This window comes from Apium graveolens, chromosome 9 (assembly GCF_009905375.1).
Source record: "Apium graveolens cultivar Ventura chromosome 9, ASM990537v1, whole genome shotgun sequence".
Taxonomy (NCBI): Eukaryota; Viridiplantae; Streptophyta; class Magnoliopsida; order Apiales; family Apiaceae; genus Apium; species Apium graveolens.
The window spans coordinates 21,488,385-21,632,563 of NC_133655.1; the positions used below are offsets into that span (position 1 = coordinate 21,488,385).

The 144,179-nt window shown below is 37.2% G+C and overlaps 9 protein-coding genes and 2 non-coding genes across 17 annotated transcripts; 6 read left to right on the plus strand and 5 right to left on the minus strand.

Annotated features, from left to right (window-relative positions):
* The first annotated feature begins 244 nt into the window (after nt 1–244).
* On the plus strand, nt 245–351 carry LOC141688003 (small nucleolar RNA R71). Its single transcript, XR_012561474.1, has one exon. It is a non-coding gene; the product is annotated as a small nucleolar RNA R71 (small nucleolar RNA).
* Nucleotides 352–13,608: 13,257 nt separating this feature from the next.
* LOC141687405 (glutaredoxin-like) lies at nt 13,609–15,369 on the plus strand. Its single transcript, XM_074492657.1, has 4 exons — nt 13,609–13,765; nt 14,050–14,138; nt 14,899–14,997; nt 15,087–15,369. Exons 1-4 carry the CDS (start codon nt 13,710–13,712, stop codon nt 15,167–15,169), a joined length of 327 nt encoding a protein of 108 aa, XP_074348758.1. The 5' UTR covers nt 13,609–13,709; the 3' UTR covers nt 15,170–15,369.
* A 3,403-nt stretch (nt 15,370–18,772) lies between these two features.
* On the plus strand, nt 18,773–19,723 carry LOC141685100 (uncharacterized). The gene is made up of 2 exons (XM_074490226.1): nt 18,773–19,022; nt 19,212–19,723. The coding sequence occupies exons 1-2, from the start codon at nt 18,773–18,775 to the stop codon at nt 19,721–19,723; spliced, it is 762 nt and encodes a 253-aa protein (XP_074346327.1).
* A 9,573-nt stretch (nt 19,724–29,296) lies between these two features.
* Nucleotides 29,297–29,403, minus strand: LOC141688432 (small nucleolar RNA R71). Its single transcript, XR_012561875.1, has one exon. It is a non-coding gene; the product is annotated as a small nucleolar RNA R71 (small nucleolar RNA).
* A 24,363-nt stretch (nt 29,404–53,766) lies between these two features.
* Nucleotides 53,767–56,364, plus strand: LOC141684378 (glutaredoxin-like). Its single transcript, XM_074489304.1, has 4 exons — nt 53,767–53,924; nt 54,093–54,181; nt 55,897–55,995; nt 56,103–56,364. Exons 1-4 carry the CDS (start codon nt 53,869–53,871, stop codon nt 56,183–56,185), a joined length of 327 nt encoding a protein of 108 aa, XP_074345405.1. The 5' UTR covers nt 53,767–53,868; the 3' UTR covers nt 56,186–56,364.
* A 100-nt stretch (nt 56,365–56,464) lies between these two features.
* Nucleotides 56,465–60,189, minus strand: LOC141684377 (anthranilate phosphoribosyltransferase, chloroplastic-like). Its single transcript, XM_074489303.1, has 10 exons — nt 59,837–60,189; nt 59,535–59,681; nt 59,259–59,420; nt 59,044–59,127; nt 58,708–58,896; nt 58,031–58,121; nt 57,866–57,925; nt 57,668–57,786; nt 56,801–56,935; nt 56,465–56,679 (listed from the first exon to the last, which is right to left on the minus strand). Exons 1-10 carry the CDS (start codon nt 60,068–60,070, stop codon nt 56,647–56,649), a joined length of 1,254 nt encoding a protein of 417 aa, XP_074345404.1. The 5' UTR covers nt 60,071–60,189; the 3' UTR covers nt 56,465–56,646.
* Nucleotides 60,190–61,739: 1,550 nt separating this feature from the next.
* LOC141687244 (protein GAMETE CELL DEFECTIVE 1, mitochondrial) lies at nt 61,740–72,335 on the plus strand. The gene is made up of 4 exons (XM_074492454.1): nt 61,740–61,872; nt 63,058–63,608; nt 63,935–64,124; nt 71,968–72,335. Exons 2-4 carry the CDS (start codon nt 63,061–63,063, stop codon nt 72,172–72,174), a joined length of 945 nt encoding a protein of 314 aa, XP_074348555.1. The 5' UTR covers nt 61,740–61,872; nt 63,058–63,060; the 3' UTR covers nt 72,175–72,335.
* A 6,186-nt stretch (nt 72,336–78,521) lies between these two features.
* On the minus strand, nt 78,522–84,270 carry LOC141683628 (uncharacterized). Of its 6 annotated transcripts, none has more exons than XM_074488364.1 (10): nt 83,988–84,261; nt 82,914–83,326; nt 82,712–82,745; nt 82,296–82,492; nt 82,149–82,203; nt 81,623–81,712; nt 80,514–80,579; nt 80,319–80,410; nt 80,132–80,179; nt 78,522–78,850 (listed from the first exon to the last, which is right to left on the minus strand). In XM_074488364.1, the coding sequence occupies exons 2-10, from the start codon at nt 83,246–83,248 to the stop codon at nt 78,733–78,735; spliced, it is 1,035 nt and encodes a 344-aa protein (XP_074344465.1). In that variant the 5' UTR covers nt 83,249–83,326; nt 83,988–84,261; the 3' UTR covers nt 78,522–78,732. The 6 variants fall into 6 exon arrangements, 5 of the variants coding, with proteins under 5 accessions (XP_074344465.1, XP_074344464.1, XP_074344463.1 ...); XM_074488363.1 differs by having other exon boundaries at nt 82,143–82,203; XM_074488362.1 differs by having other exon boundaries at nt 82,149–82,212.
* Nucleotides 84,271–90,990: 6,720 nt separating this feature from the next.
* Nucleotides 90,991–91,437, minus strand: LOC141685101 (uncharacterized). The gene has a single exon (XM_074490227.1). The coding sequence runs from the start codon at nt 91,435–91,437 to the stop codon at nt 90,991–90,993; it is 447 nt and encodes a 148-aa protein (XP_074346328.1).
* A 7,108-nt stretch (nt 91,438–98,545) lies between these two features.
* Nucleotides 98,546–101,587, plus strand: LOC141687524 (uncharacterized). Of its 2 annotated transcripts, none has more exons than XM_074492830.1 (4): nt 98,546–98,677; nt 99,444–99,911; nt 100,586–100,830; nt 101,054–101,587. In XM_074492830.1, the coding sequence occupies exons 2-4, from the start codon at nt 99,463–99,465 to the stop codon at nt 101,293–101,295; spliced, it is 936 nt and encodes a 311-aa protein (XP_074348931.1). In that variant the 5' UTR covers nt 98,546–98,677; nt 99,444–99,462; the 3' UTR covers nt 101,296–101,587. The 2 variants fall into 2 exon arrangements, with proteins under 2 accessions (XP_074348931.1, XP_074348932.1); XM_074492831.1 differs by having other exon boundaries at nt 98,563–98,697.
* Nucleotides 101,588–102,974: 1,387 nt separating this feature from the next.
* On the minus strand, nt 102,975–108,648 carry LOC141684307 (ATP-dependent RNA helicase-like protein DB10). Its single transcript, XM_074489221.1, has 9 exons — nt 108,435–108,648; nt 107,401–107,635; nt 106,554–106,631; nt 105,821–105,889; nt 104,984–105,253; nt 104,358–104,708; nt 103,982–104,259; nt 103,543–103,869; nt 102,975–103,432 (listed from the first exon to the last, which is right to left on the minus strand). Exons 2-9 carry the CDS (start codon nt 107,614–107,616, stop codon nt 103,345–103,347), a joined length of 1,677 nt encoding a protein of 558 aa, XP_074345322.1. The 5' UTR covers nt 107,617–107,635; nt 108,435–108,648; the 3' UTR covers nt 102,975–103,344.
* Nucleotides 108,649–144,179: the final 35,531 nt, after the last annotated feature.

Sequence of the window (144,179 nt, forward strand, 5' to 3'; positions counted from 1 at the left end):
TGATAACGCTTGGAGCTGGGCTGCAATAGCGGTGGCTGCATCAACTTCCAGAATACCTGCTACCTTGCCAGATGTCATCCTCTGAGTTGAGTTTTGATGCTCATTTGCAGCCATCGTCTCAATAAGATTGTACGCCTCAGTATAGCTTTTAGCCCATAAGGCGCCTCCAGCTGCTGCATCGAGCATGGGCCGAGATTGAGCCCCCAAACCATTATAAAAACCAGTGATTACCATCCAATCCGGCATTCCATGATGTGGACATTTTCTCAACATTTCCTTATAGCGTTCCCAAGCCTCGCACATAGATTCTGTAGGTTGCTGCGCAAACTGAGTGAGAGCACTCCTCATAGCAGCAGTCTTTGCCATTGGATAAAACTTCACCAGAAACTTTTGCGCAAGATCTTGCCACGTAGTGATTGACCCAGCTGGTTCAGAATGTAACCAGTCTTTAGCCTTATCCCTCAGTGAGAATGGGAAAAGCGTCAACTTGATAGCCTCATCAGTCACGCCATTATACTTAAAAGTGCTGCAGATCTCGACAAAATTCCTTATGTGCATGTTGGGGTCTTCAGTTGCCGCTCCTCCAAAAGAAACAGAATTCTGCACCATCTGAATAGTGCCCGGCTTGATTTCAAAGGTGTTAGCTTGAATAGCCGGATGAAGGATGCTTGACTGAATGTCATCAATTTTAGGCCGAGAAAAATCCATAAGAGCTGGATCAGCTTGAACAATATGATCTCCCATGTTTACTGGTTCTTTCTGCTCAGTTCCTGAATCCGAATCCTCAAAATCTAACTTCTCTGGTGTATCAAGAACTTCGTCTTTCTCCTCAGCTGTATCTAAGGTCCTCTTACGAGCACGAGAACGAGTTTGCATAAACGCACTAAAGTACCTGAAACACAACCGAAAAGAGTAATTAACTACTACGTCCTAATCACTGAGTCCTAATGACCAATGATGGTAAGTACATAAACTAAACAACTACGCCGAGTCCCCAGCAGCGGCGCCAAAAACTTGTTAGGGCGAAATCACGCACTAATATTCACGCAAGTATACGCGTTCGCAAGTAATATAGAATACTTTCTAGTTCGTTCCCTCAGAGACTCAGACTAAGTTATTGTCTAATTTAACTCACTCACCAATGTATGATTACTTCTCAATGTTAAGATAATAACACTTAAAATTGTTGATTAAATATTAACTATAATTAACTACTTAATTAACCACTTAACTAACACTGTAATTTATCAATAATAAAACACTCATGAGATCACAACTTCATTATTACTTCCTTCTATAGCCATAGTTATTACCTTTAGCATGTGACAGTGATGATATTAATCGAATAACACAAAACTGATAAAAGCCAACTTTCATTGTACTAATACCATTCTACCAAACATCCACAATTAAGATAGAAATTGAATAGTCATCAATTATGTTGAGTTCCTATATGTCTACAGAAATTGACAACACAACGATTTAAGCACAAGTTATTCCTTTTGATTACATAGGGCAAATAAAACTGTTAGAGTTACCCACTAATCATGCACAACGTACATGAACCTATGCTAGCATGGCAAGTTCTAAATCTCAAGATCCATTGTCGTTTCACAAGAGATTAACACCCTATCTTATATGTTCGCGACGCACATAAGACGAATACGCACAACCAATACTAGATATCATGCAATCATCACACACTAAAGTATTAAACAATTAACTAAAGAATTTCATAATAAATCCGTTGCAACCCCACGATCACGATTAGCCCATAATAGAACTTATCGCCATCATGGGTTCATATGAAATCATGATAAACGAACACAAGAAAATAACAACTAAACTAATTATATTAAAACAGAGTACGTCACAAGAGTAAATAAGTCAAAGCAAGAAAACTAGCATCCAACGTTACAACGAAACAAGAATCACAAGAATATATGCTTCCTCTTCGTTGCTGTGTGCTAAATCGGTCTTCTTCCTTATCTCCTTCGCTTCTTGCAAAACACAATCTAAAACATAATCCCCTCTTAATACTCTGTGAAAAACGTCTCAAATCTACTTATATAATAGTCCCATAAAACTCAGATTACATAGAAGTTGGAAGCCAAACAGAAGTAGAAGTCTAAAACAATATATTATTTTCCCCGACCCTGCGCGGCCGCTCAGCATTTCTGCGCGGGCGTGCAAGGCTGCTGCGCGGCCGCTCAGCATTTCTGCGCGGGCGCGCAGGACCCTACTGGAAAATTTCCAGGTTTGCTCCGTTTCTTCGCCGTAATCTGCCCGTTCTTTTCCTCTCGCAATGGTGAACACATGCCAAGGCTTATTCTTGATGATTCCTCCTCCGAAATGCAACTAATACCCTGAAATGCATAAACACTAGAAAAACGTATCAAATACACAAAATACTTGATTTCAAGACACCAATTTAAGCCATTTTAAGACGTTCTAAGTGGTATAAAATGCCACTTATCAAACATACAATCAGGTTTCGTATAAAACATATGTTTATATATTTATATATATTCACTTGACGTCTCGATAATTATTGGATACGCTCTCGTATTCCGAAATTTGATTTTTCAGAAATCGGGCAGCACTTCCTTTGTTTATCGGACTACCCCATCGAAGCAATTCGACGTCAAATCTCAATCACAACTATCGCAACAATAATCCAATCACAATCCAATTCCACAAATCCCAACCTCCGATTCAAACCAATCAATTACTATTATTACTCGTATTTTATACTTTTATTCGAAGTTTTTATAATTTATTCGTAGGACTCGGAATTAATTCATCGCGGTCCACCGTCGGCTCGACGAGGCTCATCGACGGCGGTAAAATGTGCGGGTTCCCGATTAAATTCGGGTTTCCAACGCGAATTCCACTAATTAGAAAAAATATTTTCCCCGCACGAAAAATAATTTATTTCACGGACATTAATCATTTATTTTCCTGCGAAATAATAAAATTCGAATTAGGATTATTCCGAACCACAGCAACATAGCAAACAATTCAATCACGGGAATTCACACGCGTATCCACGCGCCACTATCCGCCCACGCACCTAAACAAAACACAAACATATACACACGAATTCACACACAACAACGGATACATATACATACAGGGAAAAGAAGAAAAGAACAACAGGAAGCTAGACCCGGTGATAACAACCGGAAACAAATCGGAAAAATAGGGAACCAAGGCGGCGATTTTTCTTTTACCGGAATAAACAGGCGCAACAGGGGCGAGACAAATAACAGAAGGCGGAAAGAAAAGAAAGGAACAGGAAGCAGAGGGACAAACTCGGAAAATGGATAAAAACAGAATGACAGGGTGAGAATAAAGAAAGAGGAAAAGATTAGAAAATGTGAGATTGTAAGATGAGTGTCCCCGCAAGTGTTTGTGTGTTTTGCTTTATTATATTTTTTTCCACCAGCCAACAACACGTGTTACCCCAAGTTACAGAAATGTGCCACGAAGCAATTATCTTAATATTATCCCATGAGTGGCCCGGTTTCACCCCGCTGTTCGCGTTTAATCGAACGACTTACGGGTAAATATTAATCCAAAAATTACCAAATTAGTTTTAAAATATCATAAATACTTTAAAGTTATTAAAAATAAATTTTTCAGAATTTTTAGAGCATTTTCGAAACGTCACTCGTACCCGCATTTCACAATTAACGAACCGAGCTGCACTTAAAACAAATTCAGAAAATCATGAAAATAGTTTTAAAATGTTATAAATATCCCGAAGTTAATAAAAACGTAAATTTCATAATTTTAAATCAATTTCTAAAATGTAATTTATACCCGCTATTATAAACTAAACGAATCAAAGCATGGGTAAAATTAATCCCAAAAATTCCCAAAATAATTTTAAAATTCTCGGAATATTCAAAACTTAAATAAATATGAGTTTCATAATTTTTAAAGAATTCTGGAATTAAACACGAATTTTACAAATAAATGAAATTAGAAAATCATACAAAGTTAAATAACTGATGAAATATTGATTTCAAAATTTTATAAAATCCCAAAAGTAATTATTGTAATTATAAAACCGTAAAAACAATTTTAGAGATATTCCAAATATTTATGCAAATAAATTTGCATTAAATCCGCCTTTAAAAGTGAAAACAATTCAATACACTCAATAATTAATTACGCGAACAACCGGACACACCATAAATCACACATAGCTATTAATAAAACAACACATAGCTGATAGAAGCTATACACATATTTTATTTACTTAATTATTTAATAATTACACTTTTAAATTATATAAAAGTATACGAGTCATTACACGCCCTGAGAATCACCAGTTGGAGGAATGGATTGGAGAGGAACTGAGGGATCAACCTCAGGCGCGCCCTCGTCCACTTCAAGACCTAGTTCGATCCTCTTCTCATGGATCTTCTTACCAAACTCCCTCTTGAATTCTGCCATTTCAGCTACGGCTTCTTCACCAAACTTCTCGAAGGTGTACTCAGGATCATTCGTCACGAACCCAATCCTGTAGAAATGAAAACCATTGGTGAAAACATCATCTGTTATGATCCTTCTCTCCTCTATCCAACCATTCTTTTCCTGGTCTTCGAGGTACTCAATCCTCGCTTTTGCCTCAACCAATTCTATGTGGAGAGATTCAGCTTTCTTGTTGGTTATTTCAAGCTGAGAAGTTGAGTTTGCCACCTCACCCTTGAGGAAGGAGATTTCAGAATCCTTGGCTTTGAGGTATTTAGCATGGAGAGAGTCTTTGTCTTTCAGAGTATTTTGTAATATGTTGTTATCATCCTGTAACATTTCCAGACGCATCCTCTCCTCTAAAATTCTGTCCACATCTTGACTAGAGTGGGCCATGAGCTGGAAGAAGGCTTTCACTAAAGCTCTAATAGACTCTTCCAAACTCATTGTCTGCCACTTCCCAACCTCTTCATCAGATACATAGAGGGCCCCTACGGGGCCAAGGGTGTTAAGTGCAGAGGGGTGAGAAAGGGCGCCTTGTGTCTGAGGCTTCTTGGACGCGCCCTGTTGCTCAGTTAAGTCTACTATGTTTCTTTTTACAGGGGAAGACTGAGGAACAAGAGTGTAGGAATTGGAGTCTGGTTTTTGGATGCATCTTTCTTTGGAGGCTTAGACTTGGGCTTTTCGTTAGGGCGCGCCCCAAAAGATTCGGAAATCCTGGGAGGAGCCATTTTTGCGTAAAACATGAAATCAATGTTAGTAAACGTAGCAAAAAGGCGCGCCTATGAGATAAGACGCCCCCAAGAAATATTAAAATTGCTACTAAAAGCATGATACATGTGTTCATGATATGCATAGGGAAAATTAGTAGGTAGAAATGTAAGCAAGTACGAAGCATTTTAGGTATAATATGATGTGTGTAAATAAAAGAAAATAAAGGTGACAGTAAGATAAAAATATCTATATGACCCACCCTTAATAATGAAGGCGCGCCTTCATATAACGCTATCACTATTCAAAACTGGGGGAGGTTCATTTTGGGTGACACTGTCTTCATGATCTTCTTCATCTTCTTCCTCGTCACTTTCGACTTCTATAAAACGAGTAAGGGGAATGCCTTTCCCAAACTCTATATATCTACGTTTGGTCTCAACACGGTCAGATAGAATAACAACTCACATTAAGTTGGACTCAGTGACAAGTATCTTTAAATTCCACCTCTCTGCAGCAATTTTGAGAATGGCCTCCGCCCTCTTCTTGGGCGCTCCCTCAAGATCCCGCACGATGGGCTTGTCATATATATATATATATATATATATGATATACTATGAGAATAAAAGAATAAAAATGAAATAAAAAATGAGTAGGGCGCGCCCTTACTTGGATCTGTATTGAATTGAATCCTGACTCTGGGAACATCATACAAGTAGAAGAAGTTCTCCTTCCATCTTTTCACGTGGCTAACTTTCCCTGATGAGAAGCCTTTATTGTTGTGTTGTTTGTCCACGACCAAGTAGAGTAGTAGTAGCCATGGTTAGACTTCCTAAGGCTGAAGAAGTGACTAACTTCTTCCATAGTAGGTGCAGGGAATCCTAAATCCATATAGATGATATATAAAGCTAAGATGAGCTTATAACTGTTGGGCGATAGTTGGAGAGGAGCTAGGTCATACAATTCAATCACATCCTTCAGGTAGGGATGGAGAGGCGCGCCCACACCTAAGGAAACCAGCTTTGGGCTTGTAACCATCCTGGGAATTCTTAAATTTCTACCATAGTTAAAAAGGTGGGGGCGCATCATGCTTAGAGGGCGCGCCCATATCCCCTCCATATCGTAATACTCCATCATCCATTCTAATTGCTCATCTGAACAATTAAAGGAAAGCCCCACGTAAAATAACTTCCCTTGCTCTTTTCTGAAACATTTCTTTACGGCCTCTGTGCAGACCTCATACTTGCTCCATTCTAAGTTTAACTCACTATCAGAAACATCCCAATGTACAAAAGGAATGGGGGAAGGCTCGGGAGAATCAAAAAACTGGTAGGTATCTTCATCAAAGAAGTTTGCTTCCTCCTTAGCTCTGGGGACATGTCTTCAGACGCGCCCTCTGATTGTTGGGAAGTGGGCGCGCCCTGTGATTTTTGTGGAGAAAGACTTGGAGAAATAGCCCTGTAAGAGACCTTAGATGGCCCTGCCCCAACGTTTACTCCAATTTCAATGCCTCTATACCTATCGATATTTAGTTCCTTGAGCCAATCATCTAAGTCCGTGTTCATAGGGGTTGGTGACCTTTCCTTGCGAACTAATTTATGTTTTCCTTTTCGTTAAGCCTAAGGGAGATCAATTAAAGAGTCGTTGGGCGATTCCGCCATGAGATTACTTTCTTTGGATTCTCTGATAAGTCGCGCCTCTTGTCTTAAAAATTAAGGAGTCCTGTGAGCGTCTGGATGGTTTGGGCTGAAAGAGATAGGAGGGGGAGAATAGATTCTTAGCTTGGTGCAAAAGTCCTTGAATGGATGAAAGGGGGATGACGCGCATTCATCTTCCATATGTCAAGAAAAGCTAAAAATATTGAGGGTGCGTCCAATTTAGAAAGAAAAAGAAGAGAGTGGGAATAGTAAATAGCAAAAGGCATGCATTGGGAAGATGGCGCACCCTATTCAAAAATTATAAAGTAGGGCTAATAAGTATATATTCTATCAATTTATGTGGCGCTCCCTGCGCTAGGAAGACGCGTCCTGAGAGGATTGTGTCTATTATAGTACAGAAAAAGAGTTACTTAAAAAGAAAGGTGCGTCTTGTAAATTAATAAGGCGCGTCTTAAGTCATGATTCGTACTTAAAATCTAACATCCTTACTGAAGGCGCGCCCTAAGCTGTTGGCGAGCCCTAAAATAGAAATATCGTGATATACGCACTCTGAACCCAAAAATTGAGCATAAAAATATATATAACATTTGAGATTCCCAAAATCATAAATTTGAAATACAAAACCCTATCATTACGGATTAAAACCACTAAAATCTGAATACATACGATATATACACACATATATACATAAAAAAATATACATATTCAAGAATGGAAGATCAAAAGTTTATATGTCATGTACAGTGATTTAGTTGACGAAATTCAGAAATATAAAAAGCTTTATGTACCTTTTTGATCGGAGAAGAAGATTGACATGAGAAAATTAAAGAAATGGTGAAGAAAGAGACCGGTTCTGAACAAGTATATCTTTCACTAGTGTGGTATTTTTAAGAAGAAAGATAAAGTAAGAAAGGGAGAATGAAGTAAAAAGAAAAAAGAATGATTGTGACTTGTATTTATAGCTTAAAAAGACAAATGTCAATCATGACAGTCACGATTCCCAAAAGATGAGGGGAACCGTTTTTGAACCGTTTAAAATTCCAGGACGCGCCCTCTTGAAGGCGCTCCATTTCCGACTATAGCGATTTGAAATTTTGAATAGAGAAATCTTGGAAAGTCAAAGAGGGACGCCATATTGAAGGTGCGCCCTGTAAAAATGTATTGATGAATAAGTTTGTACAAATTTTGATAAAGATAGATAACTAATCCCATTTTCAATGACATATGGAATTTGAGGGGTAGTTGTTATGCCCAGAAATTAGTACAAATATTATTTAGGTAGAAATCAGAAAGAGCAGTCAAAAGTAAGATATGAATGCCTGGAATCAAGGAAAATATGAAAGAAATTTCCTTCTTGAAACGGAAAAAAGGCACGCCCTGATTTGTAAGGGAAGGCGCGTCCTATGAATATAAAGGAATAACTGAATATCTGCATGTAGTGGATGAGGGCGTGCCCTCATTCTTTGAGGAAGGCGCGCCTTGTTATTAAGAAAAGGGTGATGAATTCCCTGTTAGCTCCCTACTTATGGAAAATCTTAGGGCGCGCCCTAGGTAAGGAAGATGTCTTGGAAGGAACTTTAACATGAATACTTGGAAGAGCTCTTTGGAAGATTCAAAGAAGATGGAGATTATTATTACTAATCTATTTGATGCAGGTACTCTATTGAAGAACTCCTTCCTGTAATGCAACCACAGGAAGGCGGTGTCCGTGGTCAGAGACCTCCAGGGGTATGCCTGGACGGAAGACCTCCTCCTGTAGTCAATGAGTGTTCTCATTGGGGATGTGGGGAAAACTTTGGTGTGTGCTTTGGGGGCTCTGTTTCTGTAGCCAACGGGTGTCCTTGTTAGGAGACTTCGGAGTATCATGCGCTTTGCACCCAAAAGTTAGGGATCGCTTGTCCTGAAATCTGGTAGGGGCTCTTTATCCGGGGGACAAGGATGTGTCTAATATTTGGGGTGAATCGCGGCTATACTTGCGTCCACGGACTAGAGAAATAGCTGGTAGCGGAGGGTTATCCTTGGCCAGGGAGATGCCTTATCCGTGAAGTTTCAAAGCCACGGACGAGACTTGGGCCTTTGTGGTTGGGCCTCATCGGCGGACATTCCTAAAGCTAGTACAAGACGGTTTCCAGAAGGTTTCCTACTGGGCCTCAGGACAAGAGATCTAAGCCCATTAGGTTTATTGTTCCCCAAGAACTACATTGTCTTAATTCCCTAGGGATACGTAGGAAAATTGTAAGGGGTCAGAAGCGAGAGCGCAAAGGAGCCACCACTAACCCTAAGCAATCTCAACCACCAATAATCACCACCACCAAACACTGTTCATACTTTCTGACGAACACTGTTCATAGAATTCGACGATTACTGTTCACGTTTTTCCGACGAAAAACCGCCGTCATAGATCTTGATTACGATTGCGAACCTCAAATTTGTTGCTCCCAAATTCCTTCGTCAACACAAACAAAAAGTGTTATTTAAAGATATTTTGGATCTATTTGGGGAGAGGAATAGAGGGTATTCCCTTTTTAAACGAAGCACGATTTCAGTGATCTTTCTCATCATTTCATGATATCTTTTTAGAGTAAAGCTAGGTATTCAAGATTTATTTCTCAATTTTTTTACCAAATTATGTATTATAGACGTGGAAGATTTTAATTTAAGAACGCATCTGTATGCACGCATGGTCCAAATTTTTTTTTCTTACATAAAAGTACTTGCATTAAAATTAAAGCTCGTAAAGAGTAAAATTACAGTGGATAAAGTCTGAAGCAGTAGAGTACCAAGACCTGACAAAGAATTTGTTGCATTTGCTAACAAGTGGGCAACGCGGTTCGCAGACCTAAACACAAACACTAATAACATTTCATCAAAGTGTTTAATTAATTCCTGACAATCCGCCGCAATGAAATCAAAATTTGATCGTTCCCTTCTCCTTTCACTGCAACTACCAACAATTTAGAATCCGTATCAAAAATATATTTTTCGATTCTCTACGTATGCGCCCAACTGATAGCTTCCTTTAAGTTTAGACTCGTGGTCCAGATTATTATTTGAAAACTTACAATTTAAAGATTTGATAGCATTTGAAAAAAAAATTGAGAAATATATTTGAAATCTCTAGTATTTTTCATCTTTTTACAGGTACCCAAAATTACGTAAAAAAATTAATTTTAAATGATGCAGAATAGATGGTGTGTTATTTTGAGTTATTTTAATTAATGAGATTAAAGTAAATACATGGAGGGCTTATCTTATTAATTGTATAATAAATAATGAAAATATCTTGTATATTAATTTGGGATCTAATTGTAGTTATCTAGCGTTTCTCTTTTATATTATACATATTTTATTTTAAATGTTGTCGTCAGATCTTTAATCCCCGGTCCCTGAGACAATCCTCAATCCATAATATCAAAATAATGTAATTTTATAGTATTTTAGTATCAAAAATACATTATTCATAAAATTAACTCCAACCAATTTACACTATATTTTATACTAAGGGGGTGTATTAAACTAAAATTTTAATGCATGATATATAATTACTGAATTTTAATGGATTATATCTGATTTTGATTTTAAGCGGATTCTAGACAAAATGTCGTAGAATTGATGAAGAGTATTTAAGATTTAAACGTAATCATTCATAATCTCATGAATCATGGTCGGATATCAAAAATAATAAAATACATTGAATAATCCCACAAAATCCATCATTTTATGAAGTTCAAAAAAATACGTCAGACATGTAAATACCATCAGATTTTAATGGATTTTAAATAATTTCAGTTTAATACCATCAGATTTTTAAGCATAATTTAAAATTCTGATTGAATACCACCAGATTTTGTTGCATAATTTAAAATCATAATTGAATATCATAAAATTTTGATACATTTTTAAAAATCTCAGTTGAATACACCTTTATTTAATGAATGAAAAAAAATATTTAAAATTTCAGTTCAATACACCCTCTAAATATTTAAATAAAAATATGATATTTTTACTTTTTCAGAGGTAAATAGCTTATTTGACCATGATAAGATAGAAAGGAGATTAGATAAGAATACAATTGTTTTCTGTTAATAAAGACAAGAGTATAGAAAAAATTATGAATTATATCAAATATGTTTTCAAACACCAAATTCAGGATTACATTATTCATTTGGTACTATTTATTTGGTGTGATTTTAATATTATTATAGTATTAAGTTTGAGTTAATTTTATATCAAAACTTCCACTAAAATAATATTATAAGAGTTGCTCATGTCGAACCCTGACTTCTAACTTACGGGCTCTAGTGGTTACCTTTACGGAGGCCCAATCCACATTTTAAGTACTAAAAAAGATTTCAAAGTACGACAAACGTCATGGGATACGTATTGGTCTCCGAGCTAACTAGAAGAAGAATCTAGAACAACTCCATCCTTTCAAACTTAATCTCCTACCAAAAAAAAGGAGAGAATCAAAACTGATAGAAAAAAACGCGTTGGCTCTTTTTGGGATATGTAGTACTACCACTTTCTATTTTAATTAATCCAACAAGTTGGACGGCTTAGAGCATCTTCAAGGTAATATCTAAAAATGTTAACTTAAAAGTGTTAATTAAAATATGATTAGCTAAAATTTTATTAAATCGGTAAACATTTTTACTTCAGTGTTATTAGCTATAAATATTAGTTATATTCATAATATTATCTTTTTATTAATTTTAAATATATAAATAAAAAAGTTTAATTGTTTTTTTGAAAAGGAGTTTAATTAATTATATTTTATATTAGTGGAAATAAAATAACATATTTAATAAAAAGATATTTATTACAATATTATAACATTTTTAAATTTATATCAATATTTTAAAAGAAACATTATAAAATAAAAATGAGTAATTTTTATGAACATTACTTACATATAAAATAAAATATATGACTAGAACATATATTAATATATTATAATTTTTATAAATTTAGTTAACAATAAATTATTTATCACACTTAATATTACATAAAAAAAATTTATAAAAAAAATACATCTATACATCTATACATATAATAACTATGAAGATATATACATCATTTTCATATTATAATATTATATATTTAAATCTAAACATGTTATAAAAAATTATAAATAATAAAATTTAGAATAAAATTTAGGCTAGATTATGATTAATATAGGTAGGAGATGACGTGGAGTATTATAGATGATGAGTGAATAATCAACAAAAAATGTGGCGTGCTTGTTTTTAGTTATCTAAAATTATACGTAACGCGTATTCCCTTAGAGTGTTCCATTTTTTACATGTTAGGTATAATAGGGTGACACGTAAATATTATACCTAACATGTGAAGAGTGTTGGAGATGCTATTATATGGTAGTTTCGTTTAAAGTGTTACACAAACATAAAATTCACATTATTCGAATTTTGACTTTCAATAAAGTCATTATATTGACTCGGCCCAACTAAGTTTATTTAATATTTTTTTTGCAACTTTAAAAAGTTTGAAGCCTACTCAAAAAATTATATACCAAACCAAAACATATCTAGTATATCCCGTTTAACGCAGTATCTGGGGAAGGTAAAATGTACGCAGCCTTCCCCTCATTCCGAAAAATGAAGAGGCTATTTCCCGAAAGACCCCGTCTTGTGTGAGCGTGTAAAAAATATGAAAAAAGTGTAAAAAATGATGTAACATATATGCAAGAATCAATACTTATTACAAACAAACAAAAAATATAATCACTTAAATTGAAAAGAGTCGAAACAAACCTTAGCCCATGATATAATTCACACGGGACTTACCAAATTATTTGTTGATTATTGTTTGGTCGCCCGCAAGTTGCCATGCAATAAGTTTGAAAATCCATTTTGAAATGGGTAATGATGAACAAGTACGTATATGTATGTAATGATAAATACAAAAAGTAACCATTTGAAAGAAAATTGGTTCCCCTTAATCTTGATCTTGTAATAAATAGTGCATGAAAAGTTGAGGGAAAGTTGAAGATGACGATGACGGTTACGTGAATGGAGAGAGATAGTTTCCCCATATATTTGAATCTTGAATCTTCCCAAATTGTTGCATATGTTAATTGTGGCTCAACAAATTTAAACTGATCCCGATGAATAGAAAAATAACGGGGATTGGGCAATCCCGTAAATGTTAAATTATGATGTAGTATGTCAAGTGGGGTTTTGTCGGAGAGAATTTCCCTACTTCCGTGTTTCCGTGTGTCGTATGTCAAGTGTGATTTTGATGGCGTTCGACAATTCATTCAAAAAATTATATGGTTTCAAAAATTTACTGGTATTTATATTTATTTGAAAAGAAATGCTAGAGTCTCTAAATGATTTCCAAAACTGTTTTCGAATGATAACTTGTCATTATTTTAGTGATCATTTCTAAAAAATTTGTCATGATTTTTCGTATATAAATATGAGTTCACATATCTAAACACTTTTCTTATTAATTTAGAAAAAAAAACACTTTTCTTATTATTTAGAAAAGATTCTAGGAGATAAGTAGCTTTGCTCTTATTTGAATGTGTAAGTTTAATCCAATGTATACGAGGATATATGCCACTAAATTATGATTATTGTTTTAAAATTGCAAGTTTGTAACCAATGCAGTAAAACAGTCAATATGAAACTGATCAAGATATTTATCACAATAAATAATAAATAATAAGAATTTTATATAGGAATGAGAAAGAAAAAGGAAAAAGGAATAAGATAAAGGCGTGTGCGCTTTCTGGTAGCCTATATATACGACCATTTTGGTGTACATGATATAGATACAAGATAATTGAGGCATTTCTGTTACTACTGTTTAGGGTTTTTTCAAAGAAACAAAGAAATGGCAATATCAAAGGCTCAGGACTTAGTTTCATCTAATGGTGTCGTCGTCTTCAGGTCTCTCTCTCTCTCACTCCCTCCCTCCCCCCCCCCCTCTCTCTCTCTCCCCCTCCCTCTCTTCCTCTCTCCCCCCCTCTCTCCCTCTCTCCCCCCCTCTCTCTGCCCAATTCTCTACTTAAACACACATACCCATTTGTGTTGTAATAGCCTGTTTGTACATTTAGAAACTATTGTTGATTAGAGAAATGTTGATAAAATGATTTAAAAATAAAATTAACTGTTGGATCGAAAGTTATACTTGTCGAATTGTATGATTGATATGATTTATTTTAATTGATCAGCAAAACTTATTGCCCGTATTGTACCTCGGTGAAGAAGTTGTTTAATGATCTTGGAGTCACTTACAAAACCATCGAGTTGGATGTCGAAAGTGAGTCCTCTTTACTCTTTATTTTACCTTATTATATCTGTTATTTGAAGTTTAATTATGTTACATTAATATGCGTATTTTAGCTAATTAGAATCTAACATAGTAACTTGTGTTGTGTTATGTAATATCTGTTATACGTAGTTCAATTCTCAGGCTATATGCCTCAGCTATATCGAGTTTTAAAAAATGCTGTACATACAAAATTATATATTTTTGTTCTTAGTGAAATCCCCCTTGTCATTCAAATTATATGAGTTTGATGGATAGACAGCTTATAGTTATATTTATTAGAGAGGATATATTTTTCGATAAATTGTTTTGTGTGCATTTGATTTGAACGTTTGCTAGTAAGATTGTTTATACTTTATTATTAGTATCTTTAAATGACTTCGATATCTAAAATGACCTTTTGGATCTGAGTAATTTGTTTCTGATAGGTAGCGAGACTAAATTTATCTTATATCTTTTTCGTTTTTCCTGGTTCTTGGACTGTAAGTATTGTGTTCGTAAGGGTTTCTATTTCACGTGGGCATGATGACGTCTTTTTCTTTCTTCTGTTGTTTGTTTTCTTTTATTCTGAGTAGTTTGACAGCAGTTCTAATCAATTGATTATTTGGAGAAAAATTCTAGTCTATTACTTAATCTTTCAATGCTCAAAAAGTTTCAAGATATACTTGTAAACGATTCTTAAGGAGAATTTTCTAAATGCTTTGTTGATACCAAAATCCAATTACTAATATGAACTGCTCTTCTATTAAAGGTGATGGTAGTGAAATTCAATCAGCACTAGCAGAATGGACTAAACAGAGGACTGTGCCAAATGTATTCATTGGAGGGGAGCATATTGGTGGCTGTGATTGTATGTTTCAATTACCTAATACATGCCTACTATAGTATCTTACTGCTGTAATAAATTTTTTATGCTTAAAGTTTTTGGTTTTTTTTCAGCAACCTTTGCCTTGCGCAAGAGTGGGAAACTTGTTCCAATGCTGACTGAAGCTAAAGCTCTTTCTGTTTCCGCTAGTTCTTGATTCCAAGGTGCTAAGTTGTTGCTGTGAGGATACAGTACTACAAAATAAATAAAGGATGGATGTAATGTTAATTGGTTGTGTTTAGCAATGACAATGTGTATCAGTAGGGAATGCAATGCTATAAATGTGAACTTGATGTATAAATGGTGATTTGGTGAATGGTTTCAATTTTAAGTGATGTTTTCATCTTTTTGATGGCATTTTCATCTGTTACTCTTTTTTTTATAGGAATACAGTTTAAGAGTTGTGCAGGCTCTTCTAGAGCAGCACCTTACACTCTAAATTTTTGTTGATATTTGATTTTATAGATTCAATTAATTTGGCAGAACTGTCCTGAAAATTTGATTCATAGGGATGTTTTCCTATGATCTATCTCTTGAGTGGTAGTGTTTCTGGTGTCTTTCTGAAGAGCAGAAGCAGAGGCAAAGCTCTAGCGCAAGTTTGTGATAATGCTGTCAGAATTCCATGAGGAAGTTCGGTTCTATGTAGTTGAAACCTGCAAGCATAATCCCACTTTAATGGTCTGAAAGTGTAAATACTTGTGCACGGTTAGTGTGTATTTGTCGTTGGAGGAGAATACCTATCGATACGGTCAGAGTGATTTTAACATCTCACAACGTTTGAGATCGAAGTCCTTAAATCTTGTACAGGGACAAGTTTACGACCAATATATATTATGCCCGTTCTATAATTTTTGAGTTTTAATAATTAATTTGACCAAATTTTAATTACAAATTACATATTGTACTTGATTAAAAACAATCATAAACATATATTATTAGAAACTAAATCCAACATACTTTTTGATGTATTTTATATTTTTAAAATCATAAAAATGATAATTTATAATTTGTAGTCAAAATTTGATCAATTCAAATAAATAAAAAATTATGAAATTGAGGGAGTGTTGAATTGCTAGCTTACCAAAATGTGAGAGATTGTTGAGTTCGGTATACAACATGTGTTGGATGTTGAGTCGGATTTGATATTTTTTTTAAAGGTTATAAAAAAATATTTTATAATTTGTAATCAAAGCTTGATCAAATCAAACAAATTAAAAATTATGAAATTGAGATAGTGCTAAATTGCTAGCTTAATGGCCGCGGTATACAACGTGTTGAATGCTGTGAGTGGAATGTTAAAATATGAATGCTGTGAGTCGGAAGTTATAAAACATGAAGTCACAGAGAGATGGTATTAGATGTACAGCCTCCCTGTGGTCAGGATCATAGGAACTGTTAATGGCTCATAGGAACTGTAATGACATCGTAACTCTCCAACCTCCTCCCTCCCTATGATTCCATGAAACATATTACATAATAAAAGACCTATGTCTATTGTAGGCATTGCGTGTCTTCAAAATCCGTGGATCCAAATATTTGCAGGATACAAAAAATAAGGAGTGATAGTCGTAAGACACACCTCCGTAGGCGTCTGACCTCATGTCTCAATCTTATCCTTTAAACATTATACGTGTCATTTACCAGGATAACATGTCATACCCTTCCTTTCTCCCTACTTTCCACGTGTCAAATAGCCTATAACAGTCACCCCCTACTAACCTAGGGGACAACTGACTAATCATAGGATTATAAAAAGAGAAACAAAAGAAGAAAGAGACAGAGACAACAAGACAACTAAAAAAATAAACTTTCCCTACGGACAATACCCAAAAACAGTATACAAGCTATCAAACCGGCGCCGCTGCCGGAGAACCAACAAAGAATACGGATCACTACACCACAACGACAACCCTATATTTCGTATATTTAACCTCTAAAGAAAAATGAGTGAGGGATCAGATAACGAGTCCCGCACTTATGGCAGTTCTTCTGAAACTCCCAATAATTCTCCTACGCATAGTATGTTGTCCAACTTAAGGGCTCAGCAGGATTATATGCAACAACAGATGGATTATTTGACAACACAGATGGCCGCAAATCAACGAGAGCCCATCATCCACAATATTACCCCAAAGCTGTTTCCAGTTCTTATATTGGAAGACACTCTCGATCCCCCATCTCCTGAGTATTCCCAACCGAATTCACGAGACGAATATTCCCAAGGCTCTTATCCTAACTACAACACCCTTCGATCTGGAGAACGCCATCCTCGTAGGGCCCGAATGACTCTATCTTCTGAATCATCAGGCAATGGTACTTCACATGATGAAAGAGGGTCCCGATAAAGACTGCCTACCCCAGCCCGAAGAGTCAGAAGGTCCCCATATCAACCAAGGAGAGCCCATCGAACTGCGACCCCCGTGGAAAGACAGGAGGATATGATGACTCGTTTAGCCAGGATGAAGGGTTTGTACCATGGGGTTGCTGCCGATACGACCACGGGAAGGTCACCTTTTACTGAAGCTTTGGAAGCTACCCCCGTCAATCTCGGAATAAAAATCACTGGCTTGGAATCATTCAATGGTAGTTCTGACTCAAATAATCATTTAAGTTATTATGAAAATTTGATGATATGTCATAGGTACAATGACATCACCAAATGTCGACTGTTCATCTCAACCTTCAAAGCCTATGTTAGGAGTAGGTTCTCAAGTTTAGCCCCCAGGTCCATTAGCTCTTGGGAAGAGTTTAAGGTATTATTCCTATCGAAATGTCGTGTTAATACCCCTCATGTTGTTCACACAATATCTCTAGAGAATGTAAAGCAGGAACAGGGTGAAACCATACGAGATTACATTGAGAAATTTAAGAGTGCGGCCTCCATAGTTAGAGAATTAAAGCAGACAAGTGATGTGGATTCTTTTATTCGCAACATGAACTATTAAGAGTGCAAAGATTGCTGTAAAAAACTGTGTAATTGAGAGCCTACAGATCTTTTCGAAGCTTATACCATAGCTTCGACCTATAAAGCAACAGACGAAAGAATTTGTCCTTACTATCCTTCGGCTCGAGGATAATCTTCCTCGTCAGGCCGAAGAGCCATGCAAGTAGATGAGATGGAAGACTTTCGAGGAAGAGGCCAGAGAAACTTCCCTACAGATCAAAGGGCCATCCCAAGACAGATTCGAGAGGAACCCAATTTTACCCTGTTTACACAAACCCCATCTTATGCACTTCAATAAATAAGAATCAAAGAATTTTTTCAACCACCCAACCCTATGAGGACACCCACGGAGAAAAGAGACCGAAACCGTTTTTGTGATTACCATACTGGAATCGGACATAACACAGATGAATGTACCTCCCTCAAATATTTCTTGGAGAGACTGGTAAAGAGAGGACTTTTGAATGATTATATTCCCCCTCGAGATCGGCAGAACCCTCAACATCTGGAAGGTCCCGCAAGAGTTGCACCACCCGGGTATGTGGTTGATATGATTGTAGAAATAAACATGACGTCTTATGAAGTCATGCAAGTAGATCCACCCCTTCAGGCCTTTCGCCTTACTGGCACCTCCATTTCTTTCTCAGATGACGATTATCCCAAGGGAAGTGTTTACCGGAATGGTCCACTCACAGTTACTCTCGATATGGCCAACTAAGATGTCAAAAAGGTCTTGATAGATAATGGATCCTCTGTAGATATCATTTTTTTAAAGACGCTTTCAGAAGGATGATTTTAGATACTCCCCTGGAAGAAATGAAGCTCAAAGACATACAGGGGCCTGTCTACGAATTTAGGAATCATGTCGTGCCAGTTCAAGGAGCTATTGACATTCCCACCACCTTCGACACTTCTCCACATGAGGTAATTGCCATGGTTAAATATTATATCATTGACATGGCCTCTCCCTATAATGCTATCATTGGGCAACCTACCTTGTTCTTCTTAGGAGCCATCATATCTTCCACCAATATGAAAGTGAAGTTCCCTACTCCCATGGGACCTGGTGAACTGATTACTGATCCCGTAGCCTCTTAATATTGCTACTCCACTTCCTTAAGCCTGGATCAAACTCAACCTAAAAAGAGGAAACCCTACGGAGAGCCGAAAGAAGGAAGCTCCTCTAAGACATCTAAAACTTCGCAAGTCGAAGCTTCGCGAGTATTCTTGATAGATAATTCATTCTCCTATTCAGAAACTTCTTTAAAAAAGGCTGAATTATATCATACACCTAAAGTTGAGCCAGAGGAGCCTGTGGAAAATACCGAGCTAATGGAAGGAGATCCCACTCGGTATATTTCTATCAGATCGCGTCCTCGGCCCCCTTTAAAGCAGAAACTCATTCAACTCCTGCGGGAGTTCCTAGACATCTTTGCTTGGAAGCCTGAAGACATGTCTGGCCTTGATGAATCTATCATTATTCATAGACTCCATCTCGATCCCAATAAAATAGTGGTCAAACAAAAAAGGAGAAATTTCGCACCCGAAAGACAGCAAGCTATAGATGAAGAAATCAACAAATTGTTAAAAGCCAAGTTTATCTACGAAATACAATTTTCTGAATGGATATCGAATGTTGCATTAGTCAAGAAGACTAGTGGCAAATGGAGAGTCTGCATTGACAACACAGACTTAAACAAGGCTACTCCTAAAGATTACTATCCCCAATGTTTTCTTCAGCTTTCTAGATGCATTCTCGGGATATAACCAAATCAAGTTAGCTCTAGGGGACCAGGTAAAAACCGTATTTATTACCCATCAAATGGTATATGCTTACCACGTTCTTCTGATGGGATTAATGAATGTCGGGGCTACATATCAACGGACTATGAATAAGATATCCTTCAACCAAATCGGAAGAAATTTGGAAGTATATGTAGACGACATGATTATCAAGTCCAAATTTAAAGAAGGACATTTGCATGATCTAAGAGAGACCTTCTTAACCATTCAAAGTTATGGCATTCGATTGAATCCCTCCAAATGCACTTTCAGAGTGGCTAGTGGGAAGTTCCTGGGCCATATGATCAGTGGTCGCGGTATAAAAGTTAATCCTGTGAAAGTTAGGGCTATACTGGAAATGCCCCCTCCCCCCGACAACACCCAGGAAAATTCAGTCATTGAATAATGTTTAACCTCTTTACGCATATTTGTCTCTAAATTGGCTGAAAAAATCTCCCCTTCTTCGATGTATTGAAAGGAGTGAATAAATCTAGAGAAGTGCAGTGGACGCCTTCGTGTCAAGAAGCTTTCGACTTCCTAAAGAGTTACTTGTCACCTCCGTCAATTCTCTCCCAGCCTCTTTTCGGAGAACCCCTATATCTGTATCTAACCGTAGCCCCTAGGGCCGTAAGCTCATGTTTGATTCGCGAAGAAGGAGATAAACAATTTCCTATGTACTATGTCATTCATGTCTTGTGGGATGCAGAAACCAGATATCCCACTATTGAAAAGATGGCATACTCTCTCTTGCTTGCTAGGAGAAAACTTCGTCCATATTTCCAAGGACACGACATCAAGGTATACAGCAATCAACCCCTATGGAAGATCCTTCACAAACCAGATCTCTCTGAAAGATTAGTAAATTGGGCTGTAGAGCTCAACCAGTTTAACATCACCTATCTACTTCAGCCCTCCATCTAAGGTCAGGCTTTGGCCGATTTCTTAATCGAATGCTCTGCACCTTCAGAGGCCAAAGTACTTCCTGAGAACTCTTCTCAGTTGACTTCTTTACCTATTCCTTGGCTGTTATTTGTTGACGGATCGTCCACTTCAGACAACAGTGGAGCGGGAGTCTTATTGATAAGCCCCGAAGGATTCGAAATCCAACAATCCATAAGATTCAGCTTCCCTGCCACTAATAACTGCTCCGAATATGAAGCCCTCCTAGCCGGCTTACGATTAGAAAAACTCTCCAGGTGCAACACTTAAAGGCCTACAGTGACTCTCAGCTTATAGTCAACCAAGTTCTTGGTGGGTTTAGTGCCAAATCCCCTCTGATGGTAAAATACCTTGAAGAAACTAGAGCCAAACTCCTGGAATTCGCGTTGCCTCCCTTGAAGGGATTATGCGAGAAGAAAATCAAAGGGCCGATATCCTAGAAAAGTTAGCCACAGACGAGGACCACCCCACTTCTACTGGTCTTTAAAAAATCTTGTTGACATCCCCCTCGGTAACTCCTCTAACCGAGCCTTCCTCAGAGATATTAATACTCTCCTACGGCCCAAATTGGATGACTCCGATCTACCTCTATCTGCAAGAAGGGATTCTCCCTCAAAACAAAAGGGTTGCTCAACTTTTACGCTCCAAAGCTATAACAACTCGTGTATTTTTGAATTATTTAAATATGTAATTGTGGAAGTATTAAATAAATAAAGTATGTGTATAGTTTTTGTCAGCTCGGTTTTATTTTATTACTATGTATGCGTGATTTATGGTGTACCGGGTTGTCCCCGTAATTAATTATGGAATTGTATTGAATTGTTTCTACTTTTAAAAGTAAATTTAATGCAAATTTATTTGTATAAATATGTGGATTGTCTCTAAATTATTTTAATGGTTTTATAATTACAATAATTATTTTTGGGATTTTATAAAAATTTAGAAATCAATATTTCCTCAATTATTTACCCATGTATGATTTTGTGATTGCATTTATTTGTAAAATCTGTATTTAATTCCAGATTTCTTCAAAAATTATGAAACTCATATTTATTTAAGTTTGGAATATTTCTAGAATTTTAAAATTATTTTGGCAATTTTCGGGATTAATTTCACTCGCGCGTTGTTTCGTTTAATTGTTAAAAGCGGATATAAACTGCATTTCGGAAATTATTTTAAAATTTGGAAAATTACATTTTAGTGTACTCTGGGATATTTCTGACATTTTAAAACTATTTTCGTAATTTTTGGAGCTTGTTTTATTCGCACCTCGGTCCGATAATTTCAAATTTCGGGGCAAATTGGGCCCTTAAATCTTCGTATTTATCACAAAAACAACGTGTCAGCTTCTGAGTAATTACATTGCCACGTGTTGTATACAGAGGAAAGGAAAAAAAATAATATAAACAACAGGAGGGTTTCCCCTTTTCCTTTGTTCCCTCGGCTTTGTGTTGTCCCTCTCTCGCCTCGAATCTCCTCTCTCTTCGATCTTCTTTCTGTTGCTCTTGCTCGTCTCCGGTTGCTTGCTTCCGGCCTATTTCCGGCGAGCCGCCGCCTTTTGCTTGGCTTGGCTGCTTCTGTGATTCTGTTATATGCATATATATATATGTATATATACCTTTGTATATATATGTGTACGATATGTGTAGTGATTATGTGTGCGTGTGTTAGTGTTTGTGTGTGGGTGTAGTTGTGCTTCCCGGCCATCCCTGTGTTTTTCCGATGGCTTTTCTGCGGTTCTGTGGTGGCGCGTTGCGCGTGTTGCCCTGTTTCGTTGGTTGCGTTTGGTTCGATTGATTTGGATTAATTCGTATTATTTTATTAATTACAGGGAATTATGACTACAATTCGTTATATAAATAATTTTGTGCAATTGATTTTTAATCGAATAAATCGGTGTAATTTATTTGGAAACCCGTATTATATTGGGCACCAATAAATTGTACCGTTGTTGACGATGAACTTCGGTGAATCAACGGTGGACCGTGATGATTATTTCTTAGTCCTAAAATTTTAAACTATTAATTTAGTCATAGCGTTATTTTCAAAAAGGATATATATTTATTGGGTATGTAGAGATTGTATCGAGATTGTGGTTGCGTAATTGATTGTGGTTGGGATTTATGAAATTTGACTGAGGTAGTCGTTGAGTGGTTTGGATTATAAACGGTGGTTGTTGAATTAACTGTCTGATTGATTGGTGGTTGTGACGTCAAATTGTTTCGACGGGTAGTCCGATAAACAAAAGAGACGCTGCCCGTTTATAGTGGTTATATAGATACATATGTGTTCTATATGAAACTTGATTGCACGATGTGATGAAATAATTTGCTAAAATCCATAACCCTGATTTCGTAAAATTATGAGTATACTTATTTTCTGAAAACGAACACCGAACCGATTTCGAGAACGTGAACCCTAATTGTCGTCTGTGTTATTATAATATGAATAATTACGAGTCAGAATATGTTATCGTATGGGTAGGTTGTTAGCGAGGATATGTCAAGCATAACTGAGTGTCTAACATGGAGTATTTCGACCCTGTAGATTCTAGTCAGGGAACCGAAAGTGGACGTTGGACTAAAGATAACCTAGTGGTCAGTCAATGAGCTCAGTAGGGTTTCAACCGAAAAACCTGAGTGTCGAAGTCGAATCCAAGGTGATCTAGTGGTTGGACGTTAAAGCCTGAGCATCAGAATCGGCTCAGAGTCGATCAGTAATAGTTGTAAAGCCCTGCAAGGCAAGTACTTCTAAATCTTTCTCGAGATATATTATAAATATTTCTAAATTCTCTTGTGAAAAATTATTAATATTCAAATAGCACTGTTTTATATTGTGAGTACTTGGTAACATACAGCCTTGAAACCGGATCACATCATTTGAAATTTGAGCCGTAAGCCTTATTCTTTGTAAACCATCCTTTGTTGATTTCCAAATACCAAACCACACAAATATGATACTACTCCCCAAATATATAACTACTAAACACCAAACACTGGAACACAATTGTTTGAACACACAAAAACTTTTATACCCCAACCATTCTTTATAACATCGAAGAACTAAACCTTGAAAAATCATTATTCGTCTAATACCTGATCCTCTTACAGGCTGAAAACTATTTCTCATACGTACCTTGATATACCCTTGTGATACCCATGAATTGCATTACGCTTTTATTCAAGTGTTTTATCATCATTGATTATGATCCTGTTTTATTGAATTATATTGTTTATCATACTGAACTGTTTTAGAATTGGATAGTTTTCTTTATGTGGACCAGAATCGTGGTCAGACCAGATTCGTAGTCGAATTAGGCCAATGTGTGTCTTGGATCCAGTTTATAGAGCAGAGTTGTGTGGCTTGCTCGGGGTTAGTGCGTGACTGATCAGCAACCTAACCTTGGTTTTAAAATTTAAAATGAATATCCAATTCTAATGATTGTTTACCAAGAAACTTGATTCCTCTGAATAATCTCATTTGATCATTGTTTAACCTCAGTTATTGTTATTATGACTTGCTGAGCTAGTTAGCTCACTCTTTCGAATCTATTTATGAATTCTGCAGTAAGAAGGTTATGGTTGATAACGAAGTGTCCCAGTCCAGTGTGCGAGCTAGGATTCCAGAACGAGTTGCTTTGAGCCGATATAAGCTTTATATTATAGTTAAAATGTGTAAGCTTGTAAGAATAATTTCATTATCAGTTGTAAGTTAAACTAGCTGGGATTTGGTACGTTGTAATAAAAGTTAAGGTTGTGGCTTGTTTTCATACTTTAACCTGTTGCGATCCGTGATTATGTAAAGCAGGGTCATTGCAAACAATATTTCTTATACAGGTTGATATATTGTGTATGTGTTGTGGACCCCACGCCACAAAAGCCGCTCATTACACCATTGTAGATGATACTCTTTATCGAAGATCTTTCTTAGCACCGCTCCTTAAATGCGTTAATTGTGTAGAAGCCGACTATTGCATGCTCGAAGTTCATGAGGGAATATGTGGAAGCCACTCATCTGGAAATGCCCTGGCTCATAAATTCATGAGGCAGGGAGACTACTGGCCTACTTTAAGGAAAGATTGCTTAAACTATGTCAAGACCTGCGCCAAGTGTCAGTTTCATGCTTTAGTTCCCAGGTTACCTCCGGTTTTTCCTACAACCATTTTATCCCCCATCCCTTTGACATTTGGGGAATGGATATTATGGGACCTTTTCCCCCCAGCCAAAGGAAATATTCAATTCTTACTAGTGGTCGTTGATTACATGACTAAATGGGTTGAAGCCAAATCTGTGGCTCATACGACTTTCACTGTATGTCGAAAGTTTTTTTATGACCACATCGTCACTCAGTTTGGGATTCCCCGTATTTTGATCACCGAGAACGGAAGGCAGTTCATTGAATCTGAATTTTAGGAATACTTGACGACCTACGGAATACAACACCAAAGATCATTTGTGGCCTACCCCCAATCTAATGGCCAAGTCGAAGTCATTAATCGAACCCTCCTATAAAGTTTAAGAAAGAATGATCAGGATTCGAAGACGCTTTGGGTAGAAGAGTTGCCAAACATATTATGGGCCTATCGCACTGATACCCATAAGCCCACCGGATAAAGCCCCTTTCGGCTCACATATGGCACTAAAGCTCTCATACTAGTAGAAATAGGAGAATCCTCCTCTCGATTCCAAAATTAAAACTCTCAGCTGAATCAACAAGGCTTGCGGACGAATTTAGATTTTCTCGAGGAAAGAAGAGAGAATGCTCTTATACGTATGGCGAACTACAAACAAAAAACTGCTCTTCACTTCGGCAAAGTTCTTCCTCGATAGTTTCAGGTTGGAGATCAAGTACTCAGAGCCGTTTTAGTTTCTACTCCCTCTAAAAATAAGAAACTAGACCCTACTTAGGAAGGCCCGTATGTCATAGCTCAAGTTACACGCCCAGGGACTTATCACCTCGCCCAATTATCTGGAGAACCCCTTCCTAATACCTGGCATGCTACTCATCTCAGGCATTTTTATCAGTAAGTCTTTTAACTCGTTTGACGTGTTATGATTGTTGTAAATAGAAGTCTACGTTTATAAATAGGTTTTCTATGAATATTAGACTGGTAGTATCTTTTACATTTATTGTAAGGCTATCGTCGGCCTGGGCTTAGCCCTCTACAAAAGCTAACCTATTAAAAAGTCAATATATGAAGCCTATGGCCTGCGGCATAGGTAATGCCATCTCACAATTATTTGTTACAACGCCAATATAAGCAGCTCACTACCTGTGGCCCGAATAGTTTGCCTAGATAACCATTTGTTACAACGCCATTATATGTAGCTCACTGCCCGCGGCACAAATAAGTTCGCCTAAATAACTATTTGTTACCAAACCAACACAAACAACTTATTACTTGCGGTACAAATAGTTCGTTTGCATAAATGTTCGTTAAACATGAAATTATACAAACATCCTTACAGCGTTTTCACCTTTAAAATATTTGTTGTATACATCGTAGATTATTAAAATGCTTATGGCACATACATGCTTGTTTACAAAAAATTATTCGCTTTTTGCCCTAAATACGAACTATTACTTGCTTATAATTCCCACATGACCTGAATCATTTTTACCAAAACGCTCATATATGTAAATAGCAAAACACGACTTATTATTTCATAATCTGAAATAAATTTAAACATTGATCCCCTACGGGATATACATCATCAAATGAAAATCTTTCAAAAACCAACAAAACATTAAAATCATATTTAAACAACCTTATTACAAGAACACGAACTAAAAAGCATCCCCCGCCAAAATACTTAAACGATAGTTTTCCTCCTTCACCTAAGCCAGAACCTCCTCCAGTTCTTTAACCTTCAACTCCAACTTAAGGATTTTTCCATCTTGACGACGGATCCTCTACTGCATTCTGGAAATAGTTGCTAACAGCTCTTCTTCCTTCTACATGGCCTCTTTTCCTTGTTACTTGAACAACTACCTTGTGACTCCATGAAAGATTTAAGTTTTGCCTTCGGAAAAGAGAGAAGAATAAAAAACTCGTTTATGAACAAACTTATGTGAAGTTAACTCTAAGAACCTACTCTTTATATAGGACGAGAATGACTCTTCATTTTTTTTGTATTTAAAATGCACGCATTAATTATATTAATTACTCCTATTTGACCCTTTGACATCCCCTCTCCTATGATCAATACGTTCCATTAATTGGCATAACTTACCAACCTTTTCGTTTTCCCAAGTTTCTTTTAACTACTTGTCTATATTAAAGCAACGAAAAAACGAAAACAAAAAATCAAACCAGACATTCAACACGAAAAGTTCATTCTTCCATTTCAAATAAAGCAATTACACAATTAATATTAAAAATACATCATGGATAACGAGGCCTACGGCCCAATGATATCCTCAAATCATTATTCTCATTTTGGAGACTACGAAGAGCCTCAATGAGCACCTACACTTGCTCCTCCTTCGCCATAATCGTGTCCCATAGAGACCTTATGTTGTCTCTCGACTCCTTCAAGTATTCCTCCAACTGAAGCTCCCTTGCGGATTTTCCCCCACTTGAAGACATAATTTTTTTGCCTACGGACTGGTAAGTGGATTTTATATCCACTTGGAACGCTTTATTACAAGCTTAAATTGGTGTTTTGGACTCAAGTTGTTGGTATTTTGATGTGTTTTGTGTTATTACATTTCAGGTATCAGTTAAATGAAGAAAGGATCTTTTAAAGGAAATATGATGAAAAGTGATCAGATTTGGTAGCCACGGCCATTGTCAAGTTGTAGAGAATCTTGTTAGCTTCGCGTGGGCAGTTAAATCACCTAATTCTGACGAGTAGAACTCAAGTTATGGCCAAAATAAGATTCATCAGGATTTTTCAGAAGTCGCCCACGTGGCCGCGTCAGAATTGCACGCGACCGTGTGCTGACACGCGGCCGCGTCTGACCCGCGCGCGAGACCGCCTGCTGATGCGCGGATGATTTCGCTGATTTCGCTGAAAAAGCCTTTTTTGAGTGGAATTTGATAATTTTAAGGGTACAGGTCCACTAGGGGCTTATATATAATTAAAAAAAGGGTTTTCATCATCCGGGAAGATTGTGAGATCAAAGAGAATACCTAGAAGCACAAAACAATTCCGAAAAAGAAGATCTTGTTTTCTACTTGTGATTCTTTGAAAATAGTTGTAACTTTGGATGCTCGTTTTCATTCTTGTTGAACCTAAACCTTTTTTATTCGTACTTTGATTATTATTCAGTTTATTAAGACCTTGTTTTTATACCATGCTTTCATTGGAACCCATGATGACGATGAGTTCAATTATGGGCAAATTGTTATCATGGGATTATAGCGGATTTACTTATGGATTTGAATAATTAATTTATTTCGATATCTTGGTGTGTGGTGATTGATTGATATCCTAGTATTGGTTGTGCTTATTCGTCTTATATGCGTAGCTAACATATAAGATAACGTGTTAATCTCTATTGAAGCGACAATGAATATAGAGGTTTAGAACATGTCATGCTAGCATAGGTTCATGTATTTATTATGCATGATTCGTAGGTAATTTTAACCATCTTACTTGCCTTATGTAATCACGATAGATAACGTGCGCATTAAACCGTTATGTTTTCAATTCTTATAGGCATATAAGGAATAAGCATAATTGGTGTATATTCAACTTCTATCTCTTTTATGAATGCTTGGTAGTAGGGTATTCGTACAACGAAAGTTGGCGTTTACTAGTTTCGTGTTATCTGATTAGTGTCATCACCATTACATGCTAAGGTTAAGAACAAAAAGGCTATTGAATGAAGTATTTAATAAAGTTAGAATCTCATGTTTGTCTCATATAATATACTACCCTCTTTACTCTCTTAGTTATAATTGTTAGTATAATTCTTAATTATAAACAACCCCAATTTGTTATTTGTCTTAGCATTGAGCGATAACCATATATTGTGGCATAGGTGCATAAATTGAACTTAACCTAAACCAGTCTCTGTGGGAACGAATCTGATTTATATCTTATACTACTTGCGAATGCGTATACTTGCGTGAATATTAGCGCGTGTTTTCGCCCTAACAAGTTTTTGGCGCCGCTGTCGGGGACTCGGTGTTAATTTTTAGTTTATGTGCTTGTCATTTCACTGATTCGGACTCTTTTACTCTCACAGTTTATTTGTTTGTGTTTCAGGTACTCAGTATAATGGGAGATCCAGCCAGTACGAACGAAAGCCTAGATGGATTTTTCTAAACCCAAGATCAATGACATTCAATCTAGCATTGTCCGGCCAGCTATCACAGCTAATACCTTTGAGATCAAGCCTGGCATAATTCAATGGGTGCAGAATTCAATCCAATTTGGGGGTTCTCCAACTGAAGATCCCAATATGCACATTAGGGATTTCATTGAGATCTGTAACACCTTCAAGTTCAACGGTGTTTCTGAAGATGCTGTGAAGCTGAGACTATTCCCATTCTCTCTGAGGGACAAGGCTAAGAGCTGGTTACACTCTCTACCAGCTGGTTCAATTACTATTTTGGACGATCTTGCTCAGAAGTTTCTTACTAAATTCTTCCCTATGGCGAAGACAGCTGCACTCAGGAATGCTATTACTCAATTTACGCAGCAAACGGGAGAATCGCTATGTGAAGCTTGGGAGCGCTACAAGGAGATGCTTAGGAAGTGTCCTCATCATGGAATGCCTGATTGGATGATCATCAATTGTTTTTACAAAGGGTTGGGAGCACAGTCTAGACCCATGCTCGATGCAGCATCAGGCGGGGCATTATGTACAAAGAGCTATGAGGAAGCTTATGATCTAATTGAACTGATGGCTGCTAATGAATATTAGTATCCAACCCAGAGATGTCCACAGGGCAAGATAACGGGAGTTCTTGAAGTGGATACAGCTACGGCTATCACTGCTCAACTAAAGGCATTGTCTATAAAGATCGATTCTCTGGCTAACTATGGTGTTAAGCAGATAATTAGTGTTTGTGAGCTCTGTGCAGGTCCGCATGTGACGGATCAATGCATTATATCTAGTGACTCAGCTCAGTTTGTGAGCAACTTTCAGAGATCGCAGCAACCAGTTCCAGACACTTATCATCCTAACAACTGTAATTATCCTAACTTCAGCTGGAGCAACAATCAGAATGCGATGCAACAGCCGTTCCAGCAGTTTGGAAATAAGCTATTCAACCCTCCTGGTTTTCAGCAACAAAATACACCAAAATAATAAACTCATGGTGCATATCTATCTTCGAATGAAAAATCTGAATTGGAGGAGTTGCAGCTTATGTGCAAAAACCAGGCTCTTATATGCCAAAGCCAGGTTGTTTCTATCAAGACTCTGGAGAACCAAATAGGGCAAATTGCTAATGGCTTATTGAATTGATCACCAGGAACGTTTCCTAGTAATACAGAAACAAATCCAGGCAAGAGGGAAGTTGAAGAACAAGTGAACGCCATCACCTTGAGGTCTGAAAAGGTCGCAAGCCCCCAAATTCAGCAAGATGAAGAGCCTGAAAAATCTCAAGTTTCAGAGAATGCAGTTGTGGCTGAAGAAGAAATGCAAAAGGAAGCAAAGGTGAAACCATGAAGACTACTGTGGAACACACTCCTCCTGAGGGTAATACAGGGGAGAAACAGATCTATCCTCCTCCTCATTTTCCTAAGAGACTGCAGAAGAAAAAGCTGGATAAGCAGTTTGAGAAGTTTTGGAGGTGTTCAAGAAACTTCATATCAACATACCTTTCGCTGAAGCTCTTGAACAGATGCTTAGCTATGCGAGGTTTATGAGAGGTATTCTCTCTCGGAAAGTGAAACTCGATGACTTAGAGACCGTTGCTCTAATGGAGGAATGTAGTGTTGTGCTGCAACAGAAGTTGCCTCCGAAGCTTAAAGATCCTGAAAGCTTCACTATTCCTTGCACCATCGAAAACTTGTCGTTCGACAAGTGTTTTTGTGATTTAGGAGCTAGCATCAATCTGATGCCCTTATCTATCTTCAAGAAGCTTGGTCTTCCTGATCTGAAACCAATATACATGTCATTGCAACTAGCTGATCGTTCCATCGCTTATCCATGAGGTATAGTGGAGGATGTCTTGGTCAAGATGGATAAACTCATCCCTGCTGACTTTGTAATTCTTGATTTCGAGGAAGATAAGAAGATTCCCATCATCTTGGGAAGACCATTCCTGGCTACAGGTCGAACTATGATTGACGTACAAAAAGGAGAGCTTACGATGAAGGTTCACGATCAAAAGGTCACTTTTAATGTGTTCAAGGAAATAAAGTTACCCACAGCTAAAGAGGAGTGCTTTTAAGTAGAGTGGGTCGACTCTGTAGTAAATTCGAAACTTGAGCAATTGTTAAAGTCAGAGACCTTAGAGAGATCCTTAATGGGGAAATCAGTTATTGATGACAAAGAAGGAGCAGAGCAACTGCAGGTTTTGAATGCACTTTCGTGGAAGAGGAAGTTGGATATGCCATTCGATTCTCTTGGGTTAGTAGAGCTGAAAATTTCTCAGGAGCGTCTCGAGCCGTCTATTGAAGATATTTCCACACTTGAGCTTCACCCAATACCAGATCACTTGAGTTATGCATTCTTGGGTGCACCCCATGATAAGGGCTTGGGATATATTTTTGATGATGTAGAGGGTAGACGAACGAATCCTACAGTGCCTACAGAGGGTTCTTCTCATGTGCAGCAGGTAGTTGATAGGACTGGTGTTGGTGATGAGCAGTACAGGCGAGTAATTAGGCGTAAAAAGGCCATGCACGATATTCACCGTCGTTTTGCTGCAGATTTGACACAGGCTTTGGGCACTATTTTCCGAGCTACTGGTGTCAAGGTTGATTGACCACCTGATCCTCCACCCGAAGAGGGTGATCTTTCTGACGACTAGGTATGCCTGAAATCCTTATTATTACCTTCAATAAGGACATTGAAAATTTTAAGTTTGGGGGTGATAATGTAAGGATTCGTAGTGTGTGTGTCCATATAGATTCATATAGATTCATATTGTACGTTTAGTTGTAGTTCATTCATATTTTTGCATGATTGTTCATTTAGGACATATTTGTTTGTTTTTATGTGATTTCATATAGTTGCATTTACATGAATATTTAGCATGATCCCTTAAGATGAACTATGATATTTGATAAGTTGATGTTGATTTGAGTGTGGTGATGACGAATAGAGGGATGTTTAAATCCTAATGAATTGATTTGCATGTCAGAAACAAATATTTTCACAAAGTCTTATAGGGTTGCTTTTGATCTAGATCATGATCATACTTGTTTATTTGTTGAGATTTAATCACTTGGTTATATTTAAAATTTTTGCTATTCTCGTAATAACACAAAAACAGTGATTTTTTTTATCTGGAGAAAAACTTGGATTTCATTGCTAGTTGTTGTAAGGCTAGGCGTCAAATGGCTAGTAGCCGGCTCATATTTTTATGAGTAGTCTAGGGTTGAATGAGATGGAGCGAAACACACTTATTCAGAAATTGTTGAAAAAAAGAAAAAAGAGAAAAAAAAAGAAAAATATATATGTGTTTATGCATAATTGATCAAGAGTGAGTTCTTTAATACTCGAGTTATTAAGTTCTAGGGGACTTTGTGCCTAGTGACCTAAGGCTTTTATAGTCTGGGATCCGCTAACCTAACGCTCGCTACATGGGTATTATTGCATAAGTGTTATTCCCAGTGTACTAACAATGAGATTTACAGAAGGGGGGTTGAATATAAATCTCAAAACTTTTTCAAGTTTTGAGCAGTTTCTAAGCCTAAGTGTTTTTGAGAACAAGTGTGTGTGAATTGCTTGAAGCCAATGCAGACAGATATATATTCAAACATAAATGTAAAGAATATAGAGAACTTAAAAACTTTTCTGGTGGATTTGTTGTTCCAGCAGAGATGTGTTATTTCAGAAAATCTGTGATTCAAAGAATTAAATCACAGCTGCTTCCTAGTACAAACTAGATGATTTTCTCTCTGAATTTTTCTAAACAGCTCTGGAAAATTCATCTCTAATTACTAGCTGCTACTTGGTTTATATATATCACCAAGTTTACAAGTGAAGATAAAACTGTAAAATACAATTAAAAAGGCTCTTCACATGTTTCTTCTTCATTTATCTATCCAATGCAATCTAGGATAATCTGTGAATCTTTGAATACTTCCTTGTTTGCACCAGAATGGAAATGCTGCATTTTCTTGATTCCTCCAAGAGGCTTCCACATTCCAGTTTGTCTCTGTCAACCCATGTGCCTCTGTCAGCTTATGAATTGTCACTATCAACTGCTAATGAACTAAGCATCCGTTGAAGCTTTCATCCGTTGATGCCTTATCCGTTGAGGCTTTATCCGTTGAAGCTTTATCCGTTGATGCATTATCAGTTGAAGTCTTTATCCGTTGAAGCACTTATCCGTTGATGGATATTATCCGTTGAAGCATTAGAGACATCCGTTGAAGCTTTGTTTCTTATCCGTTGAAGGTCTTCAATATCAGTTGATACTTCTTCACTTATACAAAATTACAAGGCATGAAATATTTACAATTAGCCCTCCTATTTGCATATCCACTAGTAGTCAACATGACTGATACTTACCTACAACATCTAAGAATTACAACTTGAATCCATAAAATGAAATGTGCTACAATACTAAACTTATTGCTAAATAAAGCTACTCCTTCAACGGATAACCAAGATGGTCTTATCCGTTAAGGCTACAAACACTAGATTTCTACTTAAGAGTTTTGTTTAACTTATCATCAAACTAATACACATATTCCTAACAATCTCCCCCTATTTATGTCTACTAGAACTGTAGGCATAAATTTGGGTTTAGCTTGATGATAACAAAACACTTGACAAATATGTAAACTGTAATAAAGCAGAAATTCAAAAGTGCTGCAAAAATGTGTATGCTGAGATGGAATTGAAGAATTACATTGTTTCAAAGGCTGCTCCTTTAGCCTGAGCAGATTAATTTCTTTTCCTTTGATCCCTTGTTTTCTTTCCTAGCCTCCTGTCATTCTCCTCTATTTGAAGTTGAAGTTATCTGTAGAATTCAGCTTCATCTTCTTCATTGATGTCCAACTTAGATTGCATATCCTTGAGAGTTTCATTACTGGCAATCTTGAGCTGATCTTCAATTCTGAAAAATCTTCTGACTCCTTTGTTGTCTCTGAACTCCATCAACCAATGAGGGGATTTGTGAACTGTAATTCCTCTTTCTTGAATGAGTAATGTTCTAGGCAAGGCATTGGGCTCCCTCCAAGTTTTCCTTATGTTGGCAATCTTGTTGAGAATCTCAGTCTTGGCAGTCCTGGTAAAGCCAGAATCCCTTTGTATGGCTGAGTAGACTCTAATCAAGGTAGAGTAGCCTTCATTCAGAATTCTGTAAAGAGGCCAAGTTCTTTCCCCATCTCCTTTGTATTTGAACACTAGTCTTTCTGGTAGTTGTCTGTAGGCAGCTATTCCCCTTACTTCCTCCATCTCATCCAGATAGAGTTCAATGTCTGAAAATTCTTTTATGTCACAGATATGAACATAATCATCCTTAGAGGCTTGAGGCTTAGGCTAAAGCTTCTGTGTGAATTTGATTGAGGCTTTAGAGGGTGTTAATTTGATTCTTCTTTTCTGCTTCTTTGATGGTGGATAAGAGGTTAGGAAGGTGGGCAATTTGATGGTGTCCCAATCAATTGGTTCCTCCTTGGGAATGATTATTTCACCATGAATGTTCATGAAGGGGTCAGGCATAATGGGTTCAGGAATAGAAGGTAGTGGTTTGGATTTTGATTGGGTTTCTTCAGTATTATCTACCATCTTTCTCTTTGCATTGGCCTTCTTTCTGTTCCCTTTCTGCCATTCTTCTCTTTCCTTACTTCTCTCTTCCATATCAGTATCAACCATGTCCCCCATAGCTTCATCTACACTTTTGTCTTCAATTTCTTTCTGCTCTTCAGTCTGACTTGACTTTAGCTATTTTTCAAGATTTGCTTGTGCTCTTTTGTCAGCCTTTAGCTGTTTGGCTTCTTCCTTCAACCTTCTGGTTTCTTCCCTCTTGGCTATTGAGAATTTGGGATGTCCTTGCATCACACATATGCTCTTTCCCTCTCTGAAGATAATAGTCATGTTCCTCCTTACAGCCACATCCATGGTCTCTTTGTGCTTTGTGATACTTCTACCCAAAAGCTTGTCTTCATCAGGCTTTGGAAGAGGAAAATCCACTCCTTTCATCTGAGCAAGGCTTAGAGGATTCTTTGTAGAGTCCTTATTGGATCTGTTGTTGGGCTTGAGAACCATAAATTTCAGATTCTTGGAAGAAGTCTCTCCAACCTTATTCCTCCCTACTGGCTTGAGCTCCATAATAATTGATTCCACTTTTGTGCTATGCTTTACAGATTGTGATTGAGAAGTTGTAGAACCAAAAATTTGTTGCATCTTTTCATCAATCTTCTTCCTTTACTCTTTGACTTGTAATTCAGCTGCTGCTATCTGGATTAGATCAATTCCATCAAGCTTTCCTTCGATTTGAATAGCTGGAGAAGTGGTGATGGCAGGAACTAGCACTTGAGATATTTGAAATGTTGTTGATGGCTTTCCTTCCCCTTTCCCTTTATTCTCCCCCTTTTTGTTATCATCAAGGGTAGGGGTCAAGCCTTGTGCTTTTGCCAGCTGCATGAGTAGATTTGTTTGAGTTTGTTGATTCTGAAGAATGGTGACCATAGAGTCTTCAATGATCTGAACTCTGGTTTCCAATCCGGCCAGCCTCTTGTCAGCATCAGATTCTTTCCTCAGTCTCCCCAACAAATCTTGCATAGTACCATAAGGTATGACTGAATCCAACTTCTCAGCATTGTAGGATTTCAGATCAGCAATGTCCTGCTTGAGTTCATCCACACTTAGATTCTGTTTAAATTGCTGCAACTGCAAGAGATGCAGAGAGTCCAGATGAGCTTGAAGAATTGCCTTGGTACCAGCATCTATAGTCTCCTGAAGGGCCTTCTAAATTGTCATGACTTGTCTGACCAAAGTGACACCAAACTCTCCTGGTGTTGATGCTTTTGCCCATGCCCATTCAGGAAGATCTGGAACAGAACTTGGGCCTGCTACTCCCCCTAAGTTCATGCTCTCATCCAAAGAATCAGAGTCATCATCATTAGAATTTACTCCAAATTCTTCAGATGGCTCACCAGCTTGAGAAGGCAGCCTGTGAACAGCAGCTTTGTCTCTGAGAAGAGATTCTGAAGTGTGTACAATGTTTAAAGTCTGTTCTGCCTCCACATTGCCTTGAGCAACCAATAATTGATAGGTTGAAACAGGATGAGTAAAAGTGTCAGCATCCAAGAAAATGTTATAAATTACAGCTTTGTAATGTTGCTGAAATTGTCTTTTCTTTTCTGCATCATCCACTTTCATTGACTCACTAGCAATGGCTGGATCCACCCTTATAGCTTCTGTACCTGCCTTTCTCTCATTTTCTCTATTTTCTTGCATCAGGGGCTCCCCCTGGCTCACACACACCCTCACACCCTCACCCTCACCTGCTAAGGTGGCACTCCTCTCACTCACTTTTGTCATGCTGGAAGAAATAGCATGCATATGGTGACTCTCAACCTCTCCTTTTGCCTGGGAGCAAACCAGCCTCTCACTCAAAAGATCACTCCCTTCCCTCAAACCTAAAAGTGATTGTACAGTAACCATGTCCTCTACAGTTGGAATTGTTTCTGTTATGTGTGTAGAGACCATCAACAGATAGGGAGTATCCGTTGAAGTGGAAACTGATGGTATCAACGGATAACTGCTGTTAAGCTTATCCGTTGAAGAACAACCACTTGTCAACGGATGAGAGATATCTGTTGAAGAAGGAAAAGATGTAGATATAGAAAGTGACATAATTGTTGAATCTGTGTGAATTGATTTTAAGTGAGGTGACACAGATTCTCTAACTATATCTGAAAGAATTGGCTGATGATCCAACAAATCATCTAAAAGATGATGATCATCAGGTTTTGAGTGGAGCTCCTCCCTGAGTTTTAATGAGGGAGAATCAGGAATTGATGTGAATATCATATCCACATCCAGAGAGGGTGATGGAGAGTTTGATGATTGGTGTGTTTCTATTATGAGAGAATGGGGTTGTGACTCCACATTTTCTGGAATCACATCAAGCTGAATTTGAGAAGGCACAGATACAGGTGGATGTATCTGTGCTGTGTGTGCCCCTTGTGTGGAAACTATGGTCTTGGCCTTCTTCTTCCTCGAAAAGGCTTTAATTGGTGAATGTGTGGCTTCAGTGTCCCTCCCTCTTTTGGTTTGTGTCCCTGGTTGGGGACTATTTTCAATAGTTGCACCCTTTTGGGAGGATGCAACTAGGGATGTGTTTGACTCCTTTTGAACCACCACAGACTTTTGAGAGACTGTGGCTTGGCTGGCTTGGGTACCACTCACTTCTCCCACCTTATCCTGGGGGGTTTCTTGATGTTCACCCCTCCCCTCACCACTCACACCCTGTTCACTCCCTTCAGGGTTTATGGTAGTTGTTACAACTGTTGTCTTTTGAGAAACAACAGAGGTAGTTTTCTTTGACTTGAGTTTTGAAACTTTAGTTTTGGTGGCTTTGGTAGGAACCTGTTTGGACAAAGACACAGATTCCATTGCCACACTGGAAGAGAAAGAAACAATGGGGTTGGAAATAGTAGGAGTTATAGAAGTGTTTACCTCACTTACCTGTGGTGCATTCATGATTGGCAAATATACCAATGTCACCTGGCTGTTGAGGTTCATTCTCAAAAGGTCTGCAAGGACCCTTTTCTCTTGTGCCCAACATTTGAGTTTATTATTCTCATTTGATATAACCAATCCTTCAGCAACATGGTTAGCCAATAACATAAAAAATCTAGCATAGTAGATGTTATGTGGTCTATTAGCTTTGTTACCTAATATGGAACCTAATTCTAGCATGACACAGTTGCTAAAATTAAAGTACCTATCAGAAACTAGCATATAAAGCATATTAACAAGAGATGAAGTTATGGCATCAAAATTGCTAATCTTCCCAGAGAAAACCTTAATAAAGGCATCTCCAAGAAAACTCCATTCTTTCCTAAGCCCTTTCCTTCTAATACTACCTAAACTAGCAGAATCAAAAGCATAGCCTATGAAATCTAACATAGTAGATACATCTTTATCAGTATGTGGTGTCATGGCATTATTCTCAGGCAGCTTAAAGCAAGACTGTATATCATCACAGTTAATGCAATAATCCTTACCTTTGAGAGAGAAGGCAATAGTCATATCTGTGGAGTTGAACTCTGCAGTTGTCCAAATCTCCTCAATCACCTCACAGTAGATGGTTGGGGCTTCCAGCATTGCATAGCTTAGTTTGCAGTTTTTGATGAAGTCCATCATCTTGTGATAATCAGAATGGGCTTCGTTCTTTTCAACCAAGGCTACGAAATTATTCTTTTCATAAACAAATCCTGTTTGAGACATAATTTTGACTACTGGTGCCATTGTTGTGAGTAGAGGTTGCAGAGAAAAACTTGAGAATTTTGGGAGAGAAGGAGAATAAAAATTGCAAGAAAGCGTAAAGTGAAAATTATAATTCAATGGGCTTTTATACTTTCTTGAATTAAAACGTAAATAAAATGATTAAATGATACTTTCAAGCAAATTACAGCTGTTTAAGAATAAAGAAAACTGTAGAAATTCTGAAAACTGCCTTTAATACAAATATATACAATAGTGTATATCTGTATCAACGGTTAAGTAAAAGAATCAACGGCTGTGACTCACTTAAAGTAACTGATGTGACACTTCAACGGATAAGGTAAATAGTTATCCGTTGATGATCAACACTATTTTATCCGTTGAGGGATAAAATTACCAGAAATGTATTTGTCTTTCAACGGATAATGATCATCTGTGGATAGAACAATTTTGGCTTCCAACGGATAGGGAATATCCGTTGATAGAATAAGTTTTACTAAAAGCCAACTTTGTTCTTGCAGCAAATTCATTTCAGGCTTCAAGACAGATTATATAGAGGACATACATTTATGAATAATTAAGCATACCTAGCTCACTTACTAATCTTGTGAATGATAATTCATCAAGTGGCTTGGTAAATATGTCTGCAATCTGCTTTTCACTTGGAACAAAATGAAGTCCCACTGTACCTTTCATCACATGTTCCCTAATAAAATGGTACTTGATGTCAATGTGATTGGTTCTTGAGTGGTGCACTGGATTTTCAGTAATGACAATGGCACTTGTGTTGTCACAGAATATAGGAATTTTGTCTACAGTCAAACCATAGTCAAATAGTTGATTCCTCATCCATAGTACCTGTGCACAGCAACTACCAGCAGCAATATACTCAGCTTCAGCTGTTGATGTAGAAACAGAATTTTGCTTCTTGCTGAACCATGACACAAGCTTGTTCCCTAGAAATTGACAGGTGTCAGTTGTGCTTTTCCTGTCTATTTTACAGCCTGCATAATCTGCATCTGAGTAGCCAATTAGATCAAAACCAGACTCTTTAGGGTACCAAATTCCTAGATTTGGAGTCCCTGATATCTGAAGATTCTTTTAATAGCCACTAAGTGAGATTCTTTAGGGTCAGCTTGAAATCTAGCACAGAGACATGTAGAAAACATTATATCAGGTCTACTAGCAGTTAAATATAAAAGTGAGCCAACCATGCCTCTATAACTTGAAATATCCACAGACTTTTCAGCCTTGTTTAATTCAAGCTTGGTGGCAGTGGCCATGGGAGTTTTTGCAGATGAACAATCCATTAAGTCAAACTTCTTTAAAAGATCATAAATGTATTTAGTTTGACTAATGAAAATTCCACCACTAACTTGTTTAACTTGTAAACCAAGAAAATAAGTTAGCTCTCCCATCATGCTCATTTCATATTTACTTTGCATTAACTTAGCAAACTTTTTACAAAGCTTATCATCTGTAGATCCAAATATAATATCATCTACATAAATTTGAACAAGTATTTTAGAGCCATCAACATTTCTAAAGAAGAGAGTTTTGTCAACAGTACCTCTTGTGAAGTGATTATCTAGAAGGAATTTTGACAAAGTCTCATACTAGGCTCTAGGTGCTTACTTTAGTCCATAAAGTGCTTTCAACAGATAATACACATAGTCTGGAAAGTTTGGATCTTTAAATCCTGGATGTTGGCTTACATAAACTTCTTCCTCCAATTTCCCATTTAGAAATGCACTCTTGACATCCATTTGATAGACTTTGAAATTGGCATGGGCTGCATAGGCTAGAAAGATTCTGATGGCCTCAAGTCTGGCAACTGGAGCAAATGTTTCATCAAAATCTATTCCTTCTTGTTGAGAATAGCCTTTAGCAACCACTCTGGCTTTATTCCTTATGACAATGCCATTTTCATCCATCTTGTTTCTGAATACCCATTTTGTGTCAATAGAACTCTTGTTCTTTGGCTTGGGTACCAGCTTCCATACTTTGTTCCTTTTAAATTGGTTTAGCTCCTCTTGCATTGCTAAAATCCAATCTGGATCCAATAGAGCTTCTTCCACTCTCTTAGGTTCCTCCTGTGATAGAAAGCTACTATACAGACATTCATCTTGAGTAGCCCTTCTAGTTTGCACTTTAGATGTAGCATCACCAATGATCAGTTCAAAAGGGTGATTCTTGGTCCATTTCCTTTGAGGTGGTAGATTAGCTCTAGATGAGGTTGCCTCAGTATTGTCATGATGTGAGATAGAATGTTGATTGGTTGAAACTCCCCCTGAGTTGCTGATCCTTTGAAAGAAATTGGGAGCTCTATCAACTGATGAAGTGAATTGATTATCCGTTGACAGACTGTGATCAACGGATGCTTCATTATGAACTTCAACGGATGATGCACTTTGTCTTTCAACGGATGCTGCATTGCTTCTTTCAACGGAAGCTGAATTATGACTTTCAACGGATGTAGCATTCTGTGCATTATCCAAAGGCAGATTCTGAATTCTTCTTGAGATGCCTTCTTCATCATTCTCATCTTCACTATCATCACAATATATCTCAATGTTGTCAAATTTGAGTCCTTCATGATGTCCCTCATCTGTTAGTCCATCAATCTTTTTATCATCAAACACAACATGCACAGATTCCATGACAATGTTGGTTCTTAGATTGTAGACCCTATATGATTTTCCAGCAGAATAACCAACAAATATTCCTTCATCAGCCTTTGAATCAAACTTTCCTTTGTGATCAGATTGATTCCTTAAGATGTAACATTTGCAACCAAAGACATGCAGAAAGTTTAAAGTTGGTTTTCTTCTCTTGAGTAATTGATAGGGAGTCATGCCTTTTGCCTGATTGATTAGAGAAATATTCTGAGTGTAACATGCACAGTTAACAGCCTCAGCCCAAAAGTAAGTTGGGAGTTTTGACTCTTCAAGCATTGTCCTTGCAGCTTCAATTAGTGATCTGTTCTTCCTTTCCACCACACCATTTTGTTGTGGGGTCCTTGGAGCTGAGAACTCATGCATGATCCCATTTTCTTCACAGAACAACTTCATGGTTGAATTTTTGAATTCAGTTCCATTGTCACTCCTAATATTCCTTACTTTGAAATCAGGATGATTGTTGACTTGCTTGATATGATTGATAATGATTTCACTGGCTTCATCCTTTGATCCAAGAAAATAAACCCAAGAAAACTTTGAAAAATCATCTACAATCACTAGGCAATATCTTTTTCTTGAAATTGACAATACATTGACTGGTCCAAAGAGATCCATGTGTAGCAGTTGTAATGGTTCATCAATTGCAGATTCAAGCTTCTTACTGAATGATACTTTCCTTTGCTTTCCTTTCTGACAAGCATCACACAGTCCATTCCTTGTGAATTCAACTAGAGGCATTCCTCTAACTAAGTCCTTTTTGACTAGATCATTCATTGTCTTGAAATTCAAATGGGACAGCTTTTTGTGCCATAGCCAACTTTCAACTGCACTTGCTTTGCTGAAAAGACAAGTAATGGATTCTACATCTGTAGAGTTGAAGTCAACTAAGTACACATTCCCTTTTTTAACTCCAGATAGAACCACTTTATTGTCCTTTTTACTTGTGACAATACAGGCTTCAGAATTGAAGGAAACAGTATTCCCTCTGTCACATAGTTGACTGATGCTCAATAAGTTGTGTTTGAGACCATCAACCAATGCAACTTCATCAATGATGACATTTTCTTTTGAAATCAAGCCATATCCCATAGTGAATCCTTTGTTTTCATCTCCAAAGGTTATGCTAGGGTCAGCTCTCTCCTTAAACTCTGTGAGCAGGGTGAAATCTCATGTCATGTGTCTTGAACAGCCACTGTCCAAGTACCATGGATTCCTTCTTTTATCCTGCACACAACAAAATCAATCAAGTTGATTTTGGTACCCAAGTTTCCTTGGGTCCAGCCTTGTTAGTCTTTTTCCTAGACTTCATTCCTCCTGCATCTTTTGACTTAGGTAACTTTGGGTCAACCTTGATCTCAGATGTGGTTGGTTGAAGTGTAGGGTTAGTCACAGAATCATTTAGCACATTTGACTGAATTTGATAAGGCATAGATTGTGCAAACATGTTATTCCACATAGGCATATTGTATGGCATTTGAGGCATACTAAATGCAGTAAAATAAGGATTATTAATATATGGCATGTTTGCAAAATGTGCATGGGGATTCTGATGAGACATAACAGGCATGGCATGCAGAGGTGACATAGACATGTTAGGCATGGAGGGATTTGAAGGCATGGGAGTATTTTTAACAGATTTGCAATTATCAGATAGGTGATTAACACCACACAGCTTTTTCTAGGAGCATACCTATCAGGTGTGTAATTGTTATGTTTATTTATCCCTACCTTCCCATTTCTTTTAGATTTTCTTTTAGTTTCCTTCTTATCCTCAACCAACTTAAGCCTATTTTTCAGCTGATCCAAATTCATGTGTCCTATATTCACCTTACTGGCATCTTTGGATGTGCTGGCTCCTTCTTTGACAAAGTTCTTGAAAGTTGAATCATTCTTCTTATTGAGATTTTTATTTTTAAAATTACTTGCCTGTTTTAATTGATGAGCCTTCAACGGATGCTCCTTTTCTTCCTTCAACGGATAACTTTCATCATCCGTTGATTCCACACCCGTTGACAATCCATCAATTAATTCTAACTCTTTTTTGTTTTTCTTCCAGGCATTCTCACAGAATGATTCAATTCCCTGAACCTTGGCAATCTGAACACTAACATCCCTAGATGTTTTCCAGGCCTTGATTACCTCTTGCTCACTTTCTAACTGTTTAGAAAGAATTTATACTTTCTTAACAGCTTCTTCTAGTTCACTCTCAACAGTCAAGCATTTAAGCTTTATCTTTTCAAGCTCAATTACCTGATCCTCTAACACAGCATTCCTATCACTTAAAAACACATTATTCTCTTTGATCCTAGTGTTTTCTTTAGCTAGTGATTTCAGGGAAACACGCAAATGATATAATTCATTGGACATATCATTTATGGCTTCATTGCATTCATGTTTAGAAAGCTGAGAGAGATTAGTAGTAATTACCAGGTTGCTTGATGAACTAGTTTCATTTTCATCAGAATTAGCCATCAGGGCTAGGTTGACATATTCCATATCATCATCTTCATTGACCCCATCTGCTGCCCAATCATCTTGAGTGAGAAAAGTTCTTTCCTTTTATTTGAGCAAATCAAAATACTTCTTTTTGTAATCAACTTGCTCAAATTTCTTTTTATCAGAGGTTGGCTTCCTACACTCACTTGCAAAGTGTCCACTCATGCCACAGTTATAACATTTGAACTTGGATTTGTCCACCATGTTTTTGTTTGGCTTAGTGAATTTTGTATTTTTCATGAACTTCATATTTGCAAACCTCCTGGACAGAAAAGCCAGATGTTCATCAATATCATCAGAGTCATCCTGACTGGAATTGTCTTCATCCTCAGCTACTTGCTCCTTACCCTTGCTTGATTCTGATTTGCTTGTGCCAATTTTGAGACTTGGCATTGTCTTTTCCTCATTCCTGGCTTCAACCTTCTCACTGTCAGCTACAAGTGCAACTGATCCTCCTTTTCTCTTTCCCTTTTCCAACAGCTCATCTTGCTCCATCTCAAGTTCATATGTCTTCAAAATTCCATATAATCTTTCAAGTGTGAAGTCCTTATAATCTTGAGAATTTCTTAGAGAAACAGTCATAGGCTTCCATTCCTTTGGTAGAGACCTTAGAAATTTTAAATTGGAGTCCTTGACTTGGTACACTCTCCCATAGAGCTTCAATCCATTCAACAGTTTCTGAAATCTGTTGAAGGTATCATTCAATGATTCTCCTTCTTCAAAGTGAAAATATTCATACTGTTGAATGAGAAGCTGCATTTTGTTTTCTCTAAATTGTTCAGTACCTTCACAGATAAGCTGCACAGTATCCCAAATTTCCTTAGCAGTTTGGCTGTTGATGACATTGTCAAACATATCTTGATCCTGGCCATTAAACAAAATGTTCATGGCTTTCTTGTCCTTTTGGACCTCTTCAATATCTTCAACAGTCCATTATGCCTTTGGCTTGGGAATAGACTGTCCAACAACAACTGTTGCAGTAGCAGCTGTGGCCACCTTGTGTGGGATGTGAGGACCATTTTCAATGCAGTTGATGTAGCTTTCATCTTGAGAGAGAAGATGTAAATGCAACTTCACCTTCCAGTGATGATAGTTATCTCTTTCCAGGATTGGAATCTTTACACCAATATCCTTCTTACTCATGATGTTAGCATAATAGATATTTAAACTCTTTGTATGTTAAGAGCAAGCTCTGATACCAATTGTTATTCCCAGTGGACTAACAATGAGATTTACAGAAGGGGGGTTGAATGTAAATCTCAAAACTTTTTCAAGTTTTGAGCAGTTTCTAAGGCTAAGTGTTTTTTAGAACAAGTGTGTGTGAATTGCTTGAAGCCAATGCAGACAGATATATATTCAAACACAAATGTAAAGAACACAGAGAACTTAAAAACTTTTCTGGTGGATTTGTTGTTCCACCAAAGATGTGTTATTTCAGAAAATCTGTGATTCAAAGAATTAAATCACAGCTGCTTCCTAGTACAAACTAGATGATTTTCTCTCTGAATTTTTCTAAACAACTCTGGAAAATTCATCTCTAATTACTAGCTGCTACTTGGTTTATATATATCACCAAGTTTACAAGTGAAGACAAAACTGTAAAATACAATTAAAAAGGCTCTTCACATGTTTCTTCTTCATTTCTCTATCCAATGCAATCTAGGATAATCTGTGAATCTTTGAATACTTCCTTGTTTGCACCAGAATGAAAATGCTGCATTTTCTTGATTCCTCCAAGAGGCTTCCACATTCCAGTTTGTCTCTGTCAACCCATGTGCCTCTGTCAGCTTATGAATTGTCATTATCAACTGCTAATGAACTAAGCATCCGTTGAAGCTTTCATCCGTTGATGCCTTATCCGTTGAGGCTTTATCCGTTGAAGCTTTATCCGTTGATGCATTATCAGTTGAAGTCTTTATCCGTTGAAGCACTTATCCGTTGATGGATATTATCCGTTGAAGCATTAGAGACATCCGTTGAAGCTTTGTTTCTTATCCGTTGAAGGTCTTCAATATCAGTTGATACTTCTTCACTTATACAAAATTACAAGGCATGAAATATTTACAATTAGCCCTCCTATTTTCATATCCACTAGTAGTCAACATGACTGATACTTTCCTACAACATCTAAGAATTACAACTTGAATCCAGAAAATGAAATGTGCTACAATACTAAACTTATTGCTAAGTAAAGCTACTCCTTCAACGGATAACCAAGATGGTCTTATCCGTTGAGGCTACAAACACTAGATTTCTACTTAAGAGTTTTGTTTAACTTATCATCAAACTAATACACATATTCCTAACAATAAGTCTTTTGGGACCTCATTCATTGCACGGTCAAATAAGCATCTTTGTTATGTGTTCAATAATAGTGTGAATCTTTGTATAACTGTAGTAGAAATGAGGTGTTATGAGTCATAATGCGTTTATTGTCTATTCTGTTTATAAACTTTTGATTGTTTCGATGATAGATAAGTTATGGTTATTGATCTAGTATCGAGAGTATATCTGTTAAGCATCCACACACGCACGTTTCTGGTTTGTGAGTTGGTTTTTGGGATTTATTCAAACTATGTTTTAAGTCATTGCATTCTTAGAGGCATTGGCTTATTCATTTGGTTATGGTTATTCTGAGGGGATCGATTGCATTATCATTTAGTTGCATTCACGTAGTTGTATTTATGCATTAGGTTCGTTTTGTAGTTTTGAGTCTGTTTATGCTTGAGGACAAGCATCGATTCAAGTTTGGGGGTGTGAAAAGTGGATTTTATATCCACTTGGAACGCTTTATTACAAGCTTAAATTGGTGTTTTGGACTCAAGTTGTTGGTATTTTGATATATTTTGTGTTATTGCATTTCAGGTATCAGTTAAATGAAGAAAGAAGCTTTTAAAGGAAATATAATGAAAAGTGATCAGGTTTGGAGGGCAAGGCCATTGTCAAGTTGTAGAAAAATCTCATTAGCTTCGTGTGGGCAGTTGAATGCCCTAATTCTGACGAGTAGAACTTAAGTTATGGCCAAAATAAGATTCATCAGAATTTTCCAGAAGCCGCCCACGCGGCCGCGTAAGAAGTGCACGCAACCGCGTGCTGACACGCAGTCGCGTCAGACCCGTGCGTGACCGTCTGCTGATGCGCGGCTGATTTCGCTGATTTCGCTGAAAAAGCCTTTTTTGAGTGGAATTTGATAATTTTAAGGGTACAGGTCCACTAGGGGCTTATATATACTTAATTAAGGGTTTTCATCATCCGGGAAATTGGGAGATCAAGGAGAAGACCTAGAAGCACAAAACAACTCCAAAAAAGAAGATCTTGTTTTCTATTTGTGATTCTTTGAAAATAGTTGTAACTTTGGATGCTCGTTTTCATTCTTGTTGAACCTAGACCTCTTTTATTCGTACTTTGATTATTATTCAGTTTATTAAGACCTTGTTTTATACCATGCTTTCATTGGAACCCATGATGACGATGAGTTCAATTATGAGCTAATTGTTATCATGGGATTCTAGCGGATTTACTTATGGATTTCAATAATTAATTTATTTCGATATCTTGGTGTGTGGTGATTGATTGATATCCTAGTATTGGTTGTGCTTATTCGTCTTATGTGCGTAGCTAACATATAAGATATCGTGTTAATCTCTGTTGAAGCGACAATGAATATAGAGGTTTAGAACTTGCCATGCTAGCATAGGTTCATGTATTTATTATGCATGATTCGTAGGTAATTTTAACCATCTTACTTTCCCTATGTAATCACGATAAATAACTTGTGCATTAAACCGTTATGTTTTCAATTCTTATAGGCATATAAGGATTAAGCATAATTGGTGTCTATTCAACTTATATCTCTTTTGTGGATGCTTGGTAATAGGGTATTCGTACAACGAAAGTTGGCGTTTACTAGTTTCGTGTTATCTGATTAGTGTCATCACCATTACATGCTAAGGTTAAGAACAAAAAGGCTATTGAATGAAGTATTTAATGTAGTTAGAATTCCATGTTTGTCTCATATAATATACAACCCTCTTTACTCTCTTAGTTATAATTGTTAGTTTAATTCTTAATTATAAACAACCCCAATTTGTTATTTGTCTTAGCATTGAGCGATAACCATACATTGTTGCATAGGTGCATAAATTGAACTTAACCTAAACCAGTCTCTGTGGGAACAAATCTGATTTATATCTTAAACTACTTGCGAACGCGTATACTTGCGTGAATATTAGCGTGTGTTTTCGCCCTAACACGGACAAAAAAAATAGTAGATGAAAGAGTAAAATATAAATCACATCCTCACTATTCAACCCCCTTTTATAGCCCCTCCATCACAAACCAACCGTTTCAGTCAACAGATTACTCCTCGTTTTCACACGACTATTCACTACCCCTCATAAATGAATCCAATACTATTCACCTTCCCAAAAACTTTACATTTCCCATAAAGATTTTTTCACACACAATTCATTACGGGCATAAGATAGTTACATGGATCGGGAAAAAAAACTTTTATTGACTGATCATTTCCTAAAGAAAATGCTTCCTTTCGATGGGGCAACCCACCCTTCAAATGAGTTTGAAGGTTCAAAAGCAATATTTTGAAATCTGAATCTCAACAGATACTTATTACAAAAATGAATTCAAAGGTTCAAAAGCAATATTTTGAAATCTGAATCACAACAGATAATTATTACAAACACCTTCAAAGGAAGCAACGATGAATATTCATAATATTAAAAGTTTTAAAACACATGTCAAACTTCAACCCACAAAACACTCAAGTAATTATCATAAGTCATACAGGACATAATAGTAAAATACCGCCATTATCCAAATCACTTAGGAAAATACATATGAAACCGTAGAAAACAAAATAACTAGGAATTAAAAGCTATGAACCCCAAGATCGGACATGGAAACGCTAATTATTAGGGAATTCTGCCTGCATAACTGGAAGGCCCTAAGCCTGAGTCATACCCTCCCCTTCTTCCATTATCGCAATCATGACGTTAGGACCTGGTACTTCCCCTACGGCCACCGGATCCGTGGCCACATCTTCGGCCCCAGGAATGGTTATTTCACCCTCAACTTCTGATCTTCCTCCCTCTTCCACCGGCTTTTGTTTAACAGCCTCAGCCTCTTCTTGCTCTTCCATCCTTTTCAGCTCACAAGCCCGGAAGTGGTCCACACTATGTCGAGCAAGATCCACAATATTTCCTTCCCCCAAGAAAGATAAGCAGTCATTAAAACCCTCCTCATGCATCGATCCCGCTTTTTCGTACAACGAGGCCTCATACTCTGTCGAAGCCAGAAACCGATCCACGTTGTCTTTATAGGTGATGAGAGCCCCTGCTCCACCTTCTCCAAAGTTTCAGTCACTTTTCGAACTTCTTCTGTCTTAATGTCCAATTCTTTCTACAACATGTCCATCTCCGAACGAAGACTCGCCGACATCCTTTGCTCTGACTGTAACTTCTCAAGGTTTTCTCTGTTGTCCCTTTTCAGATGATCTATCTCCTCGCTATCGGAATTAAGAACTTCTTGCAACTCATCATATTTTTTCTTCATTTACTTCAGTTGTTTGAGAGCCTCATCCTTAGCTTTTCTCTCGATCTTCACTTTCTCATGTTTTATCTTCATCTTCCCCTTGCTTTTTTCTACTCGGTCAGCTAAGTCTACCACTCGAGTCCCCAGCTGAAGGCAAGAAAGAACACACGCGTGGAATAAAATAAATGAAAGGCTAATGAAAGGAATACAAAAACGTTATTTTATGCGTACGATATTCATACGAATTCTTAGTACCTTTCCCAGTAAAGTCTTTGTCTGAGTGATGGCACCCTCATCCGTCTCAAGCATGATTTTCCTACGATCGGGAGACAAAGAAAATACGCCCAACACTCCCATCAGGGTGATGCTCCCTCTTCCTTCGGCCAACCAACCCTCCACTGAAAAGGAACAAGGGAAGACATGAAGAGAGAAAAGGGATGAGTAGTAAATAATAATGAAAAACAAAAACAAAAAGTGGTAGAAAAAGAATAACAATGAATACAAGGCTACATGTAGTAAAACGAAGAATGGTACATTTCTCTGAACTTTCTTCAGGTCGAGACTTTCCAACACCTGGAACCAAACTCTTCACAAGAGTTGCCGCTTTTGGATCATTTCCCCCTTCGAGGGGATGAGCTGAAGTAGCTTCCAAATCAATCAAATATGTTCCCTTCTCGCTGACAGTCGAGGGATCCAAGGTTTTCTTAGTTTTTCTTTTTTCCACCCTTGTTTTCTTAATAGCAACCTCAACTCCCATCGGATGGGATTCCGTTGGCCTTTTTCCTCCCACGGATACTGAAATGCTCCCTTCGGCCCCAGCTTGACTAGCAGAAGTACTCAAGGATGCCTCATCGCCCCTCTCTGAAGTCGTCCTAATCTTTAATTGCCTCTCATGAGCTAGTTTCAAAATCCTCTAGCGATCGATATGAGCAGGAATAGGCAAATCTTGTAATAAAACTGAAATAACAAAACCTTCCTCATTATTATCAGAAGAAAAACAGTATATACCCTGAGGAAAGAAAGTTAAAAACTAAAAATATACATAGTGTGAAGTAACAGATAAACATCAAATGCTTACGCTTATGGGCTATCAGAAACTCAAGATCCCAAAAACTTTTAACTGACCACAAACCCTCCTTTCCCCCTACAAACTGGACTGCATAATTGTGTTCATTCTCTTCTAAAGTTTCATACCTTCGTACCGCCCCCACAATCCCATCAGGCCTTTTATAATCCGGCAGATAAGCCAAATCTCCCCCCTTGAACTTCAAGAACTCACTGTGCCAACCTTTATTGGACGAAGGACCATGTACCTATATTCACCCTAGGGATGGAGCCCCCCTCCATTGGATTTCCTGCAAAGGATAATAACCCCGTGACCCCTGCATTTTATGCAAAGACCAGAAAAGGCCTAATGTGGTTTCCAAACCCCATTCTGTACATCTAGCTGAAAGCTGTAATCTTCCTCACAGAATTAGGACCTAAATAACTGATGCCTATCCTCATCTCGCACGAAAGGGTATATATGAACCGATGTATGGGCAACCGCAACCCAGCCCTGAATGCTTCCAACGGGATTCCAACCCATCCTTCCCCTCCTCTATGCCACAACCTTTCCCCCTCGTTAGGCAACCTTATCTCAAATTCTCCAAGAATCCGAAAGGCATACCTTACCTCCGCAAGACAGCTGTCATCCAAGTTAGGAGGTTTGTTAATATATTCTAAGTCTCCTAAAAACTTCTCTAACACCTCATCTGAAATAGTCCCATATCTCTTTTCCTGATAATAACTGATCTCACTCACCTAAAAACTTAAAGTAATTATCTCTCTGAGCATTCGTAGGAGTTTTCACAAACGTCTGCTCACAATCTATCCATCCCTGATCTCCAACCAAACTCCCCATCGCTATATGTACTCTACCCTTCCCTTTCTCACTTTCTTGCCTCTGCGTTCTAGCCAACTCAGCAATCTATTTCCCTTTCCCTCGACCAATACTAGGAAAACTTGACTCCCCTACTTTCTCTATTCCCCCTTTTCCGAAGAATCGCTGCTAGAAGTTTCGTCGCTTTCGGTATCTTCATCCCCAATTAGCGACACAGACAATGCTTCATTCTCAGAATCTGACAAACCCTCGCTCTCACTCACTTTCACCACAAACCTCCCACGCTTCCTCATCCCTAGATTCTCTACAAACAAAAGAAAAAGGCCTTGTCAATGAACTGGACACAAAAAACAAACAAAAACAGGAACGAAAAATACATACAAAATAATCACAAGAAAACCTTTTCCTTGCCCATATCAGAAGTATACTTCTATGGATTCAACCCCTGTCCTCAGACCCAATCAAACCTTATTCTCCAAATAGTCGAACCCCTCACTCTCCTCCACCATGCATCCCCCAAGAAGCCCTTTTCCTTTCTAAGCAGTACTCACTTAAACATTCTCTACCCTTTGATCCCAAATTACATCATAACCCCTTATAGACACACCAGTTTGCACGCAAATTGAAAAGAAAATAGTACGGAATTACAAATATAGTTGGGATAAGTACATGTTTTATAACGAAGCGACTATGCAGATCGAATTGGACAACTTTGATTTTCTTCCTCTGTGCGCCTCTCTCAATTTTATCTTGGCCAAAAGTGAACAAAAAGAAAAAGGAAGAAGGTGAAACTGAAAGGAGGTATACATTTAAAAGCTAATAACTTCCCTCGCTTTCTAAGGAATGAACCGTCAAAATTATACAAAATAATGATTATGGGACCCACAGAAGGAAAGAGGACGGGCGCGTGTAGCCCACTCCCCCTCAAAACTCATGCCTTTTAGTAAAAGGCATTATAGGACACGTCGCTTCCTCCTCACCCCTTTTAATAAAACTGCATAACCGCTCTTATTAACTTCTTAAAAAGAAGAGAAGTTATTATTATTTTTGAGTAATTAAAATTCATTTAGGACAGACCCAGTTCCCCTTCGAAACCGGTAGCTTCCTAAAGAAAGCTACACTTACGGAGGGGGCATATAATGACATTAGATGTATAGCCTCCCTACGGTCATGATCATAGGAACTGTAATGGCCTCGTAGCTCTCCAACCTCCCCCCTCCCCATGGTTCCATGAAACACATTACATAATAAAAGGCCTACGTCTACCATAGGCATGGTGTGCCTTCAAAATCCGCGAGTCCAAATGTCTGCAGACTACAAACAACAAGAAGTGATATCCGTAAGCCACACCTCCATAGGCGTCTGGCCCTATGTCTCAATCTTATCCTTTAAACGTTACACGTGTCATTCACGAGGATACCATGTCATACCCTTCCCTTCTCCCTACTTTCCACGTGTCAAATAGCTTATAACAGTCACCCCCTACTAACCTAGGGGACAGCTGGCTAATAATAGGATTATAAAAAAAGAAACAAAAAAAGAAAGAGACAGGGACAACAAGACAACTAAAAAAATAGACTTTCCCTATGGACAATACCCAAAAACAGTATACAAGCTATCACATAGTCTAAAGGTAATACGTAAAATTCTATCCTAAATCTCATATATTAACTTGATAATAATACAATCAATAATAACAAATCTGTAAACTTTTATCAATAAAAATATTTGAAATGACTAACTTATCAGCATTTCCTTGGAATAAATTTTGGTTCTTAATTTGATGGAGACATACACTGTTTATCCTTATATATTAATGGACAAAGAGTGTCAAATATAATTTTATAATTATATATTTACCCATTTGCTTATACGATACTATTAAAATTTTGTATGATCATAAATTAATCATCATTTAAGTAATTAAAAAAAAGTGAATAAAAAATATTAATTAATCAATCAATCAACCATAATCAGTAAATACCAATCAACCGTACCGAGTAAATACCGAATAAGATAGTGTTTGGGGACGATATAGTGCACGCAGCCTTGTCCTCATTTCAAATAATAAGGATTTTGTTTTATCAAAAGATCATCGGCTTGTGTGTAGGGCTGAAAACAAATCTGAGTAATCCAGGTTCGAATCCGGATTCGACTCGTTAATAACGAATATAATTCGTATTCTTATACAAACGAGCGAATTCAAATCCTACTTTAAATTCGAACGAATATCGAGTCGAATCTCTGATATTCAGTCATATTTATATAAATTAGTTCGAATAATTTAATAGTACTTGAATACGTATGTATTAAAGATATTCGATTCGATCTCGTTAATTATATTCATAATATATTTTACATGTCATGCATATATATATATATCAAAATTACATTGTATAAAATGATCACGTTTTAGTTTTGTACTTATTTATTCGAGTATTCTTAATTTTTTAGTATTATTTTAGACGAATTCGAGTCCGAATAAATAAAAAAGAGTAATTCGGTACATAATCATGTCGAACCAAATCATATACAAGTATTTGTATTCGAATTCGAGTCGAATATAAGCAAAGAGTAGAAATTTAAATTCGGAATGAATCAAAACGAGTATTTATAAATTCGAGCCAAATCTGACCTTACTACTATTTGTACATATTCGACTCATTTTCACCCCTACTTGTGTACACAAATAAGTGTGATTTAGATATAAATTGATTATAATTAATGTCGGACTACACTTACTCTTCTCTTCGGCTATAAAATCGTGCTACCGAATTAAATCAATGATTCCCTCGGCCAAAATAGACTAATTAACAGATTATTATAATCAAATTAACGATTCCCTCGGCCAAAATAGAGTCATTAACAGATTATTAGTAGTTAAAACATTAAGACATTTGAATATGAAAATGCTCCAAAGGTACAAACTTAAGTCGTAACAAACGGCCCAATTAGCGTGTGGGTCTGTCTGTCTATAGCTTCTTTAAATTAAAGTACGCATTCATTATTCATATCCCTCCCTGCTAAGGAATTATAGACAAAGAAGAAAAATGGCAATGTCAAAGGCTCAGGACTTAGTTTCATCCAATGGTGTCGTCGTCTTCAGGTTCCTCTCTTTAATTCTATATATCTACCTCACATTTTAAGATATGTATCTACATGCTTCGTTTGTGTTTGATTAGAAAAATTATTATTCCATTAAATTATAATTATACGAATTGGATCGAAAGTTACAGTGATTAATTGTTTGATTGATATAATTTTGATTCAACAGCAAAACTTATTGCTCGTATTGTAACTCGGTGAAGAAATTGTTCAATGATCTTGGAGTCACTTACAAGATCGTTGAGTTGGATGTTGAAAGTTAGTTCTCCTTTACTTTCCCCCCCGTATTTTTTACATTCCGGCTTACATTCTGTTATATGTAGTTGTAATTTTGTATTATTGTACCCGCTTCTGGATGATTTTGTTGAATAATTTAAACCTGCATCTTTATCGGAGTCATGGGTGTTTCTGCTGTTTGCGATAATTAGGAATTAGAATTTGGGGTTCTTGTTACATGTTTATAGTCCAAAAATTTTAGGGTACTCTGATAAAGTTGTTACTGGAGAGATTGGAAAAAAATTGAGGCCTTAAATTTTAGAAATTGTTATACATGTAAATTATATCCTTAAACTTGGTGAATTCCACGCCTCCCCTAGTCACTGAATCTCTTCGCTCCTGAATCCTGATGACATCGGTAGTTTGATGGATATACAGGTTTAGTTGTATTTGTTAGGGAGGCTTAATTGCTAAATCATTGTTTTGTCTACACTTGATTAGAACGTTTGCTAATAAGTTTAATAAAACCAGCTTTTGGTTCTCTTATGTATATTTATTGACTTGATATGATTCAAAATCTGAATCTATTAGTTTGTTAATTCTTGGGGTTGAAATATAATACTACAATATTCTGATATGTTAATGTTATTGATGTGATTCAAATATCAAACTTTTGTTATTATGTTGTAAAATGTGTGATATAGTTGTTAATAGGGTTTTATATCAAGTTGTCCACCAAACTCGTTAAAATGTATCAAGTAGCTACTCAATCTCCACAGCTACTCATTTAAACCACTAAAATACTAGTATATATCACTTTGTTAGATTTTTTAAATTTTTTAACAGAAGTGTTGTGTTTGTCGTGTATTTCTTTGATTATTATGATTTATCAGCAAACTTAAGTGCCTCTATCATCTGTATATATGTTTAATTAGTCATAAAATAATCGTTATCTTCACGAGTAAAATAAAAGATGAGTGGTTTGCAATTGCAGTATTAATTTGAGTAAAATTCAATAGAGAGATGAAAAAAATATGTCCTTTCAATTAGGACTCTCGTTATTTATCTCAATTTCATGTGTCTGGCAGTTTAACAAAAATATATGAATATAAATTTTTTAAGTTAATGTTTTCCGTTAAAAAATTTTAAAAATCTAACGAAGTGATATATACTAGTATTTTAGTGATTTAAATGAGTCGCCGTTGAGATTGAGTAGCTACTTGATATATTTTAACGAGTTCGGTGGACAATTTGATATAAAACCCGTTGTTAATAAGGATCGAATCTTCTACCTTTAACAGTACTTGTATGTTATCCCTCTTACTCTTTTAATAGATAAAAATATTTATTCTAAATTGGACTTTGATGTCTAATGTTGAAATGACCTTTTGCATATGAGTAATTGTTAATGTTTGACATGGATACACTTGAGTTATTTTTTATTTTAAAATTTTTGTACTTCATAGACATGCAATTATTGTGTTGACGGAGGGCTTCTAGTTCTTGCGGACATGATAAGCTATATGCAATGACATGATGCATATTCTGAAAAGCCTGACTTACTCTATTGTTATAATCAAACATTTTAATGTTGTAATAGTTGGTAAAAAAATAAATTTCTACATTACTTCTTATTTCGGTGCTCAACGTTTCTATGTTTTTTACTCGTAACATTCTTTAGTAAAAAAAATTAAATGTATTTTTTGAAAAAAAATCTACTTGCTAATATAAACTGCACAACTAAACTTCTATTGAAGGTGATGGGAGTGAAATTCAAGCAGCACTAGCTGAGTGGACTAATCAGAAGACTGTGCCAAATGTATTCATTGGGGGAAAGCATATTGGTGGCAGTGATTGTATGCTTCAATCCCTAAAAAACATGCCTACTCTATAATATTACTGCTGTTTTAATTTTAATAATGTGTGCGTTCATTTACCTTTTGTTATTTTTGCTTTCTTGCAGCTGTATTTGCCTTGCGCAAGAGTGAGAAACTTGTCCCATTGTTGACTGAAGCTAAAGCTCTGTCTGGTTCGGGTAGTTCTTAATCCAGAGGTGCTAAGTTGTGCTATGAGGATACGGTACTATGAAATAAATAGAGGTTGGATGTTAAGTTGATTGGACGGTGTTTAGCGATAATGTTATGTATCAATACGAAATGATATTAATGTGAACTTGATGGATGAATGTTGACTTGGTTAATAAATAGTATCAGGTTAGACTAATATTTTTATTTGGTGTTCTTTTTTTAGTTTAATATATATATATATATATATATACATATCACATGTACCCTTTGAGTTATTCTTATTTTATCATTCGTCAAGTCTAATAAAAGAAGAATTAAAATAGGATCAGTTTGCTCTATGGAATGATTTTTATGATCCCTTCCTGAACATAACATGAATATTTCAAGGAACTAAAAATAGAATTCGAATTTAAACATCTTGCTCAAATAGCTGCACTGATTGTTTCAAAGTCATATATGTTTTCCCCAGCCAGATGATCTTCAACTCAGATTACTCTCAGATTCTTTCAATTTCTGAAAATGACGAGGAACCGATCAGAATAGGAAGCATTAATAAAAATGGGGTGCGGGTTTGGGATTTTATAGAACTGATATGTAAAGTTCATTGTTGGCACAAAATGAAGCAAAAGCTTACGTTTGAGATGGTAATCCAAGATTCAAGTACACGTAGAGCTTTTCCTGATAGATGCGTATCCCGGGCCAGAGCTACCCCTTCAGCCAAGGTTCTTACATGCCCGCTAACCAATAAGGCTGCAGCTGCATTTAGGACCTGAAAGAATTTGTGATAGTTCTGTTAGAACTAAGATTAGGCAAGCTTGATTTTTCTGTAGTTGGAAACTGCAATCATAAACCCCACTAGCTCTCTTCCAAAAAAAATCCAGTTTCAGTTTCATACATGTTAAGATGATCAATAGCTAAGCTTGCTACATATCCCCTTTCCTCGTGTGTGTGTGTGTGTGTGTTAGATCCCTTAACAGTGAGCCAATATAGTGATACATGTTACACAAATTAACAATGTGACTTGGATTAAGATCTCAGACCAGCTGACGAGGCTGATGGACCAAACTGATCACTGATAAATTAGACAAGTTAGAAAAGTTGGATTCCTCGACGCCATTACCCTTTTCAATTTCAGCAGGTACTCGAACCATTAGGATATAAATGAATGTCATTGATGCTAAATTCATTCTATCTCAATAGTAAATGTGCAAGTCAGATTTATAGTGCTTGAACTCATGACATAGTCAAGGTAAGTTTGACTCGAGTTTTGGCAACGAAGAAGTAAGATACACATCATACTTGTACAATGTGACAGCTTGAAAAGTATGAACTATATACATGGTGCTGTTTAGACCAAAATAAGTGGGGATATTAAACACTAGGAATAGTAACAATTTGGTATTATTTGATTACAAAATATAGTACTACTGTTGGTCCATATGCAAACTATGTGAACAATAGGAATTAAACGCTTAATTTATATAGATATAAACAGACTTACAAATGAATCTGCAACTGGTCCTCTTTCACCAGCCAGCACACGCCTTAGTATTTCAGCATTATAGTCTGGTCCACCGCCTTTCAAGTCTTCAATAGTACAGCGAGGGATACCAAAATCCACTGCGAAACCAAAGGCCATGCAATTACACTTTTAACACTTTTACAAACTTGGATAGAAATTACACAGAGAGATTTTTACCAGGATCAAAATGTGATCGTTGTATCTTTTCAGGCGTGACACTGTAAACTACTCCAGGGCCTGGCTAATTTAAACAGGAGAAACTTAGTGAGAACTTGGTCTACAACACTCATCAATAAGAAGATAGGTTTGATGAAGGAGCAATGAAAAAGAGAGGAATTTCACCAAGAGGACTCATTTCATCTAGCCCTTCTGAATGAACAACCAATGCTTTTTCCATGCCATATCTTTGCAAAGCATTAGCCATCTTGCTTGCCTAATAAGATGTCAACATGCCATTAGATAAGTCATTGACTAGCTAGTGAGCATCAACTCTATGTGATGAGAGAGGCAATTTTTTAATAATCAGATCATCAAGAATCCGCACATATCCTGTGCTTGCGTGTTTTCACTGATACAAGGAAAGTTTCAAGTTCTTGACTAGAAGAAACGGGACAAAGGATGGTTGTTTGGGATTGTGGTTAAAAATTGTTCTACTGTTAGAAGAAAAAATGCTGCCGAAAAAAATGTTGTCAAAATGAGATGATTGTTTGGTAATTTTTTTGATAAGTATATGTTTTGATGCAAAAAATTAAAAATAATAATGTTTTTGGTAAGGTTTTAAAAACATGGGGAACTTATTTTCTCTAACAGCAGTTTTAGGTCAAAAACACTTTCCCCAAAAACAGATTTAAATTTTACCAAACAGTTTTTTACCTGCTTTTCAGCGAAAAGCCCAGCAACAGGCCAACGGCAATACCAAATACACTCAAAGCCACTTAAGAGCAAGTATAAGGGAAGGATGTAATCTCAAGACTAACCACACAATTATCCAAGTAGAAAAATGTAGACAGAAAACTTACTATACCCTGTTTGTATACGCCAACAACTGCAAAAGATATCTGGGCAGGATTCAACATTGGACCTAATATATTGAACACCGTCTTCACTCCTAGTTTCTTCCTTACAGGAGCAACAATCTTCATAGCAGGATGATATTTGGGAGACATCATAAAACCAATTCCCACTTCTTCAACACATTTTTTAACTCCCTATGAGAATATTAGGGAAATTAAATTTGTTTTTAAATACTGTTGGCATATTTCTTTTCAGCTAGTCAACTGTTGGCATTTCTAACTGTACACAAGTATGTTTCAGTTCTTCGCAGTCATAATATAAATTCAAATGCAAATATTAACCTTTGGATCCATATCAATGGCTACTCCCAAGCTTTTCAATACATCTGCACTTCCACAAGCAGAAGAACTCGATCGATTTCCTTGCTGCAGCACCAAATCGACGCAACTTCAATAAATAAATTATCTTTAGTTATTATTATCTTTCATTTTGACTAGTAGTAGGCCTTGGGAAAAAAAAAAGCAATCTTGATTATATGAAGAAAGAAAACTTCAACCTTTGCAACTTTTGCTCCACAAGCAGCAGCAAGTATAGCTGCCCCAGTTGATATATTTACCGTGTTTGCTCCATCGCCTCCCGTTCCAACAATATCAACTGCATCATATATTCCTTCCACCTTCTGACAGCATTTTATCATTGCCCTCGCAAACCCTACAATCTTGATTTCGAGATGGCCAATATATGTAAAATCTCCTTCAAATTTTGGTGTCATTCTAATAACATTAAAAGAAAATGTTTGAAGCAAATGAAGTTTATACACATATATACGTACTTCCTCAAAAGTTTCTCCTTTGACTCGGAGGAGAACGAGAAAAGCACTAATTAGAGCATCACTACCAGCCTCACTAAGCAAAAATTCAAGTGAAGCTTCAGCTTCCTTCTCACTTAAATCCTCGCGATTTAACAGGCACTCTAACAACTGCAGTATCACAATTTATGAACATCAAGTGGAGTACCTAGTATTTAACAGACGTTCTGGAACTAACTCAAGTGGTTCAAATAATTTAAAGTGAAGTACCTAGTAGTATTTCATTGGAGTAACAATTAGCTAGCAAGGAAATATATATAGCATACCTCCTTCGGAGATGAAATGGGGATACGTATCAATGGAGAAGGAGAGAAGGCCACATCAGTAAATGCGGAAACTAGTGATCTACTACGTGACAGTCTACTACCCAAATAATTCACTGCGGTGAATCCTCGAGGATTGTAGTGCTTGCAAATGCAGCTACAAGGGGAGGTACTAACTGGAAGTGAGAGCGAAAAAATAATAGTAGCCATTGTGTAATTTTGACAGACACTGCTCATACAAATTAGCTAATATTTAACAGACACTGCTGGGATATTTTGATTACAGTACTAGTAACATGCAGGAGTAGCTAATATTAAGAATAAGAGGAGATGATGAGATTCAAATTCAATTGAAAATTGTACTGTTTTTATTGCAGTACTAGTGACCAACACCAAGGTCTTGTCACAGCATTCATGCAGGCTACACCTACCCCAGCTGCCTGAATCATGTTCCATTAATGATGATCTCCACCGCAGCACCAAAATTTTAATGCTTTCATTTTTTCTAAGTACAAAAACATTTATATATAAAAGGTATAAATCACACGCCATAAGTAGGGTCTGGGGATATGCATCGGCGCATTAGGGTACTTGTTATGAAACTTCCGAACGCATGTTTATAGACATAATTGAATACAAAATTAAAGTTAGCTAATTGTAACAACCGAATATCATCATAATATTCATTTATATTAGTAACTTTTTAGATATTCAAATATATGTAAATATTTTAGAATTATATTTATTATTTCTGGATATTTCTAATATTAAAATAATTATTAAAAATATTTAAAAAAATAATAAAAAGGTATGTCAAATCATGAAAAAACATGCTTGAGTAATTTACGTCATGACATACCCGTGGCGCTCTGATATGGGTCCAATTTGTGCAGTTTCAACCAAAAAACCGAAACCAATAATATGCGGTTTTGAAGTGGTGTTTGCTTCGATATCGTACATTGCGATTTCGGTTAAAATTGGTAAGTTTGGTTAGGGCTGTACAAATAAATTGCTCAACCGCATCCAATCGCTCAACCGCTCGCAACCGATCCGTATTTACGGATAATCGCGAAACGCGGGTTGGTTGTAGATTTAAATTTTAAAAACCGCTCATTCGCGGTTTGAATGCGGTTTTAAATTTTTAAAAATCGCAAAATCGCAACCGTAAGCGCAACTCGCAACATATATTTATAATAAAATATATTTCCAAAAATGTAGTTGATATCATATAAATTAATAAGTATACACATTTATCAACTAATCTTAGGTTAATGTTAAGACTTCATTCATCAAATTCACAATTATTATAAGATATATAACCAAACAAATGAAAAATATAATCAACATGTAATTTTTTTTATCATTTTCTTTTTTTTTCTCTCGCCTCCACATTTTTGTATGTTTTTAATATCCTTAATCCACATGGAGCATTAGTTTATATTTTATTTTTGAATGTAATTTATCACGTAACTTAAACTTCAATTTATTAATATTCCAAATTTATTTTTTTGAAAATTATTAATTATTTTAAAATAAGTGGTTGAACTGCAAACCGATCCGCAATAACAATTCGCAACCGCAAATGACGCGGTTAACCGCAACCGCATTTGCGGTTGCGGATGACAATTTTTTAAAACCGTTCTTCGCGATTTGGATCGACTTTTAACCCAAAACCGATCCGATCCGAACCGCGTACACCCCTAAGTTTGGTTATAAAAATGAGAAAAAATTTTGGTTTGATTTTTGAAAATTAAAACACTATTTTAGAAGGCGGCTTATTAAATTTTACAAAAAATTGTATTTTTTTTTATAAATTTCCTATACTTATTTATTTGCCGGTCAGTAGAAACTAGAAAGAACAATACTCTACGTTCACTAGTTTAAATTTACTTATTTCTCATCAAATAAATTCCCTAAAAAGAAATAAAAACTATATACTCGCGGCTAGCATTACAGAAGCTGTTTACAAACGGTATTGGTATTACACCAATTGAAGCTCTCGCCCTACTCACACAGCAGGCAAAACACAACAACAAGGGGTAAGCAATTCTCTTCTTTTACTTTTACTTGTATGTCTATCTATTTATGCCCCCGTTTTGTTCATTTTCCTCATGTTATTTATACTCCTCTCCATATTTCGTCAAGTGTTTGATTAAAGTCCTCACCCGCCTTAGCAACTTTTATCGATTCATAATATCTAATTTCAGATTATTGTGGGATGATTGCATGACATATGTCGATTCATAATATCTAATTTCTGATTATTGTGGGATGATTGCATGACATAAGTTATATCTTAGATTATACTTGATTGGTCTCTGAAAAACAAGAGTATAATAAGTTCCTTGCATTAGTTTCTATTTTGCATTTTCGAGATGATTGTTGAACCTGATGCTCCCTTGACATATAAAACCTATTTCAGCATAACCTTCATGTTGGGCGTATAGTGTATGTTTGCGTCGTGTGCTTAAGCATGAATTATAATAAGTTTTGATGGTTACCTGGAACTATACAGGAAGGTAACTAGGTTGTGGTGGTTTCAGGTGGTTATGTCAATGGTTTCCACTAACTAGGTGCTTTTCGTAAATTGCTAACTGAAATAGTTAAAAGAGAAAGCATAATGGAGGATAAAATCTTCACAAACTTAATTATTTGTATTTCCCAAAAGAAAATGCCAAGACACCTGAAGCTTTCTTTTGGGATTTCATTGGCATTGCATTCTGCTCATAAATTGTTATTAAACGGCCAGTGTGATACCCTAAGCTCATTTCTTCTCCTCTGTTGCGAACTGTACTTCTGTGTTATGTATATATGTATGTATACCTATGCTGCTTACTCTCCTGTTTTGGTTTATACTCCATAATTCCCAGTGGTATTGTTGCTTGTTAATTACTTTACAATGTAAAATTGTTATATGCCCCCTGAATTTGTAAAAAATCAGCTCATATTATGCTATGATACTTGTTGTAAAAGATTCATATTTTAGATATTAAGCTCTGCACATATTTTTTCTATAGAAAATACCCTTTTAAACTTTACCATTTAGTCGAGTTGGTCGATTTCGGGTTCTGGTGCTATGTAATTAGGCCTTGTCGATAATTTACCCCATGTCAACCCCGGTTGAAATGGGCAATTAGTTGCTCTATTTAGAACAAGAAATTTGATTGAATTTATATCGGTGTGGGGGTAAATGATATAATGTTTAACTGATTTTTAATGTGCAGGTGATGAATCCGGTTCGCAATTTATCTTCCTTGTTTATCAGAAAGTTATACGGCAATAATATTAGACTGCTTTCCACGACTGGTAAGCGTGGCGGAGGCGGCGGGGAAGAAGAATGGAATGACACCTGGGAGTCTGCCTGGCTTCCAGAAGACCTTTCTGGGAAGAACCGAGCTCCATGGGAAACTGATGTTAATTTTTCTATTGATGGTAATGAAAAGGTTAGCGATAATACCAGCAATTCGTCTTCGGTGGTGCTTTCGTCTGAAGTTGATGCAGAGACCAAGGCATTTGTGGAGGACATGACGGATAATTGGGATCAAAGAAGAAGAAGCCCTAAATCACAACAACAGCAACAACAAAGAGAATTGGCGAATTCGGATTCACTTTATAGTTTGGAGAATGTAAAGAAGGACTATAGGTTGAAGAAACAGAGGATTCATGCTGGGTTATGGGCTAAAGAAATTGAAAAGCAGGAAGAAGCCAAATTGGGAGATTCAATGGGGGGAGCCGGTGGAGATGATATTGAGAAGCTACTTGATAGCTGCTCTGAGTATGTTTTCTAATTTCTTCCGCTTTATTTATTCAACTTCCACAATGATTAAGCCTGTGACTTGTTGTGTATTGGTTCTTTTTCGTCTCCGTCTCATATGCTTTCTGCTTTACATTTTTTAAGTGGTGTATGTTCAGACATTATGTTTACTCTATTTTTATTGTCTTCAATAGGAAGTTCTAATTGAGTTGGAAAGTATATATAATCAAATTGTAGGAATGTAGTAAACATTTAATCATGGATAAACTCTTTTAATGGGAGATATTAACATCATCGTGTTAAGTAGGACGAAGGAACATTGTTGATATTCTTGGTTCTGTGTATAGGATTTTTGACTTTGCAAACACTGATATGAGCAACTCAAAGACACCAGGTTTAAATGATACTAAAAGTAACCCTGATGGCTGGGAAACAACATCTAAAGCTCAAGATGGGAATGTTTGGGAGATGTCACAAAGGGAAGAAGACATTTTGCTCCAAGAATTCGAACGTCGGATTGCATTTAGTAAATTTCAGGTAATTCTTTGTCATGGACAAGCACTTACCTGCTGTGCTGATTAATAAGATCCCAGTTAAAACTATATCGCTGTCCATGAGATAAGGAAATTTTAGCTATATTTTCATGACGTGTGTTAACGTGACTTCCTCAGTCCTATTCCAGCTTAACGATATTCTAAACTGATTGTATTGATGATTTAAATTTTGGATAAATTGTATAAATCATTTTTATATATTATTTTTTTAAAAACGAAATTAGAGATAATTTGTCACTTTGTATAATAGTGTCGGAATAAACAAAACAATATATGTATATATATATATATATTATAGACATAGAAGAAAACCCTTAATTATATAAGCCCTTATATCAACCAAATCCATGTAATTATCTTTAGTTTGTTTTAGATTTTATTTTGATCTGGGTTGAAAATTATTTTGTTTTAGCCCGGATGAATAATATATCATTTTTTTTAGCCAGATGTCATTATATCGGTAAACGAATTATCTTGCAACTTCAATTTTGTTTTAGCCGAATGAATAATTTCAGCAATGCCCTTTGACTAGGATCATTTTTTTTTCTTTATAGGGTGTGAGGTGTTTAAAGATGTATAACTGAGTTGAGCAAATGTGCAGTGCTATTTCTTCAAAATTACTGTACTAGAAAGTGGCCTAATGTTTTGTTATTGTTTAGTCACCAAATTTAGAACATGACAACCCCTTCCACTCTCATCAATTTCATCCCATTACATTCTTAAATATTATACTAAATTGGCCTAACCAATACTATATTAAGTATTGTAAAAAAACATTCTTTAACTGCTGAAAGATGCTCTGTAATTTAAATGAGCAAGTAGGAGCTGAATTTTAATAATTAGTGACGTTTTTTAGTTATGTCACACCTAAATAGAAAATCTAGTGCCACACCTGATGTGAATATGAAAGGAAATTTGGTTGAGGATCAGCCTATTAATCTGTTGCTCACTACAATGGGGTTTGACAATGACAAGAGACAAATATGGGTCACAAAGCTTACTTGGACAATAAAGCATGATGAAGGAACGGATAAAGTTTTGCCACTCAGCTCAACAACCAGCATGGGCTGACCTATTTTGGCTTATATAATTAATAATTCGACTTTTGGCTTGCAAGTTTTTACCTTTCAGTTGAAAGGGTTTTTCTTGCTTTAAGTACTTAGGATTTTATTTTCCTATTTGGATTCTGTTTTTATATGTTTTCTATTTGGATTTGGATTTTAAATTTGTTTCCTGAAAGGATTCAGATATTGGCTAATTCAAGCTGATATTGAATTTCTCTTGGAATTATGTTGGGTTTAGGTTATTGGTTAAGCCTATAAATACCCCTCTCATGTAATCTTTTAAGATATATGTGATGATTATGTTTTGAGATAAACTATGATTAGTTTTCTTTCTTCTAAACTTCAATTACTGGATTATTTTGAAGGTTAGATTCAAATTACTTAGTTTCTGGATTGATCTAAGGAATTTGAGATTCAAAGTTCACCTTTCTGGATTGATCGTGTTCATTGAAATATCCTTTTCTTCTTGTTTTTGTTTCTTTGTGGTGCGATCCACATCAATTTGGTATCAGAGCCAAGGTTTTTTTTTCTCCAATTTCCTAATAGTTGGGAGATCTAGGTTCTGGGGAAAAAAAATAATTTTTTACTATTCATGGGTACTGTTCACGGGTACTGTTCCCGTGCACTGTTCACAGGTACTGTTCATCAGAATTTTTTTCCCATTTCTTATTTTTCATATGGCTACCGATGAATTACTCATGAAATTAATTAAAAATTGGAGGATATAGATGTACGAACGGAAAAGCGTGCTGATTCAACAGAGTCTAGATTGGAAGCGGTTGGTAAACTTTTACTTAAGGTGCAAAACGACAAGACACATGATGAACTTGTTGATTCGGGTGATACTGTTTCACCTAAAGAGAAAAGCTTTAAAATTGATGACCGTGGGATTAAACTTGATGATTTTACAGGATTAGGCAGCCCCGACGATTTTCTTGAATGGGTTCGACAAGTTGAGAAGATTTTTGATTATAAGCGGTTTGATGATAAGACACGATTTCAAATTGCTACGATCAGACTTACAAAGAATGCAGGATTATGGTTTGAGAACCTGAAGGCAAGAAGAGCTAGATCTGGAAAAGAAAAGATCATGACTTGGACAACTTTAAAGAAAAAACTTCGTGCAAGGTATCTTCCGGATGATTACGAACAAGTACAATACTTGAAGCTCACCTTCCTTTCTCAAGATACAATGAGTGTTTCAGAGTATGTTGCCGAATTTGATAGATTATGCTTAATTTGTGACTTGGCGGAAAAAGAAACAATGAAAATTGCAAGGTTTATTCGTGGATTAAAACGACCTATTGCTAAAAAGGTAGAATTACATTCATATAGTTCGTTTAATGATGTTTGCAAGCTAGCTATGAAAATAGAATCTCATCAAGAAGAGGAGAAACCGAAATCTACTTTTAAAGGGTTTGGGTCTGGTACTTCCAAAGGGGCTGGACAGTTTAAATCTAATTTTTCCGATGACTCTACTCAAGCTTCGCTGAAAAGTCAATCGACTGGCTTTACTGCACAACCAGAGACTTCTTCATCGGCCGAGAAGAAGGTTGAAAGGCAGAAAGTGTATGTGTCTAAAGAAGAGTTCTATAGTCGACGAAAGTGTTTTAAGTGTCAAGGTAAAGGACATATTGCAAGTGAGTGTCCTTCTAGAAGAACTCTTACTATGAAGCAATACATGGAGTGGGATGCAGAGGAACAGTTCTTACAATTTCTCCCAGAAGTGACTCAAGAGAAATTAGTCAATAATGACGGAGATGAACTTGCTTATGCAGAGAATGATGCTAATTTGCTTGTTGTTCGTAGGATTTTACACACAGAGACTACACCAAATACTGATCAACGAGAAAACTTATTTCACACAAGGTGTAAAGTTGGGGATCGGACTTGCAATATGATTATTGATAGTGGATCATGCACGAACGTTGCATCCATTGACATGGTCAATAAGCTAAATCTTCCAACTCGTGTTCATGAGAAACCATATAAGTTGAATTGGCTTGATGACTCGAAGGGTTTAGACGTGAAAAAGCAAGCCTTGGTGAGTTTTTCGATTGGTAGTTATAAGGATGAGTTATGGTGCGATGTAATTCCTATGAGTGCATGTCATCTTTTACTTGGAAGACCATGGCAGTTTGATAGAAAGATAATGCATGAAGGTGATACTAATGTTTATTCGGTACAAGTTGGGAGTAAACGTATTAAACTTCAACCTTTGTCTCCTAATGAGTATTATGAACATATGCGTGATTCAAAGAAGAAAAGTAGCTTATTTTTGTCAGGAAAAGAATTTGAAAAGGAGGCGGCTACAAATGGGGGTATAGCATATGCTTTGTTTGTAAAGAAAATAACTCCTAATCAAGGCGATTCAGATCCACTTCTTCATGATTTGCTCGCTGAATTTGGTGATGTTTTTCCAGATGAGTTACCTACTGGTTTACCTCCAGTACGAGGAATCGAGCATGCAATTGATCTTATTCCTGGTGCTCCTTTACCTAATAAACCTGCTTATAGATGTGATCCAGAGGCCTCTAAAGAGCTTCAGAGACAAATTGAAGATTTGATTGAAAAAGGTCTTGTACGCGAGAGTATGAGTCCTTGTGCGGGTTCCGCTTTGCTAGTTCCAAAGAAGGATGGAACATGGAGAATGTGTGTTGATTCTAGAGCGGTGAACAACATTACCATCAAATATCGTTTCCCTATGCCTCGATTAGAAGACATGCTTGATGAGTTGCATGGTGCGACAATTTTCTCTAAGATTGATCTTCGAAGTGGATATCATCAAATGCGGATTCGTGAAGGTGATGAATGGAAAACAGCTTTTAAAACTAAACAAGGATTATATGAGTGGATGGTGATGCCTTTTGGTCTTTGCAATGCCCCTAGCTCCTTTATGCGGCTCATGAATGAGGTACTTCGTCCTTTCCTAAACAAATTTATCGTTGTCTATCTTGATGATATTCTGGTTTATAGTAGAGATAAATTTGAGCATATGCATCACCTTAGACTTTTGTTTGAAAAGTTGCTAGACCAGAAACTTTTTGGTAAACTCGAGAAGTGTTCTTTTATGGTATCGCGTATCTCGTTTCTTGGTTATATTATTTCTGATTGTGGAGTACAAGTTGATCTTGAAAAGGTTATAGCTATTTCTTCCTGGGTTGTTCCTCAAACCGTGCATGAGGTGTGGAGTTTTCATGGATTGGCTTCTTTTTATAGAAGATTTATCAAAAACTTTTCTTCTATTACGGCTCCTATTACCGAGCTACTCAAAAAGGGTGAGTTTGAATGGTCTAATCAAGCTCAAAAGGCATTCGATGAGATTAAGGAAAAGCTTTATAATGCTCCAGTTTTAGCCTTACCAGATTTCAATACACTATTCGAGGTTGAGTGTGATGCAAGTGGAGTTGGTATAGGTGCTGTGTTGATTCAAGCAAAAAGACCTATTTCATTTTTTAGTGAAAAGCTGACTGGCGCAAAACACAACTATTCGAATTATGATCGTGAGTTTTATGCTATTGTCCGAGCATTGGATCATTGGTCGCATTATTTGCGTCCCAAACCTTTTGTGCTATATTCTGATCATGAAGCGCTAAAGTTCATTAATGGACAGCAAAAGTTGAACTATCGTCATGCTAAATGGGTGGAATTTCTTCAATCTTTCACATTTTCCTCAAAATACAAAGAAGGAAAGTCTAATGTCGTGGCAGATGCTCTTTCAAGGAGGGCATATTTGTTAGCTATGGTTGATGCTCGAATTCTTGGTTTTGAGCTTCTTAAAGGCTTGTATGCATCTGATGTTGATTTTGCACAAGAATTCAGTTCTCCAACTCGGAATTACACCATTCAAGATGGGTTTCTTTTTAAGGGGAATAAGCTTTGTATTCCTAATTGTGGTGTGCGTGAGTTACTTGTTCGTGAAGTACATAGTGGTGCTATTGCCGGCCATTTTGGGGTGCATAAAACTTTGGATTTGTTAAATGAGAGTTTTTTCAGGCCTCGAATGATTCGAGATGTTCAATCAGTGGTTTCTAGATGTGCTACTTGTCAAAAGGCCAAAAGTACATTTTCCAAGGGTTTGTATACTCCACTTCCTGTTGCTGAAGTTCCGTGGGATAGTGTAAGTATGAATTTTATCATTGGTTTGCCAAGAACGCAAAGAGGGAAGGATTCTATAATGGTTGTCGTTGATCGTTTTTCAAAGATGGCTCACTTTATTCCAATGACTAAGACGGATGATGCACAACATGTTGCTGATCTCTATTTTAAGGAGATTGTTCGTTTGCATGGTATTCCACGAAGCATTGTTTCTGATCAAGATTCAAAGTTTTTGAGTCACTTTTGGAAGTGTTTATGGAGATGGCTTGGAACTAAGTTGCTATTTAGCACATCTCATCATCCTCAGACGGATGGCCAAACTGAGGTGACTAACAGGACTTTAGGTACCTTACTTCGTGGATTAGTAGGCAAGACTCAAAAGGATTGGGATATCAAGTTATGTCATGCCGAGTTTGCTTATAATCGATCTCATTCTTCTACTACCTCCCGTTCTCCTTTTGAAGTGGTTTATGGTATTAACCCATTTCTTCCAATTGATTTGCTTCCTTTACACAAAGATGATATTCACACTGATGCCAAGAATCGTTTGGATGTCTTTAAGAAGACCTGTGAGCAAGTAAAAGAGAGGATTGAGAAGATGAATGCACTTTACAAGGCTCGAGCCGACAAGAGGCGTAAGCAACCTGTATTTAAACTTGGAGATCTTGTTTGGATTCATTTGCGAAAAGAAAGGTTTCCAAGCAAAAGAAAGAACAAGCTTATGCCAAGGGCAGATGGTCCATTTGAGGTACTTGAAGCTTATGGAGATAGCGCTTACAAGATAGATCTACCAAGTAACTTTGGCGGTGTTAGTGCAACTTTTAATGTGGGTGACCTTTCTCCTTACTTGGATGATGTGAATTTGAGGGCAAATTTTTTTGATGAGGGGGAGAATGATGTGAATATGAAAGGAAATTTGGTTGAGGATCAGCCTATTAATCTGTTGCTCACTACAATGGGGTTTGACAATGACAAGAGACAAATATGGGTCACAAAGCTTACTTGGACAACAAAGCATTATGAAGGAACGGATGAAGCTTTGCCACTCAGCTCAACAACAAGCATGGGCTGACCTATTTTGGCTTATATAATTAATAATTCGACTTTTGGCTTGCAAGTTTTTACCTTTCAGTTGAAAGGGTTTTTCTTGCTTTAAGCACTTAGGATTTTATTTTCCTATTTGGATTCTGTTTTTATATGTTTTCTATTTGGATTTGGATTTTAAATTTGTTTCCTGAAAGGATTTAGATATTGGCTAATTCAAGCTGATATTGAATTTCTCTTGGAATTATGTTGGATTTAGGTTATTGGTTAAGCCTATAAATACCCCTCTCATGTAATCTTTTAAGATATATGTGATGATTATGTTTTGAGATAAACTATGATTAGTTTTCTTTCTTCTAAACTTCAATTACTGGATTGTTTTGAAGGTTAGATTCAAATTATTTAGTTTCTGGATTGATCTAAGGAATTTGAGATTCAAAGTTCACGTTTCTGGATTGATCGTGTTCGTTGAAATATCATTTTCTTCTTGTTTTTGTTTCTTTGTGGTGCGATCCACATCAACACCCGAGAAAAAACCACTAATAGACTAATAGTATAAAGTAACTAACATCTAACCAAATTGACTATTGATATCCTCAGGACATTGTCTCAGATTATTTACTATCGTTCATTGCCATTTTACACTATTGGCTTAATTTTCAAACCTGCTAATGCACCTTGAGGTCTCACCTGATTATAGCAGACCTATTCAAACATTCTTAATAGTCACGGCCACAAGTTAAGCAAAAGAATAAAGAACAGCTTACAATAAAAGTTCAACAATTCTAAATTTTTTTGTTGAACAGCACCATCAAGTTCAAGCACCTTATAATAAAGAATAAAAAACAATCTAACACATAAAGGTCATTAAATTTTGAAAATGGCAAACCTCAGGAACTATGATTTCTTGGTACTCAGATATAGAAAAAATGTTCTCCGATTGCAAGGAATGTGATTTTTTCTTGGTTTTTCTTATGTTTGAGATCGAAGGACAGGACATGCTATTTTGTTATCTTAATGTTCTTATTCATTTTATTATTTACTCCTAATTTTTGTTTATATTTTTAGAAATGTCCTGATTATAATAAGTGTGAACTTATTTAACAATTATGAAAACAAGCATTCCTCAAAGAGACATAATTATAATTAGTTTTGGTGTAATCACGTAGAAAGGTCAAATCTTGATGTTCAAGTTCATCTTATCATTTACTACTAATTTGTATATATGTTTTTTAATAAATATTGTAATTATAAAGATATCACCTATATTGTATTAATGATGGCCTTCTAACAGAACTGTAGTTTTAGTGACTCCAAAGTAATCATCATTGTTTTTTTCCGTTTGCTGAGATGTTTGAAGTAAACTAGTTGTGTTAGTCTCCCACGTGATTAGTTGATTGTGTATTTTGTTTATAACTTTATACGGTGCATAGCAAGATATCGACTTGTTTATTATTCATTTTGATTAGTTAAATATCAATATATGATTGAAAATTTTACATAATTCCATTGTAGGCTGTACTTGTTGCTTAACAAAATCTTACTTAGCATTGACTTAAGTTCTGACTACTATTATGTCGACTCTGATATTGGGTTTTACCACAAATGATGGCCTCCCAGATAGCAAGTTTTATCAAAACTCACATATTCAGTCGGAGGAGGCCTATTGATGGGTGGAAATACATGATAGAGGAACTGGGACCAAATGCAAGAAAAGGAAAGGGTAGTGTTTCCAGGTTGCCTAGTCTTTCTGATCCGTCAACTCAGCCTTTTAAAGAGGAGAAGGTGCCAAGTCCAACTGCTCTCCCATCCCACAGGGGGAGGTAGTTTTGTACTTTCTAGTTTTAGGGTAGTATACATATATTTGCTTGTTGGGATACTCTTTTGATTCGTGTATCTTGCATAGAGAATATTCCGGACGAAGATGTGTATTACAATGACTTTTTTACCACCCTTTTCAAAAAAAGGAAAATTTAATTTTTGTTATTGATCTTGTTGTCCTTCACTCCACATAAAGGTGGACTATCAAAGTTCACCAAGTTGTAAAGTTTTATTAAATTGCACCACATTGTCAAATTAACCAGAAGACGGTGGCTATTTAGTATTTAATCAGATTATTGTCAAATCAATCAGAAACCAACAGTTTGTCATATTAGATTAGCTAATTGAACAGAGTATAAAAAATTATCACAAAATTAGTTGAGGACTACTTTAAAAGAGAGTATAATGTAATTGATACAAATTTAAGCAGTTTTAATCTCATGAAACAACCAATCTGACAAACTCCATCCCTGTTACTAGAAAATGTGAAACAAAATTAAGCAGAGTGGTAAACAGAAAGTCGAGACTCGGCATAGCAGAAGCATGGTCTCCAAGATTGAAGTATAGTCTTGTTTTTATTGAAGGAGTCATGATATTAGTAGCAAATATTTGTAGGATCAACTAGAATGTGATTATATATGACTAGCGATAGTTTTAAAATCTATTAGAAAGAATCGGATTGTTTTAGCGTATGTTAAAAGTATATAGAGTTCTTTTTGTTTTGGTTTAATCTAACTATGATAAAAGCTAGCTAAGTCTTACCTTATGGCATGGTGAGAAAGTTTTTCTCTCGTTTTAAAGTTAAAGTTCAGTTTAATCGGTTATTGTTTCGGTCTATACTCATGGCATCAAGGGGGATAATCTGCAAGAAATGGAGGAGAACTTCGCTATGATTAGCCTGGAGAAAGAAGAACAAGGTGGGATTACATATGATGAGAACGCGGGTGAATTAAGCGAGATAGATACACGTTGGTGCCTGGTTGATCGCTTCCTTACAGATTCTTCAATCGATTTTCAGGCCATGCAACATAAGATGGCATCATTGTGAAGACCAGGTAAAGGCATGTATGTGAAGCAACTGGAAGCTAATAGATTTTTATTCCAATTCTACCATGAGATTGATATTCAGCGAGTCATTGATGGTAGTCCGTGGACATTTGGGCGGTTTCACATGGTATTTGTAAGATTAAGGGAAGGGGACAATCCAAGAACAGTGGCCATTAACAGGTTGGATATTTGGGTCCAATTACATGACATGGAAGCTAGATTCATGTCGCAAAAGGTAGTCAAGGATATAGCTGATTACGTGGGTGGCTTTATTGAGTTTGATGCAAATAATTTCGTGGGAGTTTGGCGAGAATATCTACGAGTACGAGTTTCCATTCCATTGGATAAACCACTCAAGAGGAGGATGAAACTCAGGAAAAATGCAGCAAGCCATTGTTGGGTCAATTTCAAATATGAAGGCATTCCAACGTTTTGTTTTATTTGTGGATTTGTTGGACACGGTGAAAAGTTCTGTTCGAAGTTATTCGATACACCTACAAATAAAATTGAAAAGCCTTATGGCTCATGGATGCGTGCAGATCTTAGACGTCGGAGTCATACGATTGGTAGTAAGTGGCTGAGAGTGGGTGGCGCCGTTCAGTTCAGTAACAAGGAGGAAGACAAGAGCGGGAATTCTGATACCGAGATTGGTGCGAATGAAATAAAAACAGGAGAAAAATCCGGGATAACATTTGTGAATACCAGACGAGATAAGATGATTGATACGGGAGTAACTCAAGAAGGAAAACAGTTTGACGATGTCAATGCAAACGCAAATCTCGCAATTAAGGGTCAGGATAGCAAAATTCAAAATTTGAAAACAATTACGGAGGGAGATAACACTGTGCTTGTAGTTAATGACCCAAAAAGAAGAAGAATGGATCAGGAAAATGGGCCGCTGGATCATAATATTGTAGACATGGATACACAAACAAGCCCACAGGAAATAGAAAATCAGAACCAAAAAAATGGACTATTGGCGGGTGCTGCATGGCAGGCCCGCCATTCATCAGGAGCACGTTAAGCTGGAACTGCCAGGTCTGGGGGCACCTTGGAAAGTTCGGTTCCTACAAGAAGTAATACGTCAAGAAAGACCTTCAATCGTCTTTTTATGTGAAACTTTAAGTAGCAAGAAGCAGTAGCAAGAAGCGAATGGAAAATATTCGAATGAGGATTAATTTTCAGGGCATGATAGTAGTAGAACCTCAAGGCCGAAGTGGGGGAATTGCATTGTTATGAAGAACGCAGGAGCATGTGAAACTTCTCAGCTTATCTCAGAATTATATTGACGTGGAAATTTCTATGGAAGATATGCAAGTATGGAGATTAACGTGTTTCTACGGTGAGCCTAACAGGAATTTGAGACGAAGAACGTGGGATCTCCTTCGAAATCTGGCAAGAGACTCGAATCTTCCTTGGTGCATAATAGGTGACATGAATAATATAATCTCTCAGTTGGATAAGCGAGGTGGTGCTGCATATCCTCAAAAGTTGATAGATGGCTTTAATGATGTGTTAGAAGTTATTGGCCTGCAAGATTTAGATTTAACAGGGCATCAATTCACTTGGGAGCGTGGGAGAAATACAGCAAACTGGTTGGAAATTAGACTCGATCGTGCAATTGTTACTGGTGACTGGCTGTATTTATTCCCTATGGCGAAACTGTACAATTTGAAGGGCTCTCCCTCGGACCACAGTCCAATATTCCTCGAGCCCAAAAGGTACGGTCACCTGGCAAGGAAACAGGAAGTTTCATTTCGAAAATGCATGGATTACAGAACCTCTATGTTACCAAATTATTCAAGACAGTTGGGGAGAGGATATTGAAAGTATAATTACCCAGAAAGTGAAGCAATGTGGTGAAAAGCTTGAGGTATGGAGTCGAGAGATAACAGGGTATTTTACTAAAAGGATAAAGGAATGTAAAATGCAACTGAAGAAATTTAGGAATGGAAGGGATGATCAGTCTTTAATCATGTATAAAGAGGCTAAACAAAAGTTACACTTAATTCTGGATCAGAAAGAAATTTTCTGGAGGCAGCGGTCTAAGCAATTATGGCTTCAATCTGGCGACAAAAATACGAGATATTTTCATAATTCTTGTAGCAACAGACGCAGACTGAATCGTATCAACAAGCTGATGGATGGGAGTGGAAATTAGATTTCTTGGCAGAATGGATTGAAAACTCATATTCAGGATTATTACGAAGGCTTATTCAGGTCTGCTCAAGGTAATGTCGAAGAGGTTGTTAATACTGTGACTAAGAAAATCACGACGGAGCAAAACATGGACCTTATGAAGGAAATATCAGAGGAGGAAGTGAAATCAGCTTTGTTTCAAATGCACCCGGATAAGGCTCCGGGCCCAGACGGAATGACTCCTGCATTCTTCCAGAAACACTGGAAGGTCGTTGGGAAAGATGTGGTTAAAATGGTAAGTGATTTCTTCTACATAGGGGAGCTTCCTCAAGGTCTGAATGAAACAAACATAGTGCTGATACCAAAAAAGAAAAATCCATCTATAGTTGAGGAGTTTCGACCTATAGCTCTGTGTAATGTTCTCATAAAAATAGTTACCAAGGTTTTAGCTAATCGTATGAAAGGCTTGCTGGATGTAGTGATCTCAGACACACAGAGCGCTTTTGTTCCAGGACGGTTGATCTCAGACAACATCATAATTTCTTATGAAGTCATACACTATCTTAAGAGGAAGAAAACTGGAAAAGAAGGTTTTATGGCTCTCAAACTTGATATGTCAAAGGCCTATGACCGTATAGAATGGAACTTTTTGGAGGCAATGTTAAAGAAAATGGGTTTCGGAGATTGGTGGGTTCAAAGAGTGATGCATTGTGTTTCTACGGTTTCATATTCTATAGCCACGGAGAGCAAGTGATGGGGCCAATCACTCCTACAAGAGGCATTAGACAAGGGGATCCGTTATCCCCTTATCTGTTTATAATCTGTGCAGAGGGTTTATCATCACTGACTCGGGCGTATGAGGAGAAGCAGTGGATTCATGGTGTTAAGGTTTGTCGAAATGCTCCGTCGATTTCCCACATGCTGTTTGCTGATGATTCCTATTTTTATTGTAAGGCAGACAGGGCAGATACAACTAAGATGATGGAATTACTAAATGTTTATGAGAGGGCATCAGGTCAAAAGTTGAATAGAGGCAAGTCGTCTGTTTTCTTTAGTTCGAATGTTTTAGAATATAACAGACAGGCGATATGCCAGATTCTGCAGATGGGGGAAGTTGGGGTAAATAGTACTTATCTTGGTCTGCCGAATTTGTTGGGAAGGAATAAAACGACTATCTTGGGATATCTCAAGGACAAAGCTCGTTCCCAAGTGAATAGTTGGAATGGTCATTTTATCTCCAGATCTGGGAAAGAAGTTTTAATTAGAACAGTAGCCCAAGCATTGCCTACGTACGCTATGAATGTGTTCCTCTTGCCAATGGAAATCACAAAACATATTGAAAGGACCTTGTCAAATTACTGGTGGAGACAAAATCAGGCGAGTAACTCAAAACTAAACTGGATGAGTTGGGAAAGGTTGTCAAGACACAAATCTTCTGGTGGAATGGGATTTCGAGATTTTAGAAGCTTTAATCTAGCTATGTTGGGCAAACAAGGGTGGAGACTCATGTCCAATACTCAAAGTCTGGTCACAAAGATGTATAAGGCTCGATACTTTGCAAATTCAGATTTTTTGAACTCTGAACTAGGTCACAACCCAAGTTTCATCTGGCGTAGCATTTGGGAGGCCAGAAAGTTGGTGGCAGAGGGTAGCAGATGGGAGATTGGTACAGGAGATAACATTAAAATTATGGGACAACCGTGGTTATCGGATAGTTCTAATCCATATATTACCACTGACTCTCAGGTGCTCCACGACAATAAGGTGAGTTCGTTGATGCAGTTGAATAGCAGAGAATGGGATCATGATGTTATTAAAGACGGGTTCAATGAGAGGGATCAAAAACTCATCTTAGATATAAGGCTAGATAGTTCAGTGATAGAAGACCCTATATACTGGATGCATGATGTTACAGGTGCCTACACGGTCAAAAGTGCTTATAAGCTGCTGCAATATAGGAAGGGAGCGTGGTGTGATGAAGATAAATCAAGTATTTGGGCTAAAGTTTGGCGAATCAAAGCGCCTCCAAGAACAGTTGAGGTGGTTTGGCGAGCTCTCTCCAATTGTTTACCAACTCTTGTCCAGTTATGCTCCAAAAGAGTGCAGGTCCAATGCCTGTGTCCAGTTTGTCACGAAGAAAATGAGACAATCATGCATAGGCTGATTACATGTCCTTTTGCCCAGCAGTGTTGGTTATTGATCAAGGTGGATATCTGGAAGTTTATGGCAACAGATTTTGGGACTTGGCTAGCTAATGCTCTAATGGCTGCAAATTCGAAAATGCAAGCTGAAATTTTAACCCTTTGTTGGAGCTTTTGGAATCAAAAATCTGTCTCTGTCAACAAAACGGTCGCTACTGCTAAGCAGTACCTTTTACAATGGTCTCAAGCCCAAAGTAGAATCTCAGTTGCTTCTCTCCAGCCGACTAATGAAGGAGATGGAGCTGTTATTTGGGTTAATCCTCAACCGAATTCAATAAAGGTATCAGTGGACGCGGCAATTTTTTAAGACAAGGACGCAGTTGGTTTTGGTTTAGCTGCTAGGAATGCTGATGGAAGGCTGGTGTAGGCTAAGGCAATTCTTCACGAGTTTTTACTTAACCCAACTCTAGCGGAAGCCATGGCGGTGAAGGAAGCGCTGAGCTGGATCGACGAGGTTCAATGGAATAATGTCTCAGTGGTTTCAGATTGCCTTGTGGTGATTCAGGCAATTAGAAGTAAAACTACACTGAGGTCACGCTTTTGGAAAATTATTGAAGAGTGCAGGGAGTATCTTAGAAGGTTGAACAAAGTTTATTTGTTTCATGTTAAGCGATCTGCTAATATGGTTGCCCATCAATTGGCTAAGAAATCATATATTTATCCAGGTCGTACGTTTGATGGGGATCTATCCCTGTTTCAGTCAAAAATTGTATTGAGCTGAATTTGATTCAGTAATAAAATTCCAGCTTTTAGTCAAAAAAAAAAAATTTAACTATGAACTATGTACCTGAAACACCTGACAAGAAAGTTTTCTTGAGGTTACAATATTGGGTATTTGGGTTCAATAAATGTCAAGAACAATGGACTTCACTGTTATATTTTTGTTTTGAGTTTTCTATCTATTAACCACAACAATAACAAAAAAAAAATAAAATGCAAATTTAAATTTTGAATGAACAATCACAATAATCAACCGGATGCAACTTTTAATAATAATCAAAATATACAAAAGCAAAAACTTTTTAAAACAGAACATTGGCCAGATAAGGGAGCTAAAAATTAATCTCTACCATAAATATATAGCACCCTACAAAGGTATAGCACAACATTGGAAAAATATTGCTTCGTTTCTTTATTTTGGTAAAACTTTTACCCTGCACTAAACAAAAACGGTATGTTATCTCAAACTTCGATCCACTTGAGGGAACCATCGATGTAGCATATAGTATTTTGCTTTGATGATTAATGCAAAGAGGGCATAGCAAGGAAGATGCATCAATGCTACAGCTAAATACCTGCAATAATTTAAAAATAATATCCGGATACATGAGGATAGTGGAAGTACATGTTGAAGCAAGTGCTAAAATTTTCAAACAAATTATAAATATACACATAAATAAAATCAAAGGAAAAACATAAACTGAATGATGTGCATTTGTTACTTGACTCTAGACTCTAGTCTAGCAGATAACTTTAACAGACAAGTTCACGTCCAAATTTTTGCAAGGCTATTTTCGTGATCTATTTCAAAATTGAGAACCTAATTAGTCAGAAGACTCAAAAAGTAACTATCTATGTTTTGCCTAATAGAATTGGCTTTTACAGTTTAACTAAATGAAAGTACTAATAACAGTCTAATATACTAGAGTAATTTTTAGTACTTCAAAAGTAAAAATTCAGCTGCTAACCTCAATAGCTTATAACTTCTATGATCGTCTTCAACTATGTTTAGAAAAAAAGCAAGAACAAAACTATGACCAAGTGCCGCACTATCTTAGATCTGCTGCAAATATATTGGTTCGTCTTTTTCTATCACCTCTTCATATATAATAAACATCTTTGAGAAGTTTTCTCTTGATTTTTTCACCCATGGCCCACTCTTAATATCCTCACCTCTACATCTATAGTAGCATACTCACTGTAAAATTCCCCCTTGTTACTACAGATAACTTTTCTTTACTTTTTCAAAAATTTATCCTCCAATCTTGTTTAATGTTCTTCCCCCTGTCATGCTGAATTCATGATAAGAATTAATAGTGAATAAGGAACATGCTATTTCTACTTCATTCAACTTTAATTACTGCTACAATTACAAATAAATCACTAGTTATCAAATTGCATACAGTATCCGATATTCGTCCACAGTTTTAGTCAATCAGCCCTCATTTATTTTAAAAATCAATTCGCAACTTGCAGCAATTAGCAATATAAAGGGCATAAGCATAACTAACTAAGTTACAAATTTATGTACAGTAAAACTTTTCATGGATTTATATAGTAGTTAGTATTGTTGATCAATCTTTACATAAATTCAAGAGCATGTTCTTTATAAACTTCGAAATTACCAGGCTCATAAAACTCTAACCATTACATTACTATATCTGATCGTTGCTAGATAAAGTGAACCGGTCATAACACCTTTTAAACTGTGTGCAGGTCCAACCATTGTATTTTGACTGTGACAGAGGAGTTGGACTGATTTATCTATTCCAAAATGCATAGGAGGGGTCTCGGGTTGGTAATCGACTTTTTTGTTTATTACATAAAGAAAAGATATCTGGGGCAGAGAGGCTTACCATACAGGAGCAGATGGGATCGATAAGTCAAGAAATGGGTAAGGCCACCTGCAAGAATGATTAGAATAATAAGCTATTTTAATCAATAATCACGAAACTACCATGTATTTGCCTCCTCTCTTTTTTTTTTCTTTTTTTTTCAAAGTTGCTATGCACTTAATAAAGGAAGTAAAAAAAAATCCCTTACCACATAGATACAGATGCATGCACAATCCACTCAAAGATGACATAGACACCAGTCAGCAAGATGAAGTATGATATCCGGAACCAAGGAAATTGCTGAAAAGAGCGTTTCATTGTTACTGATGGAAAGATGATTTTATGGGACTGACAAAAGATGAAGTTTTAAAGAGGGGGCATTGGGCTTCTATTTAGAGCTTACCAACCCATTCAAAGTTGTCTCACTAATGAGCAAGATGGCGTTAAGTGAATGTTCCATTACTGTAAACTGTCATGACAAGGAAACACTATGTTCAAATAGAACATGGAGAAAAACTTTCAACCAGAAAATTTCAAGAAATTAAGAAAAATACATTAATAAAGTAAGTGCTCGATATATATAAGCATAGTAATGTAAATGAGTATAAGTCAGTGGTTCGGAAGTCATGACTAGTAGAAAGCTACATACAATAAGGTTTGGCCATGTGTCCTGAAATGTTATTAGTGGTTTACTATGAATAATACAGAAAACAACTTTGAATTCATGATACACTGGAATATATTACAATTATATAAAAGTGGCTGTACATGCATACACGACTTGCGAATGTAATTGAATTGTCGAGGATGATTGTAAAATTCTTTAATGACTGTGTTGCAGTTTAGAGAAAACTAGTTTCCCTTAGTTTGTGCCAATCAGATGGCTCATTAGACATCTAGTCCTATTCAAAGCCTTAAACACATGCAAACAAAGATAATAACAATTTAGACAAGAAGTCAAAAATAAAATGAAATTCTGGCATCTATTTGTTCTGTAATACAGGCGGTTAGCATGTAGTACAACTTAATATTTTTTAGCTTCACCTGTTAAAAAACGACATATACACAAGAAACATTGTCTTTTATCTGTTAATATAATGATTGTGGTTCTTGTTTACTCGCACAGACCATCTTACGGAACTATAACATTGACTCTCCCTTTGCAAATTCTTTTCAAAGTAAAAGACAAGTATATGCCAGCAGGAATATAGGTCCTAGTCATACAAGTTGTTCACAGTTATACATAAAACAGTCATGGAAAAAGATATCCAACCATGAGTCTATCTATTTATGACATATAAGGTATAAAGGCATTTTGTTGCAGATAGCAAGATGATTATCTCTATAAGAGTTGAGAGACCGAATATATTGTTGGAAGATGGCGGTGGGCGGAGGACGCAGGAGGTGATTATCTTTAGTTACCGCATACATTCAGATAGTACCAAGTACTAACAGAAGCTATAATATGAGTAAAGGAGCGAACAAAATATATAGGAAGCCATGAATACTTACGAAATTAAAATCGTAATCTTTGATGGTAAGGAATGGGAAAATTACGCACCAATAAAGACAATCTGTAAGTATCACCGCACCAGCAGTCATCTGCTTAGAAATAAACAACACAATGAGAAAAACTGAGTAACTTGCAACAATCGATGGGACCAGGTGGAAAGCTGTAAAAATCTCGGTCAATGTTGGCTTTTCTAATACCAAAGTTTAGGCATCGCCACTGATCATTATCTTTCCACGGATCACAATTCCAATATTCAGCATAATCATCCTTCTTTAATTGATTGAAATGTCAATTGAACAAGTGTGGATAACATTATGTTTGTCAAACATGTGGCAAACTGTTTATGTTGCCTAGTGGGATAGTGAGAAAATTAATTGCAATAAACTTAAGGATGATAAGTTCTCAAACGATATATACCAACTTGGGAAGGGAAAAAAAGGATTGGATACATGTATATATATATGTGTGTGTGTGTGTGTGTCGACAAGAAAGGTGCGGTAAAACATAGGGAAAACCAACATATACTTGCAGGTTGCAGGTTGCAGTCGATAGCAGAAAGATGCTGACTTGATAAACCAAGCTGGGAAACCTCATCAACCAATTAAAAACTAATCACTTTCTAATTTTTAGAGGGGTCTTACTTGGAAAATAATTTGAAATACATGGCCACACCTCGAAGCTGTTCGAAAATGATAATACTTTTCTTGATAATATGGATACTTTCCCATATCTACTCCAGTTACAGCTTCGTGTTGTATAAGTGAGACATGAGATCCTTGTTCCGCATCGACCACCTCATTACAAGCATTACTTCCGCTATATATTTTCCAATGCTGTAAACATCCATAGATAGAGAGCAACGATCCGAACTGCAAATATTTGAAAAGGTAAGTAGGATTTGAAGATCAATGCATTATATAACTGGAATGTTACATCAATTTTCACATTTGATCACAAAATAATATATATATATATATATCGATACATGTCCAGGTGAACAAACATCAGTGTGAGTTAAAAAACGATATTATAATAGGACAATACATTTACATTCTAGCATAGACTTTTGAAGAAGCTGACAGGCATACCCCAAAATAGATGGCAACCAGAGCTAAAGTCCACCTACTCAAAGAGTCAAAAACATTACAACCTGTAGTTAGAAATGGTTAATAACCCGTAATATATAGATGAGTAGATAATTTGGTCAACGATTTTTAAAACAATTACTGTTAACTATTCATATGTTAGATCATTCTGCTCCAAATATTAACAAACAAAAGGATGACTTACTGGGTATAATAGTGGAATAAGCTTCCTCCTCGAACAACAACATCCACAACAAGTGCCGTCAAGATCAAGAAAAATGAGAAAATACGGAACATCATTAAACAGATAGGGTGTATTTGTTTCACACATGGCATCCAAGAATTATTGGCATGCCGAAACCATAAATCATCTTCTTGAGTCCCTTCCTCATCCGGTTTTGGAGGGTACGAATATTCGTATTTCCAAATTATAAAAGTTGCCCCCAACATTGGAATGAAGACCCATATTGTACAAAGAAAGAATCTCCAGTTCAACCAATAACTCAGGGAGGTAGTATCACTAGACTCCAGTAGATCCATCTTGTCGAGAGAGTAAAATATGATAAACACTTTTGCGGCGATAATTTTGTGATGGGTAAATCTATCAAATAAGAGTACCTAGCCAAAAAGCAAACAATTAAACATTATGACTCCCCATGTTTCCTTTTTGAGATTCCGATACTATTTCTAGAGTCAAGGTCAAGGACGGGCTACTGTGACACCAAAAACTTGTGCCAGTTTGACAATATCAACAACAAACGTCCAATTATGAGAAGACCACATTGACCCCAACAACATAAACCTTCATCATCTGTTTGTGGAATAGTATTTCTTTTGATCTCGTTAATGCTTAGAATTGTTTTTCACCATTTAATAAGCACGTATTCATAAAATTGCCCATAAATTCTAGGCTTACAATAGAATGAATGTTAGCACATTTCTAAATGTGTAAGATCTTGTTTTTGTCCGAAATTATAGCACTTGATCAACATTTCAACACTTCAATTAAGCTAAAATCACCTGATAATTTTACGGAACTAAAGCGCCTAGTTCCTAGTCTTTTTTTTTTTGGCAATAGTAAATGAACATGATTTGCAAATGAGGAATTTGAAAGCATCATATTATGCAGCAACCACAAAACAATATAATTTCCAATCCTGACAACAAACATATTTGCTGAACCTAAAAAAATCTAAATAAAAAAAACAAAGGGGAATCCAAGAAAAACAGCAAGTAGAGTGAAAGCAAGACAGACAGTTGAAAAGAAACAACAACTTACAAGGGTTGTAGGAAGAGAGCAGACTAGTATCGGTGAATAACAAATTCGAAGAAAGTAATAAGAGATTTAACATAGAGATTTAGAGTCATCATCAAGTGAGCTCATCCTGCAATATTTAACATGTTCTTCAACAACGTTGATTATTAGCCATACAATACACAATATACATATACGTCTACACAAGGCGAGTATCTAGCTAGGCTGTCTACAATTGATGGAACAATCAAGAGGGTCCTGTCCTTCTCGAGACTCACCATCTCCTATATGGTTCTTTTTAAAAAAAAAAATTAGCTACAAATACATATTTTTAAGGGGAAAAAAAGTTGACTTACATGAGTGATTTTTGAACGGTCTACTACCTAATTATAACATTTTAGAATTTTTAATATTTATGTGTTTTTGAAAATTGTGATTAGGATAGCTGGATAGGGGTGGATTTAGAGTTAATAGACATGTTCATAGGAAAAAATAATTTTTGCTTCAAATTTTTAAAAAAGTTTAAACATCTGAGTTAATCAAATAAAGTTAGAGGGGTGTATTCAATCAAGATTTTAAAGGATTTTTTTGAATTCTTGAAATCAAGTGTTATTCAATTTCGATTTTAAAAAATCCTTTAAAATATGATCGTATACAATATAGATTAGAAAAAGTCTTTTAAAATCTGAATGTATTCAATTCAGATTTTAAAAAGTCTATTGAAATCTTACGGTATTCAATTAGGATTTTTAAAAATCCATCAAAATCTGATGGTATTCAAATATCCGTAGATTTTTTTATTTGAAAAAGTTGTGGATTTTAATGGATTTGCTAGTTCATTTTTAATCTTTTGAAATCTCTTTAAAAAACATGAGATTTTGAACGATTTGTGGAAAACTTCACAAAAGCAGCAAGACCGTAAGATTTTTCTATCAACTCCGTCAAAATCCACGAACAATTAAAATCAACGAAAATCTTCCAAAATCCATGGATTATTATCAATCTTTTAAAATCTGAAATGAATACACCCCCCTTAGTTTTGCGCAACAAGTCAAAAAATAATTATAAAGTTATGTTTATAAATTAATATATTAAAAAATAAATTAATAAAACGAGAAATTTATTATTGAAAAAAGTGTATACATATCGATAGAATATGCAATAATAGTGAGCCGTCTTCTTCCATCTTTAATATATATTTGTATGTATAAGTGTTGTTATATGGAATATTTCGTATAATAGTGTTGTGGAGGTTAATAGGCGGAATAAGGATTAAGGACGGTGTTTGAGGGCGGAGGAAGGTTGTTTGATGGTGGTTGAGCTTGTATGTTGACTCCTTAAGAAAGAATAGGGTTTTGTTATTCTCCGTCAAGTGTCGAATCATGTCTCATACAAGTGCCTTCGTACCCTATTTATAGAGATCAAGCCTCACGTAGTTCTTGGGGAACAAGTCACATAGGCTAGGGTTAGGACTCTTCAGCCCGTGCAGCCCAAGCCCATGATAGAGTCAGGCCTTCAGCCAATTAGTCACGTAAATCTCGACCGGCTCCACACGCTTCCTACAATCTCGCGGCATCTTCGCAATCCTTCACGTAATTGTAGGAATAACCCGTGCCGGCCCCGAAATCTATGAGCAACTTAATCATCTATGAGTTACTTTTCATGTCAAACACAAAGTCCTCTAATGCGGGCCGGCCTGGCGGCCTCGGTCCGCACCGCCTTCCTTTTTAATCAATAAATACAACGTTACCTTTGATTTCATAAGATGTGGGCTCATGGGCCCAGCCCACGTGTGGGCAACCGAGCCCAGCTCAAGTACTGTCACCTAAGCCCACCTCGCGTGTGGTCGCCTGATGGCAAGTGTGAGCCTTCCTTATAAGTGTGAGCCCAGCTCGCATGTCACAAGCCCAGCTCGCATGTCACGAGCCCCGCCCGCATGTGAGAGTCCAGCTATTCAATGCACCCATGGGGACCTGTTTAGGGCCCATGACCGAAAGCAGGCATAACAACTACCCCCAAAATTCCTGGTCGCATCTTGAGGCTGGGAATTTTTTAGTCTTTCATGGCCTCGCAGGTGCGAGCCCACCAGGCCGCACCAAGCCGCCTCACGTGCCCCGCCTCGCATGCCTTTCATCTAGCATGCATTTTGAACGCATGACAGCTGTTGGATAGCTATCGTGGGGATTTGTGCTATCTCTTGAGATGGTGACACGTGTCCCTGATCCTTTCTCTCTCTTATCCCCTATAAATATGTGGGATTTCAATTTCATTTCTCACAAACCCAAGAACACTTACTAAAACTCTGCCCAATTTGCTTAAGGATCTACCACGGCGAAGATCATCATCTCCACAAGAACCGTCTACCGGCGGCGATATTCTCCCGACACAGATTCATCAGGATCTTCATACACTTCTCCAACATGTACTCTTTGATTCGAGCCCATTTACATTCACACCTAGTCATTGAATTCGAGCACACACCACTTATTTGATGCGAGCTCACACACACTCACAACATGAAATGCGAGCTCATACATTCTCCTGTAACTCGATGCGATCACACACAATCACGATATGCGATGCGATCTCGTCTGCTCGTTTAGATAATTAGGTGTGATCCCGTGTGAGATGTGAGGACACTTAGGTACGCCCCCATACTTATCTTTGCTTTCTTTTTAGGACCACACACTAGTTTTCAACATCTTTTACAGATGTCAAGTGTGTCTTCAGCCCGCTCATATGGATCGTCTCGCTCTTCCTCGAGCACGGTTCGCACCTCTGCTAGCCCGGTTCATTCCTCAGCCACTCTGTCTCCATTAAACCAATATCCACTCGAGCAGTGAGGCTCGAAGGACTTTCAACGCGAGCTGACCTCTCTTTCTGGTCGTCTCAGCCAACCCATCTCTCCCGGCTCAGCTATCACCCCTCAAGGGGCTTTGAACATTGCCAGAGTTGAGAACTCGATGCGAGTAGCTGGCTCCGACTCGCTTGATATTCACCTCGACCCTAACCCTGAAGATTACACCAGGGAGAAGAATATTTATGATTGTAGACACAGGCCCGTGGACCTCTCCAAAATACCAGCCTCCCTCGGGGTGAAAGAATTTTTTAACCGCGAGCCTACTCCTTTGGACAAAGAACGGGCTGAGGAGATTCTAAGGAAGATGGTTGAAGAGAGGGCGGCCCGCCTGAGGCAAGCTGCAGCTAACAACCTCGACCTCATTCACCTCGACTCAGAGTCCACTGAAAGAGACCTGAGAAGTGCATACTACGACACCAGGAAGGGAAAAAAGCATGTAGCCGCAAAATACCCCATCTTGGGGCTCGAGGGTGAAGAGGACGACTCGCATTGGTCTTATGACTCCCCTCAAAGCGAGGAGGTGGCAGATGTCACTTGCCAGTATAAGATCTGCAACTATAACTATATCCGTGCGGCCTCTCCTAAGCCTTATATGCCTTCTGCCCAGCCCGAGCTTGAGGGTGAGATTATTTTTAAGAGGTAGATCATTCCTGACGGGGAGGAGAGCTCAACTGCAAACGAGGAGGTTAAGGTGTTTGCTTGCCGCGACCTGCCCACCTCACTGACTCAGAAACATTTGGCCGAGCACATTGAGCAGTTCTAGCTCGAGGACCATGTTGTCTTGCCCCTGCCTCACATGAGGTGCTACAGATTTAACCATCCGGAGAATGGAGGTAGGGTGCCTCACATGGTTTTATCTACCTTCCTTCTGAGGCTAGGAATCTCCTCTCCTCTTCATCCTTTCATCAAGGATGTCTGCGAGTACTACCAGCTCGCACCTCTGCAGATCAACCCGAACGGATATCGGGTCGCCCTCGCATTATACATCATATACAACAAATGTGGGTTTCCTCCTCTCACAACGAGGCAGCTTGGCTACTTTCTTAATCTGAAGCGTTCCCCTAACAACTTTGGATATTTCTATTTTTTTTGTCTTGTCGTGCTTTAATAAAAAGAACCTCTTCCACAACGGGCCGAGCAACCCAGGGAAGTGGAAGAGCCCTTTTGTCTATATCCACGAGGTGCCTCGAGTCCAGACTCATTTTTATTACAATCCATGTAAGTCTTCTCTGGCCGCTCTCGTCTTTCCTACCATAATTCTTTCCTTTAACAAGAAACGTTTTTATTTTTCTTATCTCCAGCCACCCCGCCTCGCACTGTCCTTTTGGGACAAGAAAAAATAAATGCGGACAACCTGCTAGATCTTTCTAAGGCAGACAGGGATATTCGAAATCTCATAACGACCTCGAACCTGGTCGCGTGTGGATTTTTGAAGGCAGGGGTGAGGCTGACTCTTCGAAAGAAGAAATCTAAGAAGAGGGCCAGAAAGGGTAAGAACGTTGGGGCCGCATGCGCGAGCCTGCCTGCTCGTATGTGCGAGCTCGTGTTCTCGCATTTTTACATTTTCCACATGCATCTCACCTCGCATTTCACTTTATTTGTCTGCATTTATCTCCTGCTCGCATTTTATTCTTCTCGTTGTGACTAATATATTACTTTATTATTTTCTTTTTCAGAAATGGCCATCTCCCCTATCCCCTTTATGGAAGAGCTGAGCAAGTCGCGGCCTCGGGCTCAGTTCAGCCCGCTGCGGCGACCACAGGGGCTCACTCTCAAGTCCCCCCTTCAGCTCGCATGAAGAGCCTCACTGAGCATTATAAAGGCTCGGGGCCTTCTCCTCGGCTAAAAAGGCATCGAGGTCACAAAGAGGGAAAAATCGTCGAGCCAGACCCGAAAAAGGCTGCTCCATCTGATGCCCCTCTCCCTACTTCTTCTTCTGCCAACATGGTCGCGACCACCTTTGGCCAGCTCGCTCAAGCTCGCATCACCGACCAGGATATGAAGGATTGGTCTTCTTCTGCTCTCGAGGTTAGTCAGGACGCACTGTTTCGGGCCGCAGCTGAGGTGTATTACCGTCAGCTGTCTAAGGCTCGAGAGTAGGGGTGAGCAATGGGTCAGAACCGAACCGAACCAAACCGGAATCGAAAGAACCGAGAACCGAAATAGGAATATTTTAAGAACCGAACCGGACCCGTTTATATGTAAGAACCGAACCGGAACCGAACCGTAAATTTTGGTTTGGTTCGGTTCTTAACCGAAAGAACCGAAATTATATTTTATTTCATATATATTTACTTTTTATATTATTTTATATTCTAACTTTTTAAATTTTGACTAGATTTTATTATTTATTGAGGGTAACTTAGTAAAAGAAGATTCTTATTAGTGGTGAATCATTTTGAATTTGATTACTTTCTAATATTTATGAAGAAAAATATTTATAAAAATATTCAAAACTCCATAACTATTTAAAGAAATGAGTAATACAATAAAAATCATAGTTTTCTTAAAATTTATTAAAGTATTATAAATAAGAAAACATAATACGTAATATATATACATATATTTTTGTATTTATTCATTTATATACGGTTCGGTTCGGTTCTTACGGTTCTAGTATGTTAAGAACCGAACTGAACCAAGAACCGAAATTTCTAGAAAAACAAGAACCGAACCCGACCCGTATTAGTTAAGAACCGAACCGGAACCACAATTTTTGATCGGTTCGGTTCGGTTCTCGGTTCTGAACCGGGAAATGCTCACTCCTACTCGAGAGATGCGAGTCCTCGGCCAGACCAACACAAAGCTCGAGTCTAAAGTCAAATCTCTTCAAAGTAAGGTCGCTGAGCATGGGCAGGAGAAAGTTACGCTGGTGAACAGCTATAATCAGAAGATACTTAACCTGAATGCTGCTCATGAAAAGGCTTTAAGGGAGCAGAAGGAGGCTCACGACCTGGCCGCGGAGGCGTGGAAGAAGGAGAGGAATGGCCTCGAGGAGAGGGTGCTCGAGCTGGAGGGGTCAGTTTCTACCCTGACCGAGGGCCGTGAGGCCGCCCTTGCTGATGTTAGGAACCTGGGGGCCAGGAACTTTATGAAAATCTTTATCAAGAAGGTTTCTGATTTTGATTGGGCAGCTCTGGGTGCGGGCACAACTAAGCATGTCGAGAAACTGAAGCTGGAGATAGAGCGGGACACCCAGATTATCGAGGAGGCCCGGCTCGCAGCTGAGCAGGCCCGGGTCATGGCTGATGAAGCACGGGAGAAAGAAGCTGATAACCCTTAGATTTAATTTTATCTTGAAACTAGACTTTTGACTGGGTAGGCGGGCACCCTTCTTGCCTCACATTTGTATGTAAAGTATTATGCCTTGGGGCCTGACTTATTTATCTATTGTCTGTATAAAATCCCAACTTTTTCGTGCCCGCATTCCTCTTTATTATGCTAGCTAGTTTCCTTATTTTTATGTAATCTTACCATGCCTCTACTGACTAGAAGTTATCATAACCCTGGTCGCGTATGGCGGGCGTTACACCTTCACAATGAGCCTAATTAATCAGCTCGCATCATTTGTTCAATCAAACAAAATTAACAAAGAATGCTAAGTGGAATGGGCTCGCATCATTACTAACTCACAAGTTTTGCACGCGTTCTTGCACTGGCGAGCCGGGCAAATAGGCTCGCCACTTGCTCAAGTATCCTCACCTCGCATAATGTGACCCTGGCCATGCTTGGAGGCTGGGCTCCCTGGGTCACATTTGAGGTCCTGCGAGTCGGGGTATGGGCTCGCATTGCGAGCCTACACCTCTTTTTATCTTCATCTTTTATCTGCTTTGTGCTCATATCTTTCTAAGCGGGCCGTGGCCCAGCTCGTTTCCTAAACTTATTGTCAGGCGGGCCGGGGCCGACCTGACTTGTGATTTTAACATGTTAATAAAACAACCGTTCTGCCCTCGCATGGGTTCCCAAAGATGGGCTCCCCTGCTGGATATTTAATCTATTAACATGAGTTAAAATATCAAGTGCACAAAATAGATATCAATCGTTCATTCATAGATAATGGAAAGTGAAAGAAGTACATATTTGTGGTCTCAGAGAGGCACCTATATGGCACTACCCCCCGAGACTTAGGAGTATTGTAAGATAGTACTAAATCTGAAAAGAATAATATTACTGATAATATTTACGGAGGTGTTCCGCGTTCCAGGCTCTCAGGATGAACTTGTTTTGCATATCATTAAGGTGGTAGGTTCCCTCCCAGAGCACCGAATTTATCTTGTAGGGGCCTTCCCAATTCGCTCCAAAGACTCCGTGACTCACCACCTTGGTGTTCGGCATGACTCGACGCAGAACCAAATCTCCCATCTTGAAAGTCCGGGCTCTAACCTTACTGTTGTAGTGCCTAGCTGCCTTCTGCTGATATGTTGCGACCCTGATCTGAGCATCTTCCCCAGTTTCTTTGATCATGTCCAAATAGAGCCTATGGTTGACCTCATTTGCCTCTGAGTCATAGTTGTCCCTCCGAAAAGATCCTGCTCCCACTTCAACGGGCACCATAGCTTCACACCCATACACCATAGAAAAAGGGGTCTCTCCAGTTGTAGTTCGGGGTGTCATGTTATAAGATCATAGGACCTTGACGAGCTCTTCTGGCCATGTTCCTTTTTTTCTCTTCTAGCTTTGCCTTCAGGGTGTGCTTAATGATCTTTTTAACAGCCTATGTATGCCTGTTACTTTGGGGGTGGCAAACCGCACTAAAACTCTTCTGAATCCCCAGCTGCTCACAAAATTCCCCCATTTCCTTGCTATCGAACTGTTTCCCATTGTTAGATATCAACTTGTAAGGGATGTCATGGCGGCACACAATAGTCCTGTGCACAAATTCCTTGAGCTTTTTTTGTCGTGATAGTGGCTAGAGGCTCGGCCTCTGCCCACTTAGTGAAGTAATCTACCGCAACCACCGCATACTTGACACCTCCCTTGGCCTTCGGGAGTTCTCCAATCAGATCAATCCCCCACATAGCGAAGGGCCAAGGGCTCATGAGGGATGTTAGGGGAGCCACAGGGCTGTTATAATAATTGGCATATCGCTAACACTTATCACATGCTCGGGAGAATTTAAAGGCATCTTTTTTTATTATTGGCCAATAGTAACCTTGACAGAGGATTTTCTGAGCTAGAGAGCTACCCCCCGAGTGATTGCCGTAAATGCCCTCGTGTACTTCCCTTGAAATATAATTGCACTCATCCCCATCTATGCACTTGAGGAGGGGCATGCTGAACCCTCTTGGTGCATACTTCAGGTAAAGCTCCGTTCTTGGCCCTTTAGCTTGATACCCCCCGTTTATCTGATAAACCACGATCATGGAGTCACTAAACACATTCAAATTCTCCACCTTCATTTCTAGAGCTAGCTTGAGACCGTTGATTAGGGCCTCATATTCAACATCACTGTTGGTTGTATGAAAGGCCAGATGGGTCGCACGTCTGATCTTGTGCGCCTCTGGACTGATTACCTCAATTCTGGCTCCTGCCCCATTATCATTAGATGCTCCATCCATAAATAGGCTCTACCATGGGGCACTATTTGGGCTCTCCAGCCCAACTTCTTATGTGCTAGGTATGACAACAAGGGCTCCCGGCTCCACTTCTTGATGTGGAGAAAATTCTAGCACAAAATCGTCCAGGGCTTGGCCTTTGATTGCGATCCTTGGCTTATAACCCACCTCGAATTGGCCGAGCCCAACCGTCCACTTCAACATTCGACTAGAAGACTCTGGCTTGTGCATCACTTGTCTGAGGGGGTAGGAGGTTCGCACTTCTATCTTGTGCTCCTAAAAATAGGGCCTGAGTTTTCAGGAGGCCAGGATCAGAGCATATGCTAACTTCTCGAGGCTTGTATACCGAGTCTCGACGTCGGCTAGCCTTTTACTCATATAATATATCGGGAGCTGGATACCATCCTCCCCTCGGACTAATACCGCGCTTACTGCAAAGTCAGAGACGGCCAAGTATAGGACCATAGTCTCACCTGCCTTTGGGTTAGACAACATTGGAGGGCTGCTGAGATGCTTCTTTATGTTTTGAAAGGCTTATTCACATTCTTCTGTCCATTCAAAGTTCCTCCCCACTCCTTTAATCGCTTTGAAAAACTCCTGGCATTTATCGGAAGACTTTGAGACGAAGCGGTTTAAGGCAGCCACTCGCCCTGTTAAGCTTTGAACATCATTCACCCGTCTAGGGAATCTCATCTCGAGTAGGGCTCGTATCTTGGAGGGGTTGGCCTCAATGCCTCTATAGTTGCCAATAAATCCCAAAAACTTTCCTGATTCGACCCCGAACCCACATTTCTGGGGGTTGAGTTTCATCATGTACTCCCTTAGGATCTGGAACATTTATGATAGGTGTCGGACATGATCCTTTGTTTCCTTTGACTTCACAAGCATATAATCTACGTAGGCCTCCATGGTCTTTCTCAACTGATGTTTGAACATCTTGTTCACCAGTCTTTGATACGTTGCCCCAGCGTTAAGGAGCCCGAAGGGCATCCCGATGTAACAGTTGAGGCCCCGATCAGTAATAAAGGAGGTGTGCTCCTGATCTGGCCCATACATGGGGATTTGGTTATATCCTGAATAAGCATCCATAAAGTCAAGCAGTGCGTGCCCAGCCGTGGAATCAACCAGCTGGTCGATTCGGGGTAGAGGAAAACTATCCTTCGGGCAAGCTTTGTTCAGGCCGATGAAGTCCACACACGTCCTCCATTTGCCATTGGGCTTCTTGACAAGCACGGGGTTGGCCAGCCACATGGGATAGAAGGCTTCCCTTACAAGCCCTGCCTCCATTAGTCTATCCACCTCTTCTCTAAGGGCCTCTTCCCTCTCTCCACTAATCGGCCTCCTCTTCTGTCTGACCCCCTTCTTTTTCGGGTCCAAGTTGAGCCGGTGGCACATGACATTCGGGTCAATCCCTATCATATCAGAGTGTGACCATGCAAAGACATCCAAATTTCGCCTCAGGAAGGGGCTAGATCCTCCCTCGAGTCAGGACTTAAGTTAGAGCCTATTCCGAGTACCTTAGAGGGATCATTTGGGTCTACCAATATCGGGATTGTGTCCTCTGTGGTCCATGCTCTCTTAATCATTGGAGGCATTCTTGGGTCTAATTCTACTTGAGCCTTACTAGACTCTCCCACTTCCTTGATTGTCAAATCCTCTATATCCTCGAGCTCGGGCTGGTGATTTTGGGCCGGATTTATCAAGCATTCAGAGGTCGTAGTGATAGTGCGAGTGATTCCATTGGGAAGATCCATAGTTGTCGTCGTTTCTTCGCGTGCCCATTTCTCTTTCCTGAGTCTTGCAACGATTTGTTCCGTGCTCTCTTCTTCATCACTCGCCTTCTCCACAATCCCCTCTTGTATTAGCATGATAGGCTGAGAGGCTTCCATCAGCAAGGCCCCTGAGTGTGGTTCCACTTGAATCCCCATGTGCTCGAAATAGTTCTCGGGCAATTCCTCGATTGAAATCAGGTTACAAGTCTCGTGTCCCTCATGACGTATTCTCTTCCTGCCCTCTGCTTCTTCCATGGGGACATCGCATTCACCCGGTTCAACCATCTCCCTTGAGGCATTTCCTGACTCGGCCGCCCTGAGTGCCTGGTTGTAACAGACCCTTGATTCATATTGACAGCTCTTCAAGAAGCCGACCCCCGTGGGGGTTGGGAATTTTACCGTTATGTGGTGGATTGAGGTCACCATCCTCATTGCCCTCATAAGGGGTCTGCCTACTATAACGTTGTAGGCACAAGACCGATCTACTACTGTAAATATAGTGATCTGGGTGGCCATATAAGGCTCTTCTCCTATGGTCACCGGGAGCCGAATTGTTCCTTTCACCCCGATCGAGTTTCCCGTGAACCCGTATAGGTGTCCCCTTGTTGAGGTTAACTCTCTATCCAGTAACCCTAACTTCTTGTAGGCATCATAAGTTAGAACGTCAGCTGAGCTCCCGGTATCCACCATTGCCCGGTGAACATCTACCGTCCCAATCTTCATTTTTATGACCAGGGCATCTGTATGAGGGTAATGCACCCACTTGGCATCGTTTTCCCTAAAGACGATGTCATCAGCCTCTCTTTCGAAGAGCTCCGGGGACCTCTGGCTCAGATGGTTGACGTTGGTGAGGGGCTTGTCCTTTGCTTCTCGGGCATACCTTTCCATCGCCTTCCGGCTGTCTCCGCCAATATGAGACCCGCCTAGAATAATATGAATGCTTCCAGCCCGAGGTATCCTCTCTTTATCTTCTGAGGGTGGAGGAGGGACAGTATGATAATCAGTCATGTACCTTCGAACCTCCTTGACAACCCATTATGTCAGCTTCCCCTGCCTTATCAGCGTCTCGATTTCATCCTTCAATTTTCTGCAATCAGATGTATCGTGCCCCGTGGCCTCGTGATATGCGCAATGCTTCGAAGTATCCCTCTTGTTATAGTCTGTGAGAGGGGTTGCCTTTCTGAATACCCCCTTCCCAGCATAGGTAGCATATATGTGGTCAATAGAGGCTACCAGAGGGGTGTGTGTTTGCCATTTTCTTGTATAAGGTCTCCCCGAATCTTTGTTTGTCTCTTTACCTCGGGCAGACTTTTTGGGGCTTGAGCTACGCCGATACGTCTTTCTCCTATCATCAGGGCTCGAAGATCGGTCTCTTTTATCTCGATAGTTCTCGCTGATTTTCAGCTCTCTCATCGACTTCTCTACCCTCTTAAAGGGTTCAGCTTGCTCATAGAACTCGGCCAAGGTTCTCGGCTCACTCGCTTGGAGGCTCTTCCAGAATTTCGACCCTTCTTTCAACCCTACAATCAAGAAATTCTTGATAGTCTCCTCACTGGCTCCCCTCACATTGGGGACTTTGGCGTTGAACCGACGAAAGTATTCTTCCAGGGGCTCCCCCTCCCCTTACTTGATGTTGGCTAACGTGGCCACATGAGGTGAGTAGTGGAGGGTGGACTGGAATTGTCTGACGGACAAGTCCTCCAATTGCCGCCACGTCCTTATGCTAGTCGGTCTCAATTTGGAGAACCATTGTTGGGCGCTACCTTTGAGTGATGCCGCGAAGAGTCTTCAGCGGGTCATCTCCGGCACCTGATAGACTTCCATTTCCATGTTAAATTGTATAAGGTATTCCGCCGGGTCGGCTTCGCCGTTGAATAGAAGGTCGGGGTTGTGCCTAAATACCCGAGGTAGGGGGAATGATCGGATAGTAGCCGTAAACGGAGAGGGGGTAACTGAGGCCGGGGGCCCTCTCTTCTCTCGCTCCATCTCATCCAAGATCCTCCTCGGGTCTCTTACTCTAACAACTTCTCCCTCTCTGTCACCGTCCGCTTTACTAGAATGGTGTGAGCCCTGAGGTCGCTCTCGGCGTCTCCCTCCTCTGGCTCGCACTTGCGACTCCTCTTCATGATTGTCTCTGCGCCAACGTCTCTCCTCCCTCCTGGGCGAGGTGTGTTGCCGTCTTTCCGGAGGAGTCGCTGCATGTTCTCTCTTCGAGCCTCTTTGATCCACGGGCTCTTTCTCTTCTCTCTCCTTCTTGCAATTCTCTAATTTAAGCCTGAGATCATGCTCACTTAGCTTTTTACCCACACGGTCTAGCACGCTAGTCGACCTTGCCTCAGACGAAGTTGGCTTCTGCCCCGATCCCTTAATGATCTGGCTGCCACGCTCATCATGACCTTGGGGTATGTCTTTCTCTCCATGCGATGTCTTTTTCCTCTGCTTAGTCTCAGTCGCTTTGACATCAAAATCGTGGATCAACTTTTTCTGAGGACCTTTGCCCTTCCAGCTACGCTGAGAGACCTTGAGACGGCGCACCTTACACTTGGCGTTCTGGACCGAGCTTCTCTCTACCCTTGACATCTGGCGTTGATCTGATTCATCTGATCGGCTAGCCCTCCCAGATATGTCATAACTGCCTGCCCATCCACGGTTGCGATTGGTGGAGGTGGTGCCTGGTTCTCTGGGGGCGTATGCTCGACCTCGTTCTGGTCCTTCTTCTTGCCCCCGCTTCCTAGTGTCGCCGCTTGTTTGCCTTCTTTGGTCATCTCTTCTCCCTAAGATGAAAATCCCCCTCCTTCTAGCGCCAATTGTTATAGGGAGAATTTCGTATAACAGTGTTGTGGAGGTTAATGGGCGGAACAAGGACCAAGGACGGTGTTTGAGGGCGGAGGAAGGTTGTTTGGTGGTGGCTGAGCTTGTATGTTGACTCCTTAAGAAAGAATAGGGTTTTGTTATTCTCCGTCAAGTGTCGACTCATGTCTCATACAAGTGCCTACGTACCCTATTTACATGGATCAAGTCTCACGTAGTTCTTGGGGAACAAGTCACATAGGCTAGGGTTAGGACTCTTCATCCCGTGCAGCCCAAGCCCATGATAGAGTCAGGCATTCAGCCAATTAGTCACGTAAATCTCGACCGGCTCCACACGCTTCCTACAATCTCGCGGCATCTCCGCAATCCTTCCCGTGATTGTAGGAATAACCCGTGTCGGCCCCGAAATCTACGAGCAACTCAGTCATCTATGAGTTACTTTCCATGTCAAACACAAAGTCCTCTAATACGGGCAGGCCTGGTGGCCTCGGCCCGCACTGCCTTCCTTTTTAATCAATAAATACAACGTTACCTTTGATTTCATAAGATGTGGGTTAATGGGCCCAGCCCGCGTGTGGGCAACCGAGCCCAACTCGAGTACTGTCACCTAAGCCCACCTCGCGTGTGGTCGCCTGATGGCAAGTGTGAGCCTTCCTTACAAGTGTGAGCCCAGCTCGCATGTTACGAGCCCAGCTCGCATGTCACGAGCCCAGCCCGCATATGAGAATCCAGCTATTCAACGCACCCATGGGGACCTGTTTAGGGCCTATGACCGAAAGCGGGTATAACAAGTGTATATGCGTAAGTGTTGTTTTCGAATTTAACTATTGATTTTATAATTATTTTTTATTGTTACGTGGTGTGATTGAAGTTGTGAATATACTAATGTGTGTTTCGCTTGCAAATCCATGTCTAATGTTATATTTCACTTTAAGATATTTTTGTTCGGTAGATTAATATTATTGATTTGTTTTTAAGGTTATTATATTTATTATTTAATGTGATCGTAAACACGCAGATAACACGCATGTCAATCAAATTGATGGATGCCGAAAATAGGATGCTAAAATTAGAGATTTATATGCCTCTACCAAACGCAATTTAATAGCCACCGGATTGTATGAAATCTGAGTTTTATAGAACCGTTGCGAAATACGCTTTATTAGAAATTGAATTGGAATTAAGAGTTTCGATAATCCGATGGCAAAAAATTTGTAGAAAATTCTAAAAAAAGCCAATAATTATTGTCCAAATAATTATTCGAAATGGCCAAAACAAAATCAGTAATTCAAATATATTTTTTATTTATATTTAAAAGCACGTTTATAACGTTCCAACGAATTGCGACTTAGTAAAATAGTTTAGCATAGTCAAACAAATCATAACGTATAGGTCCTCGATTCAGTTCTCATTTAAATTCAACAAATAGTATTTATTTAATAATATATATATATGAAATATATTTTTGTAATTCTTATATTTAACTGTGAGTTGTATTTCTAAAAAAAACTGGGATTTGCAAAATTTATGTATATAAAAAACTATAATATCTATATTTTTTGTCAAAAAAAAGGAACATATAAAAAAACGAACCTCTCTGGCTAGGTTTAGACTTAGAGAGGCTGTTACCAAACGGTATTACACTAACTTGAGCTCTCTGCCCCTACTACAACTCACAACTCACAAGTCACAGCAGGCAACACAACAAGGGCTTCAGTAATTCTCTTCTTTTACTTGTATCTATTTCTGTTCACTCCTGTTACTTCTGCTCATATTGCCTTATTGTTATTGTTGCTTGTTCTTTTTATTAATGTTGTCAAGTGTTTGATCAAAGTCCTCACTGATTTTTCAATTTTTATCGATTCATTATATCTAATTTTAGATTATTTTTTTTATCTTGGGGATGATTGTTGAGCCTGATGCTCCCATACCATTTAGAACCTATTTCCACATAACCTTGATGTGAGGCGTATGGTGTATGTGTGTGGTCTGCATAAGCATGAATTTTATAGTAAGTGTTGATCGTTACCAGGAGCTATACACGGAGGTTATCACATTATGGATTTATGGCGGTATCGTGATTAGGGTCAATGGTTTGAAAATGGTTCCCACTAATTAGGTGGCTTTCAAATGTTACTTACTAAAATAGTTAAAAGAGAAAGCATCATGAGATAAAGTGTACAGAAACTTAAACATTTGTATTTTCCCAAAACTGAAGGCCGTGCTTGGTAAACCAATACACCTGAAGCTTTATTTTGGGATTTTATTGACATTATATTTTGCTCATAAAATTTCAAATTACTAATGAATTCTAAAAGATAGACAACTCTTTATTTATATTAGAGCATATGTGTCACTAAATTTTGCACATGGAAAATGATTTGAAGTGCAAAATATTTAAAATTTTGCTTCTTATTAAGTGCAAAATGTCCAGTTTTTGAAGGTAGTTCTCTTATTGTTACTACATCTATATCTTTATCAGGAGATTGAAAATCTTAACGATGCTGCCAACTGATCCGGCTAAGAGATTATCTTTTAAACGTAGTGTAAGTGATGGGGATTTGGTTATTGTATACGAAAGGCATGACAACATGAAGGCAATAAAAGTATGTGAAAGCTCAGTCCTCCAAAACCGTTTTGGTGTATTTAAGCACTCAGATTGGATCGGGAAACCCTTTGGTTCCAAGGTTTTTAGCAACAAGGGTGGGTTTGTTTACTTGTTGGCTCCAACTCCTGAGCTATGGACTCTGGTTTTGAGCCATAGAACCCAAATTCTTTATATTGCAGACATTAGCTTCGTTATTATGTATTTGGAAATAGTTCCAGGTTGTCTGGTACTTGAGTCAGGAACTGGAAGTGGATCTTTAACTACTTCTCTTGCAAGAGCTGTAGCTCCTTCCGGACATGTCTACACATTTGACTTTCATGAACATAGGGCTGCTTCTGCTAGGTAAGAGATTAAGCAACATGTTGCTTACCCATACATATGGTTTGCTATTATTTTTCTCCCAAGTTTTTAATGTTTTGTTCTACTGTTAGTTAATCATAAATTTAAATGTGTTAGTATCATTCTAAAGGCAAAGATTTATGATTGTTTTACAGGTGTAGCTATCCCTATCAGTCTAACCATGTCATAGACTTATAGGTCTAAGTTTTGGTTTTTAAGCTGAAAATACCTATTGGAAGAACGGTAGTAGTTTTAAGCTATCCATACTCTCTAGTAAAGCTTACACTTGCATATCTAAACTTTTGACATGACACAACTTATTCTCTCCTACTTAATGTTAGAATCCGAACTGAGCAGGAAATTTGTGAATGATAAAAATGAGTCAGCTGTCATGTACACATTCCTATATTTTGGTTGTAAGCAATTATAGGTTATAGAGAATATCTATAGTATCAGAATCATGTGCGATAAAAAATAAGATAATCTCCACCAACTTTTTGGTATTTATTTTGTCAATACACTTTTAATCTTCACTTTAAAAAATGGGTTATGCTTAACTAGTGAACGACCATCTGATATCTTATTCCTCTTGGTGTAAAATATAATGAAGGAAAAAAGGATGTGTGGTTTTGTCTTGACTTGTTACCTGAACTGAAATGGTTTGATTATTTTTACAGGGAAGATTTTGCGAGGACAGGATTAAGTAGTTTGGTCACTGTGGGAGTAAGGGATATTCAGGGTGAAGGTTTTCCAAACGAATTCACTGGTAAAGCAGATTCTGTCTTCTTGGACTTGCCTCAACCGTGGTTGGCTATTCCTTCTGTGGGAAAAATGTTGAAACAAGATGGAATTTTGTGTTCTTTCTCACCATGTATTGAGCAGGTGCAGCGTTCATGTGAAACTCTTAGATCAAATTTTACGGGTAAGCTTTCTTGCAAATTTCTTTTGCCATTTTTATAATTTGTTTTTGCTCTTCTAATCTCTAATTACTCACTATCAGTACAATTTCATTGTTGTTTCCTTGTATGATCTCAAATGTTTATAATTTTCTTGCGTCTTATTAATGTTTCCTTGTATTGGATTTCTTGTAAAAGTTTAAGCTTATGTTTTTATTAAATGGATATGTGGGTATTGGATTTCTGAAGATATAAGAACATTTGAGGTACTTCTCAGAACATATGATGTTAGAGAAGTTAAAATGAATAGCTTCCAAGGAAATGAAGGTGGTTCTATTGAATCCCTCCCTTGCAAGAGGAGACAACGTTCAAATGAAGAAAGCAATGGGCTGGAAAATTCCAGTCATTCAGTTGTCATGGCTAGGCCGTCCAGCGAGGCAAGAGGTCACACTGGTTATTTGACATTTGCTAGATTAAAATGTGTGTTGTGATCGTAAATCATTTGGGGTTTTATTATCTGGCCATAGCTTGATGAAGCTTGTTAGTTTTGCGTCACTTTTTCTGCTGAAACAGAAAGCAGAAACACTAACTGGAAGAGCACTAAAATCTTTCAATATTAAAAGATGGGTCAGCCAATATTGTTTAAGATTTCAGAAGAGCAGTTTTATTCAGACGCTTATATTTGTTTGGATATTTAAATTCATGAAACTGTGATTTTGTCAATTGTGCTACATGTATGAAGGATTTCAAAGCTTTTCTATGAGAGTTAAGGTACTTATATTCTGTCAAGTTGACTGTAGGAATAGGTTCAAGTAATTTTTGAACAAACCAAATTTTCAACTAAGATCACACATATTATGTTTATTTCAGTAATTAAGCTTGGATATTATTATTAAAAGATATTAAGATTAAGTTGGGTTCCTTGGCAAAAAAAAGGATCAAGTTGGGTTCACCATTTTTTCATCTGAAACGAAGATGTTTGAAATTTGTTCATGGGACGAACACGACCAGGAAAAGGTTTGTTTTAGAATACGACTAAAACTTACGAAAACAGTAATTAAATATTATTTTAGTAACTTCTGTTGACGCTGCATTTGATTTTAAAATGATTAACGTAATCGTATGTGCTTAAAAGTAGAAATCATCCGTATATCTAGGAGGTAAACAACAGTGACTAGGACTCGAAATAGTAAAATCTCTATCACCCTTCTAATTATAAGGATATCTTGATATGGAATTGTTGGTCCTGACCTGAGCATGGCCGCGGGAAATTTTATTGTGATTAAAAAAAATAAGTGCGTATTAAAGATATTATAAATGCATGGAGTTTTGATATTTATATATTTGTCATTTTAATTTTGTATTTTAAAATGACTTAACACTATCTAATGTGCAAATTCAGTCCCACTTTTCTCTTTGTTATTTGTCATATTTATTTAGTAGTGTTTCAAATTTTAGGTTTAGTCCTAATTGGTTATTCGATCTTGTTCGGAAATCCCCGAGACCGATCTTGTTCGGAAATCCCTGAGACCCGCACTCAGGAATCAATGGGCCTGTTTGGCGGCCAACTTATAAGCCACTTATGGCTTATAAGCCCTTAACAGCTTATCGACGAGTGTTTGTCGACCCAACTTATAAGCTGAATTTACAACTTATAAGCTGATAAGTTGAAAGTTGGCAGTGACGTACTTTTTTCCAACTTATTTTCATTTTTTCACTTTTTTCTAAAGTTTTGATTTTAAAATATAAATTTTTAAATATTTTCTAATTTAAGATTCATGAACTAAGATAATTATATTTAATAATTATTTGTTTTAATTCATTTAAGTAAAAAAAATTCTGACTTATAAGTAAATTTATCCAAACACTTATAGAACTTATAAGTATTTATCAACTTATCACTTATTTCGCACTTAATCATTTTAAGTCATAAGTTACTTATTTTAAGATTTCCCAAACGGGCACAATATCAAATTAATTCAAATTGAACTGAAATATAAAATGTGGAATTGAATATATGACAAACATAACGTACAAGAAAATTAAAAAAAAATTCGAGTAGGGGATAAAATCAAACTATAACTATGTAAAGTTATCACTTATTTCAATTGATGTACTGCTATTTAATATCATACGACGTAGCAGCAAGCAAAATTTTACAAAAAAAAAAAAAGAGCAACTTCTTTGCAATTTCAAATGTTAATCCGGTCTATTTTTACATTCACAGGAATAGAAATTTAAACACCAACCTAAACCAGAATTTTATTCACTCTCAATAGTAAGTAAAATTCTATGCTACAAACAAACACGGATTTGCCCAAATCTGTTTGTTATATATTTAAAAACAGTTAAAAGTCTTTCCTTGCACACCAAAATTTCTATTATATGAATCAGTCTATTAATGGACAATAATCAAATTTAAAGCTTTATAAAAATTCAGCATATAAAACTGCCAATCCAATGTAGCCCATGATGTGTAGCTCAAAAGAATATGGATCCATCAGGTTCAGTCTCATTAGCACTAACACCCTTTTACTACATCATTCCACTCGACTCCGCTTCACAGGGCCACCACCTGCACTTTCATGAAATCTCTTACCATGGTAGCTTGTTGGAGCAGACCTGTCGCTGCAAAACACAAAGAATCATCAAAGTTGAAAACCCTACACCAGAGAGATGTATCAAATCGAGAAAAACAGACATGTGAAATTATATCACAAGTAAATGAATATATATACCTGTCACGTGAGCCATTCCCCCAACCAGACCTTCCACCGTAACCTGAATCATAATTCCCTCCACGGCCTCCATCACGCCCACCAGGACCAGAGCCCCACTGACGCTTAGCCCTTCCAAATCCACCACCACGAGAAGACATACCCCTAATTTCATTTGGAACACGTTGATTTGCTCCTTCCAGAACTTTAATGAGATCGGAAGCATGCTTTGCATCCTTGTCACCTAAAAATGTATAAGCTATTCCACTGGCACCTGCCCTGCCAGTCCTACCAATCCTGTGAACATAATCCTCTACCCCATTGGGGAAATCATAGTTGATCACCACCCTGAGGAAGAGATGACAATTACACAATTAAATCTGAGTTGAAAAACAGAAAGTGCCAATATCTTTGTTTGAAAGTTTCCAAAAAATATTGCCCGTATTAAACAAGGAGTCACCTGATGTCTTTGATGTCCAACCCACGAGCTGCGACATCAGTAGCTACAAGAACTGGACATCTCCCTGTGCGGAACTGGTTCAACACATAGTCCCTTTCGCCCTGAGATTTGTCCCCATGAATTGCTGCAGTTCCAAATTGCCGGCTTAGGCTTCGGGTTAGCTGATCACACATCTTCTTGGTAGAGCAAAATATTATAATTTTCGATCCTGGTTCTTGAGATCTCACTATCTGTTCTACCCGCCTTTGTTTTTCCATCGGTGAGACAATCTCCACATTCTGTGAGACAAACTTATTAATCTTACTTCCATTACTTCCATAAAAATGAATACAGATAAAATGTCAGGAAATAATCAGAAGGAAAGTATATGTCATACCTGGGTGATAGACTTATTTGCAACAAGTTCATTAACATTTCCAATATTAACTTGGACTGGACTAACTAATAAATCAGCAGCAATTTTCCGGACCTCTTTTGGCCAGGTTGCAGTGTACATGAGTGTCTGTCGGCGAGCTGGGACCTCCTTCACAATCTTTCTAATCTGTGGTTCAAACCCCATGTCCAGCATGCGGTCCGCCTCATCCAGAACTAAGTATGAAACTTGACTGAGACTCACCCTTCTCATTTCAAGGATATCATTTAAACGGCCAGGAGTGGCAACAACAATGTCCACCCCTCTGCTCAAGTCTCTTAGCTGTGGGCCCTTTGGGGCTCCTCCATACAAACACTTTGTCCAGGAAAAGAAAAAAAAATATCAGCAGAAATCATTGCACACAAGCTAGCTTCTGTTCGTATCATATGTTGACACATGCAAGTTATTAATGTGGAATTTATGTTAAAAAAAATCTATATATAAATATTCACCCGTGTGAGCACAAAAAGCATACAACTAACTTATCCACTGACTGTAATTTCTAAATCATTATACCAGGCTCTTCATAGACCAGCTCACATCTCAGATTAATGTACATTACAATTTATGACCAGCATAAAACTACATACCGTGCAAGATATTCTTGCCGATCTCCCAAACTTCACAGCTTCATCTTGAATTTGTGTCGCCAATTCTCTTGTTGGTGACAAAACCAACACGGTTGGGCCCATTTGAGGATTTTTACGAACTCGCTTGAGATGCATAAAGGCTGGAATCAGGTAACCCAAAGTTTTTCCTGAACCAGTTTTTGCAATTGCTACAATGTCACGACCTTGAAGAGCAATTGGCCATGATTGTGCCTGTATTGGAGTAGGGGAAGGGAACCCTGCCTGAAGCAACTGGGAAAGGACAAAAACAACTGTAAGCGGATATACAAGCTTTAACATATCTGACCTGGTGCCTTTTTTGACAAGGGGGTGAATGCAAGAAGGCACCATTCCCCATTTTCAGACAGCAAATGCTTGCTGACACAAGCTAGAGCAGGTGGCCTCTTCTGATCGGACCAAATAGCAGACTGAATCATCACCAATGGTATTCCTTGCAACGCACTTGGGAGATTCGGAAAGCCTTCCTAATTGGTCCACCATTTGAGCACCAGCCAATTTGGACAAACCCCCAAACAAAAAAAAGGGAACAACAGTGTACGAAATTTAACTCCTCGGAGCAAACCCGCCAATTAAACCCCCAAAAAAGAGGGCACGGCAGTGTACGAAATTTAACTCCTCGGAGCAAATATCGCACCTGCGACAACAAGTGCAAAAGGGAAATAAACATGAGTTGAAGTTCGATGATGGAGTCCCAACAATCACAGAACTTCACAGGGTGTAAGACGAAGCTGCGAACTTCCAGGAACATAGACAAGGCCCCTCTATCCGCAAGCTTCACAAATACAAATAACTACATACCTCCCTAAGAATCTCAGAAGGTAAGCCGATTTCTTCAAATGATGTCATAGGCATGGGTACATCGTTTCCCTAAAGAAAAAAACCAATGTAAACACCCATAACAACTCAATAAAAATTTATAAGATAATCTTTTAATTGCTAAATAAAATATATATATATATATATATATATATATTAAGAAAGCATGACATAATATATTGGTAAAAACGAAGTAGTGCAAAATCAAGCAAATAAGAGAACACCGTAAATTACATTGATATTACTACATTAAACAAAATTTATATTAGCGTTCTTCTTTTCAAACCTATAAAGCCGATATGCTGTTGCTTGCTACCTGATCTTGCACAAGATAAACTACTGGTTTTACAAAAATGATACACTCCAAATCCTGACAAAGTACCAACGACTAACACATTTTGTTCATATAGTTCCACAAGATCTCAATTTATTTCTCCAGATTTAGAGAATTAACAAAATCAGTGTCATTATCACAATCTGGGACATAGGTTTTCAGAACGAGAACGCAGGAGGATTATAAATTATAAACAAGTTAACTTTGACTCAGACTTATAGTACACACCACTATTCCTACATCATTATAGTAAAGTCATAACTATATCAACATGTCTTGCAAAAACAGCAAGTAATCATAAAAAGCAGAAAGACTACAAATATAATAAATGACTGCTCTATAAAACAGGGCTTCGAAAAGAGTGCAAGAAAATAAACTTACAGACACAGTGATCTCATTTCGTTGTTGATAGGATACTGCAGATGCACCATTTTCCACAGATGGTCCTACCTTGCGACTCTAACATTATTTAAAAATTGAGCAGACATTAGTTTCTTTGCCAAGAATATCAGTCAATGGAAAGATCAGGTGAATGCAACATAAAAGACAATTAGGCTAACAAGTCACCAGTACATTCAGATATACCATTCCCGCAGAGTAGTGAGTTACATTATTCGAAAGATAAAGCTAATTACTTGTCGATATTATTAATATAATAATCTAGATCTTCCTTGAGACTTAGAAAAAGCAATGAAACAGAACAATAAGAATTAGTCAGATGTCACCAGATAATATCAAATAATAAATAGAACTTCCACCTACCCGGAACCCGGAACTAACAATAAAACAAATGTAACTCAAGAATTATAACTTGAATACAGCTTATATATCATTACAGATATACTAAAAATACTATGAATAACGGGAACAAAAGGAAATACAGGTTCAATAACCAACAAAAGGAAATTTTTATATTTGGCAACAGAAAAATCAGCACCCGCCCAAAGGAGTAATAATGTAAACGGCAATGACTGACCAGACGCAAAAATAAACAAAAGTAAGCTTTATATAACAATTTGACACCGCATTGTTGACATCAGAAAAAAAAACATTCCAAATATGACTTGTACTCTCTCAGCTTCTCTCATTAACTAAAATTCCTTTTTGATTCCCTACGTGTAGAATTCAAAAGTGGAAGTGTGCTGAAGGGAGCATTGCTCAAAACCTTAGTTGTTGTGGGAAAAAAATATATAAAAGATAACAATAAACCCAAGGACAAAATAAGCACCTGATGATTCCCTGCTTCAGAATCAACTCTTGACCCTCCATTACTACCTCTGTTGTATCTTTCGTCATCATCAATAGTACTGTTATCACCAGGCTTCTCATATTGGGTAACATTGGTCTCTTGATTCCAATAGTAAATAGTCCCGGTAGCTCCGTCAAGCAAACCTTTCCATGGCTTAGGAAGAGTAGGATCTTCAGGTGCATAAACAACAGCCATATTAAAGCTTCAATGGGTCCTACAGAAAAACAGAATTACAGTTACGTAAGAATCTAGGTAAAACGCATAAAAAAAATTAGCCATCTTAATATTTCCCGACTTAGGTCACGTTGATTACAAATTGTAGAAGCCTACAAGGTAATACATACTCAACTCATGAGCATCTACTTTTAGTGTCTCACTCATAAATCTGGCATACGGAACCAAACAAGACATAGCAGGCATGCACGAATGACTTGATTTTATTATTAACAAAGTCAAGGTTAGCTAATTTAAACTCTTACCGCTACAATCATCTTCAAATAATAACCAATTAACATTCAGTAGCTCCCACACACAACTGCACGAGTGCTTTATTAATTTCAAGGGTGTCCGTAAATATTATTTATCCAAACATTAGTAAACTTGCATCAAAAGCTCCCCGATCCAAAAAACACGAAAACAAAACTCATTTCACAATTTAATCCACCATAAATAAACATGTTCATTACATAACCCCAAAAAAGCACTAAATATCAGATTTAACAGCTCCCGCACCTCTACTAAAAAACTCAAACTATCCGCAACAATTATAATAAGAAAAACAAATCAAAACAATAAAACAAACAATTATACAAGCTAAAATATCCAAAAAAAGCAAAAAAAATAAATCCAATAAAAATCCCCAAAATAAAAACCTAGGGTTTAGAGCTACATCAACACGCTAAGCTAACAAACAAAAAACAAACAATTAGCGTTTATTTAAATTATTACATACACAGATTTAACAAAAATAGATTATAAGATATGAGATCTGAGATGAAAAAAGGCAAACGTACCAAAACGACAACGGATGGAAGGTGAAATCGACGGATGGTGAGATGAGGATAGATAGATAGATAGATAGATAGATAGATACAGATAAGTGATTGTGAAAATAAATATGTATGTATACTTATCTGATGGATAGGCTTGAATTGAGGATGTGTAAATCTACAGCTTGCTTCTTTCTGATGGTGGAGAAAGAAGAAGCGTAGAATTAAAAGAGAGGCGGAATTTGTGTGTGGAGGTTGTGCTTATATAGCCTTCCACATACACGTATTTGTTAGGGCGGCCGGGCCGACACAAAATATCTACCACATTTGCATTGTGTGTGTAATTTTAATTTTTTTTTTAATTTTTTTTTGAATTATTTTTGTTAATAATTAATTAAAAAAGGGGAATCGGAACTGATTGGTCCAAAAAATTGTAAAATCTTAAAAACTATCCCATGATGAAGTCACGTAGATAACATCTGTTTAGAGTATACTATACGCAACTAAGATCTCTGAGTTTATGTTGATTTGTTATACCTTGTCAACCTATATCGAGTTCCGATTAAAATGAGCATATTTGATGACTATAAAAGCTTTCATATTATTTGTTACGATAAATAACCTTGACAAAATTTTATATCTTAGTTTTATGAATAGTATAAAACATAATTGATTAGTTAGAAAAGTCAAGTTTAGAATAATCATAACAATACGGCTAATTAAATTATCATTCGATATTCGTAAAATCACTTTGACGCTATTTTTGGTACATGGGCGTTAAAAGTATTTTCATGCATATTTACTTTTCGAACAATTTCTGGGACCAATTTAGTAAAGATTTGTGGCAATATAAAAGATATGGACCAGAGAAAAAAGAAAATATAAGAAAATTGTAAATAAGAACTAATAAAAGAATTATTATTATTATTGTTAATTTTTGTTTTAGTTCTTAAGAAAATGATGTCACATGAGATTTAGATAATAATTTTGAAATGGTCCATATATTTTAAACTACTTTGAAATGGATAATGTGATATACGGATTAAGATTTGAAATTAAAGTTCCTTTTTATCAAATTTATATGCGCTCAACATAAATTAATTGTTATATTCATAAATGGTCAAAGAAAAATATTATATATGTGCTTTATAAGTAAAGTACTATGTATGTTAATCAGGTTGGATCAATTCGGATACGATACAATTAATATTTAAACTCAAATATTATTGTTGTATTCAAAACCTGAAATATACTCAAAAACTAAAACCTAAATCGACACGAACTAATTTCGGATCAAATTATGATATACCAAGAGTCCGAATATTTTGTTGGATTTGGATAATATATGAAATCGATGAATCCAATATTATGCACTAGTGTGTGACTGTGTGCACACTCTAAATCTGAACACTGAATTTTTATACATGAGTTGTTTTATTTTTATTGTTTGGAATTTTTATGAATACATGAGGTCCATCATTATTAATGAGGCAAAGACCAAATAGAAAAATGCCACCAAAAAGTTTATTGTATGGTTATTGATATGCCATAGAAGAACCGATATTCATAACCAACTATTAACTTGAAAAAATAAGTTTTCGAGATAAGATGATTTGGAAGTTTTCATGATTATTATCACATACATATATATTGTATAATATATAAGAAAAACTCACGGGGACCACTATTATATCGAAGACTTTAAAAATCATGTATGTTGTGTAATCGAAACATTAAAAAAATATTATTTTACGAAATTTATTTTTATTATTTTATTAAAAAATTAAAATTCATTAATGTTCAACAAGCAGGACATGTATAGGACATGTATGTTATGCAAACTAAACATATATTTACAAGCTAAACATATTTTATAGAAAATACATTTTGCTAGGGGTGTGCATTCAGTTCGGTTAACCGAAAACCGAACTGAATAACCGAAAAAAATTCGGTTCAATTAACCAAATTATAAAATTCGGTTCGGTTTTCGATTGTGAAATTTCAGGAATTCAGTTTCTCCGTAATTGGTTTTTTTACCGTGATTAACCGAAAACCGAATATAATAACCGAAGTTTTATATAATATATAAATATAAAATATTAATACTTAAATATACATATATTATTACATTGGTACATCTCCGGTCTCACAAACCGAACCCAGATCCCAATTTCCCATCTCGATCTTTTTCCATCGATTCATCGATTTAAAGATTAAAAAATGCATCGATTCAAAACAAAATTTATCGATTAATCACTCTAATTCTCTAAGTCTAAACACCTAGAGTCCGGAGATCCACTTCAGAGTCCATCGATTCAAAAAAAATAAAAATATATGAATGATAATTAAGATGTTGGCAATATGTTTCTCAAATGCTGAATTCTCGCTGGGAATTCTTTCTACCAGAAACTTTGTTGCCAGTTTCCCTCGTTACAGAAAATCAGAAACATCCTTGACTTAACATTACTTGCATTACTTGGAATTACCATATATGGTGATGGTGCTGGCAAGGTTCATATTTAAGTACGAGTTTGTATTTTGGTGTCATATCTCTTATAAGCATGTATTGAATATTTTTAATTCGAGTATTAAGACATTCTGAGTTTGTGATTTAGTATTTCTGCATCTGATATAATGTTTTTTTTTATGATGTAGATTTCTTAGTATTTTGTATTCGATAATTGTGTGTTCCTTGTCAATAGAGGAATTTATAGTTTGTGTGCATGCTCTTGCTCTATAACTTTCGGAACACTTGCTCTCATGCCTGTTGGTGGGTTTTGATAACTCCCGGTGGCGGGGCTGCTCCTTCGACGCCGTCCTAGATCATTCGCCGCTGTAGAGGTGTAGTTGTGGTTGGGTTTCTATAAAACAACACCGGAAGGGGGTTGCAGTCCGGCGGCGCCTCCGGCGTGAGAGTAAGAACTAGTTTTTTGGGAAGATGAATATGAATGTAAGGTGGCTGTGTATGTATATGAGTGTGAAAGAATGATTAACCTCAAAACCTCACCTTCTTGGGCTATTTATAGCCCAAGGGTAGGGTTTTGGGGTTGGTACCTTTAAATCGCAGCCATTGGTTCTAGGAGCGGAGGACATCTGGCTGGAGTGGATGCTTTACAGTGTCAGTGCGGGACTGGCTGAGGAATGTTCTGAGGATCCTCTGACACGTGCCCTGATTATTCCCATGATTGATGTGTGACAGTTGTCCCCATCATGTGCTTGGGCCAACGTCTCACGTGCTGGGATTTACCAGGTTAGGCTTGCGGGAGTGAGCTGGTTAGGACTGGTAGTGTGCGGGACTACTCCTTCCGAGAGCTGCGTGGAGTTGGGAGCCTAGGAGTAGTCCTTCCGGGAGCTATATGGAGTTAGGAGCCTAGGAGTAGTCCTTCTAGGAGCTGTATGGAGTTAGGAGCCTAGGAGTAGTCATCCCAGGAGCTACATGTACTATCATGTGCCCCCCACTCCCGTATGCAGATTTTCTGGATGGGGGAGTGAATTTGGGTTTGTTTGTAGAACATGAGCTTTTGATTCTTTGTTAGAAGAATAAGTCTGGATTGCACTGAGTTCGGCAAATCGGGACTAAGGTGGTTGTCTTTAGCAGGAGTTGAGCTTTTCTTGCCCCCAGTCCGGATTGCGCTGAGTTCGGCAAATCAGGACGAAGGTGGTTGTCTTTAGCAGGAGTTGAGCTTTTTTTGCCCCCCAGTCCGGATTGCGCTGAGTTCGGCGAATCAGGACCAAGGTGGTTGTCTTTAGCAGGAGTTGAGCTTTTCTTGCCCCCCAGTCCGGATTGCGCTGAGTTCGGCAAATCAGGACTAAGGTGGTTGTCTTTAGCAGGAGTTGAGCTTTTCTTGCCCACCAGTCCGGATTGCGCTGAGTTCAGCAAATCAGGACTAAGGTGGTTGTATTTGGCAGGAGTTGAGCATTTCCTGCCCCCCAGTCCGGATTGCGCTGAGTTCGGCAAATCAGGACTAAGGTGGTTGTCTTTAGCAGGAGTTGAGCTTTTCTTGCCCCCCAGTCCGGATTGCGCTGAGTTCGGCAAATCAGGACTAAGGTGGTTGTCTTTGGCAGGAGTTGAGCTTTTCTTGCCCCCAGTCCGGATTGCGCTGAGTTCGGAGAATCAGGACTAAGGTGGTTGTCTTTAGCAGGAATTGAGCTTTTCTTGCCCCCCAGTCCGGGTTATTGAGTGCGATGGAGTCCGGACTTGGAAGTTGAAACGGTTTTGGGGATTCCCTCCCCCCCAATTATTTGAATTGTTACAGCTGTAAGAATGTGGAGAGACGTGCCTCATTATTAGTTTTATTAATTACGGTTTTGATGGACGCTCCAGATTTTGCCACGTGTCACTTTTTGTTGGGATTTCACCGTGCCTATAAAAGGCACTCCTCACCTCCTACTTCTTTTTTATTTTCTCTTATTTTCTTTTCTCATTTTTTCTTCGTATTTTCTTCTTTTTCTTGGCGTCGCCGCCGTTTGGTGAGGATAGTTCTTGGAGGTTGCTTGTTTTTGGTTTGTCGTCCCCAACCACTCATTGATCTCTACTATTGTAAGCCTCTTATGTCTCTATTTTGTTTATGCTTCTTGTAAATCTGTAGTATTGTTGATATCTTTCAGTATGTTTTATGTTTTGGTGTTTTTATTGATGCTACTTGTATGTATGCCTGTATGTATATAATTTTTGGGTAGGGTTTGCTTTTTGACTCTTGTTGATAACGTTTCTGGGTTTTGGGTTTTTTGTTTAGGTCCAGACTTGGTGGCTTAGTCCGGAGTAGAGGGATCTTGTGTTTGGGGTTTGTAATTGGTTCTTGTTTTGTGTTATTATTGCCTTCGGGTTCGGAGTAGTAGGCTAGGTTTGTGGTCCGGAGTGGGGTTCTAGGTTTAGGTTTTTGCAGTTCGGACTGTTTGCTTTTGACTTTTAATAAAATTGAAAATAGGGTAGTCTGGACCATCTAGTTTTCAGGATAAATAAATTGTAGGGTTTTAGACTAACCTTTGTCACTTGTTTTAGGTTTATGGTCCGGACTAAAGCTCTTGCTAAGGCTTACATAACTTGCTATCCGGGGTCATCTGGTTTGGATTCTGAGTCCTCTGGTGATTCTGAGCGTTCTGGGATGGGGAAGAAGGCTTCTACCTCGGGCTCCGAAGCTATAAGGAAGCTTTCTGTTGCCAAGATTTCTTCCAGAAAGGTGCCTTGTAGTCCGGAGGGTCTGTGGGTCGAGAATCTGAGGTACTTCGTTAGCAAGAGTGATGAGATAGAAAATAGTTTCTATTATAGGAGTATCCAGTCCGGGTATGCTAGGCAGGCTAATGCGGGTCCGGGGCACTACGATAGGGAAGCATTTGACAGGAAGTTTGCTGATAGCATATTGGCTAAGGAGCACTACGAGCTCAAGGATGAGTACGCTGCCCTAGATCACGCGGCTCAGGATTCTGCGGTCCGGGCTGTATTTCAGTTGAACCCCCGGATCGAGTGGAGGTGGCCGACTCCGGACGAGCGGGCTCATCATAGGCCGGCTGATGGGTTTGTTCCGGTGTGGCTGGAGCATCTCCGGTCCGGATGGAATCCCCATTGGCACTTGTTCCTGAAGCATCTGTGCAAGTACGTGTACAAGATCTCTCCGATGCAGATAACCCCTAATGGTATAAAGTGGATGACCTAGTTTATTGCTACTTGCAATCAGTTCAAGGTGCAGCCCACGTTCAAGCTATGTCATCACATCTTTCACCTGGTCCGGTCTAGTCAGTTTCCTCTCTATGAACTTCGGTTTCGTGCTCCGGAGTGCGGGTATGGCGGCTCCTACAGGCCTGTTATCCAGCGATCTTCGTTAAAGTATTGGAATGGAGAGTCGATCATGCTTCGGGGCTTAGACTTGTACTATCTTCCCCACATTGCTTCAGAAGGAGTCCGGACTCGCTTCCGTAGGGATGTACTCTGGGGTGAAGCTATCAGGTTAATGTTTGCGTTTTGTGAATCTCCGGGTTTCCAAATGACCCGAGACACTTTTATGAATCATAGAACTATGCATAGACTAGGCTGTAAGTAGTTTTCCTTCCTGTCTGGACCTCTCATATATTCCTTATCTGTTTTCATCTGCCTTGGTTATTTATTGGTTTTGACTTGTGTTTTTGCTTTGTTTCTTTGCAGATTTGCCACACTACAATCCGGATATGTCGTCTTCTGCATACAGTGATGCATTGAAAGGTCTTGGCAAGGCTTTCAAGTTGCCAAAGAAGACTGTTGGTGTTGGGTCTGGTTCTAATGCCTCTGTGGAGGAGGGATCCCAGAGTAATGCGGTTCCGAGACCGGAACCTGAAGTTGATGTGAATCATCCTGGTCCGGAGCTAGATGTTGAGGTTGAGATGGGAGATGAGTTTGCTAATATTGAGGACCTTGATCGTATAGGCCAAGCTCCGGGTGGTGATTCTAGAAGAAGGAGGAAGAGGCTTCGCACCCTTGGAAGTAAGTCTCCCCGGGCCGAAAACTTTGAAGCTGGTTCCGGGTCCGGGGCTGGTAAAGGGAAGAACGTTGATGATGAGAGTCCGGATGCGAGTGGTCCGGGGCTGGAGGAGAAAGTTGCTCGTTTCATGGCTGGGATTCCTATTCAAGCTGATTGGAGGAGGATGAATCAGTCCGGATTTGATGCAACTATGAAGGAGTGTTCCCGGCTCTGGGGTCAGGTATATTTTCTTCTTGTTCTTTTTTCTTGTTTTTGTTTGCCTTAGAATATTTTTCTAAGTTTTCCTGTTTTTTGCAGTTGGGTGGGTATATGGCCGGATCAACTTCTCTGGCGTACAATGAGTTGAAAAATTCCCGGACTGCCATTACTGATAATGACTCTGAAATTAGCAGGCTCCGGGACCAGATTATTGCTAAGGACACTTCTCTCTCCGGGCTGAACCAACAGCTTGATGATGTCAGGATCCGGGCTGAGAATGCTAAAAAAGAAGCTTCTGATCTGAAATCTGAATTGGCTAAGCTCCAGAGGCAGATGTCTGCTGTGCGTCCGGAGTCTGAAGTCATTGTGGAGTTTAAGAGATCTGAAGAGTATGACAAGGCTCTTGCTAATGCTGGTGCTTTGGAGATAGCTCGTTGTTGGTTGGTTGCAGAAAGGCACATCAAGACTGATCCGGAGGCCAGTTGGGACAACTTCGTTACTGAATCCATTAAGGCAAAGGAGGATTTTGAGCTCGGGCTAGGGGATCCGGAGCCGTTTGACGGGCCCTGTCCCAGTTTCCTGCCTCCTAATGCTCCGGAGTCTCGAATTTGTAATTTTGATTTTTCTTGAAGACGTTTGATAACTTTGACATCTGTAATATTCGTACTTTGCTCCGGGCTTATTCAAGTCCGGTAATTTTTTAATGTTTGCTTTTCTTGCTGTTATTTTGCTTTGTTTTTGTATTTTTTTTTGCCTTAGAATATTTTTCCAAGTAAAAATTGTTGTACTAGTCCTGACTAATTGCTTGTCCGGACTAGTAGTTAGGTTTTTTACTTGGCAAGTTTATTCTAAGTAAAGATTGTTGCGTTAGTCCTGACTAGTAGCTTGTCCGGACTAGTGTTTAGCTTTTTTACTTGGAAAATTTATTCCAAATAAAATGGTTGCACTAGTCCAGACTAATAGCTTTGTCCGGACTAGTGGTTTCTTTTAGTTAGAAAATTAATTCCAAATAAAAATGGTTGCTCTAGTCCTGACTAGCAGCTTGTCCGGACTAGTGGTGTCTTTTAGTTAGAAAATTAATTCTAAGTAAAAAATGGTTGCTCTAGTCCTGACTAGCAGCTTGTCCGGACCAGTGGTGGCTTTTAGTTAGAAAATTAATTCTAAGTAAAAATATTTGCTCTAGTCCTGACTAATAAACTAGTGGTGGCTTTTAGTTAGAAAATTAATTCTAAGTAAAAATGGTTGCTCTAGTCCTGACTAATAGTTTGTCCGGACTAGTGGTGGCTTTTAGTTAGAAAATTTATTCTAAGTACAAATGGTTGCTCTAGTCCTGACTAAAAGCCTGTCCGGACTAGTGGTTAGTTTTGATAAGTATGTAAAGGGGGGAAATCTTTTCATTAATCATTCATATAAAATAGAAGGATAATCAAATTGGTTGCTTGCCATATTGGCTACAAGATTTTTGGTTGCTTTGTTTGTTCTCCTACTGGTAGAATTTTCTTAGCCTTAGTCCATGCCAAGTGTTTGGGACTTCTGAGCCATCCATGTTCAGGAGCTTGTAGGTTCCTGGCATGAGGACTTCTTTGATCTTGCATGGTCCTTCCCATTTGGGCATTGGCTTTCCAGTGTTTGTGGGATATGATGCTTCAGTGTCTCGAAAAACTAAGTCTCCAACTTGGAAGTATTTGACTCTTGACTTCTTACGGAAGTGCTCTCTTGTTTTCTCCTTGTATTATTCCATCCTTTCTACATCTTGGTCCCGGACCTCATCAATTAGCTCCATGTTTGTTCTGAGTCCTTCTTTATTTACTTCTTCTTCAAAGTTTATTGCTCTGTGGGAAGGAGAGCCCACTTCAATAGGAAGCATTGCTTCTGTTCCATAAGCTAGTTTGAATGGAGTTTCTCTGGTGCTTGTCCTTGGGCTTGTCCTGTAGGACCAAAGTACACTTGGTAGTTCTTCTGGCCATTTGCTTTTACTTTCTTTGAGTCTTTTCTCGATATCTAGGAGCATGATTCTGTTAATTACTTCTACTTGGCCATTTCCTTGGGGATATGCCACTGATGATTTTTTGTGCTTGATCCCGCGCTCCTGGAGGTAGGACTCGAACTCTGATCCAATGAATTGGGGCCCATTGTCTGATACTAAGACTCGCGGTATCCCGAACCTCATTAAAATATTGTCCATAAACTTTATGCAGTCTTGTTGATTGATTGTCCTCATTGCTTTTGCTTCAACCCATTCTATCATGTAATCAATAGAGACTAGCAGGTACCTGAGGTCTCCTTTGGCCCGGGGGAAGGGTCTCATAATGTCAATACCCCAAACAGCGAAGGGGATAGGTGACAGGACTGAGGATGGTAGGACTGGGCTGATTCGGGACACATTGCTGAAAAGCTTGCATTCTTTGCACTTCTTGACGAATTCTATTGCATCCTGATGAATGGTTGGCCAGTAGTAGCCTTGTCTTATAATCTTATGAGCTAGGGCCTTTACAGACATGTGGTCTCCGCATATCCCTTCATGCACTTCCGCCAAACAGTACTTTGCTTCTTCTGGGCCAATACATTTCAGGATAGGAGATGAGAAGGTCCTGCGGTAGAGTATTCCTTCTTCGAGGAAGAACTTGGTTGCTTTTGCTTTCAGTCTTTGAGCTTTTCTTTTGTCTTCTGGGAGCTCTCCATTCTCCAAGTATTTGATGAAGGGAGTCATCCAGTTGTGGCTGCTTTCGATCTCCAAGACCTCTCCGGATTCAATGGATGGTTTGAGGAGTTCTTCGAAATAAACTGAGTAGTCTAGATCTGATGAGTTCCAAACTAATTTGGATAGGATATCTGCTTCTTCATTTTCTTCTCGACATATCTAAATGACTTGATGGCTTGGTATTGAAGCTAAGTAGCTCTGAACCAAGGCTTGATACTTTGCCATTGTAGGGTCCTTTGCTATGTATTCTCCATTTGTTTGCTTGACCACTATCTGGGAGTCGCTGTAAATTTTTAAGTCCTGGAGAGCTTTATTCCTGCGATCAATGACTCATATTCTGCTTGATTTTTTGTTGCGGGGAAGCCGAAAGATATAGTTGTCTATATCTTGAATCCTTCTGAACTTCTGAGTATGAGTCCGGCTCCCGACCTCTCGCTTGTCGAAGAACCATCTACCTTTAAGGTCCAGGCTCCCGGACTTGTTTCCTTTTTTGGCTCCTGATCCATGTCCATCGATTCCGGTTCTTCTTCTGGGAAGTTGCATTCGATTATGAAATCTGCAAGAGCTTGAGCTTTGATGGTCGTCCTGGGAATGAAGCTTAAATTGAACTGGCTTAACTCCACAGCCTAATTGACAAGTCTTCCCGAGACATCTGGCTTGTGAATTATTTTCCTTAGTGGTTGATTTGTTACTACTCTGATTTCTCTCCCTTGGAAGTAGTGCCTGAGTTTTCTTGAAGTTGTGACTAAGGCAAAGGCGAACTTCTCCAATCTTGGGTATCTTGTTTCTGCATCTTTTAAGACTTGGCTTATATAGTAAATTGGTTGTTGTTTTCCATTATCTTCTCTGATTAGGGCAGCTCCTACAGCTTGTGCTCCTGCTGACAAGTATAAGTAGAGTGGCTCTCCTGGTTGAGCCTTAGTTAGGACTGGTGGTTGAGAGAGGTAGGACTTGATTTCTTCGAATGCCTTTTGGCACTCCGGACTCCAGTTCACCTCTTTCTTGTTGGTTGCTCCTTTGAGTAAATCAAAGAATGGTAGGCACCTCTCTGCTAGTTTTGAGACAAATCTCCTGAGTGTTGCTAGGGATCCTGCTAGCTTCTGTACATCTTTTTGTGTCTTGGGAGCTTTCATCTCCTGGATTGCTTTTATTTTCTCCGGATTGGCTTCTATGCCTCTGTTGCTGATCATGAATCCTAGGAACTTGCCTGCTCCTACTCCGAAGGTGTATTTCTCCGGATTCAGCTTGAGTTGGTTCTTCCTTAGGTTGTCAAAGCATTCCTTCAGATCTTCCACATGCCCTTGTATAGTTGTTGATTTGGAAATCATGTCATCGACATAGCACTCCAAGTTCCTCCCAACCTGGGACTTGAATATCTTGTTCATTGCTCTTTGGTAAGTGGATCTTGCGCTGGTAAGCCCGAAGGGTAGCATCACATAAGCGTATACTGCTCTGTGAGTTATGAATGATGTTTTGGGGATGTCCTTTGGGTTCATCTTTATCTGGTTGTATCCGGAGAAGGCGTCCATGAAACTTAGCATGATATGTCCGGAGGTGGCATCTATCAGTTGATCAATATTTGGGAGAGGATACGGGTCCTTCGGGCATGCATCATTCAGATCAGTGTAGTCCACACACATTCTCCATTTGCCGTTAGACTTCTTTACCATGACCACATTATCTAGCCACTCCGGATATTTGATTTCTTTAATGATTCCTGCTTTGAGTAGCTTTTCCACTTCTTCGTCAATGGCTTTTTTCCTCTCCGGGGCAAAGTTTCTTCTCTTCTTTTTGACTGGTTTTCTGTTGGGATTGACATCCAAGCTGTGCATTGCTATGGACTCATGTAGTCCTGGCATGTCCCTTGGACTCCAGACAAAAACATCTTTGTACTCCCGGAGCAAGGACACTAATCTCTCCTTGAAGGACTCCTCGAGTCCTGACCCAACTTTCACTTTTTTGCTAGAATTGCTTTCATCTACCTGGACTTCTTCTGTTTCGACTGCAGCTTCAATTTTTGCTTGCTCTTTGTTTGAAACCATTTGATGAATTCGGGCTTCAGAGTTATTTTTTAGATAGAAGTTTGTTTGTTCAGATTCTTTGGTTGCTTGCATGGTAGGACTAGCTTGGTCTGGGACTTGATTTGCCTTGTCCATTACCATGACTTGGTTGCTTGCTAGTCCTTCTGGACTTGTTTTGTTTGCTTCTTCCCTTGTCCGGGGTTGGTGCTTCTTCATGCTTTGTTGCTTGCGAAGGACCGTAGCCTTCCTTTTGTTATCTTGACGGGTTTCTGCCATATTCTAACCCCTGGTTGTAGCATATTTCAGCAACTCCATAATCTCCTTTAATCTCCCCGACTCCTGTCGGGGTTGGGAATTTGATCTTGAGCAGAGACGGAGGCAGGGGGTGGCCGGCGGGTGCGGCCGTCACCCCAAACTCAGGTATAATCGTCAAATTAGTATTAAAATTTATGAAAAAAAAAATATTTATATATTAAGTAATAAAAAAAATATTTTCAATTTTTCGCCCCCTCAAAAATATATAAATTTTATGAATTTAGTACTAAAATTAATGATGTTTATAATATGAATGAATTTAGATACACGAATTTAAGTATATTAGGTACATTAAAGTTGTAAAAAATAATATTTATTAATTTATTTAATATATAATAAATTAAAAATATATCCCCAACTACGGGTTTCTGGCTCCGTCCCTGATCTTGAGATGGGAGATTGAAGTTATTGCTTGCATCATGGTTAGAGCCGATCTGCCAATGATTCCGTTGTATGAAAAAGGAGCATTGATGATATAAAATTTGATGACATGAGTCACTTGGTTAGGAGCAGATCCAAAAATGACTGGCATTTATAAAGTTCCTTGGATCGGGACTAAGTTGTGGCTGAAGCCATAAAGTGGGTCCTCCCGGCACTTATTGGAGCGGACGCTCCCTAACCGCATTCCATCCACTGTGTGCTTGAAGAGAATATTTACTGAGGAACCATTGTCTATGAGCATTCTTCTTACTTCATTATCAAAGATATCTAGATTGACAACCAAAACTGCATTGTGATGAGGGTTGACTCCTTCGTAGTCCTTAATGCTGAAGGATATCACCAGGTTTGGGAGTGATTGGATTGAGAGCTCTTCTTCGCCGAAGTCTGGGCTCCGGGGTGGGGAGTATGATCCACCTAGGACCACATTGACTACATTCTTTCCTTTATTTTGCGCTTCCCCTCTGTTGTCCCGGATTAAGTACTTGTTCATGTTCCCCTTCTTCACTTGGTCCTCGATGAAGTACTTGAGTGATAAGCAGTTCTCAGTCTTGTGGTCACGGGTTTTGTGGTAATCACACTGCCTATTGTAAGGCCTGCTCTCCGGAGGAGTTTGCATTGGTTTCGGAGGAAAATAGAAAGGCTTTTCTTTTACCTCTTCCAAGATTTCCTCCCGGGTCATGTTGAGAGGAGTCCAGTCCGGCTCCTGCTTCGGCTCTCAGGGTTGCTTCGCGGGTCCTGGGTCGCTGCTCGACTCCTTCTTAGGACCAAGTCTCTGGAAAACCGGAGTAGTTTGTCTTTCTTGGTTTTGGTTGCTTTGCTTGAATTTCTTATCCTGATGGTAACCCCCTTTCGGTCGGTCATCAGTGTTTTACTCCTGGACCCCCCATTCCGGGTCATCCTTATTGCCTGGAGCACATTTGTTTCCTTAATGAATCTGGCAGCCATTGAGTAGGCTGCTGCCAGACTTTGTGGCTCCTTATTGATTAGCTCCACTATATATCTCTCATTGTGCTCTGGGTCCAAGTTTCTCCTGAAAATGCTTAAAGCTTCCCTCTCATCCAAACTTGAAACTTTATTGATTGCTTCCTGGAACCGGCGCATGTATGCGGAGAGGAACTCATTATCATGCTGCCGGATTGTCTCCAGGTGTCACATGTGCATTTCGTGCGTTTTGTTTGCCCGAAATCTCCGAAGGAAGGAGGCTCGAAATTCCTTCCAAGAGTGGATGCTGCAGGAGAGGATTCTGTTGAACCATCTCTGGGCCCCTCCCTTAAGAGTTGAAGCGAAGAACCTTGATTTTGTTAAGTCGTTGTAGTAATATATATGCGCTATCTGCTCAAAGTATTTCAAGTGCTCCTCCGGGTCTCCTAGTCCATCGAAGGAGTCAAAGTTATAATGCTTCAAGTTCCGCTGCCGGGGAATGACTTCCAAGGAGTAACTGAATGGAGTTAACATTTCTCCAATTTCTACTCCTGAATCTCTGTCCATCTTTCTTTGCAATTCATAAATCATATCTTTCAGGCCCTTCTGCTTCTCTTCTTCTTCATCATCAGAAATCAGCTCCGGAGTAGGATCTCTCCGGGTTCTTTTGCTCCTAGACTTGGCCAATATCTTTTCTTCTTCTAGCTGCATTCTCTTTTGGATCTTTAGCTCAAGCTTTGCTTCTTCTTCTTTCCTGATTTGCTCCTGGTCCTCTTCCAACTTTCTATGTTTAGCAGTTTCTGCTTCTTTCTTGCTTTGATCTTTTTTGCTTTTCTTTCCTCTGGTTCCAATTCGATCAAACACCGATCTCTTCGATTGGTGGGAGTCCCCGGACTCCTCCGGTTCCTCCTCGAGTTCGGCTTTTTCTTGGAGCCGGGTCTGCTCCTGCCTGTATAGTCTGATTGCTTCTGCTAGTTCATCGCTTGTAAGGTTGGCCATGTGCTCTTCGGTTACTAGAACATTCGTGTACTTGTACTGATTGAGCTCTATGAGGGTCCGGGCATCCCTGGTGTTTACAATTCTCTCCACTACGGGAGTGTGTAGTGGCTGCTCCTAGAATGTTTCTCTCTCGGCTCCTGGGTCAAGGGCCTGAGAGTGGTCCGGCTCCTGGACCTGAGCACTAGCAGATGGTCTCCCAGAGGTATTCTTTCCTGGTCTTGCCATTTCTCAACAATACCAAAAACAAATAATGACAATATGCTACAGAGAATATCGGTATAAGGTTGCTTTATGAAATTTGCAGAAACTACCCAGAGTAACAACAAACACTAACAAATAGCTTCCTAGGAGCAGTTTAAACAATTTCCTGGGACTACTCAATGATTTAGCATAACGCAAATGTCATATTCAAACTAGAGCAAAAACGATTAAATCTAAAGATAGCTCACACAAACGTGACTTAAATTAACAAAACGGGCTCACACAAACGTGGCCTAAAATAACAAGCACACACAAACGTGGCTGAAATAAACAACATTCATGCTTATGGAAGAGGTTGGTTACTTGGGTTCTTACAAGTTTGAATAAATGGACTCTTTGAAGAGTTTGTTGATGAAGGTGAATCCAGGGGCATCCAGACCCAAGGATGGAGACCCCTCCTTCTAGCGCCAAATGATAACTCCTGATGGCGGGGCTGCTCATTCAACGCTGTCCTGGATCCTTCGCCGCTGTAGAGGTGTAGTTGTGGTTGGGTTCCTACAACACAACACCGGAAGGGGGTTGGAGTCCCGCGGCGTCTCCGGCGTGAGAGTAAGAACTAGCTTTTTAGGAAGATGAAGATGAATATGAATGTTAGGTGGCTGTGTGCGTATGTGAGCGTGAAAGAATGATTAACCCTAAAACCTCACCTTCTTGGGCTATTTATAGCCCAAGGGTAGGGTTTTGGGGTTGGTACCTTTAAATCGTAGCCATTGGTTCTGGGAGCGGAGGACACCTGGATGGAGTGGATGTTTTACACGTGTTAGTGTGGGACTGGCTGAGGAATGTTTTGAGAATCCTCTGACATGTGCCCTGATTATTCCCATGATTGATGTGTGACAGTTGTCCCCATCATGTGCTTGGGCCAACGTCTCACGTGCTGGGATTTACCAAGGTTAGGCTTGCGGGAGTGAGCTGGTTAGGACTGGTAGTGTGCAGGACTACTCCTTCCGGGAGCTGCGTGGAGTTAGGAGCCTAGGAGTAGTCCTCCCAGGAGCTATATGGAGTTAGGAGCCTAGGAGTAGTTCTTCTAGGAGTTGTATGGAGTTAGGAGTCTAGGAGTAGTACTCCCAGGAGCTACATGTACTATCATGTTTCATCTCCATTTGATAGTGGACTAAAGCACTTTGGTAGTTTGGTTTTCTTGTATACTAGACGTGATGAATTTTTATGGGTTTTTTGTTTTTATTTTGGTTTCTCTCATTTTTACATCTTGGTTCCCATGTTGCAATCCGAGAAGGTATGCGATATGTAACTGAAATATTTTAAAAGTTAGTTTTACATAATTGAATTTAAGATATAATGTTAGTTATGATACATAAACGGGTTAATACCAATTTTATTTTAAATATGTCTCGTACCTTTTTAATATAAAATAAGTTAAATTTTTTATATTATTAACATTTTTTAAAAATATATTAAAAATATTATTACTTATATAAAAATAATATACATGTATACTGCATATTTAGATATGTTAGGATTATAAAAGTCAGTCCATTCGGTAAATTTTAAAATCTAAACTTGACCCATTTTTAAAAAATTACTCGAAATTTGACTTCAGGACCCATATGTCACTTTCTAAGACTGGTATATTTAAATTACGAGTTTGACATAACATCTTACCAATAATGCAAAATATTTGTAATATCTTATATTAATAAAAAATAATGTATTATGTTCAAAAAAATAAAAAACCAATGTGTTTAAGATCTTCATAAAATTAAATCAATTGATAATATGTATCAAATTACCAACTTGATCTATAATAGTACATTATTGTTTTTGAAACTTGTCCCACATTTTAAAAATATTTGGAATTTGACATGGATTGTCATAAGATTTGTTAAAATTACGACCGTATGCTAAATTGATTTATTTTCATATTTCACTTTAAAAAGGAGAACTAGCCCTGTAATACTGTTCAATAATGGTGAATTTGTAAAAAGGTGAAAAAAAAGTCTTATTTTGTTCGATCTCTTAAGCTAAAAAACTATTTATAAAATTTTATCGAAATAAAAAATGTTTAACTTTAGAAAATAATATTATCAAATTATTATAAGAAGAAATATTAGAATCATAAACGAAAGAAACCTGAAAACGATATGAATGACGACATTAGTGCAAATTTTCTTCCAATTCTTAAAAAAACATGAATAGTATTCTTCACAATATATAAATTATTTTTTATGTCATAACCATGATTGATGCTCGGTTGAGCAAAATTATATATGGATTGTTTGATGAGTGCCACTACGACTATATATAAATAATTATAATTTATTTATTAGATAATTATAATTTCTAAATAATTATAAATGCATGATATTTGAGTAACCAATTGGAACACTGACGTTAATAACAATTAAAATATACATTAATTTTAAGATATTTAGCTTATAAATAATTTAGACTAACAATAATTTACTTGAAAAATATAACAAATAATAATTTACATGCATACACACGCACATATGACTTTATTTTTATTTATTGTAAAAAATTCAATGTTAATGTTGTATTTAGATTCATTTTTTACTAGTATGACTTATAACCTTACAATTGAGTATATGTTCTAAGGTATTCTCGTTATGAGCCAGAGTCGAACCCAGAATTTAGGACGACAGATGATAAACTCTTTACCACTTAAGTTATCAAATGGTACTCGTATTCAAATTATTGATACACTAGAAAAGAACAACAATCTTATAGGTTGTGGAAGTGAGAATGATCATTTTTTTCCAATGTGTTAAAATCTAGGTCGATTAAGCTAATTTAAATTGATGAATTATGAAATAAACAATTATCTCACATCTTATGAAATTATAATTTTATTCAACATATGAAAAATAAGGATATCGGGTCAATTTTAGTTAATCTATTATGACATTGTCAATATTATAACAACCTAGATGTCGAATCTCAGAAAATAACATTTTTCCTTTAAAATCAACTCATACTAAAGGTTGTGTAAATTTTATTTTGTCGAGTCTTACGATTGCAAGTCTTTACGACTTTAGTTGTGCATTTTAAATCTTTTAAATGGAGGAATTAATTGTAAATTAGTGGTGACTTTAGTATTTAAATGGCTCAATACTCGTAGTTTATAAAATCAAAACTGAAAATTTGCTCAACTCTACATTCAACATATGTGTTAGTTTTCATTTCACTCTTTGTGAAAATATGGACGACAATGATTGAGTTTTAAACGTACAGTGATTCCTCTTATTACATTTATTCAATAAATATAAACTACACGACACAAACAAGAATATCTATAATGTGCTCAATGAGCTATATTAGAAATATTGTGTACATTGGTAATGTCTTACTTAAAAATCATACACGTTGATAAAAAAAATCAACTTGTATTTGATATATATGAGAAATTGCATAACATTTACCAATAATAAAACAATCAAAAATATTATAATTACGTGCTACCGGAAAAAAAAATCTAGAAAATGATCAGTGCATCGCATGGGTTATTATGCTAGTTAGTATCGCAGTAAAGTCTGATGTAGACTCAAAATATCCATGCTAGAAATAACAAAATCAAAATGAATATTACTATTGACTATATAACGGAATCAAAATACCTAACTAATTTTTTGAGCATTTGATTCTTATGAGTAATTTATCATATTATGTAACTGAACATTTGTATCAAGAGTCTACCATAGAAGCAAAATATTGGTCTGGAATTAACAAAATTGAAGTATAAATTAAATTTCAAAGATGACCGTCTTTAGTGATAAAAAATGCAAAAATTATAGGGATTGAATCCTCCGTAATCACGATAACTAAATTATAATCAAAAGTACCTGAAGTAGTACGTGAATATTGAGATCTTAACATGGAGATCACTCTGATTGAATCTTTAATTTAATGTGAATTGAAGAAAGTCATGATTGATCGATGAAGATCGCAAATATTTATGTATGCGACGTATACATATCATGATTGTGTGTATCTATTTTGCAAATTGGTTTACGTTGAACTAAAGTTTTTAACTATGGACCGTCAGATGCAAATCTAATCTATACCATACTATAATAACCGGAATGAGGTATAATTTGGTTCAACTATTATCCCCTAAATTTGATTATTAAAAAAATAAATAATTAGTGTTATATATACGCTAAACTACTAAATTATTAAACCAGTACACACATGGTCTACTTATCCTACTAAACTACAATCACAACTTATCCTATCATTAAATAAATAAATAAATATTGTTATATATCTGCTAAACTACTAAATTGTTAAACTACTAGATATAATATACTTATCCTACTAAACTACGACCACATGTTATCATATTATTTGTTTTATAAATTTATTATTATTATATTTTATATAAATATTTTAAAATTAAAATATGACGGGATAAATAAAATTTTAAAATATTAAGGGAAACCCGAGCATCACACGAGATTTAAGCTAGTCTAATATAATATAGGGTTGTGATTAAAAAAATGGGTTCTACATGGGACTCCATGTAAGATTATTCTCCATGAAATATTGGCAAGTATATACTTCCTCCGTTTTGTTTTATAGGACGTTCTAAAGTTTTGTGTTTGTTTCAAAATATAGGTCGTTCTCGCTTTCCAAGTGTAGGTGACTTTTTCCAAGATCATTCTTATTTATTGTTTTTGTTTTTCACGCATCTATGCACCTAGGAACACTAAACATCTCATTTTAGTATTTTACATTTAATCTTTATATATATACATGGACATTATTTTTACATAATCTTGTAGTACGATTTTCTTCTACTCCATCTCTTCTTCTACATCAATTTTTTTCTCTTAAAACATTAGTATATGTTATATATATTATAATGGAAAATATGATTTTTGATGAATGCACAGTCATCAAAAATGAAGAAAAAAAAGATCTTACAGTAAAGAAAAATTTTACTACTAGTAAAGTTATTCGTGAAGAAGTAATAATGATGTCAGCTATATATACACCTAGTGTATGTTTTTTCCTATTACATGAAGATGTTAATGGAGATGATTCATGCTACAAGAAAGGAGAAAGCAAGTGTCAACCAAAGCCATTTGATCTTAACAAAGTTGTAGAAGCACAAAATATACATGAGATTGTATTTGAAATGTCCCATATATATTTTCCAAGTGTATGTTCTTTCTTGTTACAGGAAGATGTTAATGTCGATTCAAGATTTATATATACTTCATGCCACAAGAAAGGAGAAAACAAGTGTAGAAGCTGGATCTAAACATGAAGCCATTTGATCTTAACAAGATTCCACAAGAATAAAGTTTGTGAGATTGTATTTGAAATGTCTACATTAATAAACTTTTTTATCTTAGTAATAATGTATTTTTCTCTCATTCAATCCTATAAACATTTGGAAATTGTGAATAGTTAATTTGTGTAAAAGAGAAAGTAAAATATAATTAATTGGTGATACATAAGAAAAAAATACATATTAACTTTACTTACAAAAAATGTAATAAATCATTTTAAATTGATATCTATTTGCAAAATAAACATTTATGTAAAAAAACATTGTATTAAATATTTAATATATGTGTGTCTATTTTTTATATTATTATATTACTGTAAATATTTTATTCATATTAATATATTAGCCTTTATTTGTTGGTGAGACTGCGTAGCTGTATGAACAGTTACGTGATAACTCAACACGATAACAACACTTGAATATGACAGGTTAATAATACTACGTCTACACAAGAAATCAGGAAGAATGAAGACAAGGCAAATACAAAGAATCAGAAGATTAGAAGAAAGCCTGAAATCTGTCTACAGCTCACTGAAAGAAGTTCATTAATATGATCATGCCTCAGTGAAGAACAAAGGTTAAAGACTTTCAGGGTTTCAGAAAGGTTGAAGATTCAGTATACAAGTGCTACCGGAAGATTTCAGTGTATTGGCATTGATTGAAGATAGACAGTGTTTGAAGCATAGGAATCTGAAGAATTGAAGATAGGGTATAGACAGAGGTTAATGAAAACGTTGTCTAAAGTACCAGAAAGGATTTCAGTGAAGGTACAATTGTTTATTGACAGTCAGTGTTGGAAACAATAAAGTTGAGGCAAGCTTAACAATGTAATCAAGGCTATAATACGAAGACCTGAATCGAGGTTAGTCGTCTGTGAACCAGACCAGTTGCACTAGGCGTCAACAGCTCGTGAAAGGAATCTGGGTATTACTTATAGAAGGATTGTTAAGTTGAGGAACGTACTTGGATTGAACGTTTATATGTTAAAGTACGAGAAGAGTTGCGCGGGGTATACAGCTCAACAACTCACGGGACTGGCGAAGTTCAAAGTTTAATTGTTAAATTAAATAAATTATTTAATGGACTTTAATATAATTTATTTAATAAACTTAGAATGATTTATCTTATAAACTTTAAATAAGTTTATTTTATAAATCTAAATTAGTTTATTTATATAAGTTATATTTAAGTTTATTTATAAATTAGTTTAATTACAATTTAAACTTAAAAAGAAAAAGAAAACAAAAAGAAAAGAAAAAGAAAAGAAAAAGAAAAAGAAAAAAGAAAAAAGAAAAAGAAAAAAAGAAATAAAAAATATAAAAAAAGGAAAAAGAAATAGAAAATAAAAGAAAAAACAAAACAAAGGACCAAGTTGTGGTCGTTGGTTTGTTTAGTAAATCAAGTACATGTATATGTACTGGTTAACAAACTTGTCGCCACACAATCAGTTACCCCCTCCTGTACCATTGTCGCCACAGAGAAGTGGTGTAAATAAAGTTAACTATAAAAGTATGTACTATGCTATCGACACACACACACACACATCTTGTCCCCACAGAGCTTCTGTCGCCACAGAAAGGACTTGTCGCCACACAGCTCTCCTCAATTCTCAGCCACACAATTTTATTGTGTATAAAGTCTACACTTTGCAGCAGATCTAAGTCAGAACTGTTTATCTTCTTCTCCAATAAAAAGAGAGCTGATAAAAAAACAAAAAGCGGAGATTTACAGAGGAGTTTAAGCTACTTGAATTTCCGTTTAACTTCTCACCGGAGTAACGTTATAATACCCGATTTAATTCTTGTATATTGTTAGGGGCATTATAATCGTTACCCGGTAATTAAATCCTAGTACAAACAAAAGCTAGATTATTGTATATGATTTAATTTGTAAATCTTTGTAGTAGCTAGAAACTTTGTTGTTCTTAGATTGTAACCGGTTAATTTATTTACCGGAGTGTAGCAACACCCTCGAGGATTTATATACGAATATATATATATATATATATATATATATATATATATATATATATATATTTCCCCGAATATCTCGTGTTCCTTATTTTTATCATTCAAAACACTATTCCTCTCAAGAACACGAAACCACTAACCGAACACTAAATATTTTATCTGCTAAAAATTTGAAAGAATTTTTAATTTAGTAATTATCGTATTCAACCCCCCTTTCTATGATAATTCGGGATCTAACAATTGGTATCAGAGCAAACTGATTGATACACAAATCAGGATCCAGAAATAAATTTATTTTATTATTTTGAATTTACATAATTTATTTTATAAATTTAATTCAGAAAATTTATTCCATGAATTTAATTTAAATGAGTTTATTACTTAAATTGATTAAGTTTATTTTATAAACTTAATTTAAATAAATTTATTTTATAAATTTGATTTAAATTAATTTATTATTTAAATTATTGTAAACAAGAACTTTTAAGTAAATTTATTTTTCGGGTATTTTTTGTTTTTGTTTTGATTGCTGCCAGACTCTACTCGAAATTTAACTACCATTTTCAGTCTAGTTTGTTTGTTTGGAAAAGAATGATGCCAACTTACAGACTGGTATGTACAATTTGTTTGGCAGCAAAACTGAAAAGGAACAGCCGAATCTCCCCTGTGGCCAACTCGCGAGTGAGCAGCTGAGTGTACGCGGGAGTTAATCCCACGCGTAGAAAGCTTTCGCGCCTGTAGCGACCAGGCACCGTCCTGTGGACACTGCATTCACGCGCGGCAAATCTCCTGTACTTCTCTCTGTGTGATCGCCCCAGAATTAAAAAAAATGAATGAAGAAGCGGCAGCTTTGGGAAATATAGCCGCATGTGATCATACGGACAAGCAGCCTCGGAGTAAAGAAGTCGCCACATGATTTCTAACAAAGAAGTCAACAGGAGGTTAAAAGGATGTCGCCACAGCCCTCCACTCTACGTCGCCATAGGCAGACTTGTCTGGAAAACTAAGTAGTCACCTATGTCGCGAGAAAAGGTGTACAATTTGTTGTAGTAGTCGCCGCACATAATACAACTATCACCTTCGCCACAGATGAGTACTACGACGGTCCCTTGTCGCCACAACCTCATTTAAATATTCTGTAACCCTTTAAATAATTATTGTTGATTAATTTATTTTTTCGTAAATATTTAAAATTCTTAAATTTAATTTTTTCTTAAATAATAATTTATATTTTATTTAATTTTTAAGAAAATTTAAAATTCTTGAAAATTAAATTTTACGTAAATATTTATTTTTGATTAATTTATTTTTTAAGAAAATTAAAAATACTGGAAATTTAATTTTTCTTAAATATTAAATTAAGGGTACTCAAGGTATTAGTAGACTCGGGATTTCTCCGGGTTCTTTTAAAGTGGATTTTAATCTTTCGAAGAAAATGAAGACCTTGTGTTATTCAGACGGAAAATTCCCGAACACGGAAATTATAGATAATGGTTTTCTTACCCCAACAAAATTGATTTCAAGACCTACAGACAAAAATTGTGTAACATCCTCAAAGGCTTACTCCATAGGATAACACTGGATTTTCAGACGCAGGAATTGGATAAAAGTTTTACGGGTACAATTTTTCTCGGAGATTTTAAGACAACTCTATGATTCCAGATTATACAGTCACACAGTGGTTTGTACCAATGTTACATTTATCAGGGAATCAATGAGATCATACAGGCAGGAATTGTGGAGGTCAGAGAGAATGGGAATTGTGGAGGTCAGAGAGAATAGTAGGGACATACAAATATCTCAGTTACATGCAGTTAAATTGGAACCTCGGGACTGAATATAGGAGTCACTGATAGTTGAATCAGTAGAAGCTCAGGTAGAAGTACTTGAGGGACTGGACGTCAGGGCAGTGTTTCACATGTCAGGCAAGTTTGGTCGTATCAGATTCACAAGGAATACTTAAGCTATATCCAAGGATCAAGCCTATCTATTCTGAAGCAGAGATTCTTACAGATTCAGTTCAATGGGTGATTACAAGACTGAAATTGGGACATAAACAAGATTTGATAGCTACAGGTTTGACAAGCAATATGTGCAAGTAACTATCAGGGGTTTTGCTACAACAGAACAAGAAGCTTGACAAACAAGGATGAGTAGGGATTCAGTTGAAGAGTTGAGACAAAGGTGGAATGTTTTCTTAGGGAAGCAGCCAGTCAAAACTTATGGTGCACGGGAAAGAGTTGGGATGGATCAGATGACGAGAATCATGAATATCTTGCTTTCATAGCAATCTCTGAAGATGGTCCAACTCACATATCTCAGGTTTCAAATTCTTGAACCACTGCAATACTTTGCTCTCAATATTCAGTGCATGATAAGATCATAGTATTTAAATGTTTAACACTCGCACAAGCATAATAGCATCACACATAGATAATGTTGAACTAGTTCACTAGATTATTTTTTTGGTAACTAGGATTGATGTTTAACTTGTGCATGTTACTTTGGATGATCTTAAATATGTGTTTGAATATTTGTTGAACATGATTAATTGCTTTGATGAGGTATATGTTTTTCCAGCATATAAGACCTTTGTTTATGCTTATCTCATGTATCCTATTATAGTGTAATTTATTCATTTAATATGAACTATTTGTTAAGATGTATTAATTTATAATTGGATTGAGATAGATAGATGAGATTCATTAACAGGATTGGACTAGATAGAATTAGTGATTTAGTTGTTAATTCTGTTTGTTCCATATCATGCCTATCTTGCTTAATTCTTATGTGTAATGTTTCTGAATGAATGCCATGTATTCCCAATACAATGCTTGCTTATTCGTTATGCCATGAATGCATCTCTTAGTACTTACATTAATTGTAGAAAAAACATGATTAGGATTACAATAGGGCAAAGACTGCTAGTCCTCCTTATGTAAGGTTGGAGGCATTTATCCCCTAGCCTAGAGACAAATATGTCAAGGGTATTAAAATGGAGAAAATGGTCAGTCAAAGATAAGAATTAGCATGATAAGGTAGCAGATGTTGTTATATCTGTTTATAATAATATCTCTAATCCATCTGGACCCAAACTGATAAGTTGGGTACCAAGAACTGTTAATCCATTTGTGAGTGCAGGACATAACATGTCAATTGATTCGTATGTATACTTGGTAATTCATACACAAGGCATATGATCAAAGAAAGAGCCTCACAATCAAATATGATTGACAAAAGCTATTCCGTCAGTAATAGCTATACAGATAAATGGATGTCATCATGAATTGTACAATTGGTATCACTGATAACAACTAATTATTGGAGTCATTGATAATAATTGAAGCAACTTCCTTGCTGGAGAATCAAGGCACAAATCCTCTTATCAGACAGTTCTGCTTCAAAGGTCAAAATGTCAATTCAAAGAAGGATCGGTGTCTTATCTGAAGCAGGAAGGTTGAGAAGCTTTCTCTTCTTAGAGTAAGGAAAGAATATGCTCATAGCTAGACTGAAATCTCAATAAAGGTGAAGTCAATGGTTTCCACTATAAAGCCTCATCTGACAAAAGTTTAGCTATGACATTAGAAGCTCTCACCCTTGAACATCAACTCAAGGAACTCTTTTGTGAAAAATGGTTAGTGAGAGGACTGCCTCATCTGAAATTCAGAAGACGATAAATATGAGGCATGTCAGAAAGAGAAGTCAAAGACAACATCACAATAAAGTAAAGATATACCTTAATGATGGTAGTTGACTACTCTTATGAAACAAAGTTGTTGTTCATGCATTCTCAAGACAAGACATCACAGATGGTGATTGATCATATTAGTATTAGGAGATCAAACTGGAAGCAACCGTAGAGACATATTCAGCACTGGAAGCTCCGTGTCAGAATGGAGTGGTACAAAGGAAGAACCGGAACTTGATTAAAGCTACAAAGGAAATATCAAGCTAATCAAGACTTTCTAAATACCAAAGGGCTGGAACAGTCAAAATAGTTTACAACAAGTTAGATCAAGCCTTGATCAGGATGTATACATGAAGACCACTAATGAGTTAATGGCCAACAAAAGCAAACACTGGATAATCTCAAAGTGTTTGGAGAGAATGTTCTACAGTTAGGATATTTTCCATGGCTACTCAGTGGAGTCTACAACATACAGGGCATTTGTGGTTAATCAACAGAAGATGATTGAAATTTTACATGCACAGTTCAACAACTCAATGCTCCAAGCTGTTAAAGGAGAAATTGATGGTATTGATGATTCATATCCAAGCAGTGGAATGGCAATGTATAATACAACTCATTATTTCAATGAAGCCAGTCAGCAATGGTAAGGATTTTCAGGAAATCCCAGCAACAGCTTAGGGGGAGCAATAGAAGGATCAAATAGTCAGACACAACACCACATTGAAAATCAGAGGACGCTAAAGAGCTGAGACAAAGGGTTTGATGTCAATATTATTCCCAGAGTCTAGTTCTAAGTGATCCAAGTGGTGGAGTAATGATTAGCAGGGCTACTGAGTATAAATGATTATTTCTCTAGTTTTCTATCTGAAGAAGAAACTAAGAAAGTTACATAAGCTCTGATAGATCCGGATTGATTGTGTGATTGCAAAGCAAGATGAGCTCAATCAGTCAGCAAGAAGATTGTAGGGAAGATGGTATCCAACCCAAATGACAATACTGTAATTGGTACAAGGATAACCAGAAGTCAAACTGGATGACAATGTCATTGTTACGAGGGACAAGGCCAAACTGGATGCTAGGTTATTATCAGGAAGCAGTATCTAACAAATAGCATGAGTGACGAGACTTGAGGATATTACGACATATCAGGCACCTGATGCACATTACACTTGGAATTGGACTCTAGTAGATGTGTGCAACTGCACTCCTGGTTGGTGAGTCAAAAGAGGAAGTCAATGCAAAATAATTCATGGACTTTGCAGTTGCAGATCTATTGGACTATGTATATCTCTTCTTCACAATCTCACTTCAGGTTGGTATGAACTGGTATACTACTCAAGCAATCGTCAAAGACATGGTATGGCACTCTAACTGAAGTTACAGTCTAATATGAACTAGTAGAGTCGTCATATTAATAACTCTCTTATCACTAGGCATAAACATAATGTTATATATGTGCTCTGATATAATGATAATGTTATATGTTGGTCTACTAAAAAAAACTTGTGCAAGTTGGAAAGGTTACAATTCTAATTGGAATTACGGCAAGCAAGCCATTAGGATAATTCTTTTAGGAGCTCAAGCAAGCCAAAAGAATAATTCTTTTAGGAGCACAAGTAAACCAAAAGAATGATGGCAATACAAGTAAGTTAAGGATCTTTTGAAGATGCAAAATTTGGAAGATTCTAAACATGCCAAGACTACTTACCAACAGAAACCACTAAAGCTTGATCAGTGCAACTCATGTATAATGACAAGTTATAGAGGTATGACGAGCTCACTCTTTTACTTAAATGCTAATAGACAACATGTAATATTCTCAAGATGCCAATGCGCAAGGTTCCAAGTGGATCCTAGAGAATCCAATCTTAATAGCTATTAACAAGATTATTAGATATCTTAAGGAACTACCGACTCCTGGAGTAAAGTACCCTAAAGATATTGTGCTTAACATGTTTGGCTATATAGATATAGATTACACATGTTGTAAGAAAGACGGGAGAAGCATCTCTGAAACTGTCAACTTAAGTGACATGAGAAGCATCTCAGGAAGCTGTCAACTTCGTGGAAGAAGATTGATTTCTTGTTATGATGAGAAACAACCTCAAATCCAACAATTCTGTGAACACTCTATGACAAGGCACCTTCACACCAGGTATTACTTAATTCGAGAGCATGTCTTTTAGTCAAAGAGTTACTGACAGAAACATTTATTAAATCACTTGATAAAGTTAATTTTTCAAGACTGGTTTGTAAGTGTGGGATATCATTCATTGCATATTAGTTGGAAATCCCATCTGTAAGGAATTCTTCATATAAGTTCACAAGTATTAAATCTTCAATATTTAAAGAACTTGTGAATTTATCAGTAATCCAGTACCTCGTACTTAGTGTTACTATCTTGATTATCATGATTACAATGTCATATACATTTGTGGTACTTAAGTATTATAACATTAAGTTTGAACACTATTTTAATTGATTTAAATTATGACTGTAGACAATTCCATTCTATATCAGTCTCATAATTTAAATTATATTAAAATAATAAGCAGTATAGTTATTTGTATCATGTACGAATATTTGTGATACTTTTAGTATTAGTGATATTATTTAGAATTTTTATTCTAAGTAATCAATGTTTATTTCTAAAATCACTGATATTGAAAGCTGAAGTATTTTCTGAGTTATGTGTATAAAACTCACAATATTTTATATGCTTAGAAAGTATTTCTAAAATTTCTAATTATCTAGAGAATGATTGCCATGTATATAAGTCATGCATCTTATTGGTGATTATTCAAGGATAATTATGAAAATATTTAAGTGCTATTATCTAACTCATAGATATTTAGTATTTATTTATTTATTATTTATTCTAGGTAGTTTGGATTATGGAAATTGAAACAATTCAATGATTTTATTTGCTCCATAATTCAAACTAACTTAAAATAAAGAAGCAGCATGATTGTTTATAACTAAATCTGTCAACAATTGATATCTAGTATATTGATTGTAACTTATGTGTTAAGTTAATTATGAGATTTGGTTTTAGGGAATTTAGCAATGCTTATATCTCAAGAATTCACAGAAATCAGAATCATAATTGTAGCATGATTAGTTGTGTGTAGTTTCTTGACTTATATCAGTTAATAATATTTAGTTAAGAGTTTAACTATGAACTAATTGTGGAGTATTAGTATTTATGACATTACTTAGAACTCCTCTAAGTAATCAATGTTTATCCTCAGTCACTTATACTAATATAAAAAGTGTAAAAATATCTCTAGAAGTACAACTATGGTCAATGAAGATTTTGCTTTATTAAAAGTAACCATATGTTGTTCACCTAGAATAATTTTTATACTTATTTGCAAATTCCTAAACACTTTGATAATAGATGCAATACTCAATGAATCAAAGTATATGGAACTTAGAATATTTTTCTAAGATTGCAAACAAGTCAATGTTGGTTAATGTTGCTTTATTTATCGAACCAATATTGTTTGAGATATTACAGTTGTTAGGAGTTAACAATTGTACGATATATGAAATTGAATGCTGATGTCTTTTTGATAGATAATTGGTATTTAATTTATTGATATCTTATTTTAATATTCAAAATAAGATGCAACATAATTATTGGTATTGAAAGTACTTGACAAGTATCAGACAATGATATATTGTTAATATTTTGTTGCAGATAATTGTGAGATTTTAAGTTCTAGTGGATTTATATGAGTTGCTACATCTAACAGATTCACTATAATTTGAAATTAGCAGCATAGTCAGTCTTATTAAGATTATTTATCAATAAACAATGTTGTTGGTAATAGTTTTATAAAGATAGATTATGGAGCTTTTGATATAAATGAGAATTGCTTAGACTTTACCCTAAGTGATCAATGCTTTTCCAAAAACTCACTCATGTTGAAAGACAAAATATTTCTTTCTCTTCTTATACTGTTAAGTCGTTAGTCTGTGTCTTATCAAATCATTTATCTTTTTAGGCATAAAAACAGACTTGTATACACGAACAGTTTTAGGAGAAAATCAAACTTCTTTCTACATTAGTGATATCTTATTTCATTAAAATCTTTTTGAAATCACTATTGTACATCATTTCTCTTAAAGATTAAATGCATAATTTTCATTCTTTATAGATCTTAAGTGCATTTTATCTCTATATTGCCATATGTTCTGTGATGCAGGTTCAGCCTCCAATGGCATTCTTTCATTGATAGTCATGAGGTTGAAAACCCACAACTTCTATCCCAGACTGTAAAGACAAACAGAGAAATAGAACCAACTAACACTCTCTTACCACTAAAATGAAGTATGAATGAGCGTGAGGGAGAAAGTGCCTTAGTGCACCACATAAGGAAGGTTCTGAAGTCAACTTAGCAGCTCTATCTCCTACAAAGATGAGTAGTATTTAAAACAAGACAACTGCTCCCATACATCTTCTCAAAAAGATGTAATGGCTGAAAAGGCACAAAACAGTTACTAGATTCATTATCTCAACAAGGTGCGTCTATTGAAATTCGCCTGTCGGCCAGGGTATCCGATGTAGTGTCACCACCTCAAACATAAACAATTCTTGATGCACAAGGAAAGGTTACACACACAAAGGATGAGTTGACGGAAACAAGAGTTTCGTCCATTTTACGGTCAGATTCGATTGTTCAAGGTTCTTTAATGGACCAATTGCCTTTACAGGTGTTAGGAGAGGATACTGATCCAATAGCCATATGTCAGTGGTCAGTGTCTACCTCCCCAGGACTAATAAACCTGGATGCATCTGCGGATAGTGGATCTGACATAGGTGCAGATCGACAACTTGTCGACAATGATTCAGATATTACCTGATGAATCACAAGGAAATGTATTCACAGACATTAGAAGGAAACTTTGATCTTTATGCTAAATTCTTTGGATCATTGTCTACCTTCCCAGAGTTTAAATATGGAACCCTAAAAGGGAAACTAGCAACTTGTAGATTATGACTCAGATTCATCTGACGACTCTAACAAGGATAGGGATTTGCGAACTCCAATTGCACCACTTGTTACCTCCTTAAGGATGGCTAAGGTGATTTTCCTTGCAGGTACAACTGGATTTTGGAGCTATGAGAGGAGTGATACACTTGTGAGAAGGAGTGTAAACACGAGTGGAGAGAAGAGTGAAACACTTGTGAGGTACACGAAACAAAATCACACACTCACAGTGAGGAAGAAAGACAGAAACACTATATCCCATTCCCTATCCCTAAACATGGTTCTTGATACTCCGGGTCTCGAATCTGTTTATGATTGGAAACTAACTCTTAGGGACCTAACATTTACAAATTAGATTAGAATATTTCGAGACCTTTGGGAGCTCACAATTGGTAACACTTGGTGATCTCACATTTGGGAGGTATAAGGAGTTGGGAAGATTGGTTAACAGGATGATCAACAATGAAGTCATACTTGCAGCATTTAAAGGGACATGGTTGATCAAACTATGACATGTTATTTCTTTTCCAACCATTTAACATATGAGAACTCCTTCATACAACAAGATACATTCCTTCTATAAGGGGGAGATAAAAGCTTATATAATAGTTTGGAGGATTCCTCAACTAAGGGGGAGAAATAGCAGGAAGGAGGAAAAAGGTAAAGCATATGTACACTACACCACACCATTGTTGTTTGTAACTACGGATCCTATTGTACGGGAGATGTGGTAAAACACAAGGTGATTTTCTAGTGATCAGAAAAAGTGGTTTGGTTCATCACTATTCTTCATAAGGGGATAAGCTGTTTTCCAAAAGGGGAATACCATTAGTTCTTATATGCGGATCATATTGTACGGGAGAGGTGGTAGTCGAAGGTGATCTCCTTTAGGCAGTTGATTCTCATAGGGGGAGAAGCAAGAGAGATATGCGCTTCTCAACAGGAAATGTGGAGATGTGGTAAAACACAAGGTGATTTCCTAGTGATCAGAAGAAGTAGTTTGCTTCATCACCATTCTTCATAAGGGGAGAAGCTGTTTTCCAAAAGGGGAATACCATTAGTTCTTATCTGCGGATCCTATTGTACGGGAGAGGTGGTAGACGAAGGGAATCTCCTTTAGGCAGTTGATTCTTATAGGGGGAGAAGCAAGAGAGAGTATGCGCTTCTCAACATGAAATGTGGAGATGTGGTAAAACACAAGGTGATTTCCTAGTGATCAGAAGAAGTGATTTGGTTCATCACTATTCTTCATAAGGGGAGAAGCTGTTTTCCAAAAGGGTAATACCATTAGTTCTTATTTGCGGATCCTATTGTACGTGAGAGGTGGTAGACGAAGGTGATCTCCTTTAGGCAGTTGATTCTCATAGGGGGAGAAGCGAGAGAGATATGCGCTTCTCAACAGGAAATATGGTTGTACAAAAGAAGCTATTGATGATTACTTCAAGACTGAGAAGTATTATCTGACAGAGATTTGAAGAACCAAGGAAATGAAGATGAAACTACTTGAAGATCAGTTCAGTGCTAGAGGAACAAGCATCTTTCATTTCAGTTACTCAAAAAATCTAGAAATGCAGTATTTGATCCAGAAAACCAGTAGCATTATTTACAAGTCCTGGTACATTACTTTTTCTAGTTGTTAGTTGAGTTATCCTTTCTATTTAATTTGTTTGTTAAGTTTAACAATCAAATAGGAGGAGATTGTTGGTGAGACTGCGTAGCTGTATGAACAGTTACGTGATAACTCAACACGATAACAACACTAGAACATGACAGGTTAATAATACTACGTCTACACAAGAAATCAGGAAGAATGAAGATAAGGCAAATATAAAGAATCAGAAGATTAGAAGATTAGAAGAAAGCCTGAAGTCTGTCTACAGGTCACTGAAAGAAGTTCATTAATATGATCATGCTTCAGTGAAGAACAAAGATTAAAGACTTTCAGGGTTTCAGAAAGGTTGAAGATTCAGTATACAAGTGCTACCGGAAGATTTCAGTGTATTGGCATTGATTGAAGATAGACAGTGTTCGAAGCATAAGAATCTGAAGAATTGAAGACAGGATATAGACAGAGGTTAATGAAGACGTTGTCTAAAGTACCAGAAAGGATTCCAGTGAAAGTACAATTGTTTATTGACAATCAGTGTTCGAAGCAATAAAGTTGAGGCAAGCTTAACAATGTAATCAAGGCTATAATACAAAGACCTGAATCAGGGTTAGTCGTCTGTGAACCAGACCAGTTGCACTAGGTGTCAACAGCTCGTGAAAGGAATCTGGGTATTACTTATAGAAGGATTGTTAAGTTGAGGAACATACTTGGATTGAACGTTTATATGTTAAAGTACGAGAAGTGGTACACGGGGTATACAACTCAACAACTCAGGGGACTGGCGAATCTCAAAGTTTAATTGTTAAATTAAATAAATTATTTAATGGACTTTAATATAATTTATTTAATAAACTTAAAATGATTTATCTTATAAACTTTAAATAAATTTATTTTATAAATCTAAATTAGTTTATTTATATAAGTTATATTTAAGTTTATTTTATAAATTAGTTTAATTACAATTTAAACTTAAAAAGAAAAAGAAAACAAAAAGAAGAGAAAAAGAAAACAAAAAGAAAATAGAAAAAGGAAAAAGAAAAAAAAAGAAATAGAAAATAAAAACAAAAAGGAAAAAGAAATAGAAAATAAAAGAAAAACCAAAACAAAGGACCAGGTTGTGGTCGTTGGTTTGTTTAGTAAATCAAGTACATGTATATGTACTGGTTAAACAAACTTGTCGCCACACAATCAGTTACTCCCTCTTATACCATTGTTGTCACAGAGAAGTGGTGTAAATAAAGTTAAGTACAAAAGTATGTACTATGCTGTCGCCACACACACATCTTGTCGCCACAGAGCTTCTGTCGCCACAGAAAGGATTTGTCGCCACACAACTCTCCTCAATTCTCAACCAAACAATTTTATTGTGTATAAAGTCTACACTTTGCAGCAGATCTAAGTCATAACTGTTTATCTTCTTCTCCAACAAAAAGAGAGCTGATAAAAAAATAAGAAGTGGAAATTTACAGAGGAGTTCAAGCTACTTGAATCTCCGTTTAACTTCTCACCGGAGTAACGTTTTAATGTCCGATTTAATTCTTGTATATTCTTAGGGGCATTATAATCGTTACCTGGTAATTAAATCCTAGTACAAACAAAAGCTAGATTATTGTATAGGATTTGATTTGTAAATCTTTGTAGTAGCTAGAAACTTTGTTGTTCTTATATTGTAGCCGCCGGTTAATTTATTTACCGGAGTGTAGCAACATCCTCGAGGATTTATATACGAATATATATTTCCCCGAATATCTTGTGTTCCTTATTTTTATCGTTCCAAACACTATTCCTCTCAAGAACACGAAATCACTAACCGAGCACTAAATATTTTATCCGCTAAAGATTCGAAAGAATTTTTAATTTAGTGATTATCGTATTCAACCCCCCTTCTACGATAATTCGGGACCTAATATTATTTATATATATCTTTATAGTTTTTATATCTACGTAAAATTTTTTTTTATTACAATATTTGTGTTAAAGAAAACTTGATTTAGTAATAAGTTAATCTCAGAATTAAATTATATTTGAGAACACCTGATTTATTTTTTTGGGAAAATGGATTTTTTCGTCACACAACTTATCATGTTTTTAGGAACTTATCATTCAACTATTTTTTTTCTTTTACTCACTAATGTTAAGTTAATAATGATTTTTAGTCACTAATGTTAAGTTTGGATTTGATTATTAGCATTATGTCAATTTTTTGTAGCATTTTAAAATATGATGGTAGTCTATAATATTTTAATAATTTGATATATGCCTATATCTTTATATATAGTACTCCATATGTTCACACCACATTTACCTTGGTGATGGGAGTCTATAATATTTTAATAATTTGATATATGTAATGACTATCCTGTGTGATGTATCTCTTATGTTAGTTTTTGTAATATTACCATTTCAAAAAAAAAGATGTAGTTTAATGCATTATTTAAAAAAAAAATCTGAATAATAATTCATCGTTTAAATTTCAATATAAAAAAAATCTTTAAAAAAAGTTATAAAACTATGTTTGTAAGAAAAATATCTTGTGAGGGTTATTTGATTTAATACCAAATTCACATTATTACAAAATTATTCTATTTTTGTGTTTATATATGTACTTGTTTTACAATTCTATTAGAATGAATGGGTTTATAGTTATGATTTTGGGTCGGTAAGAGTTGCATGAAGGAGTTATGATTAGTGATTTCATTGGATTTTTGAAAGTGTCGTTTGATAAAATATTGATATGTAATTTTTTAATATTTTTAGTACTTTATGATCAGTTTGCTAATTTGATTATATTGAATTTTTTATTTTTTTTCCCAATAATTTTAGTACGGATTGGGATGCCTCTTCGTAATAATTTTGGTTTTGAGTTTAGTACCCTACCTAGAAAGTAACAGACGTATATCAACCGATTTTATGCGTCTGCTTACAATGTATATACATGTGTTCTGACACGATATTCAAAACAATACGCGTCCTTCCTATAACATAGATATATAATTCAGACATTATACAACTCCTCCATATGCATTTAGCAAACGCAAACACATATAAGTTTTCTTATAAGAGACATATGACACTTTTTGTACTAGTTATCACTATATTTTAATAATGCTATAAAAAATTGACAAAATATTAATAATTAAATCCGAACCTATCGTTAGTGACTAAAAAAATCCGAACCTAACATTAGTGAGTAAAACGAAAAAAAATATAGTTGAGTGGTAAGTTTCTAAACACACAATAAGTTGGGTGACGAAAAAATTCATTTTTCCTATTTTTTTTGATTAACTAACTTTTTATTATATAAATTCAAAACCAATATAAGTCAATTCTATTTAAAAAACATAACAAGACATTCCTTTTTAGAGCTAACAAAGATAACAAAATAATTAATCATGTAAAGTAAAAACTAATAAAAGTATTAAAAATGAAAACTACAATTTATAACAAAGTTTGATTACATTTCAAATATCATATCCATTATCACATCTTTATATAATTGTACATCACATTTTAGCTGAATAGGTAATTCCCCAGATCTCTCCAAAACAGATTTCTTGTGGAATTTTTTAATTGTTGCCACCCCTCACCTGCATTATAGCCTTCATGCATGATTGTAGAGTTAAAAAAAATATTATTAGAGGATTTATTTGAAAAAGTTTCATAAGCTTTTTCAACTGCAATAAGAACCTCTTCAGTTGTTCTCGGAGCTTCCTGATACTTTTAAGAATTATTGGCCCTAAAAGATCCAAGGTCTAGCACATATAAAACATGTGAATTTGGTGGTTGACATCTTATTTGGATGTCAAAACCGCTTTGTTGTACTGCCTCACAGATCGATGTGTGTTTTGGCATTATCTTGTTGAATAACAATGATGGCCATAACATCCTCCCTTGGCCATTTCTCTAGGATAGCTGGTA

Bases quoted from the DNA above. Each gene is read 5' to 3' on its own strand.
- LOC141687244 (XM_074492454.1), top strand. From the start codon at position 63,061: ATGAATCCGGTTCGCAATTTATCTTCCTTGTTTATCAGAAAGTTATAC. The intron at 63,609-63,934 runs GTATGTTTTCTA...TTCTGTGTATAG, and splicing joins CTACTTGATAGCTGCTCTGA to GATTTTTGACTTTGCAAACA. The intron at 64,125-71,967 runs GTAATTCTTTGT...ATGGCCTCCCAG, and splicing joins TTGCATTTAGTAAATTTCAG to ATAGCAAGTTTTATCAAAAC.
- LOC141684377 (XM_074489303.1), bottom strand. From the start codon at position 60,070: ATGAGCAGTGTCTGTCAAAATTACACAATGGCTACTATTATTTTTTCG. The intron at 59,421-59,534 runs GTACGTATATAT...CTCGAAATCAAG, and splicing joins AAGGAGAAACTTTTGAGGAA to ATTGTAGGGTTTGCGAGGGC. The intron at 57,926-58,030 runs GTGAAATTCCTC...TAAATTAGCCAG, and splicing joins AGATGAAATGAGTCCTCTTG to GCCCTGGAGTAGTTTACAGT.
- LOC141687405 (XM_074492657.1), top strand. From the start codon at position 13,710: ATGGCAATATCAAAGGCTCAGGACTTAGTTTCATCTAATGGTGTCGTC. The intron at 14,139-14,898 runs GTGAGTCCTCTT...CTTCTATTAAAG, and splicing joins CATCGAGTTGGATGTCGAAA to GTGATGGTAGTGAAATTCAA. The intron at 14,998-15,086 runs GTATGTTTCAAT...GTTTTTTTTCAG, and splicing joins GCATATTGGTGGCTGTGATT to CAACCTTTGCCTTGCGCAAG.
- LOC141685100 (XM_074490226.1), top strand. From the start codon at position 18,773: ATGAAGCTCAAAGACATACAGGGGCCTGTCTACGAATTTAGGAATCAT. The intron at 19,023-19,211 runs GTGAACTGATTA...TCTCCTATTCAG, and splicing joins CCCTACTCCCATGGGACCTG to AAACTTCTTTAAAAAAGGCT.
- LOC141684378 (XM_074489304.1), top strand. From the start codon at position 53,869: ATGGCAATGTCAAAGGCTCAGGACTTAGTTTCATCCAATGGTGTCGTC. The intron at 53,925-54,092 runs GTTCCTCTCTTT...TTGATTCAACAG, and splicing joins AATGGTGTCGTCGTCTTCAG to CAAAACTTATTGCTCGTATT. The intron at 54,182-55,896 runs GTTAGTTCTCCT...CTTCTATTGAAG, and splicing joins CGTTGAGTTGGATGTTGAAA to GTGATGGGAGTGAAATTCAA.
- LOC141685101 (XM_074490227.1), bottom strand. From the start codon at position 91,437: ATGACACCCCGAACTACAACTGGAGAGACCCCTTTTTCTATGGTGTAT.
- LOC141683628 (XM_074488361.1), bottom strand. From the start codon at position 83,248: ATGGATCTACTGGAGTCTAGTGATACTACCTCCCTGAGTTATTGGTTG. The intron at 80,580-81,622 runs GTAAGTATTCAT...TTGTCATGACAG, and splicing joins AAGATTACGATTTTAATTTC to TTTACAGTAATGGAACATTC. The intron at 78,851-80,131 runs GTAAGCCTCTCT...AAATTATTGCAG, and splicing joins ATCCCATCTGCTCCTGTATG to GTATTTAGCTGTAGCATTGA.
- LOC141684307 (XM_074489221.1), bottom strand. From the start codon at position 107,616: ATGGCTGTTGTTTATGCACCTGAAGATCCTACTCTTCCTAAGCCATGG. The intron at 106,632-107,400 runs GTGCTTATTTTG...AAATAATGTTAG, and splicing joins CTGAAGCAGGGAATCATCAG to AGTCGCAAGGTAGGACCATC. The intron at 104,709-104,983 runs GTATGTAGTTTT...TCCTGGACAAAG, and splicing joins CGGCAAGAATATCTTGCACG to TGTTTGTATGGAGGAGCCCC.
- LOC141687524 (XM_074492830.1), top strand. From the start codon at position 99,463: ATGCTGCCAACTGATCCGGCTAAGAGATTATCTTTTAAACGTAGTGTA. The intron at 99,912-100,585 runs GTAAGAGATTAA...TTATTTTTACAG, and splicing joins CATAGGGCTGCTTCTGCTAG to GGAAGATTTTGCGAGGACAG. The intron at 100,831-101,053 runs GTAAGCTTTCTT...GGATTTCTGAAG, and splicing joins TCTTAGATCAAATTTTACGG to ATATAAGAACATTTGAGGTA.